This window comes from Solanum tuberosum, unplaced genomic scaffold (genome assembly GCF_000226075.1).
Source record: "Solanum tuberosum cultivar DM 1-3 516 R44 unplaced genomic scaffold, SolTub_3.0 scf00344, whole genome shotgun sequence".
NCBI classification, from domain to species: domain Eukaryota; kingdom Viridiplantae; phylum Streptophyta; class Magnoliopsida; order Solanales; family Solanaceae; genus Solanum; species Solanum tuberosum.
The window spans coordinates 296,144-415,637 of NW_006239273.1; the positions used below are offsets into that span (position 1 = coordinate 296,144).

The window sequence follows — 119,494 nt, forward strand, 5'->3', positions numbered from 1 at the left end:
AAGAGTGCGATTTATATATATATATATATATATATATATATATATATGAAATTTAATTAGCTAAAGTACTCCCTTTACCCTATTGTCCATATTATAACTAAAACTTTTTGTTATGCTTAACCTTTTATTTAATGAAACTTTTAACTATTTTATATTTTCTAAGAGATTAATTGAGAAATATTCAAGAGAATAATAATGAAAAGTATTTTTTATTTATTTATGCCCCAATTTACTTTTCTTAAGAAATATGGTGTATCTCAACAATTCACTCAATATAGACTAGAGAAAATATATTATTGAATTTTATGATTTAAAAAATATGTCAAGTAAGAAATTAAGATTTAAAATTTATAAAAAAGAAAAAGAAAAAAAGAAAGAGATACTATTTCTTTAAACAAAAGAAAAAAAGATAAATACATTAAAATAAAAAACTAAACAAAACATAGATTATTTTATTAACGGATGATATATAATTACCCCTCTAATTATAAGACTTAATTAACAATTTTTGAAAGTGGTATAAAGACCCCATTTTTCAACCAACTTCAGTTATATTTTTTTTTTTGGCAAATCACCATCTCAAACACCTGTCCATTACACAGACTATTGTAGTATAATAATTGATTATCAAAGTCACTTATTTTGTTTTGTGTTTTAAAAATTAGTTAATTATCAAAATCATTCAATTTTACTTAGAATTAGTGTTTAGATTTATTTAGGATCAATTTATTCTAAATATGACTTAATTTTTAACTCGATCCAGATAGTTTGACTATATTAGAGATACATCTTATAAAACATTCAACCAAAAAAATATGATGGTTAAATATTATTGCGGACAATTCTAATGTTTAAAATGTTAGAAATTGAAGAACCATCATATTCTTATAGTTAAATGTAATTAAGGGCTTTTCTTTTATAGTCAACTTATTATATGATGGTTAGAAACAACGATTATAAATTTTCTTAATAAATTAGAGTTGTCGTTTCATTAAATAGGTATTAAAAAATTTAGGCTAAAATGACCATATAAGCTAAGTTGGGTGACTATACAAATTAAATAGACAAAAACAAAATGAGTGACTTTGATGACCAATTACAAAAATATTTGTTTGGTCAAGTTTTTAAATCTGGTTATTTCGGAAAGTGTTTTCTTTTTCAAAAAAGTACTTTTCAGAAAAGTATTTTTGATGAAAAATAATTTGTGTTTGACCAATGTATTTTAAAAACACTTTTGACCAATAATTAGTGTTTGATCAAATTTTCAAAAAAAAAAATTCAGTATATTTTTCTCAAAAGTATCTTTAGGGAAAAACTATTTTTTTAGCTTTAAAAAAAACAATTTTTGCTACTTTCCAAAAATACGTATTTTCCCTCAAAAGTTTAGTCAAACACCACACTTTCAAAAAATAAAAATTGACCAAATATGTGACCATTCATATATTCAAGTCTCTAATAAACTAATATGGTGTGGTGTACGAACCAATGTGAGTACAACTTGTTTGGATGGTTGTTACCAATTGTATCGTATTGTTAAATCCATCATCATAATAACGAATCATTTATGCAATAATTAATTTGGTGTGATTGCATTTTTTTCTTCTCATTTTGTATTTAATTATATATTACTTCTTTCGTTCATTTTTACTCATTCAATATTGACTTGGCATAACTCTTACACCTTGTTTGAGTGGTTGTTACCTTTTGCATTGTACTGTATTGTTGGTTTGAGTACAATGTTCGTTTTGATTGTTACTTAAATTTTACTAAATCGTATCGTTTAAATTCATCGTTAGGTAACAATGAAAAGACACATTTTGTATAACGACCGATTTGGTGTGATCGCGTCATTGTTTTAATATTTTCTTCCTATTTTATCTTTATTTATTATTTAATAATTATATTTTATCCTTTACCCTACTCTTTTATAGTAGCTCTACCTCATACCATAGTTTTCTTGTATGCTTATCATTCAAATTTTGGATGGGTGACACTATGTAACAACAAAGAACAATACAATCTATCCAAACATTGTATTCATTAAAACAATATCATACGATACGATACAATACAACACAACACAACACGATACAATACAATACGATACATTATGAAACAATATGTAACAACCATCCAAACAAAGTGTTAAGAACCAACAAATAAAATGACAATTTTATCATCACCTTTTGAATATATATAAATTGAACACTTTAGGAGACGATATTATAAATAATAAAAATAAATTAGAAACTAAATAATAAATTATTATATTCATCAAAACAATACAATACAATACATAAACCATCCAAACAGAAAGTTAAATTTTTATCGTCCATTTTTTTCTTGCATGTCTTTGAACATTTTTAAGAAAAAAATTATGTGATTGTCCTGTATGAAAATAACCTTCATGGAGTATTTATTACAAAGACAAATATAGTCCCATGTTACCAAATTTGCTTTAGATGCCTTTCTCAACTAAGGAAAAAATCAACCCTAATTAGAAAAAAAATATCATTATAAAAACTCAGAAATCGAGACATTAAAGGAAGAGGAACCAAGAATTGATGTGAGACCAATTTTAGAAATATTAATAGAGACCTGACTTATTTGTCTTAATTAATTAATACCATAAGAAAGATAATCTTGAAAGGTTTGCCAATCCCTACAAACATCAAATACATTAATTCAAATAAACTATAAAAAGCATTTGATTTCGTACATGCTACAATTGAGTGGCCAATTACATACAAACAACCGAATTCACTGATTCTAAATTTTGAATTTAATATTAACAAGTAACAACCACGCCTTATGATTCGATAAAAAAAAATTGTTGAAAGGTTTTTCAATTCTCATCGTGGTTTGTAGTCTATTACATAGTGGGGCTTTACCCAATGTGCATAAAGTATTAACCACAGAGTGCTTACTCGAAGGGCAGAAGCGGTGACAGAGATTGTAGCGGCTGCAGGTTATTTCGTGGTGAAGTAGCAAGTATTCATCCATCATTAACCAGAGGTCTCGGGTTCGAGTCCTATTGAGTACGGAACCACCTTTGTTAGGAAACACTTTACCTATCAATGTGGAACTTTCTGGTGCAAATTTAAATTTAATTAATCTCTAATATGAATATCAAACACCAGATGAGAAAACATAAAAAACAATACCTCATGAGTCAATAAGAAAGATAATCTTGAGAGGTTTTCCAATCCCCACAAACATCAAATATATTAATTCAAATCAACTACAAAAGGATTTAATTTCGTACATGATACAATTGAGTGACCAATTTAGTTACAGACACAACAGAAACTACTTATTAACAACATAATTCATTGATTCTAAATTCTGAATTTGATACTAACAACAACATATCATGATCCGATAAGAAAGATAATATTAAAAGATTTTCCAATCTCCACAAACATCAAATACATTAATTCAAATCAACTAAAAATATTAAGTACATATGATACATCAAATACATTAATTCAAATCAACTAAAAATATTAAGTACATATGATACATCAAATACATTAATTCAAATCAACTAAAAATATTAAGTACATATGATACATCAAATACATTAATTCAAATCAACTAAAAATATTAAGTACATATGATACATCAAATACATTAATTCAAATCAACTAAAAATATTAAGTACATATGATACATCAAATACATTAATTCAAATCAACTAAAAATATTAAGTACATATGATACATCAAATACATTAATTCAAATCAACTAAAAATATTAAGTACATATGATACATCAAATACATTAATTCAAATCAACTAAAAATATTAAGTACATATGATACATCAAATACATTAATTCAAATCAACTAAAAATATTAAGTACATATGATACATCAAATACATTAATTCAAATCAACTAAAAATATTAAGTACATATGATACATCAAATACATTAATTCAAATCAACTAAAAATATTAAGTACATATGATACATCAAATACATTAATTCAAATCAACTAAAAATATTAAGTACATATGATACATCAAATACATTAATTCAAATCAACTAAAAGCATTTAGTACATATGATACATCAAATACATTAATTCAAATCAACTAAAAGCATTTTGTACATATGATACAACTAAGGGGAGAGATGAATTTAGATATAGTAGATGCAACGCAAAGCATCACTTGTGAAAAGAAATAAAAAATAATTACGTATAAACAACATAATTCACTGATTCAAAACTCTGAATCTGACACTACTAACAACTTCATGAGTGCATATTTATGAGTCGTGTCATCAACAACGTACACATTTCAAATAATTAACAAGATGAGAACCCGTTAATCCAAAGTTCCAAATCGTTATGTTGCGTCTCTTCTGAGAAAATTGCAATTTGACTAGAACTTGAAGGAAAATAGCTTCTTTGCCTTTCATTTTTGTTGGAATTATTAATGTCACCAAGTTCTTGATCACCATTAACAATAGTACTACTAGTAGTACTATTTTCCAAAATTTGGTCACGTAAATCAGGTGCATTAAGAAGCTCAGCTAGAAAAGGATCGTCAACATCGAAACCAAACATGAAATTGAAGTTATAATTCTCCGTTTCAACGGACAAATTTGTTGGCGAATATGATTCTGATACTGGTTGTTGCTGTTGTGGTACTTGCTCGGACAATGATGAAATTGAGAACGATGATGATGAAGATGTTACAATATTAGTTGTCACATTTTCCTCTGTCATTACCTTGTGATTGTTATCATTTTCAGTAGTCTCATGTGGGTCTACTACTGAATTACTAGTAGTAGGACTCATAAAAACTTTAGTGCACCTGATTGCCTTTGTGTGGACAACCAAACACGGGGAGGAGGAGGACGATGATCCCCCGTGTCTAACGTCCTTTAGCGAATATTGTGAATCCCGAGGACTTGCATGTTCTTGATTATTTGGTTGTAGTTGGGCAATTGGGTTTTGTATGGTTGATTTTGCATGACTAGCAGAACGATGGCGTTGACGATTTGAAGATGTTACGCGATTTGGTTGACCAGAACGTGTTCCTTCTTGAAGTCTTCTCCCAATGTTGGTGTTCCAATAGTTCTTGATTTCATTGTCTGTTCGTCCTGGTAGCCTTCCGGCTATCAGAGACCATCTGCACTAATTATAAACATTTGTATATATTACATCACATCAAATGAAAAATTACAACGTATCTATATTTTCCTCATGCTTTTTTCTTCGTAGAAGCAACATGATCTATGATTTTGAGTCAGTGAGTGCATAATGTCACACCCAATGAAAAATTTAACAAATTTACTCTATGCTTGTTTTTTTTCTTCGTAGAAACAAAACGGTCTAAGATTTTGAGTCAATGAGTTCAAAATATGTCACATATATTTTTCCTATATACTAAACAAATGACTAAAAAATTGAATCTTGAAAGAATAATGACCTGTTTCCAAGAAGCTTATGTAGTCTGATAATAAGATCTTCTTCATCTGGACTTATATTTCCCCTCTTGATGTCTGGCCTTAGATAATTTAGCCACCTTAGTCTACAACTCTTTCCACATCTTTTAAGACCTGTCAATTTATTATAAAAATCATTTAAGTAAATATTGAACGGACGAAATGAGAAGAAATCCTCAAAGAGAGAATCAGGAATGAAATAGCAAGATCAAACAAGTAAAAAGTCACGAAGGCTGACGATAATAATATAAGACTTTTTGCGAGAAGGTAGTTCAAGAATGTAATTATTATAATTATCCTAAATGTTCAGGAGAAAATTTAGAATCTATATAGTGGATTAAAAGAAATAACAAACTCTCCCATCAGACAAATGTTGATTTGACCGCGTAGACCAAATGAGAGATTAATAATTTTCATATATATGAATTATACATAAATATACAAGAAGCAAATGGTACTAACTTGAAGCTTACCAGCTCCTTTGGGAAGATTTCTCCATTTCCCTTCACCATGAACTTTGATATAATCTATTAAAATTTTATCCTCCAAAGGAGTCCATGCCCCTTTGTTTAATCCTTCTTTAGAACAACAAGGCTTTCTACCCATGATTTCTATACAAATTATAATATAATATATTATATTATATGGTTATCTTTTATGATTTTGTAATCTTTAGGACTTGGCAATTGTCAAGTTTTCAATATGCATATACTTATAGTATGACAATTTAATATCCACACCCCCACCTCCTTGCTAGGGAGAGGGGTAGGTAAAAATTGGAAGAAGTTGTCCCCCAAAATATCATTATCTTATATTAAATGATAAAACACATATACACAAGTTTGCTAATATTTCTGCAGTATACTTGTACGATTGGGACCATGTCTTTCTCTCATATAATTCCCTTTTTTTTATGAAAGTTACTTGCATCTTTTGCCTTCTTCCTTTGTAAGAAAGGTAAAACTTAATTTTACCGCTAGTCCCACGGGTCTGGAGAGACCGGAAGAGTGAGGTGAGGTTGTTTTCCATAAATTCTTGACTCGAGAAAATCATTTTAATTTTCAAAATATAAGTTTGAAAGAAGTGCAAGAGTAAAAAGCTATATGATGAAAATATTGACGAAATAAAATTACTTAACAGTAAAATAGCAAAGATAATCAAAATAAAAGAAATGCCAGTAATAATAAAATCAATGAATAAGATAAAGTTAATAGATTATAAGGTGCTCTAGACTAGAACCTTACTCACCTCTACCCCTGGACAGGGAGAAAAGGCTCGACTATTCACTAACTGTCTATTCTAATCCTCGACCTTGATGCTCTCTTATTTAGGATCATGTCTTTGATAAGTTGAAAATGTGTGATGATATTCTATCAACTAAATCTCAATCTTAAACTAGTTGGAATCAGTTATACGAATGCAGGCATGATAACAAAATGCATATTAGGTCTAATAGCGGTACTGAATATTGTTCAAGATTATATAAAAAAACAAATTACCCGAATTCCAACCGATATGTGATTTAACAAAAATGTCCAAGTGGGGCTTACACTTCACCATATATACAATCACTCCAAGTCACCCTAGATGATTTTGCTATGCCCCGAAACTCGTAATGATACTATTACGTTTTTATTTATTACATAAAATCCGTAACAAGAACTATACGTACGTCTCATTGATTATTTATGATCCAGAAAATGCAATATTATCTGTCCTATATTGTTTGACAATCTGGCAAGTTTGTTGGAGATAGTTACTGAAAACCTACAATTAATTTAATGATCACATAAACTTTAATACACACTAATCTAATATTACGTAATTAGCTAGATCCCACCAGTGCTCTTAACTGTCTCATTAATGATAAAAATAGTAGCATTATATTGTATTACATAACTGTATAGTATTTCTTTTTTAAAAGTCATATTACACCTGGAAGAAATTAAACTTAAAAGAGAAATAGGGGTATTATATTACTTTTGGGAGAATTTTTTAAATTTGACTTTTATACCGTCTTGGTGTGAGAAAAGAAATTTCAGTTATCATTATTTTTCCTTGATGTTAGTATACTCTCTCCGTCCAAAAATATTTATCATGTTTCAGTACTTCTCGAGTTTAACTAATTTTTAAAGTTAGATTGAAATAGATAAATTTAGTATTTTAAATTTAAATATTTGAAAACTACATGAAAAGCACGGTAAAATATAATGTTTTTATATCCAATGCATGAAAGAACACATTTTAAAACATTAATTAAAATTTATATATAATTTGACTCTCGAAATAAGAGTGAGTAATTTTCAGGCAACAGAAAATATGGTGGGAGAAGTCAATGTTACTAGAAAATTTTGACAAATCAAAGAAATCGTAAAAGGAAAAATAATTGAACAACAACTAAAAAAAATAGGGATACATAGGGGCGGAGCTAGAAGCTTAGATATGCGAACATAATAATTTTTGTTCAAATAATATTTTTATGTTACAAAATTTATTAAATATATACAAATATTAAGTTTAGAATTCAATTATTGTCATATGAAAATTTCAAAACCCATAATATTGAAATTTTGGCTCCGTCTTTGAGTACATAACATTTTTTTTTGTTTAACCATCTAATAGCTGAAGTCAACTTCGTCGACTAATCCTATACTAAAAGGATAAACTGTTTTATCAAGAATTCATTATTTTTAGGATTCAAATTCGATATTTCAAATTTCAATCATCTTATTACCTTCCTTAAGAAAAATGATACATAATAAGTTGTTATTTGTAATTGTTGTAGATATTCGAAATCCACTATATATCTCAGATGACCATCAACTTAAACTTAATTATGGTGGTTCACTTAAAAAGTCACTCAATTTAATTACGATAGTTCATTTGAAAAGGCACTCAACTTTGTTCTATAAAACAAAAGTCGCTCAACTTAGGATAGTTCATTTAGAAAGTCACTCAATTTAAAAATTAAAATCACTCAATTTTATTTTGTATCTCACAAATTACTCACCTATTGATGTCTTATTTAGAAAGTCACCGAACTATTTATTTTTTTAAGCGTAATTCTGCCATTTGACTACTCACTATTCAAATAAGATATACATAAAAAACTTTTGTTCACATAGCACTTCAAAATATTTCAATAAAAGTCAAAACAAATAAATAGAATATTACAAAAAATAAAAATAGAAAAAAAAGAAAAAGAAACGGGTATCATATTATTTCTTAAGATTTTAGCTTGAGACAAAGTTTTCATTTAACAAAATTTAATGAAATATGGTTAGGTGACTTATAAGTGAGACATCAATAGTTGAATGGTTTTTGAATTATAAATTAAAATTGATTGACAGTGAATTATCCTAAATTGAATGACTTTTAAATCATAAAATAAAATTAAATGACTTTCTTAATGAACTATAACATAAGTTGGGTGACCATCTGAAATATTATCTCACTTAATTAAGCCTTTGAAATCTTCGGAATATACAACAACGGAAGGAATTTTAAGATATATTTCTATACTATTGATCTGAACTAAATTTAAAATAAGACAATAACGTTTTTTTTATAACCATGATGATGTTCAGGCATACTTATGGGTATCCTAACTATTTTATTGGGTACCCGTTAATTGATCAAGTTATTTGAAATATTTTTTAAAAAAAAGTACTTTCCATTAAAATGATTAAAAAAATAATTCTTTAGTCTCATTGTCAGAACTTATTTCTAAATGTAACTAGAATGACATTCTACAAATGTGCATAAAAAGCATTTAGATGCGATTTATAAAGAAAATTTCAAAGAAATACAGATCAATCTAAGATATTACGCCACATAACATAATATTGCAATATATTATATAAAATTATAATCGGGGAAAACACTCTACATAATGGATCAATCTTGTATAATAATATATAATTAAAAGTGCACGCGTATACACAAAATATGGGCTAAATCGGTAAAATTAACGGTTAATGTTTGGTATTCGATTAGAATTTTTTTAATTTTGGATTCGCTAATTCGATAAGTAGTTAAATAGATTGTAAATATTGAATGTTTAAATTTTGAGTTTGATAATTTGATAATAGGTAAATCAAGTTTCGATTTTTACTAATAATGGATATTCATAGATTTACTAATGATTATTTAATTAGTTGTTAGTAAAAAGGTTTCAACTCATATGCAACAACCCCAAATCAAAATAGTTGTCTTATTTGGAGCTTTTCTCTCAAAACTTGCTTGTTAAGCACTCTTGAAAAACTAATGAAAATTTGTAAACTTGCTTGTTAAGTACTCTAGAAAAACTAAAGAAAATTTGTAGAGATTCATGAACTTTCTTCACCTCTTTAAAATGTCTTTTTTCTAATATTAGTGTTCTAAATATGATTTTCTCCATATTTAAGGTTCGAAATTAAGACTTCCAGTTAAGGATAGATCAGTTTCAATACTACATCACAATCTATATTTGTAATAAAATATAATTCTAAAACCTCTTGTCTTGTAATAAAAACACAACAAATATATTTATTAGAAAAAAGACATTTTAAATCAAAAGTAATAACCAAACAATTAACGTAAGTCATTTTATTTCAATTTTACATAATTTAAAAATACTTTTGACCATTTTTTTTTAAATGTTACACTAAAGTGGGTACTGATTATGGCATACAAAGAGAAAAGTGGTTAAGTATTTGATTAAACTTAGAAGTTAGTCAAACTAATTTATAAACATTTTTTAGTTTATTTATATGTTTGGCAGATTGAAAAGTGTTAATAAGTCAAAAACAATAATGTAGTCATTCTTACTTATAATTTTTCAACTTATAAAAACTTTTAGTTTGACCAAATGTTTTATTCTTTAATTCTCTTTTTTTTTTAAAAATAAATAAATAAAAATTCAAGCTTTCCTTGCAACAACTAAACTCCTAAATTCCTGTTCACACCGTATTAGTCGTTCCTCCTTTTCTTACCCAAAAACCTTTAAATTATAATATTTTTTCACAATTTGTTTTTAATAATATTATAGTTATGAAATACTGTCTCCGTTCACTTTTACACACCCATTAAGAAAACAATTATTGTTATAGATATTTTACCATATTATCTTAATTAATGTTTAGTATTGAGTCTTGAAAAATGATGTGGAAAATAATACTCTCTCCGTTTCAAAATAATTGAATTGTTCAGACATTTTTTATATTTCAAATTAACTTAATTGTTCTATTTTCAAGACTATTTTTAGAACATTCTTCCATTTTTTACCCCTCATTTGAATTTTCTATGTGATGAGTTTAAGAAACTTTAATTGCTTTGAATAATTTTAAAGATTAATTTGCTAATAATTAATAAAGGTAAAAATGGAAAGTAGTGTCTAAGTTATGTCATAATCTTCTTTTCATAAAAGGTGTGAAACACCTCCAATAATTCAATTATTTTGAAATGGAGTGAGTATTTAATATAAAAGTAAAACATGAAAAAATTATTGTCTTTTCTTAATCTGTCAAAAATGACAAGTAAAAATGAAAATCTCTTTGAAGAATAAGTGATAAGTAAAAATGAATTGCGAAAGTACATTAAAATAAATTATTTACTATTATCAATTTTTAACCAAACACATCAATTCGTAAGTACTCCCTCTGTCCCTATTCACTTATCTATTTTTGACTTGACACATCTATTAAGAAAATAATAATTGATATAGTAATTTTACTGTTTTACCCCTATTAATTGATAGAATTTCAAAATGAATTTACTCATTAAAGAGACTCTACCATTTTCAAAAACATTAATTCTCTAGATAAATTAAGGATATAACAGGTAAAAAAAATATTATCTTTAATTGATTTGTCAAAGATGACAAGTAAAAATGAACTAATAAAAAAATCAAAATTGAACAAGTGAAAAAGGACAAAAAAGTATTTATTTGCCTCTAATATGGGATTTTTTTTTTTGTACGAATCCTTATTTTGTCGGACTCTAGTGTGGATAGCTGATATCAAATTAAAAAAGAAAAGAAAAAAGTAGCAAGTAATTATTTATCCATTTTTTCCTCATATGAAATACCTGTATTTAAGTAAACGATTGAGACAATCGAAGTCTTTCATCGTCCGGTCATGATTTGGGATTTCTCATATGTTCCACAATTTTAAGGTAATCCTCTCCTCCTTAAACTATTCTTAGCAAAAATGTTTCTGAGAGTTTTACAAGAGTTTATTTATTCTATAAATCTCTAATTCTTTGATTTCTGCTTTTATTACATGGGTAAAATCAAAATTTTGAAGTCTATGGTTATCTTGTTGTTTACATAAGTATTGAATTAGGCTTTTCTTGTAGGAATTTTGGATAAGGTTTTGTTCCATTCCATTGCCTTAATGTTTTCAATTGTTTGATGTTCAAATTCTTTCTATACATAAAAAATGGATTCTTAGCCCTAGATTGAGTTTTTTTTTTTTGTTTGGATAACTGTGGTGTTTGGATCAACTTGCGTGCACTTTGTTTGTAGTTTCACAGAATACATGTCACCTTGTACTAGTATTGTTACTCTGTATACCAAGGTTAGAACAGATGAGAAGAAATCATTTAGTGTTATAGAGTCTCTTTAGAGAAGGATTGCGATAAATTGATAGTCTAGATGAGTTTTGTTGTAGTTTCTTGCCCTTCAATTTATGTTAATACTATATGTTGTTTTTTATATTTCGATTATTGTCTTATATTTTGTTGTAGTTAGTGTTTATAGAATGTTTCGTTGTGTTTGCTATAGGATTTTGCAATGACTTCTTCACTATCATTATTTCTTTATTTGAGCTGCTTTGAATTGTTTTTCCTTGAGCTGAGAGTCAATCAGAAGACAGAAATAGCCTTTCTACCTCCAAGGTAGGGGGTAAGGTCGGGGTGCACTCTATCCTCCCCATACACCACTTTGTGGGATTACATTGAGCATGTTGTTGTTGTATGGATCTTTAAATATTGAATTTCTTGGAACTTATCCACATAATCGCGCACACTATATAATAGTGTTGTACATGAAATGGACCTAATTACCCAAACTAATTTGGTATTGAAGCTTGCTAGATTGGCAACTACAATATCCTTATGACACAAAAATGAGATAATGGTTGTAAACACTGAACTATCACTTTTTCCGGGAGTTCCACACCCCGATTATCATCTGTTTCGTTGTTCTGCCTGAAGTATTATCATCTATGTATTAGAACATACCTAAGTGAATAGATGGTGATAGTTCAGGTAGGAAAAGGGAACGACTAATAGTTGAGTTGTGAAACTCTCGAAATAGTGATAGTTCATGTGTGTTTTTTACCATTAACTACACAAAAATTCAAAGGTTTTTTAGTTGTTTAATTTTATGAAAAACTTGTGCCTTCTTGCTTATGATTTTAACGACTTGTTGATCTAAGGCAACTTTATGTTTCTATATGCAGTATTTGATAGCCGTTTCTGATTTTATTCTGTGGTAACTGAGATGGAAGATGTTGTATTCTCTTGTACTGGTAATGGAATTCAAGTTGACCGCAAAGTAGTTCAGACATTGCAAAAGAATTTTGTGCAAGTACAGAACATTTTGGATCAAAACAGGTTGTTAATCAACGAGATCAACCAGAACCACGAGTCAACAATCCCAGATAACTTGACTCGAAATGTTGGTCTAATTAGAGAGCTAAATAACAATATTAGAAGAGTAGTTGATCTCTATGCTGATCTCTCCAGTTCTGTCACCACATCTATGGAGGCTTTCTCCGAGGGTGAATCAAACAATGCTAATCAATCAGATCAAAGAGACGGTCAGAAGAGAATTAGGTCCAGCTGAATTGACCGTATTGAAGTTCAACTTTCTCCGTTGATTGTTTATAAGTTAACCTGCTCTCTTTAAGATAGGTTTGAGTAGAACGGGATGGATATATACCGAGGCTATAAGCTATAACATTTTGAAAATAAATCCTATCTGGTCATGTGTTCCTTTGTTATCTTTCTATCTGCTTCTGCAATTGGATTCAAATTCATGATTAGCAAGTTGTAATCTTCTCCTTGTGTGTTTGTTACAGCAGAGTTACTTGTTCTGTCTTTAGATGCTTGAGTGGGCGCGAAGAAACTAGACATAGAGCCCCACTCATAGTTTCTCGTTTGAGTTATCCTTCCCAGTTTTACTTCGTTTGAGTTATCCTTCCCAGTTTTACTTGAAATAGAAGAGCGTATATACTTTTGTCCTTTGTTCTCGTCTTTGTAACTCCTCGTTGTATCATGAATTTGTTTCTCTGTTATTTCCAAAATTCTGGTGTCTGGACTCGTTGAAACCTCAGGGGGTGGTGCTTAGTATACAATTGTTGCCATGCCTTTTCTGGAATCACATTAAAAACTGCATTACTGTATTCTGCATGTTACCATCAGATACAATCTTTTCTTCTTTTAAAGTAGTTTACAAACTTGTCAAGATGCTTTTCTTTTAGCACAATTACATACTGAAAATAAGCAATTTGCATTGTGATTAAAGCTTTTAGCTTAATTATATCATGGTGAAATTCTCTCACACTGTTGATGTATACACCAATTATGGATCCAAAGAAATTACACTTGTGATTTATCTATCAAAGTTGCAAACCACTCTTTCCAATCCATGACCTTGTCCTCACCATTGACCACCTGTTATTCGACAGATTTAAACTTGTTAGCTTTTTAACAACAACCAAAAGAACAGCACAATTGCATTCACAACAAGAAAGCTGATACAACTGCTGGAAAATGTTTCATTATGCTCAAGTTCACCTCTATGAGATTTGAAGCAGAAACTAAAGATATTGGTTACTTCTTATCGGAATAGATACGTGATACAAAAAATGTTTGATTTTGACCTTGAAAAGTTCCAAACAGGCACCACTGCAGATTGACTAGTTCTTTGTCCAACAGAAGTAATCAACTATTGATGCTTTCTGTTAGCCACATTGGCATCAGCTTATATCAGTCCAGAAGACCTTTAACAGAACATTCATATGTAGGAAGACTTCTTTGTAGCTTTCAAGTTCATATATTCTTGTATCGTCATTTCTGGGCAACTATAAATCTTAGAAAATTAAAGGCCAATCGAGGAACAAACCTCGAATATCAGTCCTTTCTGTGGCAAAGTCTCAAGAGCCTCTACACAGATGAAAGCGGCATCCTCCTTGCTCAGCTTTCCTTGTGATGCACAGCCCTGGCATGAAGATCATAGAACCAGCTAATTTTACAAAACTAACTTTCTTGCAAATGATTTTAAGTGAATGACAAGTAGCAAGCCAAATTGCTTAAAAACATAGGAAACCAATCACCGAAAAACATATTTTGTCATAAATTTCATGTGAGGAATTTCTGATCCAATCTTGATAAAGATTCCACTATTCTATTCTAATTTGCTCTAATGCCAGAACGGAAGACATTTTCAAATCTTAACGCAATGATCGGAATGGTGGTAACTGGAAAGTTCGGATATTTAGGAATCATCAACAAAACAATAGCTAGCTATTAGACCATCATCTGTATATCAAGTCAATGGGTCCGTCTTGGGCACATTACTTTGTGTTTGAACGAAATGTAAAAACTAAAACTTTAGTGGACAACTACCGTGTTGAGTAGCAACGGTAAGGAATTTGCTCAATATGAACAATGACAATCTGGTACAGTCGTTTTCTATTTGATTTGTGAATAATTTTGATTTATTTTGCACAAAAGGAACACCTTATAGTTCATTTTCTGGTGGTTTCAACCTAGGGAAACATAGTTGTATGACGTTATGCTCGTTTGGATACAGCCAATGACATTTCCAAATTGCCAAGTGACAAAAGAGCAGTAAACAGATTGTGATTTCCACACCATCTACCTAATAAAGAAGCTATACATATAAGGATTACCTCTTTAAAGTTGAAACCTTGATTTCCACCTGGTGCATTTATCAACAAGCCAGTTCTGATAATGGTGTAAGGGATTCCCGAAGCCATAACCAGTGATTCATCTTGTTCTGCTTGTTTTCTTGCATTGGCAGTAACAATTGCTTGAACCCCGCTAGAACCTCTATAAACAGACAGCTGCAATGTCATCATATCATAAAATCAAAACATAAACCGTTCAAAAACTGCCATTGCCTATACATGTACGAGAGAGGACTACCTGAGATAATAGGATTACATGTTGTAAACCTTTCCAACTCTCTAAATTTGATATAAAACCTTCCTACAAATTGCAGCTCAAGTGTAAGAGAACTTCTTAACAAATAATTGTGCACATAGAAAAGAAAGTGCCTAAATAAGCTACGGAAAAAATAATTAGATGCAGCAAGATTACACGATAAATCCAAAACAGATGTAGTATAGATTCATACACAGATGTAATGCTACTCGTTAATGTTTCTTTGTAAGTGTTTTGTTGGGGATCATAGTAAAAAAATGATACCGGAGAATGATGATAAGAACGAGCATACATTTGGGCATATCACTGCACGAACACCACTTAGAGCCTTCTTTAGCAATGATCTGTCCCTTGCATCACCTGCTATTGGCTTCATAGCAGCTTAGGAACATTAAGTATTAAAATACTACCAAGTGTATGATACTAAAAAAACCTTATAAAAATGCCACCAACCTCAACATAAGTACCAAATGCTTCCATTGCAACCCGCTTATCCTTTACCAGAGCTTTGATCCGAGTTCTTTTGATTATCAAAGACAATATAATCATCTGTCCAAGATCATGTATAGGTGAAGTTGACAAAGGATGAGACGGATTAAAGATTGAGCTATATACTGAATCATTGAGGTAGGGCATAGTTAAGGAAAACTGGGCTATGACTAAATCATTTCAGTTGAACTTAGATGACGTAAGAAAAATTCCTCCCCCTGCTCGCACATGCACATATTGTAAACAAGAAGGCATAAAGATTCTAGTGCAAGATATCCGATGCTACCATATACGAACCTGACCAATCTCATTATCTCCATCGGTAACTAAAACTGCATCCCTGACTTCATCTTCTTCTGTTTGTGAGAAAAAAGGAACACATTGTTGATATGATATTTTAGAGAAGAAATCACATGCAAAATAATTACTAAATTCAGCTACCCGAAGACATATCTTCTTCTGAAAGGGATCCATCTTTTGGGAGGAGCTCGGGTGCCCCATACCATTTCCTTAACTTTGGACCGCCTGAAATCAATGGCGTACATGGATGAAAATGTCAATGATTAAGGAGATGTTGTTTGATCAGCATTCTTTGAGAATTGAGATGCGTTAGAATACATCATATCACATAATTTTAGTAGGAAAGATTGACGTAATAAGCATTTACGTTTTAGGTGTTAGCCCTTTTCTGTTTCTCTTTTCATTTAATGACGTCTTTTCATCATTTTAGGGCCTAACAAGTTTAAAGATTTTCTCATTGAAATCATGACTGTTTATGATACCAATGATATTTACAACCTCAGAGGCTAGAGCAAAAACCGTTAAATGAAACTACGAGTTGCCATCATCAGCCTGTAGAGATACTAAGTAGGCGTTTGGACATGCAATGTCATATATAATGCAGAAGTCAGAGAACACAGCATTATCAATTGATATATAATGCAAAGGAGCCTTGCCCCAGACGTTTTGCAGTGCACCAAATGTACTGGTGCACTGAATCCTTAAGGAAATTAAAGAAAGATTAAATTTATACTCCCTCTGTCCCTTATTACTTGTCCACTTTTGAATTGACATATCTATTAAGAAAACAATTATTGACATAGAGAGTTTATCATTTTACCCCTATTAATTATATTCTATTAATTAATTGAGGGTATAATAGGTAAAATTATTTGGTCCTTTCTTGATTTGTCAAAATAGACAAGTAATTAGAGACAACTATAAAAGGAAAAGTGGACAACTAATTAGGGACAGAGGGAGTACTTAATATGGAAAATGAGAGTTATATAAATCCTAAATTGGAAGAATTTTACACTAAAACATGTCAATCAAAGTTCAAACCAGAGAATTTCCTGTTTGTCATTCATATTTCTCACGGAAAACATAGAGCTATCGCAGCTAGAGGCAGATCCAGGATTTAAAAGGACTAGGTTCACCTCGTCATATATCTCTTTAGATTTATTATATGCTGGACCATAGAGGCATATGCAATCATCTTGAATTTCTACCTGGCTATCTCCAGTTTAACGTAAACTGTTCCTATGTTATCTATCAGCATTACTATAGCATTTGGCAGAAGAATCAATTAAATTCAGCCTTAGCCCTCCTTGGCTCTTAATAAAACAAGGGAAAAGGGTCTGATATACGTTTCAACTTACTTTGTCATTTAGAGCTCATATATTCTCGTTACAAAAATAGCACACCTATACCCTTACCATTATAAAAATGACTTACATATACCCCTACTGTTACAAAAGTTGCTCATAAATACCTTCTTATCTAACGTTAGCGGTATATATGAGCTACTTTTATTCAATCCCAAACAAGTTGGGGTCGGCTATATGAATATTGACGACTATCCATGTATCCCCATTTAAATTGCAACATTCAGATACCCAATTAACTACTGAACAACAACTACTTCTGATTGAAAATTGAGAGGTAGCTCAAGCTCTACTTCCCGCAATGTTAATTGTCAAAGCATACAAAATTAAAAGTTTCAGTATCGAATTTCCCCAATTTTGTCAAAGCACAAATTAAACTGCTATCTGAAATGAATCATTCAAAATGAATATCTAAAGGATAACACTCAATTAACAATAAATTGAAGTAAAGAAGTGAAATCAAACCTTCAATGTAATCTAGAATTTGGTCCATAAAACCTATTTTCTTCTGAGAAGAAAAGCAAGTGAGAGAACGCTTATTACTCTTCCAATTCCAATTTCTGCCCCACAATTGTGGACATGGAGAGAAACACAAGAATTTTGAAGGTTGATTCACACAAACAGATAAACTCCCCATGGACTCCACAAACGGTTGGTTTCTGTTATGTCAAGCATAAATTACTACAAGTGATTTTATGACAAGAAGATAGTAGCGTAATTTTATAAGTGAGGTATGAAAAGTGTGTTCGCTGTAAATTTGATATAAAATTTATTTTAGTTAACTTAAATTTTATAATTGTGTTAAATCTATTCAGAACTCAATAAACAAAAAATTATGAACATATACACTAAATTTTTTGGCTCCGTCTTTGTTAATAGATAGTTACATCAACAATATATTATTAATAGCCGCTCATTAACACATATATATATTTTTTTTATCTATTTACATTATTGCATGAAATATATATTGTGAAAAAATTAACTACTACTGAAATAATATTATAGTCAAATATTGGAAAAAACCAAATAGTAACAAAATTGAAGAATAAGAAATCAAAGTGTAATTATCTAAATATTAGTGTATAAAATTAAAATTTAAACTCAGGTCCTCTAAGTTTGAAGAACTTTTCATTTTGATCCCACCTTATTTGCACCACCCTTGTTTCTCCCTTCTTCTAGTCGAGACTTGAGTGCATACACTATCTTCTACTTACACACGAGCCGCCGCATATAGTCGCCGGTACGGTCGCCGGTGTTTACAATATCTTCTCGTCGTTCAGGTATACGCCGATAGCTACGATTAAAATTAGCTCTTGTAGTGTTTTAACCTTGCAAATGATTCGAATCCTAAATTAGCTCGTAATTCTCTGATTGACGCTTTGATTTTTCACATTAACAACAGTGTCAAATGCATGATATGCTGCATTCTGAATATTGCCCCTTAATTGAAAAATCATTAGTTCTATTTGATTATCAGAATTTTACTCTGAATGGATTTATGTGTGATTAGTTTCAACTATGATTTCTCGTAGTTGTTTTGATGTTTACAAGTTAATTTCCAGAGTTTGTTTCGTATGTGATAACAGAGGATCATATGATTCATATGGATCACAATTGGTTTGTGATTGAGCAAATAGACTATCTATTGGTTGATTGGTAGTGAAAAGATTCAACTTGGATTCATCATATTACTTGTGATTTTTGCAAGGAATAGAGGATTGATATAGTTGATCCCGACTATTTTGGGATTGAGGTGTAGACTCTTGATTGATTGATTTGTTTGTCATGTGATAATGGCTTACAAAGTTGTTATAGTATAGTATCTACCTTTAGTATTACAGACCAATTTGCTGAATATTTCTCTGGGAAAAGAAATTATAATAGAAGGGCCACAAGTCCAAGCATGTGAAGTTGATTGCATCAGCTATTAAATTTTCATCATCCAATACTTGTTAAATAGAAGGTCCATGTGAATTATTTAAACTTACAGTATAGCATGGTATCTTTTTTTTTTTTTTTTTTTGATGAAGACAATATAGCTCGGTATCTTTGACTCTAGCTGGAAGCTGCTCCCTCCTTTTTGCTTATGTGTCTTTTGAGGGCAAACATGATTTTCATTTTTTTTTTCTGGTTGATACTTTTGTGAGTATCTCATTGTTAATGATACAGTTTCTTGACTATATCTTATCTTTCTTTGTTTCTCAATGCAGGAAAACTAAGGAACCATGGGGATCGTAGAAAGGATTAAAGAAATAGAAGCTGAGATGGCTCGTACACAAAAGAATAAAGCAACTGGTAACTGTTTACTAAAGCCTTTTTGACAGTTGTGTTTCCACCATCATTATTTGAAGTGCCATTCACGTTACTATTAAGCATAACCTTGTCAACAGATACATTACCTTTTCTTTTTCTCCTGAGTCCTCCTGGAACCTTGTTAAAGCGATCTGCTGCCTGGAGGAGCAACTCTTGTTACTGTCTTTAAATTAATAGAAAGAGAGAAATATGTGTGGAATATTGATGTTTGTACTTGGTCAGTAATGGCTTCTACAACTTTTTATTATTATTTGATGACTGTGCTTTCTTTCATGCCTCATATCATATGCCAAGTAAATGTTATCTTTGTGGTCTATGGACTTCTCCCCCCCCCCCTCCCAAATGCATGTCAGCGCATCATAATTAACTCAATCATTACATACATACTTCTACAGTAAACCTAACTCAAATTTAATAATTTATAGTGACACCCCAAAAAGCATTAAAATGACCTTATTTTGACTATTAGGACAGGCACGAGAACTCAAAATATTATCGGAAGCTCTTATCAAAGGATTTGAGCTCTGCTGGAAATGCTTATGGTTGAACCACAACCACCATAATGTGTGACCATGATGAACTATTTTAGTTAATTTAATCTATCTTCTCTAAACAGTAATCATGCAGATGAATCGACATAAACCCTCAGGAGTCTCTAAAGGATCTGGTTGGCAAAGCTAGAGCTAAAACTTAGAGTTTCTTAGTCAACCAAAGGAGACTAACCTCTTGTGGGAGCACTATTGGATAGTTGAAATTCAAAAGCACTTGTGCTAGAAGTATGAACTTTACATGGATCTTGCAAGAATAAGAACATCCCTTATGGGGAATGGGATGATATTAATTTGACAGCAATTATTTTAGAGCTTCGTAGTCGCTCGTGATGATTCATTCCTCTGTACATGTATTTTGTGTTATGAGGTGCAGGCTTACTCCATGTATCCTCTCACATACAAATGAACGTGGTAAATTTTATTTATATCTTGTATCTGTGATGAATAAACCTGTCTGTATGTCAACCTTTTCCCCAAATTTCCTCAGAAGCTTAGTGATGTACTGTACCTTGGATGTGCAGAGTATCATCTTGGTCAGCTGAAGGCTAAGATAGCAAAGCTGAGGACACAACTGCTGGAGCCCCCTAAAGTATGCAATTTTTGTGTTTTGGACTGTTAATTGGTGCAGTGAATTCTCCATGAACTTAAGTTTCCTCTAGATTTCATGATATATAAGTTCACGTTCACTTGAAACCGGCTTTCTCCTATCTGTCTTTTTTTCTTCTTTTGATAGAGAGATAATAATAACCTTCTGATTATGCTGATGCAACAGGGTTCCAGTGGAGCTGGAGAGGGGTTTGAAGTCACAAAGTATGGCCATGGACGTGTTGCACTAATAGGATTTCCAAGGTTTGACATCTCCTCTCTTGGTTTTAGATGTCATTAATTTCATCAGAAGTGAAAAAAAGATATAAGTCTGTACGGGTTAATTTTACAAAGTAGAATATTTTTGAAGCATTGTGTGCTAGATATGGAATTTAATCACTTTTTGGCTTTTGCTGATCTTCTACATCATCTGATTTCTACCCTAAAAACAACAACAACATACCCAGTGAAATCCCACAATTGGGGTCTGGGGAGGGTGGTGTGTACGCAGCCTTACCCATACTTGTGAAATAATTTGAGTTAATAGCCTAAAATTCTGAAGATCTGTTATGTGAGATTTCTTTTGGCGAGGCCAAAGATGGGAATCTAACTCAGGACATTTAACTACAGCTGATCTGATAATTATGGAAAAAAGTTGTTCTCAGTGTTGACTTGCTACTGTGTATTTGCCTTTTCCCTTTGGGTGTCTACAAGAATTTCATTTTTCAGTTATGTTAGCTGCAACTCTTGGTCCCCTAAAAACTTTGGTTTGTCTTTACAGTGTTGGAAAGTCAACACTACTAACGATGCTGACTGGAACACATTCTGAAGCTGCATCATATGAGTTCACTACACTTACTTGCATTCCTGGTATTATACACTACAATGATACCAAAATTCAATTGCTTGATCTTCCGGGTATCATTGAGGGTGCATCAGAAGGCAAGGGGCGTGGTAGGCAGGTAATTGTTGATACTAATTTAGCAATTTGGCAAAGAATGGATAAAATATAGTTCCTGAAGTTCATGATCTTGATGATGAAAGCCTCTGAAGAATTTCTCTTTGATGACAGGTCATTGCTGTTTCCAAGTCATCAGACATTGTTTTGATGGTTCTGGATGCTTCAAAAGTGAGTGTTGGTCATTGTAGGTGATACTCTGACAGTATAGGTTTTATTGAAGCTCTTTAAAACGAGCTCCAGGTCTATGTGCTTTAAGCGCAAAGCACAATTATAAAGGATGGGCTTTAGTTAAAAAAGGTGCAATGAAGGAAAAAATTAGATCTGTAATGCAAGAAATAAGGAACAAAGTCATTCATAATGTTTTCCCTAACAATTAATACATCTCTTTGCTGATTAAAATTATCATTTAGTACTGCCCGGTTCAAGATAGAATTCATGGGCAATGTGGTGCTTGCCTTAGTGCCTTGCCTATAGAGAAGCACCCTTAAGTGAGACGAAGCGCCCTCCTGGAGCTTTTCTGAGCTTCAGGGATTAAGTGCGCCTAAAATGAGCCTTTGACAACATTGGTTTTCATTAGATGTAAATCGTTCAGTAGATGTCTGTTTTGATAGAACTTAATAGATATTGTTGTAATTGTTCTATGAATGGGTGATTTCGGTTATGATATTCTTTAATATTTTATTATTTAATATGATAACATGGTTATGATATTGTTTATGTATATTACTTCTATAGACAAAATTCTATTGCTTTCTCTTAATCCCTCTAACATTTTAGTGTGTCAGGATCTAACATGTGGCCCCCTTCTTTCAACCCTCTCATACTTAAAATACTAGAAACTTTCAAGGTCTCATCTTATTACTTAGTGATTGTGATATTGTTCGGATTGTAGTAGATATAGCATATATATCTTGTGATTAGTGGATGAACTTTACAAGTCTGAGATTTTTTCTGGAACTAAGGCTCCTAATTGTAACAGTCTTGTGATATGGATAGATTCTATTTTTGTGAGAGTCAGCCATATTTTTTTTTTTTGAGAAAGTTAACTGGTATTATAAACAGAAGGAAGTACACCAATAGTGTGCTCCTAAGTAGTTACATCAAAATATGAAGGAACATCCAAAACAAATCTATCACCTATATCCATTATAGACTATCTAAAAACAGAGTGATGTCCCCTATATCCTTAGGTACAGATTGAATACACCAAAAGTAGAATGTTGCTAGACAGTTCATCTTCATACTTTGGAAGGAAATGCTCTTGTTCTCAAAACATCTCTGATTTCTCTCCTTCCAAATTGTCCACCAGATGCATGCAGGGACAATCTTCCATCTCTCCTTGTGTCCTGATTGATTTCCATCCCTATTCCAACATGCTAGAGCTTCTACAGTATGTCTTGGCATGGCCCATCTAATACCCCTGAGATTAATGAACCATTGCCATAATTTTTCAGTCACTTTACAGTGTAAAAAAAGATGGTTTACTGTCTCTGTTTCAGCTTCACAAAAAAAACATCTGGAGCATAACTGCCTTCCCCTTTTCATAAGGTTGTCCTGAGTCAGAACTGCTTGATGTGCAACTAGCCAGGTGAAACAAGCCACCTTATGAGGTATCTTCCCTTTCCAGATCATCTTCCATGGCCAACCTTCCTTGGTTTCAGTTGAGATATCCAGTAGCTTGTATGCTGATTTCACCTTGAACTTGCCATCTTTATCCATCTTCCACAACAATCTATCTTCCTCAAAATTAAGGCTCTTAGCTTGTTCCAAAGTATTGTAGAATTGGATCATTCTCTCCACTTCCCAGTCATTGAGGAATCTTCTGAAGGACAGATTCCAACCTTGTGCATTTTTGATCTGTGAGATTGTAGCTAGCTTCTGTTGATTAAGATTATAAATGTCCGGAAACTGTTGCCTTAAAGGTGTTTGCCCCACCCATACATCATTCCAGAACAAGGTCTTTCTGCCATTGCCCACTTTGATCACAGTATTACCCCACATTTTTGGCCATTGATTTCTGATAGTTCTCCATAGTCCCATTTCATAAGGAATTTTAACTTCCTGAGTAGTCCATGGTCCTTCCCTACCATATCTTGCAATGATGATGTCCTTCCACAGGCCCTGCTCATCTGCTGCCAGTCTCCATAGCCATTTTAACAGAAGACTCTTGTTTTGTGCTTTCAAGTTCTTAATTCCTAGACCTCCTTCTTTTTTGTTGGTTATAGCAATCTCCCACTTGATCAAGTGATGCTTCTTCCCCCCTTCACCATTACCTTGCCAAAGAAAGTTTCTTCTGATAGCATCCAACTTTTTGATGATCTTTCCATGAATTGGAAAAAGGATAGGTTGTGTAATTCTGGAAATAGGTATTTCAGTGTATCCCCAACTTAGTTATCATTCCAAAAGGATATTTTCCTTCCATTACCAACTTTGAATCCCACTTTAAGAATACCTTTGTATTGTTCTAACCCAACATAATGTCCATTCACTCCCTTTGGGTCCTTTTGATACCTAACTCAATAATTCGTCTTTTAAGACAATTTAAGGTTCTCTAATTATCAACTTGCTGTACCTATTAAATAAATATGCTAAGCTTGTCTCTGATATGCTTTTATGCTTACCGATTCAAATGTCTAGAACAGTGACCTTGATAATGTCATGCCCTCTTAGACTTGATTAATTGTCTAGTGGAAGAAACAATAACATACGTTGTACTTGGACCACAACAATTATTCATGAAGTTAATAATGATGAAACAAAGCTGTAATGGCTTGTCTTGCTGTATATGTTGGGAGTCTGGAAATTTGGTGGTTAGTTGTACCTTTTGTTTGTATCCTGAGGACTTCCTATAACTATTAAATTCATCTTGTTCCCCTGGTAGCTGTTCAACAAACTATTGAATCGTCTGTTAAGCTATTGTTGATTAGAATTTTCATATTCTTGCACTTCCTATTGAGAGGTGACACACTCCTTTTCAATTTAGAGTGAAGGCCATCGACAAATTTTAACAAGGGAGCTGGAAGCTGTGGGACTGCGATTAAATAAACGACCTCCTCAGGTGATCTATTCTGTGCATTATTTATGTTGTCATTTTAGCTCCTTCATTCTTATTAACATTATTTTTCTTTATCTCTCTGTTTTTTATTTGTGAAGATATCATTTTTTCTGAGGATTTTCTCAATTATTGGCAACACAACTACTGTATAGCATTAAAGTTTCAAAAAAAAAAAAACTACTGTATAGCATTATATGGGTTGATCTTATAGCAGAGTACACCTTGACATTCGTCCCCAAGTTTTTAGGTGGCAGGGTTCTTGCTTCATTTACTTTCTCTGGCATTGATATTATGCGACACTTGCTGGAGTTTATGCCCTAGGTAACCCTGTTTTAAAAAGGAGTTCGAGTAAGAATGGTGATTAGAGAATGCTTTTATCATCTATATCAGTGGTTGGCAAGTCTAGATTGAAAATATTTCTTCCTCACAATATTTTGTCTGGAATCCCGGAGATTGTCTTTAAAGTGCAGTTTTAGTTTTTTGCACACATGCATTCATTGGCAATATGCTCCCCTCAGATTTGACAACTTCAAAATGTGGATTTAATTTACATTAGCAAATGGTTGCAGATATACTTCAAGAAGAAAAAGACGGGAGGGATTTCTTTCAACAGCACGTTGCATCTGACACATATTGATGAGAAGCTCTGCTATCAAATTCTTCATGAATACAAGATTCACAATGCTGAGGTACTCTTACCCTGTTAGCGTAATATGCTGCAGAACATCATGTGGGAACTTATATTTTCTCACAAACAAAAGTGTTGATTCTACTAACATTTTATGGATTGTTTGCAAGTTCACATTTGCCTCTTCCCCTTTTATATGTGCAAAATCTCTGTAACTTTATATTCTTTGTTCACCTTGTTAGGTTTTATTTCGTGAAGATGCTACAGTGGATGACCTTATTGATGTTATTGAGGGAAATCGTAAATACATGAAGTGTATATATGTCTACAACAAGATAGATGTTGTCGGTATTGATGATGTGGACAGATTATCCCGACAGCCAAACTCCATTGTCATTAGCTGCAACTTGAAGGTATTTTGTGCAATAGTTATAAGAATACTGAAAGAAGTAAATTAACAGCTATGGCAAGTTTTTTGATGAATCAGAAAGCCTACTAATCAGGTCTAATGTTCAAGCAAGGTGCTACCTTTATTACAATTTACTGTTTCTTTGCATTTGCATATTGATATTTAGTATGACTGCAATGAAGAGCATATTTAAGTGTCTTGAAAGTGCATTTCTGGGACTGTCCACTAAATACAGTTGGCGGTGACAATGTCACATGAAGTTGCAATCTTTTCTTTTTGTGTGGTTCTGTATGTAGTGGCGTACGCAAAATTTTCAATAAGCGGTGTCAATATTCATAGAAGAAAGGTTAAAATTTAATTATCACATTTATAAGTAAGATATATCCTTGACCCATTGGTTTAGTCTAGTTTTAAGCTAGAAGAGGTCTTGGGTTCAATACTACTTGACCAGAATTTTAAGCAATATAATATGTTATATGTTGCAAAAATATGCTTAGGTTTGACGTTCGAACCTCCAGCCTAAAAGAGCAAAACCGTACACTGAACCAACATGCCAAGAGACATCTTTTGTCAAGCAGTGTCATTTCGTTCAATATATCTCTTTATGCATAGTATTAATATGTATATCTAGTAAAAAAATTCCAATGAAGCGGTATCACTTGACACCCCTCCACTAAATGTGGGTGTACATCCTGTCTGTATGACTTCCAAGGCCTTGTTTTGTTTAGAAGTCTTTTTTCTTGTAGTTTGTCCTTCGGGAAATAGCAAGTGTTACTTTTTCTAGGATCGCTAGGATCTTCCCAGGTTGAATTGCTTCATTGTGAATATGGGTTCTGGGACCAGTAATTACATTTACTTCTTTTTCCTTTGTGAAATTTGGCTTGAAAATCCAAAGGGAAATTGAAGACCGCAGGACGTGAATCCCTGGGCACATGTGAATGCCCTGTTTCTTGTGTTGGAATGGGGTCAAACTATCCTTACATGCTAATATGCTTTTCAGAAATCTTCTAACCCATTGCCTTGTCTGCATATTAATATTGCTATCGAATTTGGAACAGCTGAATCTGGACAGACTACTTGCAAAAATGTGGGAAGCAATGGGTCTTGTCAGAGTTTATACAAAGCCTCAAGGCCAGCAACCAGATTTCGCCGAGCCTGTGGTTCTCTCTTCTGTATGTTGTATCACTTTATGCTTTTATTTTCCACTTGTGCGCTGTCGCTGTAGCTTTGTTGATAAATCTTTTTCATGTATTTATGATTTCAGGATAGAGGTGGCTGTACTGTAGAAGATTTCTGTAATCACATACATAGGAGCCTTGTTAAGGATGTGAAGTATGTTTTGGTATGGGGCACGAGTGCAAGGCACTACCCTCAGCATTGTGGTCTCAGTCATCCGCTTCAGGATGAAGACGTGGTTCAGATTGTCAAGAAAAAGGTAGCTAATTTTGCTTTGGGATTTCAACATATTCTCATTATTATATTAATATCAGCCGTAGCATGGCAACATGTTTGTTGGGAGTAGTTTTCTTACTTGTAAACACAATCTAGGCCTTGAATATTGTCTCAATATATCTTCAAACAATCAACCTTATCTTCCTGTTAAAAGTATAAGCAAACTTATACTATGATTTCTTCACCATATCGGCTTTGGAAGTTGTCTCACTATCACTGTGCTTCATGAAGACACACTTGATGCCTATGACATTCAAAGCATTCTCTTTTTTATTGTGCAGGAGAGGGAAGATGGTGGAGGCAGAGGCCGATTTAAGTCACATTCTAATGCTCCTGTTCGGATATCTGACAGAGAGAAAAAGGCTCCACTGAAGACATAGTTTAATCAGAAGGTGAAGCTTTTATTTATGTGCTAATCGTTGAGACATCAATTTTTGATCGGAGAGTATATTGCAGGAAAGTAATGAGCTATTCTAGAGGTTTCTTCAGCTCTAAGGTGTGAAGCTAATCATAATTATGATATCAACACTATGCAGTGTAAAAAAATATGGACATATGCCTTCCCTCCGAAGGGTAAGGTCTGTGTAGATCCTATCCTACCCAGACCCCACTTGTGGGATTGCACTGGGTATGCTGTTGTTGCCTTCCCTCCGAAGGCAAGATGTGCTGTTTAGAGTTTCCATCTGTAACCCGTTATTGGTAACTTTAGATGTCAGCTTCCAACTGGCAGTACGTCTTTGTGAGAACTAATGTGTGGCTGAAATGGTAGAGGCCTGAGGGAACTTTTGATACCCAAAATGTTTCTTGCGTATTGAACATAAGTAAGAAATTCACTTATTTTCCTTAAAAAAAAATTCCAAGCTTTCATACTGAACACACCCTTAGTTTTAACAGTGAAATTTTAGTCATGATTCATTACTATCGTTACAATTTTTTTTCTTTTCCTTTTTGTCTCTTCTTTTCATGTTACCTTGGCTCGTAATAATCTCAATAATGAATATGGTTTGTGGGTAAGGATCAATTTTGATTAGTGTGGAAGTGGCCTAATATCCAATCCATCTTGTCATAGCTCAGTCGTTTCTAATTTACTTTAGTTCTTAGAGTGAATTAAAGAGGAAAGAAGACACAAGAGTGACATATTGTTGTTTTGTTTTAGAAAGAGATATTCTAATCTAATGATAAAGTAAACCCACATTGTATGTACCAAGTTTTAGATGTATGCCTAACACTGAACTCCCTCCATTCGCTTATAATCGGTAGTATTAAATAAAATGATAATTTTATTATATTTTTCTTTAAATATATTAAATTTAATATTTGAGGAATTATTATAGTTAATAATAAGAATACATTAGGAATTATGTGATAAATTACATATTGTTTTTTCAAATTGGACAAGTAGAAGTGGACGGAGAGAGAAATGTTCATAATAATGACAAGATATAATAGTAGTATTGTCTTTCTACCATTTCAATGGACTCCACGATCTTCACACTCTCTTATTTAAGGTCATGTCCTCAAGAAGCGCTATGTTCTGTCTAATCATTTCCTCCAAATACTTTCCGGCTTACCTCTACATCTCTGAACACCGACCATTGACAACCTCTCACACCTCATCACTGGGGCATCTATACTTTTTCTTTTTACATGTCCAAACTATTTCAACCTCGCTCCTCTCATTTGCCCCCCCTTGCCTCCCCCACATATAGGCTACTTCCAACTTGTTCTAGATATCTTAACTCCTAATCTTATCTCTCTAATATGTCCACACATCTACCTCACCATCCTTATTTCTGCAACTTTCATCTTTTGAACATGGGAGTTATTGACTCACCAACATATATACCACAACATATAATTAATATAGTCTGTCTAACCATCGCCTTCTAGAACTTACCTTTAAGTTTAGGTGGTACCTTCTTATCACACAAGACTTTAGAGATGAACTTGTATTTTGCCCATCTATCATTAATATGATGTGTGACATCATCGTCGATCTCCCCATTATCTTGAGTTAAAGGCTCAAGATACTTCAAACATTCTTTCTTAGGGATGACTTGAGTATCAAGCCTCACTTCCACAGTAGCCTCCTATGTTGCATCACTGAACTTGCACTCAAAGTATTCAGTTTTGGTCCTTCTCAGCTTGAACCTTTTAGACTCCATATATAGTTTGCCTCCAGACCCCAACCTAGTGGGTTAACTCTATTGCGAGTCTTGTCAGTTAGTACTATGTCATGCGAATGCCATACATATTCATGACACTTCACCTTGTATATACTGCGTCAATTCATCCATCACCAAAGTAAATATAAACGGGCTAAGACTCGATTCTTAGTGTAACCCCATCATGACCGAAAAGTGTTCTAAGTAACTTCTAACTGTCCTCACTTGATCTTAGATCCATCATAACTGCTCTACTATAAGCCATAAATATACCTCCGACATCTAAGCATCTCCATAAAAAATTCTCTTGAAACTTTATCATAAGCCATCTCTAGGTCAATAAATATCATGTTTTATATTTATATTTGATATATTTAATGACATATTTGGTTGAGTGATTTTATTGATATAAAAATCTAAGTTGAGTGATTTTATTGATACAAAATATAGTTCAATGACTTTATTAGATAAATTATCAAAGTTGAATGACCTTTTGAGAAATTAACTCATCCGAACACACTATAATGCCAACATTTGGTTTTCCCTTTGCATTATGAGCATTGAGTGCTAAATGTTGAGTAAGTAGAGAAAATAGTGTAATTAGGTATGGAAGATGTTGCAACTTGCAACTAAGGAGATTCAACCAATACCATGCAACCAATAGAATTATAGTAGAAGTCATTCAAGCAACATGTCATTTTTTTTTTCAAATAATGAAGGAAAAAAGTGGTGATAATATGATGTATGGTCTAATTTTTCAAGAAAGAAATCAAACAAAAACAAACATGTCAGTCCAATAAAATCAAATAATAGTATAGTCTGTTGGTGGGATGGTTTGTGACTTTGTGTACTAAATGAATTGAACTTATTGTTAGTGTGGTGATTATGGCTTCATCTCTTTTTTTGTTGCTTCCTTTTGTTCTTTCACAAGTATTGTTCCTTAAAACTAGCTTAGATTTAAGACACGTTTAAGCCACATGTTATGTACTTTGTTGATTTGTCTGATTAATTTTTTCTATGCAACCCATGGGGTCCAATACTAGAACAAAAATCTAAAGCCATGTTCTCCATGCATGACAATCACATCTTTACATTCACGTAGACAATTTATTAAAAGGCAAACACCAATTTATAATACTTCTTAAATATCATAGCAAATGATGAAGATTATTTCAGTGTTCACTGTTGGGATTATGAGTATATTTACTTAATCTACTAACAATATAAATTAAATTAGGTTGAGTATAGTGCTGGAATTAAAATCATAGGGCCATGATGTCATGCAGAAACTAATACGGGAAAAGGTACAAATATACTACTGAACTTGTTCCAAAAAGTCAGTCATATGTTTAAACTATCATGATGATCTATTTCATACATTTATTATTTAAAATTAAATTTATTTATCCCCTAAAGTTGATGTGGCAAAAAAATAAATAAACGTGTTTGGTAAAAAATTATAAAGTAAAAAAATCAATCAAAATCCTTTTTCCACCACCATCCTCACCCCTACCCCAACCTCCACCCCACACATCTTCTTCTTCACACGCCACTCATGTCTTTTTCTTGATCATTTTTAATTATTTTTTTTTTATCATCACCTTTCATATCCGATTTTTCTCTTCGACTTTGTTGGTCATTGATAAAATTGATGATTGAGTTTACAAAATAAAATATAATGATGGATTTGTTGGTGGTGGGTGACAAAAAAAGAGAATTGAAGGTGGTGAAGAAAAAAAATCAATATTGATAATGGTGGTGGTGATATTTGGTGGGTGGTTTGTACCTTTTGATGTGATTTTGGTGTTGAGTTTGGTAATGAGTGTTGAATTTTGTGGTGGTTCTTTACAATTTTGTGGAGACGATGGTGATTGTGTGATTCTATAGTGGATTTGATCGTAGGTAGTGAAATTTGTGGCAACTATTTTAATTTTTGATGGTGAAATATATGAATTTGGTACTGATATTGTGGCAGTAATAGTAGTTCCATAGTAGTGTTCATTGAAGATGAAGCAATTGAATGACATGGATGTTTTTTTTCAAAATCTGACATGACATCTGATGTGGCATTGAGATGACATTGTTGTGGTACGAGTGTAATACACCTCTCATTTGAGAGTGGTTTTATACATCTCTAGGGGTAAATAAATTCACTTTTCAGTAGTACAAATGTGTAATAGGTCGTCACGATAGTTTAAGCGTGTAACTGACTTTTCAGAACAAGTTCAAGAGTGAATTTATGCATTTTCCCAACTAATAATTACAAATCTTAATGACGATAAATTAGGCGACAAATTAAGAAAAACTTTACCAAAAATAATAATATTTATTATGATTTGATCAAGTGACCTACATATATATATTGAAAAAAACGTAAAATCAAATAAGAGAACACGAATAATCTCTCTCTAAACAAAATTCTTTTATGTATGACTATATTGTGGATACTATTGTTTATAAGATCTTCCATTTACAAAAATTCAAATCTTCACGTAACATCCAAATATCTCTCACGCGCCTCAATTGCGTGGAGTCACATAGTGTGCTACGTAAGACAAAATGTGTATAAAATTACAAAAAAAAATAAGTTCAGAAAGATAATAGGACCTTAGTTTAGTTAAGGTGTATCTCAGAGATTTCGATCATAATTTAGGAAGATACTTATGCCTTATCCTTTTTTTTTTCTCTTTTCTTCATGTTACCTTGTTCACAATAATCTCAATTTTGATCAGTGTGGAAGTGACCTTATGTCCAATCCATGTTGTGTCAGTTGCTTCTTACTACCTCCGTCCCTATTTACTTGTCCATATTTCCTTTTTTGGTTGTCCCTATTTAGTTGTCCATTTTGACAAATCAAGAAAGGACAACAAAATTTTTTCTATTATACCCTTATTTACACTTCTTGAAAATTGTAAAAGTGTATGTTGTTTCCCTCCAATTTATTTCACTTGAATTCAAATAAGTGGTTGTAATTTTGAAGTGAAAAGTTGTCATAAGGGTAAAATTGTAACTTCACTGTGCTAATCATTGTTGTCTTAATCTGTGTGCCATTTCTAAAGTGGACAACTAAAAAGGGACGGAGGGAGTATTTACTTAAGTTTTGGGGGTGAATTAAAAGGGAAAGAAGACAAAAGAGTGACATATTGTTGTTTTATTTAAGAAAGAGATATTCTAATCAACAATAAATTGAAGGCTAATTAAGTCATACACAATCTCTTAAAGTCATCTTCCTATTTTATTTTGACATTTTATTTAAAATTTATTTCTATCAAATATTATCATTTATCACTTTTCAAAATAAGTATTTATTAGACACTTTTTATTAACATGACAAGAGAAGATGCAATATAATACGCATATATATTTCAGCGTGTGAGAAGTACTTTTAGCTAATTATTTTATTATTGCTTTCTTTCTTAGTCACAACTTCTTCAAACACCATCACCATTTCTGTTGTCTCTATTATCACCATCCACCCTTCTGATCATTACTCCATTTTCCCCTCCCTCTCTCTTTTCTACCTGAAAAAGTTATATCTAAACTCATATAATTGAATCTAATTTTTTTAAAAAAAATGAATCACCTCATTCTCCCTCCCTCCCTCTTTTGATCTCCATGTTTTGCTTGAATGATTATGTAGTTAATAGTTCATTGGTACATGAATTAAAGGGGAAGGAAGACACAAGAGTGACATAATGTTGTTTTATTTAAGAAAGAGAGGTTTTAATTTAACAATAAATTGAAGGTTTAAGTCATATACAATTTCTTAAAACTATCTCTATATTCCATTTTGACATCTTATAATTAATAGTTATTTTTAATGAATATTTATTAGATATCTTTTGCTAATATCACAAAGCAAATACAATATCGTATATTTAACATATGAACGATACTTTTAATTAAATATTTTTTATTATCTCTTTCTTTTGTTGCCACAACTTCTTCCAACATCATCATCATTCGTGTTGTCGGTATCACCATTCACCCCCACTCACCCTTCTCATTTCTCTCTTTTCTTTAGTCACCTCACCCTCTCCCTCACCATAATATATCGTTTTCATCTAAAAACACTATTACAATTTTCTCCTCCATTTCTTTAAATTGATTTGACAATCATTATCATCTTATTCACCGATAAATTATGAAAGCCCATATTATCATTATTCTATTTCTCCCTCCCACTATCTTTCTACTTGCAAAAGATTATATCTAAATTAAAATAATTCAAATCTAAAATAAAAAAATAAATCAACCCCCCCGCCCCCTCCCCCCGGGCTTTTCGTCATGTCTCATTGGTACCTGAAATTAGAAGTGGTTCTTATAGAGTTCATGTATTGATTAAACTTTTTGTATATATAGTTTGCTATTTTCAACTTTTTTTAAAAATAACAAAATATCAGAGTTACCACGAGTATATTACACATATTTTTATATTTTTAGTGGATTATTGAAAAAAAGTTTAAATGATCCAAATTTGAATTGACAAAGTTGTTTAATAAATACAAGGTCGGATTGAGATGTCCAAATATGTATTAAGTGCTAAATAATATAGAGAAAAAAATATATGGTGGAATATATTAGGTATGGAAAATGTTGCAAGTTGCAACTAATTAATTAGGAAATTCAACGTGGCAATGCAAAAAAGAATTTCAGTCTGGTAAAAAATATAACAAGTGAATTATAGTGGAAATCATTTGAGCAACTTGTCAATTTTTGAAATAATGAAACAAAAAAGTGGTAATAATATTACACTTACGTATCAATCAATCAAACAAAACGATGTATGGTCTAATTTTTGCAAGAAAGAAATCAAATAAAAACAAACTATCAGTCAAATAAATCAAATAATAGTATCGTCGGTTGGTAGGATGATTTGTGCACCAAATCATGAAGTTGAACTTATCATTAGTGTGGTCATGTGATGGCTTCATCTCTTTGTTTTTGTTTCTTTTTGTACTTTAAAACTAGATTAATTAGATTATGACAAGAAGCTACATGTTATATGCTTTGTTGATTTGTCTGATTAGTTTTTTTTCTCTCCTACCACGTTTTCTTAGATGACCACACTTTTACATTCACGTAAGTGATTTATTAAGATACAACTATCAATCATATATAATACCTCTTAAATATCTTAGCAAGTGATGTAGAACATTTTAATGTTCATTATTGAGATTATGAGTATATCAACTCAATCTAGGTTATATCATATATGCATAATAACTTAAAACCTAAGGTCCCAGGCCTATGTGTTGGTGTTTGGCCTAGTTAGTACTAAAACCTTGAAGGTTTTGCCTTGTGTCCCCTTCATATTTGTATTTCTCTCTTGATTAACCGAATTCCTCACTACCTCAGGAAGTTACCTTGGGAGGTTGGACTATAATCTGAAAAAAAAAACTCAATTTACTAACAACATAAGTTATATTAGGTTATAATGTTAGGATAGAAATCATAAAACAATTACAAATCTTAATGATGATAATTAGACGATAAAAAAAACTATACTAAAATAACATAATATTTGTTATGGCTAGATAAAGTGACCAACATATATTGTTCACTTCCATGAAGTGCACAAGATTAATGGAACACTGCATGCAGTGGCGTAGCTACAACCATCCCAGGGTGTTCAACTGGACACCTTTCGTCAGAAAATTATGTTGTATATATATGTCAAATTCTATATTTAATGAATAAATATTTAAAATTGGACACCCTTGACAAAAGTTATACATTTGGCGTAATGGACATGGTAATGTGTGTCCATCTGAATAAATGAGCAACTTCTCTTGTATAGCAGGAGCTTCTAAGCTAATAATCTAAGGGCTCGTTTGGTGTGAGGGATTAGAAATAATAGTGAAGGGATAAGGAGATAGTGATGAGATAAATTTTTTTTATGTTGTTTGGTTGCCATGTTTGGGATAAATTATTCCACCATTTATATCATAGTAATGGGATAAGTTGTCCCATATAACTAACCCTAGGATAACTTATCCTGGGATAACTTGTTTCCAACCAAACGATCCCTAATAGAATAATTAACTGATTTTAACAGATTACAACCAAGGTACCAGTGGCAGAGCCAGGATTTTCAATAAAGGAGTTCAAAATCCGAAGGAGTAAACATACGAACTAGTCGAAGGGGGTTCAACATCTATTAAATACATCTAAAAAATAATTTTAACCATGTATATATAGTAATATTTTCCGCCGAAGGGGGTTCGAATGAACCCGCTAAAGACATGCTGGTTCCGCCCCTGCAAGGTACACCTCAACATATATATTGGAAATTCTAATGTTGAAAAAGCATAAAATCTATCGAGAGAACTCTCTCTTAGCAAATAAGGTAGGAAATTCAGGACAAATTCTAAAATAATTTTGATTTTTGTTCTTCACATAATATTCATATATCACCTGTTGCTTAGCATGATTAAAAGTTGATATGACTTAAAAATAGAAGTCATACGCGTTAAAAAATGAGCATGAGTTATTAATATTGAAGAACAAATATGATTACCAATTTAAATTGTTGAACCAATAACTATATATTTTTCTTAGTCCACTGCTCATCAATAGTCATATGGTTATTGTTGATGTCCTCTAACAATTTTTTTTAAAATCTTTTTTGAACTTCTCTTTAGCATCATCATCAATAACTATAACAGTGCTAGAACCAACAATAGTGTCAGCTAGGAACATAGGTTCATCAAGCAAACATAATCCACTTCTAATTGTTCAAAGAAAATAAGTATTTTTTAAGATTAATGTTTAATATTATTTTCATCCAAAGCCTCAAGTTTTGAAAAATTAGGCGGAAGTATTCTTTTTCAAAGAACTGATGATATTTTTTTTTACTGCAGATTCAATAGCATCGATTATGAACTCGAAAAGAGACGAGCACCGTCTACTCATACTATCACATCGACAATGACTTTCTCTTCCTAATTAAATAGAAAGGAAGAGGTCGGATCCATCTTTTCCAAGAGTAGAGGTTGGTACTCAATACTTATATTTTATTTCCCATTATTTATTTCTTTGGCTTTCTAGAAATATCATAATACACAAAAGAAATTCATGCTGGTCGGATACTAGCGAAAATAAATGCTATCTGACTTGAATGATTGAATTCCATAAATTGTCATTTGATCAATATTGTATGTAAGAAATCGCTTTCAAACTGTTAGGAAAAATAGTACTCCCTCTGTCCCATTTTATGTGACACACTTTCCTTTTTAGTTTTTCTAAAAAAGATTGTTACCTTACTATAATTAGGAACAATTTAACTTTAATTTTTTTTTTTATCTTTAATGAAATGATTCTAAACCATACAAATATCTAAGGATTGTTTTAGGCCACAAGTTTCAAAAGTCTCAATTTTTTCCTTAAAAACCATGTCAAGTCAAAAGGTGCTACATGAAATAGGAAGAAGGGAGTACAATTTAACATTGACCATGAATAATTAAAAATTGTAATAAATTATCATAAACATGTATCGTGGCAAGTCACTATCTTGAAAATAATTCGATCCGATTTCGATACAAATTCTTAAAATCAGTTACCCATAAGGTTCCACCAATCTTTCAAATACATGCACACTCATGGTTAGTAGCTTAGAGTTGTACAAATACAATTGCCCAAAAATTTACCAAGAAATTAAAGAAAGTTAATAAAGGATACAATGTTTATCTCTGTATATGTTATCTCTCATAAAAAGAAAGACATCAAAATATGTAAGTTTAGGAAATTCAACATTATGGTGAGTAAATAAACAACCCATAGGTTATGAACATAATAGTTGAATAATTCTCATTAAGACAATAACTTAGAATTCTACACAATCAATTTTATACAATATGAATATGATAATTTTTACTTTTGCATCCTCATTCATTAATAACTAAAAATACCAACAACTATAATAATAATAATACAATTTTACAAATTTGTTTAGAGTTACATAAGCAAATTAATTACCATTTGCATCAATGGCTAGATAATTAGTACCAAGATTTGTTGCTTCATAGACAGGTAATTCCATTAATCCCATGGAAGAAAAGATATCAAGCTCAAACAAATCAGAACTTGCATAACTTGCACCTTCATCATCATCTTCATCTTCATATTCTTCATGAACATAATTTCTATTAATTCCATTTATAGCCTCCACATTTTGTTGGTCCATGTCATAATTATTTTGTCCACATGGAGTACTAATAATATTTTTGCTTAAACTTAATCTAGAAAATGAAGAACAAGTTGATGCATTTGCTGATTTTATTTTTCTATCCTCATTATCATTTGAGGAATTTTTTGTTTTTTTTCCATTTGTAAAAAGTGAGTTCAAGAAACTTGATAGTCTACTTCCATGAGAAATAGGTTGCTTAGCTTTCTTTAATTCTCTATAAATCTTCAAACCTCTTGACTTTGCCTTCTTAAAACCATCTTCATCATGTTTAGGTTTTTCCTTTGCTAGAGAAGAATCTGTTGAAAATTTAAATAGAGTTAGACAATTTGTTTTACTAAATATAACTTGATATTGCTATAAAAAGGTGATAAATAGGATAGGGAAAGAAAAATTCATAGACGAGACCAACTGGGACCAAATCTTTCTATCATCTATTTTTTCTTTTTTGTCTCGCCTGTCGAGGACCTATGTTTTTAAAATGAGCATACATGACTATTTATAAGCTTATATATTAAAAATAAATAAAATCCTTAAAGCTAAGCTACTAGCATAATTTAATTAAGCACTACTTTATTCTTGTTTTTGATTAACAAATTCTGAAGATTAGAACTATAGTCTAGCAACAAAATGAATAGGACAAAATTTGAATTATGAATTTAACTTTATATGCATCAATAATGTACAAATTTAAAATCTAATACAATCGTATCATTCGAAATATATTTACATAATTTATCAGCAAAAAAATAAGTGAAATTTGTAATTTTGAAAATATTATTAACGAAGAAATATTCGATGAATTTTTGACACTTTTTATCAGAAATTCCTTATTGACGAGCCAATTGTTGATGGGACGCATTCTTTGGCAATTCACAATTTTTTAGTAATAAAATTATAAAGTGGATTACCTACTCCAATATGTAATAAAAAGTGACTTGATAAAATAGATGTGATTATATATGGACATATATACTCACCATAAAAGTTGAAGTCTTTGGAATATTGGTCATGCTTGTGAAACTTTTCTTGGTTAGTTGAAATACTAGTTCTAATTGGTTTTGGCCTATTATTAAAATAATAACTAGAAGAGCCACTACTTGAAATAAAGTTTCTTGATTTCTTTTCTTGGCCAGCATGGTCAATGGAGTGGAAAATAGGCCTATTATAAAAGGGTTTGACAAAGAGAGGGAAAGAGCATAACATAATGAAATATGGATTTGGATACACAAGTAACACCCTAAGAAGAGGAAGGGAGGAAAATAATTGTGAGTGAGTTTATTCTTCTTATTCCACTTTGGTCTTTATATTATCTCCCAAGTTCCTATTGGAAGGGTAAATGAGGAACAATGGAAAATGGATTCAAAAGTTGTTATTTTTTTCTTTCTCTGTTTTTACTTTTAAATAGGTAAAACTATCTAATTAGACATATTCTACTATCATATATACGGATAGTAGCTATACTTTTAAATAATTATATATCGTACCATTATTTAAGAAGTTTCTATCATATATTATTGTAGAAGAGACATTCAGATGCACATATCCTTAATTAATAGCCTAAATTAGTTATTTGCGCATTAAACCACCCCTAATTAAGGCTTTCATGTTAATCAACTCCGATCCCCTCCCCCTCTCTTGAACCTCCCACCCACGTCCTCTACCACCGTTCTCCCTCTTCCTTTCTTCTCTCCATCATGATTTTCACCATTAAATCTCTGAAAGTCATATATGAAAAAAAATGGGCATTACATGTTTAGATTTGTATCTATTTAATCATTACTCAATTCCACGTGCCGACAGGAAGGACATGACAAACGTGAGCCTAACCAAATATTGATGCATCTTACATAAAATTCATGGCCGCACTGATGCAACACTCGAATTTCATCTCTGACTACATATATATTTTGCCTGCAAATAGCTTCTGCGGCATGCTCGGCTGTGTAATTGAACTTCAGAAGCGACTTGAGGACCTCCTCCTCCTCCTCGTCTAACCAAATATTGATGCATCTTACATAAAATTCATGGCCACACTAATGCAACACTCGAATTTCATCTCTGACTACATATTTTGCCTGCAAATAGCCTCTGCGGCATGCTCGGCTGCGTCTTGAGGACCTCCTCCTCCTCCTCCTCTTCTTCTTCTTCTTCAAATCTTGAATAGTCGATGGTGATGAAAAAATGAAAATTTTGGTGACTCTGTGGAGATCTGTCGGATCCAGGCACAACGAACAACAACGTCAAACCAAAATGTGAAGTAAACACTGCCGTGGTGAGATGTCGGACCAGTTGGAGATTAACACGTGTATCTGACACATTATTGATGTAACTGACACATTATTGAGTTAAGATTATATGTATCTAGTTTTATTAGTGTATCTAATTAAGTTTATATGTATCTGATAAAATATATGCATATATTGGAAATTTACGCATGTAATTGACACATTATTGATGTATCTAACACATTATTGAGTTAAGATTATATGTATCTAGTTTTATTAGTGTATCTAATTAAGTTTATATGTATCTGATAAAATATATGCATATATTGGAAATTTACGCATGTAATTGACACATTATTGATGTATCTAACACATTATTGAGTTAAGATTATATGTAGCTAGTTTTTATCAGTGTATCTAATAACTGTATATGTATCTGGCAAAATATATGTGTGTATTTGAATAAGAGTTCATGATTCTGAATTAAAAAATCTAAAATTTACTGAATTGCCAATTAAAAAAAAAGAATTTTGATTGTTTTATTCTTTTTAGAAGTTGTGATATGTCATATCCTCTAAAGTTGTTGCAAGTGTGATTTTCTCCTTAATTAATGACTTCTAGTTGTATCCCTTAATATGAACACTTCTTAATTAACAGTAACTTTTAGTTATACTCTTTAATTAGACACACTTATTAATATGTATATGCCTTACATAACAGATACATGTATCTGAGACCCAAAATATGATAAAGAACTTAATATTGTAAATTAGCGTGAATCTAAGTAATTAACTCCTATAATAGTGAGATTTAGGTAAGTTATCCTTTTAAATACTCCCTTCATCCCAATTTAAATGGATTACTTTCTTTTTCATCCCCAAGAAGAGTATCTCTTTCTATACTAAGATTATTAATTAAAAGTGAAATTTACTTAGCTTATCAATGCTCTATATTGCCCTGCATATGCAATGAATCAATGACCAGCCCTACCCCGATGAATGGACCGGGTTGCCAATCAATGTGCCGTGTGCGTCTGATACGATGATACCACACCATGTATTCATCGTCATAGGAGTAGAAATGAGCGAGTTGAGTTGAATATGAGTCGATGAAAAACAAGTTAAATAAAATGAATAAATAATTGATTCGACTCATATTTTAAATGAACAAAAATGAATTACCCGATAAACTATATGAATAAATATAAATACTCATATCATAGTAAGAATCCTGTTATAAACTTCAAAAAACAAAAGTTTTCACCCCACTCCTCGCCTCCCACACCCACAATTTTTTTTAAAAAAAAAGATTAATTTTTATTTATCATCCCCACCCCCACCCCTAATCCAAAATGTAAAAAAAATTGTTTTTCTATAAAAAAAAGTTTATATTTATTTTTAAGTTTTCTTTATCACCCCACCCCCTTCCCAAAAAGAAGATCTTTTTTCTTACCCATTCTGCCACCTCTAGCGGTCATCAACCGTAATGGCTACATGTTCAGCAGTCTGTAGGATCTTGAGAGATTGTTTTTTTTATGTTGACATATATACATTTAATAATTAAAACATACTCTGTGTATTCCTATAAATGAGATTTGGAGGGGTAAGATTACACATACATTATGAAGTAAAAATGTAAATGTAAGAAATTACTAAGGTACAATGTAAGATTGGTACTGTAGCTTATTGTTGCAGCAGAGTAAAATTTGTAAGCTAGAAAATTTTGCTCCAAATCACTCTCTGACTCACTAGAAAACACAGATTTTGATTCACAAATTAAATGTCAATTTGTTTGTTGATGTTCATATGAAGAAAGAAATTTGTTCTCTTTTTCTGTTTCTCATATCTTTTTGCAAAAGGGTGAAACATAATTATAAAAAGGGAGTGAAAGTGGTGGTTCAGTAGTTATACCCTGTAACAATTTCCACCCTTTTTAAAATTGTATTTATCTTGATTTCAAAAACTTTATCAGGTTGGGTCAGGTCGGGTTGAGTCCACGTAGGTGATTCATAATCTAAAACTTACAGTAAACAATGTAAATTTTCAATAAAAAATATACTCCCTCCGTTTCACAAAAAATAACCTGGTTTGACTTGGCACGGAGTTTAAGTAAATAAAGAAGACTTTTGAATCTTGTGGTCCTAAATTAAAGTTATGTCAAATGTACAAAATTGCCCTTAATTTTGTGGTCTTAAACATGCCACGTGGAAAGTAAAAAGTAAAATGTTACCAAAAAAGGAAAGAGGTCATTCTTTTTGAAACTGACTAAAAAGGAAAGGAGGTCATTCTTTGTGAAACGGAGGGAGTATAATATAAAGTTAGAATATTAAAATTTAACTAAAAATGTGAAAATGCAATAGATTGAGTTACACTATTTTTTAAAGATATTTATTAAGGATAAGTTGATAAAATACATCTATTTTCTAGGATTAGTACTTCTACTTTTGTCATTGTCATGATAAGACACCTGTCACTATTTGACAAAAGTAAAGTCGATGTCTCTTTTTCTGCCTTTCTATTTATACTTCTCATCACAAGGGACACTTGTTATAACCAGACCAAGTGGAATGACACTTGTCAAAAATGGTTTTATCTTGGTCATTTGTTATCAAGTACCTGTTCAAGTAGTCAATAATACTGCACAAAATCATATGGCCAACAGTTTGTGTGTAAAGATCAAATTTTGATTAGTATGGCAGTGGCCCTACGTCCAATTCTACATTTGAAATGAAATGAATCAATAAGAAGAATATATGTGTTTGTCTAGATTCATTCGATCTCTTAATACCATTCATATGAGTTATATTATTCTAAGTTGACCATCCTTTTCATAAGCCTTGTATAACAGATAATTGATTCCTTATCCAATGAACTTATGACTCCTTGATTAATTATTAATTGACCATTAAATGTAATTAGAGGTGATGTCTTTTTCATGAACATTGGTAAGGAATTAACCAAAGTTTGAGGCGTGTCAGCATTATCCTTTAAGTATATTTCACCTGGTATATAGATGTAGTCCTCAAGATTCAACAAGCTCTTCTAGTACAAAACTAGAAGTCATAATCTAACAAAGATTATAGAAAAGAAACTCATCATAACAAAGTATAGACAATAATTAGAAGATAGAATTTGTGTGTCAAGAGTAGGTCTTTGGACTGAACTTGTTGCTATTCTTGATATATGAGAAACACCTACAACCAAACATCTTTAAGCTGTTGTAATCAGGTTGCTCACAATATAACTTAACAAATGGAGTCACCATCTTTAAGAATGAAGAGGAGAATCTATTAGTGAGGAATACGGCAGTGAGAAAAGCATCAACCCATAGGAACAATGGAAGATTAGCATGGAATAGAAGAGTTAAGCCAGTCTCAACAAGATGCCTGTGTTTTTTTTTTTTTTTTGAGACTCCATTTTGTTCAGATTTTTTAAGAAAATAAGAATGTTCCTTACAATACCACAAACTTTTAGATGTTTAATGAAATTTGTTTTAATGAATTCATCACCTCCATCACGTTAGAATATCTTAATCTGTTTAAAAAAATATTTTTTCACCATTTTCTGAAATTTGACAAATATTTTAAAATATTCAGACTTCGTTTTTAGTAGATGTAGCCAAGTATATCTTGTGTGATAATCTACAAACGCTACATAATATCTCATATGCTGAGAAGATTTAGCAGGAGTAAGTACCCACAAATCACAATGTATTTTTAATAAAGCTTCGTTTAAAATTTTATTCCTCAAGCCAAATGGAAGCTTGGAATTTTTTCCTAACCGGCAACTAGAACAAACAATAGACATTTTATTCCAACTACTAACATCAATGCAACTATTACTATTCAAAACTTTTAACAACTTCAAACTAGGATGTCCTAATCTAGTATGTCAAATGTTGTTTGATGTCTTCCAGTCTTGTGTAGCAGTTAGGGCATATAGATTGTTATCTTTCAAAGCATAGAGTCCACTACTCTTAGATCCCTTGGCCAGTAGCGCCCTTGTCTTCTTGTTCTTTACAACAAAGTTAGTTTCATCAAATTCAAGAGTGCAACAATTGTCTTTTGTAAGTTTACTAACTGAGAGTAGAGTCTTAGTAATCTTAGTCCAAGAACCTCTTGTAATTTTAGAGCTGATCTAGTTGTATTTTCAACACGTATTATGGATAACTGCGATCCATTCCCAACAATGATTTTATCATATTCATTATAGTGTTTAAGTTCAGATAGAATACCTGAATTATTTGTTGAAGTTGAAGTGTTTCCTCTTCCTCTGGGAGTTGAAGTTGTTGTTTCCTCTTCTCTGAGAGTAGTTTCCTCTTCCCCTTCCCCTTTAAGCAGAGAATGCCACGTTATGGTTGTGTTATGGCACCTCTTCCTCATCCTCTCTCTTATCAAAAGCCTTGAGAATATTAACAAATCAATTAAAGGTGGGATATGGTGTGCTTACCTAGCATGACAGTCCTAAAGGTCTTATACTTGAGACCTGAACCTCTAGCAAAATTGATTACTTTGCTATCTTCATCCAAATGTTTGTGAATGAATGCAAGACCATCACATATGCCTTTGAATTCCTTAATGTGTTCATCAATATTCTTAGTTCTTAGTCTAACACTTTGCAATTATTGTTTGAGCTGAAACTCCTTATCTTTTGTTGCTTGAAGATAGACTTCTTCCAAGAAGTCTCATATCTCTTTAGCAGTTGAGCAACTCACACAATCAGATACATACTTTCTTTTGTTAAGGTGTCTAAGATCCAACTCCTTAACTATACATCTTTCTCCTCCCGTCATTAATGCTTCCATTTTCTTTTGCATCTTTCTCAATAGTAATAGTTGTAGCTTTCTTAGCAGCCTTTCTGATGGAACAACTACCTTTAGTTGGTTTATTCTCCTTGACGAGATAAGTTAATCTTATCATCTGAATCAACTGCATTATTTGTGTCCTCTATATAAGATAGTTTGTTGGCTTAAGTTTAATAGTGTTGGGTTTAGCAAGGTATGAATGGGAAATGAAAAGAGAAAATGGAAAAGTGGAAGAACTAATGAAAATGGGGGAACCAATTTTGGAGGGAAAATGAAAAGTCATTGCAAAAGTGCAAATGAATAGTCATTTTTACCATATCGGTAGAAGAGAGGAAATTGTTGTCCTTATATTAGGAAACACTTCCTTTACTTCTTAAAGGGTTAAGAAGAAGGTGCCCCTCGCGCCGTCGTCGTCGCTCGCTCGACCTCGGCCTCGGCTTCGGCTTCGGATTTGGATTTGGATTTGGCAAAAATCGTTACTTTTCTCAAAGGACACAATGTTCTGGAAAAAAATTTCCTCTCTGCATACATTTTCTCTCATAAATAAAATTGTCGATTGACAAAGTCTGTGTGTGCTCTTGTTGCTGTTCTTGCGTTCGCTGAAGTTATTGAAGTTTGAGGTACCGCTACTTCTTTAACAGGTTAATCCGTTTTATCTTGGGAGAAATTAATCTGCAACCTCGGGTACAGTGAGGGGATTAAATTTCTTAAGGAAACACAGTGATTTCTGTGGACTCGGATTAAAACTAATTCTGTCTGTTTCATCTTTTTTCTGTTTCTGAATTTTTGACTAACCTGGATACAGGAGATAACAAATAGAACAAGAGGCAATGAGGTGGTGAAAAGAAATAGTTGACAGGGTATTGGTAGGGGGAGCCAATATTGCAGTTGGACGTATGGTTATTTTTTTATTCAATACTTAGAGAGTGGAAGAGCTTATGTTTCTGATACCATGTAGAATTCTCAAATAAAAAGAATGAGAGAAATCAAGGATTATATTGATGATGACTCTTCAAATGAAGGCTTTGTTATAGGAGTGATCTTCCTATTGTCAAGGTTGAAGGACAAATTTCTTGGTGTGTAGTTGTATGAATTTAGTCCTTATAGAGAGTTAACACACTCCACAAAACCATCTATCTCATTAGAATCCATATTAAGCAAGACGACTTCCAACACATCACTCACATTAATTGTATCACTTGTGCCATGAATGATGACATTGGTCACCAAATCAATACACTTTATTGCTCATTGATTGCCGTATTGACTTGCACACATGAAATACCACTTGTTCCTCCCCAACTCTAAAGGTAATCTCTCAAGTTTCTACATCACATAAGGCTTTTCCCGTGGTATGAATAGCCTCACAAGAATGATTGGGACTTTAAAGTTCACTTCGCAATCCAAAATCACAAAATACTTGGGCAAGATGAACTTATCAACCTGTACCAACACATTGATATTGGTCGAGTGTTTCCATTCCCAAAGTCTTGAAAGTTGAGTAGGCCATCAAGTTGATACTAACCCCAAGGTCATGCAAAGCATTTGCAAAATTAAAATTTTCAACAGTACAAGAAATAGTAAAAGCTTCAGAGTCATCGAATTTCAGGGACATGGAATGACTAATATTACTAACTTGATGTCTTCTTGGTCACAAGATCTTTCATTATTTGTTATAAAACATCCACTAATGGATGAGTTCATCATGATGCATGTTCATAAATTTATTGAATTGTTTTTCTCTATTTTTCTTATCAACCCTTTGAGTATATGGGGATTGTGGCTCAAGTAAGGGAACTCTGCTGGTTGCCCTTTTGGTTAATATTTTTTTGATGTGCCGTTTTTGTTTTTTGAAGAAAAAAAGTTGCCCTTTAATTTTGGCTCTGGACTCTTCATTACAGAGTAGTGGCTGCAAGGCCTGAAGTTGGGGGTGGAGACTAGAAGTAGAACTATTACAATATTTCGTAGTAGGCATTGAACTGATAAAACGAACAAAAAAAGTTCCTACTTTGTCTGCTTCCACTAGCTTTGAAACAAACAATGACTAGAGTACTTCCAAATATTTACAAAAGTTGTCTTCCTTCATTTTGGCACCTTCCTTGGCTAGTGCATCTGCCACTCGAAAGCTATGCAAGATTGGGGTGGGGGTCCCCCAGACACCGTAAAACCTCTCTGCAATCATGAATAATGTTAGTGTACGCAGGGTGGTTTGAGGCGATAAAGCTTATAGCTTTTGTACCATCCAGACTTATCTCTAAAGGAAAGAGTTCCTTTTCTAAGGTTAGTTTCATTCCATGTATGCTATTAGTTTCGAACAAGTTACCCATGTAGCCAACTATATATCCAATTCCCATTTGAATCCCTAATTGCCATCATTTTCTCATTAATCCTCCTAATCTCTATCACTTGCTCCCTAATCTCCCCATTTACTAAATATCTACTCTATTCCTATTCCAAGCCTTATTTCTTACCCATTTAATTTTGTGAAAACAAACTATATTTATCCTCTCCTTCTTGAGGCTCTATAGACTTGTCTATTAAAGTCCCTATTTTTCAAAAAAATAAAATAAGTTGTAATAAGATATCAAATTTTAACCTATAAATTTAAATACTGAATTCGCATATGAACAATACACAAATGCTAACTTTTTTTTTTCTTTTTTTTGCAGTATGAGCATCGAGTGTAGGATGTATGAGTAAGTAGAGAAAATGATGATATTATGTTGGGAATAGGGGTACAAAATCAAATTGAAAATTGAATTAAATCGCAAATCGAGTCAAAGCGGAAATTTTTTTTGACTAGTGGTTTGGTTTGACTTGGTTTGGTATTGATAAAAAAAACCCGACTATATTTGGGTTGGTTTGTTTTAACTAAAAAAAAACAACCCGAGACCAAACCAACCCGACATTATATATATATAATTTTAAAATTTTATTTTATACATAAAAATATTTATTTTTAATATAATTTTTAAATATTTCTTATACTTTTTCATAGTTTTATCTTTCAATATATTATTTCAACTTTGAAACTTAGAATTTTGAATGGTCCAATAAAGGTTATAATTCATAGATGTTGGTAATTATAAAACTCAAATCAAAATCAAATTAATAGTAATGCTAAAAGAAAATTAATTCAACACTAAGAATGACAATAATATTGAATATTTGTTCTTTAGTTTTACATTGGTTTAGACAATTAAAATACATAATCTAATTTTATTTTTTCCTTAATATTTAGTCATGTAGCTACTACTTATTAAACTTATTTTAGCATGATTTAGTACTTTTAAATTATGATCATTTTCATTATGACTTACTAATTTACAATATTTGTTTTATGCGATTTCATTATTTTTTTGTTGTTGGATATTTTAGTGTCATTAATCATCTCATATTTTGTGTTATTTTCTTAAGCAACACCTTAGATAATTGTATTTTGGTAGGACTAAAGAAATATTTGAAGTACAAGTTAATTTTATGTTTGTATGAATATTTTACCTAAAACCCCAAAAATCCGAAAACCTGAAAAAATTTGAGGTTGAAAAACCCAAATTTTATTTGTTTGATTTGTTTTATAAATTTAAAAATTCAACACAAATAATTTAATTTGAAAAATCCGAACCAATCCGATCATGTACACCCCTAATAGGGAAGATGTTGCAAGTTGCAACGTACCAAAGAAACTAAACCAATAGGTCATAATGCAAAAATAATTTCTGTCTGCTCAAAATATAACAAGAAAATTATAGTGGAAGTCATTCGAGCAACATGTTAGTTTTTTTCAAATAAAGAAGGAAAAAAAAGGAGTAATCATATTACTTAGACATGACATATAAATACTCATTAACTTGACTTCAACTAATATTTATTATGCCTTTCAATTTTAGACACAAATAGGTATTTAAATTTATAGAAAATTAAACAAATAAACATACATATCCTATGTGACATAATACACACATAACGCCATGTAGGACGACTATGTCTACTTCTTCAATCTTATACTTTTTCCATTTTAAAAAAGAATGACTTACTTTTTGTTTTATCTATTTCAAAAATAATGACTCCTTTCCTTTTTCTACAATACTTTAATTTTAGTTTTCAATAGATTAAAGGACATTTTGGTACGTCTGATATAACTTTGATTTAGGACCAATAGGTTGAAAAGTTTTCTTTAATTTCTTAAACTTTGTTTCAAGTTAAACTAGGTCAATCTTTTTTTAAATAGAGATACTATAAGTTTAAACGTTTACTTGTGCACATCCAAAATTAAAAAATATAAATGTTAGTTAAGACTAAGTTAAAATATACGGTTATGTATTATGCCTATTACTTACTTTATCAATCAATCAAACAATGTATGGCTGTAATTTTTGCAAGAAAGTAATCAAATAGAATCAAAATGTCAGTTCAATAAAATCAAATAATAATGTAGTCGGTTGGTGGATAGTTTGTGTTGTGTAATGGCTTCATCTCTTTGTTTTTGCTTCTTTTTGTTCTTTAAAACTAGATTAGATTTAAGACAAGAAGCTACATGCTATTTACTTTGTTGATTTGCTTGATTATGTTTTTATCTGCAATCCATGGGCTTCCATTAAAATACAATTATATTTTCATAATACCTCTCGACTACTTAACAAATGATGAAGAGTAAGGTTGTTCATGGTTATGGTTGAAAAATCAAATCGAATTACAATCCGAACCAAATCAATTAAAAAAAATTGATATTTGGTTTGGTTTTAAATTTTGAAAACCGATATTATTTGGTTTGATTTTACTTAAAAACAACCACAAAAATAACCAAACCAAACCGATAAATTAGCTATATAAATTTTATAAATATATTATTCATAAATAGAATATAAATAATTTGTTTAATTTTAATTAACTTAAGTCTTTAACTTTATCATTTTCTCAAGCCCAAAACTTTAGCCCAACTATAACAATCCTAAGTCAAAATCCATCAAAATTCATTTTAGTGTTTACCTACCCTACTTTATATAAAATAGTCACACTTTCTCTTAATTGAATCACATTGTTTGTGTAATGATAACTCTAGTATTGCTTAATTGAATCAACAATAGCTTTTCTGTGGATTATTCATATACTACGTGTTTGTGTCTATCGAGATACGTACGTCCTCAAAAAATTATTACTTTCAAACCGAATAAACAGAAAAACAGAACCAAACCGATGGTTATTTTTTTGTTTGGTTTGGTTTTAGAAATTTAAAAACCCGATTAGATTGGTTTGGTTTTGATTTTAATCAATAACCGATCCAAAACGGACCACGAACACCCTTAATGAAGAGCACTTCAATATAACTATTGGAATTATGAGTATATCTACTCAATTAACTAATAACATAAGCTATATAAATTAGGTTGAGTATAGTGTTAGAATTGAAATCACAAAGCGTTATGCGAAAGCTAATAATTACAAATATTGAGAACGATAAATTAGACGACAAAGAAATGTAACGATTGGGTTCCGTCGTTATAGAAAAGCCAACGGGGAAAATTTTTGGGTTGAAAAACTTTTTCATAGTAACTTGGAATTTCCTAACCTAGTCTATATTTGGACGAAATCGGAGTATGTGAGGTCTAGGAAAATATGGTAGCAATTGGGTGATCTAATAATGATTTTGATCACATGAGTAGATAGATAAGTCGTTAAGGAACCCGTACGACTTTACGGAATTGAATTCGGGAGAGTAGAACTCTTGGAATTGATCTTAGCGTGAACGGGTAGTTTCTGAGTGTCGTTGGTTGAAGGTGTGTTGTGAAATTGGGTCTTGGAATTATTAAAATAGCTCACTGTTTCGTGCAAGCCGCTTTGGCGGTGATTTATGTCGCCAGGGCGGGGTCGCTGTAGAGGGGTGGGGACCGCTGTGGTGGACCCGACGCGACTTAAGTCGGAAATAAACCTCAAAATGTCTTTATTTTGCACTTTTCGACTTTGAGAGTTAGGAGACGAACCCTAGGCGATTCTTGACAGTTTCCACCATCTTTAAGGCTAAAGGTAAGGTTTTAACTCTTCGAATCTATTTTTCGATCCGTAGAACGTAATCTAATGGGTAATTATGATTGGGGGGAGGGGGGGCTGACCTGGAATTTATGGTGGAAGCAGCCCTAATTTGGGTAGTGGGATCATGGGTATGATCTATAGGGTTGTTGGAATTGTTAGTAATCCGGGTAATTAGTGATTGTTTATTGATTCCCGTATTGTACGTGTATTGATTGTTTGTAGACCAAGAACAAGCGGAACAAATCCGGAAAGGGAAGAATCAAGTTTTTTAGGGTTTCAAGCTTGTTTCGAGGTAGGTTGGTTGTGATTCTATGATTGTGTAATGTATGTTTGTTCTTGCTTCATTATGATACATGTATGTATGCGAACGTTGCATTATTGATCACACTAATTGTAAATGAGAATATATGAATGATGAATGCCATAAATCGACCGACACCCCTCCGTCGGAAAATTATACTGCATAGTTAGATAAAAATATATTTTTTATGTATATATATTACATATTGACACTCCTCGACTCCTACACAATTTAACTTCTTTATATTTTGACACTCTTTAGTTGAAATTCTAGCTCCGCCATTGGCTCCCCACAGAATAAAGTATATTATTGTCATATTTCTTTTATTGCATATCTTATTGTAAGGCTTTAATAGTTATCACTTCATATTCATGTATTGATTCAGTTGAGTTGTTTTCAGTCCTTCAATTCAGTTATTTGTTTATTCGGCTATATTACATACTCGTATATTCAATGAACTGATGTCATTCGACCTGCATCTTTTTTTATGATGCAGATACAGGTGTCTGGGATCATCGACAGACGCTCCGTTGAGATCACTTCACACTTCTTGATAACTTTTCGTGAGACCTCCTTGCTTCCGGAGGACTCCATTTTATTATTCTATTTAGTAGTATTGAGGTGTCGTGGATCTTTTTCCGACACCTATCTTGAACAATAGAGGCTTCCTAGATAGACATAGTTATATGTTTTTTTCATGTTTTTCTCCCTATGATTTTATTGGAACTTATTCATGTTAAGTACTTCAAGACAATGTTTCAAAACTTTTATTTAAATGATTTAAATGCTCATCTATTTAAGGCTTCCGCATATCTTATTGAGTTTCATGTCTATAGTTAGTCAGACCAAGGGTTCACTTGGGGACCAACAATGGTTCTCAAGTCCCCGCCACGTCTAGGATGTAGGCTTGAAGCGTGACAATATGGTCCTGGAGAAATGTTATTCTCCCAATTATTTTAGCATATTCAATTTGAGAAACACTTAATTTCTTATTCCTTTTCAAGTATATGTTAGGATCATAAGTAGTTTTCACGGGAACTACATAAAAAATATTCCCTTTTAAAATAAATAAATATAATGAGACTGATATAAAGAGAAATCATTAACATTTCTTTTGATTTTCATGTTCATAGGGACTTCAGTGTAGCGATAAGAAAAAATCACTCAATAAATTATTGGATCACACACTTGGAGATAAGGATAGGGGCATGCTATACTCTTTAGAAAGTCCATTTCTTCTGCGTTTATTAATGATACTGATGTGGATTTCACTTCAACGGATATTGACTACCGTACCTCAAATGAAATCGGCTCACCTTATTTGTGTTTGTCTTAAGTTTAACTATCTACTTGTGCACATTCAAAATTAGACGAATGACAAAGTATTCATGTATTATGTCTTTTTACTTTGCATTCTCATTCATTAATAAAAATGCCAATAATAATAATACAATTTTCTCAATATATTTATTTAGTGTTACAAAAGTAAATTAACTACCATTTGCATTAAAGGCTAGATTAATACCAATATTTATTGTTTCATAAAGGCAATCCCATTAATCCAATGGAAGAAAAAATATCAATCTCAAACAGATCAGAACTTGCACAACTTGCACCTTCATCATAATCATCATCTTCATCTTCAATATTCTTGTGGGATTTTAGATGATCTTCATGAACATAATTTCTATTAATTCCTTTTATTGCCTCCACATTTTGTTGGTCCATATCCAACTTCTTGTGTCCACATGAAGAACAAGTTGATTTTGATTTTTTGTCCTCATCATTTGAGGAAATCTTTACTTTTTTCCCATTTGTAAAAAGTGAGCTCAAGAAATTTGATAGTCTACTTCCAGGAGAAATGGGCTGCTTAATTTTCTTCAAAGCTCTTGACTTTGTCTTCTTAAAATCATCTTCTTCATGTTTAAATTTTTCCTTTGATAGAGAAGAATCTGTTGAAAATTTAAATAGGGCATGAACAAAGTTTAAGTAAGTGTTAGAGAAAAGCTAATACTTGATATTGTCATAAAGAAATGATAAATAGGACAGGAAAAGAAAATTCATAGACGAGACCAACTGGGACCTATGTTTCTAAAGTCAACATATTATGTCCTTATTTTTTACTAGCAAATTGTGATTAAAAAAAATAGTAGTCTAGCAACAATTAATAAATAAGTCAAACTTTTGAATTATTGGCTCGACGTAATATCTTTATCAAAAATCCCTTAAGGACGAGCCAATATCTGATGGGACGCCTCTCTTGGAAATTCACATTTTCTACTAGTGAAATTATAAAGTGAATCACTTGCTACAATATGTAATAAAAGTGATCTTATAGTATAAAAAAATGAATGTTAAATATATGTGGACATATATACTCACCATAAAAGTTGAGGTCTTTGGGATATTGGTGCTTGTGATCAAACTTTTCTTGGCTAGTTGAAATGCAAGTTCTAATTGGTTTAGGCCTATTATTAAGACCATAGCGAAAAGAGTCACTATTTGAATTAAAGTTTCTTGATTTCTTCTCTTGGCCAGAATGGTCAATGGAATGGAAAATAGGCCTATTATAATAGGGTTTGACAAAAAGAGGCAATGAGCATAACATAATGAGAAATTGATTTGGATACACAATTATATATGACACCTTATAAGAAGAGGAAGAGAAGAAAACAATTGTGAGTGAGATTATTCTTATTCCACTTTGGGCTTTATATTACCTCTCAAGTTCCTATTCTAGGGGTAAATGAGGAACAATGGAAAATGAGTTCAAAAGTTTTTTATTTTAACCTTAAAAGTATCTGATATTCGAAACTCATTATTTGATTAATTTATATATATATCCTATTATATGTCTATAGTACTTTAAAAGTATGAAGGTCATTGAAATGTTAATTAATTTTTTTGTCCTCATTAAATACTAATGTTAAAATTTTTAAAATATTTTAAATAGATATATATATTATCAATGTCATCAAGAGTCTTTTCCACTACTCAATTAAATATCCATACAACATATACCCTTAAAATGATTACTCCTTAATATTTATGTTTAAAATTTTAAAATATTTCAAAATAAATGATGTTGAAGTCATTGTGAGTCTTTTCCACTACTCTAATAAGAGTTAGAGGTTAAAACTCATTTAAACTATCTTATTTTATGGAGTTTCATATCTGAACTATTGGGAGTGTGAAATTTCTACCTGAAGTGTCATCCAGATTTAGGGAAAACACTCCTAGACGTTGACTAGACCAAATATTTGTCTAAAAATACTTTTTAATTATCCATAAAATTTTCATCCACTTGACATATATAACAATTCTATTAGGTGACAGATTAATTTTTCTAATTTATTTTAAATTGAAATCCTTAAAACCCTACGCTATCCCCTTCCAAGCTAGAGATATATATTGACATCACGACAAAGATGAGACCACGACTCATGAAAAGGTGGAGAAAATAAGAAACCTTTGAACAACTGACAAAAAAGCATAAAGGTCAGTAACATGGAGGCATCTTTGTTGTTCATGTACAGAAGCAGTGAAGAGAGCTACGGCAAAGATCCCATATCAGGTTTAGGAAAGGGCCTGGTCTATTTGTTGTTTTTTCCATTTTTAGTAGTGGACTTGTCAAGGTTGGATACTAGCTGTTGGGGTGTAAGAAGGTGTAATTTCTTGTTTTGATTTTGGAAGCTATGAATAAAATATCCAAAACTTAAGCCAAAAAAAAAAAAAAAGGTGGAGAAGAAAATGGTGACGGTTGAAATAAATTAATTTATATGATGATAATTTTAACTTTTAATCTTAAATTTTTACCTAATATTAATTTATTTAGAATTGCTACGGTGAAATTATTTTTTTCATGTGGAGATCCATGTGGCAAAATTTTTAAACAAAGAGAGAGTGTAGTACACACATATTAAAAAATTAGTCGAGGTGTGTTTCACTAACTATTGGGTGATATAGCTAGTCAGGTAGGAAACTCATACTCTCAATAGTTTATGTATGAAACAAAAATAAATAAAAAGAATAGTTCAAGTGTGTTTTTGACCCTTTAACTCCTCTAATAAAGAATCTATTAAACTAGAAAACAAGACCACATTCCTTGATGATTATCAACAACTTGGGATATATGTAAATACAATTAATTTTATTTTTTCATTTGCTATAATTAGTTTTGTATTAGCTATCTTAACACTTACTTAAGCGATCTTTCCAATTACTTCTCCCCTCTCTTAATTCCTTTGCTAAGCTTCTATTAATTATATATAATCATAACCCCCAAATATTATGTATGTGTAATTTATGGCATCCTTTTATGAGTCCCATATATTCTTATATATACGTTTATTATTCTATAAGAAAATCAAAATAGGAATTTCTTGAAAAAATTATTATCTATTTCACGAACTTGATTAAATTGGCTTGCGCACACATTATTTGTGCATTTTGTAGTGATGTGATGAGAAATTGAGAATATAAGTACTTTACTGTTGTTTTTATATTTGTAGGGTTATATAGTTGAAATTGTAAAGCATTGACATATTTTCATATATTTTATTCCATTTTTGAGTTTGAAAGATTGAATATTTTAGACATCCAAATTCTTGATGATTATGAAGTATTCTTGAATGGTTGTATTTTATAATTAATATTGATTTTGTTTTTGTTTTCCTCAGCTCCGTTGAGGTCAAGGATAAGATTTCAACTAACCTTAACGGATCTTTCACGCTTCAAGTCAATAAAATCCCTTTAGGATTTGTCAATCCTAATATATAGTTGAAGGATTGTCACAAAATTTGAATTTGATTTTTCTTTTTTAAGTAATGATTTTATTTGAATTTCTTTAATTATATGTAAATTTGATTATTATTTTGTTTTATACATATATAATTTTGAAGTAGGTATCTAATATTATTTTCACTTGTAACCTTTTCATATAGTGGAAAACAATGTAGTATTCCTTCCTATCCCTACAACCACCCATCTAGATAATGTCTTAAAATGAAATATATCCAATGAGAAATGATACTTATATAGGGACAATCAAGCAAAACCAACATAGTTTAGATATTATATGTCCCTTTATATAAAATATTTGTGTGGTCTATAAACTTTTTAGTTCGTAACGTTATATATATGATAGAATTTCCGTTGTATCGACTATCGACGTGAATCGTAACATGTGATTCATATGATAAACGTATGGGGGACAATCTTTTCAATAATTAGTATGTACACTAGTACCTAAAATTTAAACATGTGATTCATATGATAAACTTTAATTTTGAGAGACCATGCATCTTCTCAATGATTATTGATTAGTATTGACACCTAAATTTTAATGGTGTATCGACTATACTTTCTTTAGTTTTGCCTCTTTGTCTTTTTTTTCTCTCTTCATAATAATCGCAATAATGAAATGTGTATGTACATATCAGGAAATAAAGTTTAAAATTTAATATTAAATATATAAATTAATTTGAATCGCACTAAGCTATGAAATATTATATGTCCCCTTATAGTTTATAACAAATCTTGCAAGTCGATCGGTAATCAAGTAGGTATATAAAAGTATTTATCAAATGATTGCTCTCTCTTATGAAAAATTGGTTACAAGAGCCATGCTAGCACGGATTCAACATATATTATTTTTTTGTCTCAATTTATGTGATATGAACAAAATATTAAGAGTCAATCAATTTCTTAATATGATTTTTAGATGTTTAAAGTTGTTAATTATTTAAATTAATAACTTTTTTTCATGTGGTATAGACATAATTTGAAGAGTCAATCAATCTTTTAATAAGACATTTAGATATTTAAGATTGTTAATTATTGTAATTTATAGTATTTTTTTAAAATATAATTATTATAATTTATAGTATCTTTTTTTTATGTAACTTTAATAATATATGTAATCTTGTTGTCTCAATTTATGTGGCATTGATAGATTTTTTTTTATCTGTTGTTAAAATTCAAATTAGAGGAGATTTGAGTTGGCCTGAAGTAATATATATATATATATATTGTTAATTATTATGATTTATAGTAAATATTTTTTGTAATTTTAAAATACATGACATACTAAAAAGAAAGTAAGATAAATAAATTAAAATAACGGAAAGAAATATGTGAAAAAAATTATTCAAATGAGCCCTTCTTTTTTACTACGAAAATAGTGAAGTGTAGAAACTTTATTTTAGTTGCGTGGAAGTACACAGAAGGACGACCAAAAGCTCCTCTCTTTATTGCCTTATTAATTAAAAAAAAATTGTAATACTTTGGACAATTTATGTAAGTATATATATACCTATAAAGTTGTGTGTGATGGTAAAATATTTGTCATTATTCCATTGGAAGTGGGAAGGTCTTATGAAATATTTTTTAATAACAATACATACATAATTCAAAACAATAATTGAAAGATACAATAGTACAATACATAACATAATATAAAATGATGTATTATAAGATGATGTAAAACAACAATTCATATAGATTATAAAAGTGGATGAGCAATGACAGAGTCGACTCCTCAAATGATCATCTAAGTTATTCTCATATGTTAAATACATTATTTATTTAAGAGAAAATACATAAAATCCCCCTAAATTTGGCAGCTCAACTTAATTTAACACTTAAATTATACGGACGTTTAAATATCATTCTTAACATTTTTGAAGTGATTTTATTTTCCACCTTGAGATCATAACACCACTCTCACCCGCCACATCATAGCCACATAAGCGTCACATCATAATCATGTAGGCACCACGTCATTGATTCTTTTTTTTTTTTTACTTATTCACCATTTTTTCAAACACTTTTTAAAATTAATTACACCAATTAATTAATTTATAAATACATACCCCCTTCTTCTTCCTTGGTGTTCACCATTTCACTTTCTTTTCTTCTCCATCACTATTAAACAATTGTTTTAAATAACTTTAAAGAAGAAAATTCATTATAATATTCACATTATCTTCTTCGAATCCTCCTCACGAATTTATCCTTTTGGGGAATAAATTTTTTTGAAAATCAATTTTTTCTTGACAACTCAAATAAGAAATGAAGATTGCATAAGAAAGTTTATCAAAAAAATTTAAATTCTATGAGAAATGTTTGAATGGATCTAGGAATCAAAATGGGTTACTCAAAATTAAACAAAATTTACATTTGCAAAGTCGACATCAATAATATAAAGTGAAATCGATGTCAATAAAATGACGTTGGTATCGATATTTACGAATTATACTAGTGGATGGAAGTGGAGAGAAGACAACAAATTGAAAAGAAATTTTCTTAAAGAAATTTAAAAAGGGACCCACAAATTTCATTTACCTCTAAATAAGAAAATGTACATATTTTCTTAAGAGTTAATATATCAAGAAAAATTATTTAAAATATTAGTTATATATTGACCAATAAAAAAAGGCCATGTGTAGGACTTTGTTTTTCGTTTTTTTTCACGCGCTTTACACTCACTCTCTCTGTCACGTCATTCCTTAGGAGGTTTTTAAATCACTTGAAAGATGTTAAGGGATATTTAAACGCTCGTGTAATTTAAGTGCTAAAGTAAATTGTACTGTCAAGATTAGGGTTTTTTTCCGGGTGTTTTCTCTTTATTTAATATACACATAGTTTGATAATCTTCATATCTAAAAAAAATTAGAGGAGATTTGAGTTGGCCTGAAGTAATATATATATATATATATTGTTAATTATTATGATTTATAGTAAATATTTTTTGTAATTTTAAAATACATGACATACTAAAAAGAAAGTAAGATAAATAAATTAAAATAACGGAAAGAAATATGTGAAAAAAATTATTCAAATGAGCCCTTCTTTTTTACTACGAAAATAGTGAAGTGTAGAAACTTTATTTTAGTTGCGTGGAAGTACACAGAAGGACGACCAAAAGCTCCTCTCTTTATTGCCTTATTAATTAAAAAAAAATTGTAATACTTTGGACAATTTATGTAAGTATATATATACCTATAAAGTTGTGTGTGATGGTAAAATATTTGTCATAATAGCATGTTATTGATAATCTTCATATCTAAAAAAAATAGCATGTTAATTTGTGAATTATTTCTACGACTTGAATGATCATAGGAGGAATTGACCCAAACAAAGACTTTGACTTCCAAAGTTGAATTAACGCATATCCATTTTGGTGAAGGTAGATAAAGTGTTGGATTTAGAGCGTAAGCTCCAGGTTGATTTGAATTCAATAATTTCAATGAAGATCTGTGTATATAATATTATATATAAAAATTAATTGAATCTAAAGAATAAAATATATTGTATAAAATATCAAACTAGAATCTATAAATTTATATACTGAATTCACATTGTCTGAGCAACTAGAGCAAGTGGTTGAATTAGGTACGGAAGATATTCTTCAATTTTTTATTTGAGGTTCGATATTCGTATTGTAATTTGATTAAAATTAAATTCATGTCATACAGGCCCTATTTCTGAGAGGAACACATCCAACATAATTTTTTTCATTTTCAGAAGCTCAAATATCAAATTTCTGATTAGATATAGAGAAATTTCAACCATTCATGTGGAATAAATTCAACCAATACTGCCAATGCAAAAAGATAATTTTTGTGTGGTAAAAAATATAACAAGAAAACTAGTGGAAGTCATTCAAACAACATGCCACTTTTTCAAATAATGAAAGATAAAAAAAGCTAATAATATTACTAATATACCAATCAATCAAAAAATATAATGTGTGAGTCTAATTTTTGCAAGAAAGCAATCACATAAAAAAACAAAGTGTTTAGTCCAATAAAATCAATTAATAGTTTAGTCGGTACGTTGGTGGATGGCTTTTCAATTTTTGTATGAGAAATATATGTAATTAACACATGTTATATACTTTCTTTGATTTGTCTGATATTATTTTTGTCGACAACACATGGAATATCATACTAGAACAAAAGCTAAGCATCCAGATCTCGTGAAGATGTGGGGGGTGGGTGTCCAAAACTTGTTGGCCTATATACTAAGTGCATCAAATTTTATGGGGTAAGGGTGAATTGGAGGATCCTATGTATATGTACCGACAACACATTTAGGGTAATTTCATAAATGAGATTTAGATAGAATATAATATATGCAAATTGCGTGGCCGATGCACTAGCAAAGGAGGGATCGAAAACTAATCAAAATAATTTCTTTTTGTTCTTGGAAGTTCCGTCGGTGTTTGTTTCGAAAAAGTTGGACGCAGACAAAGGATAAACCATTTTTGTTAGATCACAAAGGCCAACTCCACTTCTACTAATTATAATAGATATGATCCTATTGTATCCCCTAAACGCTACTAGCAGGCGTACAACTCTGCTTCTCCATGTACTGATGCATATTAATCATTAATATAAGTATTTTTTGTACCAAAAAAAAAAAGGGTAAAGACATGGAACAATATCATAGGGAGCATCTCAAAGTATTCTGAATAAAGAAATGTAACCACAACAAAATAATATGATCGATAATTGATGTGCAATAAAGCAACGTAAACATACATCAAAGGATAATAAACTCCTTGAGTATGGAAATATAAGTAAAAGGCATGCTCAAATATCAACTAACCTCCCATCTTAGTACATATCTTCCACAACCTTCTATGTAATATCACGTTTTTGATAAGCTGAAAATTGAGATAAGTCATGTCTAAACAACACGCTCCCTAATACTTTTCGGTCTAACTTTATCTCTCTTAAAATGATCTATGGCCAACCCTTCATACCTCCGAAGTGGAGCTTACTTGTATTTTATCTTCACATGTCCGAACCATCTTAGCTTTGCTTCCGCATCTTGTCTTCCACTGAGGTCACTCTCACCTTGTCACATATATCTTCATTTCTAATCATATCACTCCTAGTATGACCACACATCCGACACAACATCCTCATCTCCGCAACTTTTATCTTGTGAAAGTGAAATTTCTTGACCGGCCTACACTCCACTCCATACAACATAGTAGGTCTAACCAACTCTATAGAACTTGCCTTTATCTTTACGTGTCACCTTCTTTTCACACAAGACTCCGGATGGAAGCCTCTATCTCATCCACCCAACACCAATTCAATGTGTGATATCACCCTCTATCTCTCTATCTCCTTGAATAATTGACCCAAAATACTTGAAACCCACTTTCTTTAATTTGTGATTGCCTGTGTATCAGGTCTTACCTCCACACTAGTCTCATGTGCTATGTGTCACGCTCTTAGCCTACACCCTGGGAGTGGCCAACACTCAACGTCATTGTTATCATGAGTGTACCAATAGCATGGCATACATGATCATACATTTAAACATGAGCGGAAGAATACATTTGAAAGCATTTGAAGAGACAAGTTTCATAAGAAAATCAAATTCATAACGCAAGTCATAGAAATTCAAAACCATTGTCAAAAGATATGAAGGCTCAAATGTAATATAATTATTCGTCTATCTATGAAGCTTCTAAAATAATTGAAAAATACCTACCAGGACAAGGCCCCCGAATACCTTATGCACATAAACATAAAATACTGAAAAGATAGACTATGCCCCAAGAAAATAGAAAGGGGCTCACCAATAGAAGAAGATATGGAACCTAGCAAGTTGCTTGATATCATGTCTATGTACCTATGCCTGCATCAGTAAAAGATGCAGCGTCGCCGACAAAAGGGACGTAAGTACATATGAAATTGTACTATATGTAAAATGACGGAATAATGAAACATAAACATACATATCAAAGATCAGTAGAAGAAGTTAACATAGTTATAATCGTAACATATGAAGGTTAAGAGATGAAGTTGTTCAGAATGCCTTAAGGATGCTTCTTTCATCATATTTTAGTTCATAATGGGAGTCTAACAGTGTAACCGACATAAATCACCATGTGCGCGCATGAAGTTTGATCTCGGCCTGATCAACTACGTTATCTCATACCCGATTAAATTTAAATTCGTGTATTGCAAAAGCCATTTCAAAAATGACGCTTTCAACAAGATTTTTTTCATTTTCAAAATATCAGACATAAAACTTCTAATTAAGAGTTCCGGATGATATTGCAACTTGCAATTATATAAATTTAACCAATACCTGACCATGCAAAAATAATTTTTTTGTCTAGCCAAAAATATAACAAGATAATTAGTGGAGGTCATTCAAGCGCATGTCAATTTTTCAAATAATAAAGGAAAAAAGTGATAATAATATTACTTATGTTTCGATCAATCAAACCAAACAATAGGGAGTAGTCTGTTGGTGGGTTGGCTTTGCCCAACCACGTAGCATTGTGCGCTGAATGAATTGCTGAACTTATTTGTTGGTTGCTGGGTTGGCTTCATCTCTTTGTTGTTGTTTCCTTTTGGTTTCTTTCATAATTATTGTTCTTAAAAACTATAGATAAGATTGAGTAGGATCAGTGGTGGAATCAGAATTTTTATTAAGAGGTTCAAAATTTGAAGCATGAAAGAAGTCAAATGTGGTTCAACATTTACTATTTATACATAAGAAATAATTTTAATCATATATAAATAATGTAATTTGCTGCTGAAGGGGTTTCAGATGAATCCTCTTGGCACTTGGCTCCGCCCTTGGATATGGAATATTTGTTCACTCCCTCCGTTTTAATTTGTTTGTCTTACTTTCAGTAATTAGTCCATTTCAGAAAGAACATTTATTTTATTTTTTAAAAACCTTTCATTCTAATTTTTGCATATGAAATGTTTAAGACCGGCCACATGATTAAATAATATTTTTGTACATTCTATACATGGATATACCTTTAATTAAGATCACAAAATTGAAAAGTTCTTTTACTTTCTTAAACTTCGTATCAAATTAAAACCAGATAAACAAGTTGATACAAAAGGAGTACCAATTATATATAGGATTATTTGTAAATTTGTTTCATTCTTGAGCCAAGTTTGATCTGTAATAGGGTGAACAACATGCAAATAAAAGTTCTTTCTATGCTCATAAGTTTAGATATGTATATTAATGCAAAATTTAAAAAATAACGATAGAAAACAATTGGGGAACAACAAACAAATAATATCTAGATTTCTTTTATTTGATTTTCAAACTTAAACCTCAATAATGATAATGAGATGATAATGTTGTTGCTAAAATTGGTTGTCTTGTCAATCGTTTCTGCTTCAAGCTGCAACGTGACAACCTAAAATATCTTAACAACTCAATGAATTGGAATGACTTCCAATAATTAATTGTATTAAGTATTCAGGGGCTTTAAATTGTTGACATAAAATACATAATCTACATAATTTGAAATTTAAAACAACCTAAACTATCTTAACAACTCAAACAACCTAACTAAAATTCAAAATTCATATTCATCTTAAACTAAACAACTTATTATGCTAAAAACAATAATAGATTGTAGTGAGTAAAAGCAAATTTCAACACTCTTTTTGTTTTAGTTACTGCAATTTTAAAAACTACTCCTCCTCATTTTTTACTCTAGCAGTTGATGGTGAATTTTTTACTCTTTTTTCTTCTTTTAATCTTGTACTTTAAAACACCTTCTATGTCATTGTCTTGTGTAGAAGTTCTTTTTTAAAGAGCTTTTATTTAGAGAATTGTAGGATTGATGTGTTGCTGTAAGTATTTTTCTTCCGCTATGACATAGGTTATAAAATATAATTTCATTTTCATTGACCAAGTATGATAATTTTTGTCTGTGCTTTAAGAAAACAACGTAAATTGTTGAAGGTAAAAAAAATGAAGGTATTACTGATATTTGAGATTCTTTTTTACATCAATTCCTAGAAAATCAAGGACAAAAACAATCACAAAAAAAATTGTGAAGAACGGTCAAAAAGTTCAATCCATCAACTAATTGGGTTGGCTACAAAAGAAGAGCAGGGAAAACAATTCAAAGGATCCTGATCAGATATTGGGTGACATATATACTCTAGTTTTTTAGATGGCAGGGACATCAATGTCTCAAAAGTATGATGGAGGGTATCTGCATACCATTTAAGATAGTTCGGGAGTATATTTGTCCTTTTTCCCTTATAAGAAACAATGGATAATATGGGAAATATGGATATTCATATTAGGTTTACCCATTTTTATTCATATTAAAAACGAGTCAATATTTTTACCCTTTTTACCTGACTTATATTAAATCGATTCATATTCAACTTGACTCACTTGTTTACCACCAATCCACCATAATTGTATATATCATCACAAAATAAAGGCATTTGTTGAGGTAACGTAGCTTAATTGTATGAGATTAGCTAATATACTCTCGTGCCTTATTCCTTTGGACACCCAACCAATTTTATATTAATTTTTTTGGTTATTATCTTGGTATTCCATGTATTTTTTATGCATCTCGACTAATTTCATGACATATTTGTCATCTTCCACCAACAATATATATTAAATAACTTTGTTAATTCTGTCAACTAATACTAGGATAATTGAAAAGAAATTTTCTAGCATTTTTGGTCTCTGCTGAAATCTGAAAATGAGACCGCTTAACCAATATTTTTTTTTAAAATCATCTTTTTCAAGTCAAAACTTCATATCCAAGACAATGTACATATATTATCTCAAACTAAAGGCATTTGTTGAGGCATTTGCACACACAAAATTACATATTGTGACTTGATCAACAAATTTCCTAAATTAGTGATCAACATATTGTGAATGCAAGGTAAAGCCACAACATGAATTTGCAACTAATTAATCGATTAGTACAGTACATACATCCTTCACTGAATAATCAATTTTCATTAGACGTTTTTCGTCAAGAAATACAAACCATTGTAACAAAACTCCCCTTCTATTACAAAATGTAGTAAAAAGAAATAACTATAATCTCGAAATCTTAAACCTCAATAAATGATAACGGGATAATGTTCTTGTTGGGGTTTATTTGCCCTGATTTCTTACCATAAATAAGTTTTCCTTCTAGGAAATGGTTTTAATATTTTGAGTAGTCATTTTCTTGTAGGAAATGTTTTAGGACTCTATAAATATAGGTTTGTTCCTTCTAACTTAATCAGCATTCACAATGTTGTCCTAAGGTTTTGATAGTTGCGGTTATGAGGGAGAATTTTGTGTACCTCCTTGTATTCAGAGTGAATTGGTTGAGGTTGTTTCTCTCTGTAGTCTCATATTTATAGTGGATTGTTCATCTCCTTTGTGGACGTAGGTCGATTGACCGAACCACGTTAAATTTGTTTCTTTTGATGTGTTTCTCGTTTGTCTTCTTACTCGTGATCTTTAGAGGTTTGCTTTGCTAGCTTCTGCATTACACCTGCTTATGTTCGATCCTAACAGTTCTCAACAATTACTAACCTCTATTAACTCATGAACACTCTTATGAACTATCAAGTGTTGCATTACATAATTATCGCGATAGAGTGAAGGAATTATAAAATCTTCCGATCCAAACTTCTCCTCTGTGAAGTCGAAGTAACGAAATTTTCTCCTCCAATAAAGTATCCCATTGACGAAAATACAATTTATACATTCTTTGTTAATAGAACGAGAAAAAAAAAATCCACCACTTAATTCTATTTTTTCTACGGGAATTGGTTCCTAGAGTTAGAATCTCAGCCTCTAGCTTCCAACTATACATATTGTATTTTTAAAAATGTAGCAATTTGTATTTTTTTCATGACGATATCAAATCCAAGATAAAACATTATCGTGTGCCCGTAACAATTTATTAGAGGTTTGGTCTCACCCGTGCTGACATTGTGTAAGTAAATAATTCTAGTGTGTTTTTGATAAAAACATACAAGGCCATTGCAATGATTCGAGCAGATAATGATGTTGGGAGGAGGTAAAGATAGTTCATCTGTTATAGGGGATGAACACGGAAAAAGAGGCAGCTTAAACAAGATGCGGGGGGGAGACGGACGGATATGAGAACGAGCAATGTGAAAATTGATAAAGTTGAAATCATGTGAGTATCTCGAATACTATATCATCTCCACATTGAACTATGGAACTATTTTTATAGAGATTCGTTCCATGTTTGTTTGTTTATACTGCCATTAATTATATTTATAAAAGTCGTATGCTACAAGGTTTCTCCATCTTTATACTATTTTTTTCAGTTTTACTAAAAGTTTTTTTATAAATAAGTAAATAACCATATAACCAGCAATGTGGAAAAAATATTCAAAGTCTTAGAAAGTGAAATTTCTAGTCAAATAGGTTTATTACTATTATACATAGTAATAGGACAAACTAAATATATTTCACTATCATATATACATATTTTATCTTTAGTTTAATCTTTTTTACACATAATATCACTTTTTAATAATTATATCATTTTTTTAGAAGCTAAATCAGATACACAATTTTTTTAAATATGGTATTGAACAATTATCTTTAAATCTAATCTCCTTAATTAATTGATATTAACAATTCAAGTTTTACTTAATCTCTCATCTCAAGTTCATCTCCCCATTCTCTTTCTTTCTTCCTTCTCCCTCATAGATCTCTTCACTAAACCATAAAAACATTGAATTGAAAATGGAGCAATACAATCTGATTGTTGAGCAATACAATTTTTCTTGGGTATTTATTTGTACAAATTATGATTTCCTTTTTCTTTGTTTGAGAAGTAAAAATAGGAACAAAAATTCTGTGGTCATAAAATTGTTTGATTGACAGGTTCAGGGAACCTAAGCCGGCGGTGGTGTTTCATCGTCGGAAAAATGAGAATGGATATTACAACAACTATATGGTTAACGAAAACAGGTTATTAGAATGGAAAAAAAGGAAGTTGAAAGACAAGATCCAGAGCCATATCAGCGGTGGATTCCAGTTCCATACTTTGTGAATTAAGGATGATCTGTAGCAGTGGCGGATCCAGGATTTAGACTCCGTGGGTGCCAAATAGACTTATCGATTAAATTAATTTTATATTTGATTAAATTATTCGTCTTTTCGATATAAATTAATTTTAGTTCTCTAATTTTTCTTAAAAGAACGTGTGCAACAATTTCCTTTTTCTTAAAACAATGTCTTTCTCAAAAAAATAGGTACAAATGGAATTCGAACCCGCAACATCAGCCTTCTAAAGTTGCCCTCCTACCGTGGCACCACAAGCCAATTTTGTTCTGTGGGTGGCACGCTTTATATAAATATAAATATTATATAAATATACCTATGTATATATAGAGTTTCCGTCGAAGTTCGGGGGTGGCGTGGCACCCCCACATGCCTTAATAGATCCGCCTCTGATCTGTAGAGATACAGTTTGTTAGACGTATCTAAATATTCTATGTATTTGTCCTTCATTTATGTATCTCCCTTTCTTCTATGTATATATCCTTATTCTATATATTTGTTTATTTATTAAATTTATATGTAATTATCGGTAAAAAGAATTTTCAGGGTGAGACAGATTACTCAAATGAAATTGTCTTTCTTCAACACTATTTGTTATAACGGATTAGTAACAACTGTAATTGGGTTTAAGCAGAACTCTACACCAATTTTCCCTTAATACTTATGAATTTCGAACCGAACTATAATAAGGAAATCAGTTATCAACCACAACAAGAACAATATATGTTAAAACCGATTTCATACTCAATAATAAATAATAAAAAAAATATGGATTATATAACATGTACAGTTTCTATGCAATTTCATAATAAACAATATTTTTTCAATAAAAAAAAAATCGCTCATCAAAAGAACAACATGATATATATAGATTTAATCAAATATGTATCGAAATCATGGACTCTTATTACATGATCAATTATATGTAAGAAGACTCTGATATCAATTATTAGAATATGCACAGCGGAACATGATTCGACATCACGAACATACATAATAGCATAATAATGTAAATTGAATAAATTGTTAAACTTTAACCTTTTGAAGATTTCACACAACTCATTCAGGAACAGGAACTCCGGAATTGCAGCTTTCTACTAAATCCTGACTATCTCTCTCAATCAAGTCTTGTGTGGGCAAGAATATTTTCATAAAATGATGATCTTTCCTTTAGAACCACCACCCTATTTATACTTTTCATTAGAGGAGAAATGTTTGAAAGATAAAAACGTTTTCAGTCATGATCAATAGTCATTAACAACCATTAAACACCACCGATAGCTATTAACAACAATTTTTACTTCTTTTATCTTTTAAGGAAATAAAAAGATGCAGTATTTTCCTTTCTTCTTTTAAGGAAATAAAAGGTTTTTTTCCTCTTTTAAACTAATAGATAATTTAAAGGGCTTTATTTTTTGTTAATTTAGATTATGCCACATCAATTGAAATAGGTGAAATAGTAAACTCTCGTTTGGCTAGATTTTGAAATGGAACATTTGAAGTCGAAATAATCGATATGAATATTGTGTAATTCATATTCCCAATAAAAAGTACCCCATTAAGGAAAATACAATACATAGAAAAATAATTGGGAGAAAATATGTCAATCGTTAATTATATTTCTCTACATGAGTTGGTTCCTAGAGATAGAATCTCCCTCTTTAGTCGACCATTGTTAGTTAAAAATATGAAGCTATTTGTATTTTTCTATGAATTATCAAATTTGAGAAACAGGTTACGAGTGTGCCCATAACAATTTATTAGAGAAGACAAATAAGCGTTAATCTCCCTCGTGGTGATATTGTATAAGTAAATTTGAGACCTATATAAAAACCATCAAGGCTATTACAAAATATTGTATCTGAATTAGGGGTGTCAAATGGGAGGGTTGGATTGAAATTGAAGATGTTAAAATGGAAAGAAATAGAAATCGAATTGGGTCATGACCCCCCAAGTTTACTTTAGGCTCAAATGAACTAAAAATTGGGTTGGGTAATGACCTCCTTAATCTCAATAATTTTAACGTATTGTTATTTAACTTTTATGTCCACAATTTGAATTTCAACTCAAGAAATTTTTAAAAAAAAGTTACAAATGGATAGACGAATCCTAGAAGATATAAAATAGACATATCTTCAATATAGAAACATGCAATACATCAATGCAAATAAAGAGTATCTTAAAACGGGTTAACATTGGAGATTAAAATGGGATCAATTGAATATTCTTTTAAAATAGGTTTAGGTTTGAATGAGTTGAGATTGAACCCAATTCAAATTATTTTGAGCCCAACTCATAAAATTCTAGGTGAATTGGGCAGATTACTTCTATTTGGATTCATTTTGACACCCCTAATCTGAATAATGATGAGGTGCGAGTTGTAGAGAATATTTTTCTTATTCATGTGCTCTTGGGTACTAGGACAATAGTTAAAACAAGAGGCAGGTGGCTGAGGGAGAACAAGCAATGTGAGACTTGACAAAGCCGGAATCTTGTGATATCAAATCTTTAGAAACACAAGTGAATCACATCAGAGAACCAGGGGGTGTGGGGTTGATAAGTCTTAATGCTCCCAAATGTATTTATGATCTCCTCACAAGTGCAGGGACCCAGTCCTCTGCAGAGTATGCTCGTTCAGGGTCATATGCTATACAGCTGGCAAGCTATCACATCAGAGTTTGGTGAGGTCGTCAGTGTACCACACCAATCACAAAGGACGAGGTTGTTTGTACATCGGTCAATAACTTTTAATGGTTGATAAATTCAACACAACAAACAACAAATAATTCATTCACGCAAAGAGAGAGATTCAAGCTTCAAAACAGCAAGGGACCTAATAGATTGCTTTATTACTTCCTCAACTAGTTGTTACTTTGATTCCTTGTATTTATGGTTATATTATAGGAATTGTTTCGCTTGTGATGGAAATGTTTCAACCTTGGGTGAATCACTGTAAGAACTTAGTTGAGGGCAACTTAGTGTCTTACGTCAAAATCTATATTAATAAGTTGAGTTAGTATAGTGGGCAATGCATGCATTGTTTTGGCTCATTGAGTGATAGTGTATTACTCAGAATAGAGATTAGTAGGTTAATCTCGTGTGTGTTGTAAATTGGGTTTTACTTTGTCTTGTGAAGTTTAGTAAAAACTGTTTGAAAAATCCTGTGAGACAGGTCATGGTTTTAATCCCTTGAGCAAGGAGATTTCCACGTAAAGTTGTGTGTACCATATTTACTTTCAGTACTTATTTACTTTCCGTTATTGTAATTGTGCTAAGGACCTGGTCCTATCATAACTCGTGGACGCATACATTCTAACAAATGGTATCAGAGCTTGACTTTTCTAATTGGGTAACACCAAGAAAAAAAAAGATCATGAAGGAATGACTTCTCCACCCAACATGGAAGAAGGTCAGTCAACTACCAGACCACCTCGTTTCAACGGACAGTTTTATGGTTGGTGGAAGAATCGGATACATGACTACATCACTACTAAAGCCACTGAGCTGTGGGACGTGATTCTTGATGGACTGTACATTCCCACAAGATAGGTAACATATGGAGAGCTTACTAAGATGGTTTCCAAAACCAGAAAGAAATACAATGAAATGGACAGGAAGAAGATAGAGAAGAACTATAAAGCAAAAAAGATTATGGTATGTGGAATCGGCTCGAATGAGTACAACAGAATTTCTGCTTGCGAGACAGCCAAAGAGATATGGGACTGTCTCAAAACAGCCCATGAGGGAACGACACAAGTGAATGAGTCTAAGGTTGATATGCTTACGACTCAATATGAGGACTTCTGTATGAAGAAAGGTGAAACCATTCACGAGATGAATTCAAGATTCACTTCCATAACCAACGGACTGCGATGTCTTGGTGAGCCTATCCCACCAAGCAAACAAGTTTGAAAGATTCTCAAAGTACTTCCCAAGTCATGGGAGAGTAAAGTGAATGTTATAACTAAAGCAAAAGATCTGAAGGTGCTCACCATGGATGAACTGATTGGAAATCTCCAAACCTACGAGCTGAACAAACAACAGGGAGAAAGAGAAATCAGTGGCCTTGAAAACATCTTCAAACAATGGGACTGAGGAGGACGACGAAATGTCATACGTTACTAGAAGGTTCCAAAAGATTATCAAGAAGCACGGAGGCTTTCAAAAGAAGGGCTCAAACAACAGAGCAGCAAATGCAAATGTTCTTTGTCATAAATGTGGCAAATCTGGTCATTTTATGAAGGACTGTTCAAGTCAGAAGCAGGAAACTCAGGACTTCAGACCTCGAAGAAGGGACCAGGTCCTAGACCATGCCAAAAGAAAGGCTCATGTTGATCAACTAGTGAAGAAAGCTTTGGCTGTCTAGGGAAATGCATCCAGCGAATCTGAGGAAAAGGCAGACAACTATGAAGATGTTTTGATGATGGCTGTCGAAGAATGATGAAACTGTGTTCAATTCCATTTTCTCACTCATGGCAAAATCTGATGATGAAGAGGATCTAGATGAGGTAACCCTTTTCGATCTCAAAAATGACCTATACACTCTTTCCATTAAAAGATTGAGAAAACTTGTTGTTGTATTAATTGACTCAGTTGATGAATTAACTTCTGAAAATTTGATAATAAGTGAAAAACTGAGTTTCTGTGAGGATGAAAACTCAGCTCTTAACTCTCAAATATCTGAAATGAGTGTTAGGATAGGTATCCTAGAGACTTGTAGTTTACAACCCAACGAGGAACCTGGTACCTCTGAGGGTGGGAAGCGAAAACTCAGTAACTCTGAGGTTGAGCTAGAAGAGAAACTGAAGACCTTTGTGTCTAAGTTAGTTGTCTCCCTTGAAAGAAACTCTTAACTAGTGAAGGATCTATGTAAGATCAAAGAAGAGTTAAACCACTCCTTCAAATGCACTGATTCGTCTAAGATATTATCCAACTTAGCAAATCAGAAGTTCAACAACAAAAAAGAGTTAGGTTGTAGACAGATAGAGCCTCCCTACAATCCCCACGATAAATATGTATTTGTCTCTGATAATCTTTTGTGTACCCATTGTGGAAAAAATGGTCATATGAAAGAAAAATGTGAGATTCTGAGAGGAGTAAAAGAAAGGCAGGAGAATTATCTTAAATCGAGAAAAGTTTTTGTAAAAAAGAAAAGGGTACCTGGTCCCAGTTACCATTTTAGCAAGAACACTTTGCCCCCAAGGACAATAAGGTTTCTCATTAAGCCTTTTGACAGTTTTTGGGAACTCCCTCTAAAGTGGGTTCCTAAGACTAATAAGTGATTCTTGTGCAGAAGAGAGGAAACAGTTAGTGTTGGTACATGGACTGTGGGTGCTCAAGGCACATGACTAGAGACACTCTAAGCTTTCTCTCTTTGGAAGCACACCAGGGTGGTGGTGTGTCGTTTGGTGGTGGAAAAAAGGGTTTCATTCTTGAAATTGGCAAGATATGAAGAACAAATGATCACTCCATAGACAATGTACATTATGTGAATGGTTTTAAATACAATATTTTAAGTGTATCACAAATTTGTGACAAGGGAAATGAAGTTAAGTTCATGTCTGATAGGTGTTTGGTTACAATCTGTGTAACTAACGAGGTTGTTATGTCTGCCAAAAGAGTCAAAAATATGTATGTTGCAGATCTTGACTCGGTAGAAGGGGACAATCTTTCATGCCTAAGTGCTCAAGCTGACAATGCAAATCTATGGCATAAGTGATTGGGTCATGTGAGTACATCTTTGCTGAACAAGCTTGCTGCAGGGGACCTGGTCCGTAGATTGCCAAAGCTAAAGTTTTCTGATGATAAAGTTTGTGATGTCTGTGTAAAAGGGAAACATGATCATCCTTCAAAACCAAGAAAGGTGTGAACACAACCAGACCGTTAGAACTAATCCACATAGATCTACGTGGACCTGTCAGAGTTCAAAGAGAGGAGGTAAGAAGTATATTCTGGTAGTTGTTGATGATTTCTCCAGGTTTACCTGGAACATATTTCTGTGGACTAAGGACGAGACAGTCGAACTTCTGATCACATTTGCCAAAGCAATTCAACTAAAGATAAACTGCAAGATAGCTAGCATCAGATCTGACCATGGCACAGAGTTTGAAAACTCTCAAATTGAAGGCTTTTGTGCTGAAAATGGAATCCATCACAACTTCTCTATGCCAAGAACTCCCCAGCAAAATAGAGTTATTAAAAGAAAAAACAGAACATCGGTGGATATTTCTAGAACCATGTTGATTGACTCAAGGATGGCAATGAATTTTTGGGCAGAAGCAGTCAACACAACATGCTATGTTACAAATAAGTGTCTTATCAGGTCCATGATCAAGAAAACACCTTATGAGTTGCTGAATGACAGAAAACCTTCAATTGCTCATTTGAAGAATTTGGTTGCTAATGCTTTGTACTGATTAATGGAAAGGATGACCTTTGGCAAGTTTGATGCTAGGAGTGATGAAGGGGTGTTTGTCCGGTACTTTTTTACCAACAAGGCATGCAGAGTTTTTAACAAAAAAACTCTATGTGTTGAAGAGAGCATGCATGTGATATTTGATGAGTCTGATGATTAAGGTAATGATGAACACAAAGAAGACACTGAATTGGAGGAGTTGATTAAGGGAAAACTAAACAAGGCAATCCAAAATCTTAGAAGCAAATAGGTTGTAAGGGAAGACGGTGTAGAATTCGCGGAAGAACCTGGTCCCTCTGGTTTAGGTCAGGAAGTATTATCTCAAAATACAGAGTGTGAAGAAGGTGAATCCGATGTTGATGCTGAAGAAGAGATAACTAGAAAGTCTGGATGGAAACTTCAATCTTCACATCCGCTGGACAATCTCATCTCCCCACTTGACTCCCGAATACAAACTAGATCCAAAACAAGAATCTAGTTGCATATTCAGCCTTCATATCAACCATTGAGCCTAAGAACATCAAAGAGGCCTTATATGATGCAGATTGGATGACATCAATGTAGGAAGAACTTCATCAGTTTGAGAGAAGCAAAATATAGCACCTGGTCCCCAGACCTCTCAACAGAACCATAAATGAGACTAGGTGGGTCTTTAGAAACAAACTTGATGAGCATGGGATCATTACCAGAAACAAGTCAAGACTTGTGGTACAAGGATATAATCAAGAGGAAGGGATTGACTATGACGAGACCTTTTCTCCTGTAGCCAGAATGGAAGCCATTAGAAGCTTGATATCCTTTACTGCCCACATGGAGTTTAAACTGTTTCAAATGGATGTCAAGAGTGACTAATTGAATTGGCATTTAAAAGAATATGTGTATGTTAAACAACCTCCAGGTTTGGAAGATGCTGATCTCCCAAACCATGTACTTAAGTTGGATAAAGTTATGTACAGTCTAAAGCAAGCTCCAAGAGCTTGGTATGAGCGCCTGTCAAAATTCCTCCTTGCAAACGGGTTCAAAAGAGGTAAAATTGATAATACTCTGTTCCTAAAAATCCAGAGGTAAGGAGTTGTTGATTATGCAGGTATACGTAGATGACATCATCTTTGGAGCTACTTTAGATTCACTATGCAAAGAGCTTGCTGATTTGATGAGTAGTGAATTCGAAATGAGCATGATGGGGGAGCTCACTTTCTTCCTAGGACTGTAGATCAAACAGTCATCTCAGGGCACATCAATATGTCAAGAAAAGTACATAAAAGAATTGCTCAAGAAGTTCAACCTGCTTGAGGCAAAAGCCCTTGATACTCCTATGAGCACGAGTGTGAAACTTGACTTGGATAACGAAGGGATTGATGTTAATCAGACTATGTACAGGGGAATTATTGGGTCACTTCTGTATCTCACTGCAAGCAGGCCTGACATAGTCTTCAGTGTAGGGATGTATGCAAGGTTTCAAGCAGCACCAAAGGAATCACACTTGAAGGCAGCCAAGCGAAGTCTAAGATATTTGAAGGGAACTTAGGACCTGGTCCTCTTCTATCCTATTGGTGATTCTTTTGATCTAATTGGTTATGTTGACGCTGATTATGCAGGTTTTCTTGTTGATCGAAAAAGCACATCAGGCATGACACACTTCCTAGGATCATCACTGATTTCTTAGGGGACTAAGAAGCAAAATTCAGTGTCACTATCTACAGCAGAAGCAGAATATGTGGCTGATGCATCATGTTGTGCTCAACTCCTATGAATCAAGCTAAAACTAGAATACTTTGGTGTTCTCACAAACATTATTCCTCTAATATACGACAATACTAGTGCAATGAACATTGCTAAGAACCTAGTTCAGCATAAGAGGACAAAACATATAGATGTGAGGCATCACTTTCTAAGGGACAATATTGAGAAGAAAAATGTGGAGATGAGTTTTTGCAAGACAGAAGACCAGTTGGCTGACATCTTTACAAAGCCATTGAGTAAAGAATGCTTTGTAAAAATAGACTGAGGCTGGGGAGGCACACGATAACCTAATTCCATAATAAGTTTGCACAAAATCTTCTAGTTAATTATGTTAAGAAGGGTAGGTATCTATACTAGTTGTAATGCTTATCGTTTGAGAATTCACTTTTGGTACCTTACTGCAACTATACACTCATGGCATGTTGGCTGCAGGGAAAATCTGACCATACAGGCAGGGCAATATACCAAATTGGACATGGTCCCCGAAAGGTTAGTATCATTTATGCTACACTGTGTGTCTGTCAACGGTCACTGCCACGTGTCCCTTACCCATTCATTGCGTCAATTTCAGGCGTCTTTTCACTTAAAATCCAAGAGTCGCTACTTTTCAGGGACCCGATACCCCTTGTGCTTAAATACAACTGATTTTAATGAATCCAAACATCCTAATCTCTTCCTAATCTTCTTTTGTGATTCACTAGTCTTTTTGTAAAAACAGTTCATTCTTCTCATCAAAATGACTAACTCTTCTTCATCTTCAAAGCTTGCCGTTCCTTTGGAAATTTAAAACCCCCGTTCTTTCAATTTCTCCATTCCTCCCCAAAAGAATCTCCTTCGACACCAGTTTGTGGAGTTGGCGAGACAGGTGAATCCATCACACCTCCCACTGAAGTGGTGGCATCTCATGCTCATCCATCTGGAGAAAATCTTCCCTGCTCTCCTACATTGGTTTTATCCGATGAGAAATCCCAACACTCAGAGGCCCAATCAGTTGTGAAACCCAGTGTTGCCCTTCCTACAGAAGAAATGGAAGTGGTGTCCAAGGTTCTGTCCTCTACCATGTTCGAACGATTATTTGATGGAGATTTACCAGCAGGAAAGGGTTGTGAGTCGAATATCCTAGCAGTGGCGGCCGAATTGGTAGTTGTACAAAGTCTGGCTTCCCTTAGAGGTGACGTTCAACGATCTTTGCTAGAACAAGAGTTGAGGTTGCTGAAACAGGTCCTTCATAGTGTTCAACCTGTGTTTGACCAAACTCCTAAGTCTTTTAATGTTGAAAGTGAGAAAGATGAGGAAGAAGTTATCTTGGTATAGAGAAGAAAATGGGTTCAAGGTGCTAACGCCTTGACAATGGTTATCCCAGATCTAGAAACAGTTAAGAGTGTTCCTGACACTGATTTTAATAACAAGCCGTTGAGTCTGCAAAGGAGAGGAAAAGAAAAGGGAAAGGAAAGATGGTTGAGTCCCACACAAAGGGGGACAAGAAGAGGTATGGCACCAGGAGTGAGATGCAGAAGGTCATGGGAAGTGCCATAGCAGCAAATGTGATTCAAATAGAAAGGGCTAGGAAGAGAAAAAGGGAAGGTCATCTGCTTGAAGAACCCACCTCAACCCCTTTGCCTGTTGGGTTCAGTGATACATAATCTGATGATGTTGTTGTGTATGTGGCAAAAAAAAAGAAGGAAGCATAGGTTGAGAGAGTCAAATCAAAGGTGGTTCAGAAATTAACGAAGAAATCTCCTATAAAGAGAGTGAGTAAAAGAGCTACTAAGCAGTCAAAACCAATCAAGGTACCAGGTCCTCATATTCAAAAGCTAGTAGAAGAAAAAGAGTTGACCATGGAAGCACATATAGTAGAGATAGAGAACCAAAAGGTGCTAAACGGTAGAGTCTTCGACCCTGATATTCTTATAGAACTTGGAATGTCCACTTTTTTTTATTCAGTTTCCCTATAAAATTGGGATCATTTATTTGAACCCCCAACACCTTACTTACATGAACCTGAGGTGCACGAATTTTACTATAAGATGGAGCTTCTAGATGATGGAGGAATCAGGACTACTGTCAAAGATGTCAAAATCTTTCTAGATGAGGAAACGTAACCTTAGGGATTATTCTGGGTGTGCTTGTGAAGGGGATCCGGTCAATTGAAGGATGCAAACCCTCCAGTGAATTCACTAAACATGCTACAAAGAGGGGGGGACATAAAGCGAGCAGGTCTACCAAAGAAGTTTTTGAAGGGGGAATACCAACTATTCTTTGAGTTCGTCAATAAAGTACTGGTACCTAGGACAGAGAAGAGAACTGTAGCATCTGCTGCTGACCTAATTGTGATGGAAAAGCTGGATAAACTTTGAGGAAATCAATCTTCCTACTATAATGCTTGAACATATGCACATGGTAATGACTTGGAAAACAGCCGAGCATAACATCCCTTATGGATACTTGTTGAACTATGTGTTCAAACATTTCGAAGTGCCTTTGGGGCAAGGAGTACCTGGTACCACTAAGCAAATGTTTACTGCTGTTACCCTGTTAGAATGTGAATGTGTTGAAGGGAAGGCCAAGGGTAGGTCTCAGGTAGCAGATCTCCTAGACCAGCAGGCTTCTCTCAAACGAGAACTAACTGATCTAACAGTGGTCCTCAATGACAAGGAGGTTGAGATTGCGCAACTTAAGTCTCAGTTGCAAAAGGCTGTCTCTAAGGGATCGGGTGCCAGTGTTGTGGACGAGAAAGTGGTGCAGAAGTTAAGAGCTGAGAATGAGCAGCTGCCGAAGACAAATGCCTCACTCAATGAGGAAGTCAAAGCTCTCAACAAGCAATTCATTTAGGCTCACGTTGATGCGAATGAGCGGATGTCTCTGCTGATACGAACCCTTACCCCCCTCCCCCGTGTCCTAAGTCCTGTCTCCCTGTCCTCTTCATCTCTGTGTCAAAAATTCTAATGGCTATGTGTACTGGTTTGGCTGATTCATGTGGTCAACTTTTGTGATCTAATGATATTTTCTATTTTGCCCTGTTTAGTATGCTTTGATATTCTCTTTATGCTCACCCGTACATGTTCTGTGTGGCCCATGGCCCTGGATTCTTAAATGCTTTGCATGTAACTCACATATGTTTACTGTCATTCCTTTTCAATGATGTCAAGTGGGGAATTTTAAGGTGAACTGTTGTGAAATTAGAAGAGAACTGAACTAAGGGGGAAGCACAGTGATAGGGGGAACATTGACAGGGGAATTAATGTATTTTTGAATGAATGTTTAACACGTATGTGAGGTTGCTTGTAAGTTGTTTGTCATCATAAAAAAAGAGGACATTGATAAGTATTAATGCTCCCAGATGTTTTGATGATCTCCTCACAAGTGCAGGGACCCGATCCTCTGCAGAGTATGCTCGTCCAGGACCATATGTTATACAACTGGCAAGCTGTCGCGTCAGAGTTTGGTGAGGTCGTCAGTGTACCACACCAATCAGTTGAAAGGAAGAGGTTGTTTGTACATCGGTTAATCACTCTTAATGGTTGATAAATTCAACACAACAAACAACAAATCATTCATTCATGCAAAGAGAGAGATTCAAGCTTCAAAACAGCAAGGGACCTAATAGATTGCTTTATTGCTTCCTGAACTAGCTGTTACTTTGATTACTTGTATTTGTGCTTATATTGTAGGAATCGTTTCGCTTGTGATAGAAACGTTTCGACCTTGGGTGAATCATTGAACTTAGTTAAGGGCAACTTAGTGTCTACGTCAAAGTCTATGTTAATCAGTTGGGTTAGTATAGTGGGCAATGCATACATTGCTTTGGCTCATTGAGTGATAGTGTATTACTCAGAATAGAGATTAGTAGGTTAATCTCGTGTTTGTTGTAAACTGGGTTTTACTTTGGCTTGTGAAGTTTAGTAAAAGCAGTTTGAAAAATCTTGTGAGATAGGTCGTGGTTTTACTCCCTTGAACAAGGAGGTTTCCACGTAAAGTTGTGTGTGCCATCTTTACTTTCAGTACTTATTTACTTTCCGTTATTGTAATCGTGCTAAGGACCTGGTCCTATCGTAACTCGTGGATGCATACATTCCAACAGAGGTGGTGGGGGGAGGGGGCTAGGTTAGTATCTCGAATACTATGTCATCTTAAGTTACTTGAACTCTAAAACTCAATGTCTTAGGGACTCATATATTCCATGTTGTCTGCTGCTGTAAAGCGTACATCGAAAGTTAACAAGAAGCTAAGAAAGTAACGTAGCTTAAAAGCTTAATTGTACATCATTTTTTATTTATTAAAAGCTTAATTGTACATCATTTTTTTTAATTAAAAGCTTAATTGTACATAAATGGTCAAATGCCTCCCTAACCTATAGTCGAATTCTCAACTACACACTTATATTTTACGGGTATCCTATTACCCCCTTGAACTATTTTAAAGTGGAATAAATGCACCCTTAAGTGTTGACATGGCGCAGAGAGTGTGTTCACTCTCTTAAAGGCATGTGAGAGATAAATAACTGATCAGAAAAATATTTCAAAAATATTTTAACTTTTTGTTAAATACATTTTCCAACTTTTGCCTTTAATTTTATTTTCTTTAGTTTTTTCATTTTTTTTTCCTTTATCATTTTTCCTCCTCTCTCTCTCTCATCACTCAACACCCTCCCTACCTATACATCTCCATCACCATTGTTGAACCACTATGGCAGCCCCATCTCCTCACCCATCTTCTAATACATTTTCATAATTTATCTCACAATTACTCACAACCATTAACCATCAAAATCACCAAATAATCATTAAAACTATTATTTATGTAGTAAAAAAATAAATTAAAGTTATTAATTTTCTTGCTCAGACAAAGTTTATCAAGCTTCAAATCTTATTTTTTATCTTTATTAACGTCCGATGAAGAATCTAAACTACACACAATAAGAATTCCAGGAAGTTGAGCAGCAACAATCAATTGATTCTACTCAATCCCAATAATTTAGTGATTTCTTCTAGTGTAGAAAGCCTAAATCCTCCACTATTTAAAAATAAATAAAAGGGTGTATCCATCCTCAATCATAAGACGAGTAGTGAGAACTTCAAGCTTAAGATTGGTATTACAATTGTGGAATTTGAGTGGGAGAGGTGAAAATGGAGGTTTAAATAGTCAATAAAGTAGTTGTTGTGGTGTTGCTGATGAATATTGATAAGCATGACTTGGGAAAAGTGAAGAGAGGAGAAAATGAAGAAGAAAAAGAAGAAATATAATTACTTTTTTTTTATTATTATTATATGTGTGATATTTGACAACTGGCAACGCGTGGTGCACACTACATGGAAAGAATGTGATTGTGTAGTTTTAGGGTGATTTATATTCCGCTTTAAAATAGTTTAAGGGGATAATAGGACCTCCGTAAAATATAAGTGTGTAGTTGAGAATTCGACTATAGGTTAGGGAGGCATTTGACCATTTTCTCCTGTTTCGTGCAAGCCACTTTGGCGATGATTTCTATCGCCAGGACGGGGCCGTTATAGCGGGGTGAGGACCGTTGTGGCAGGCCCGACGTGACCTAAGTCGGAAATAAATCCCAAAACGTCATTATTCTGCACTTTTCGACTTTGAGAGTAAGGAGATGAACCCCAGGCAATTCTTGACAGTTTTCCACCCAAATTTTTTTATGATCATGATGTTGAGGTAGCTTATCCTTAATAGTAAATATACTTGATTATTACAAATACCTTAGTAGAATAAATATTAAATGAATGGAGACTATATCTTAAGGCATAAATAAGAATACATGTTAAATGGCTAGAAAATTTGGCCAGAAATTAAAAAAAAATTATAATATTTTTTTATTTTAAAATAAATTGGTCTTTTTTCCATTTTTTAATTAAAAGGTGTTAAAGTTAAAAGGGTAAAAATGTTCAAAAACGTAAAATACCATAAGTAAAATACAATTCTCGCCAAAAGGATTTTTCCATTAATAAAAATTCTTAACTAATATTTATTAAGGAACATATAAAAATAAAATACAACGGATAATTAATCATCAGCATATTTATACAATTCTCTACAATTACGGTTATTGAAGTGTTTCATAACATACATAAAAAATATATATTGCAACTTGAGAAAACAAGGCGCATCAAGTGAACAAACCTCACCTGAATAATTATTTTGATTCGATAAATATAATAAAAACAAAACAAATAAAATCTCAATTGATTATCAGATCTTATAATGGAATAATATTCTCAACAAAGTTACTAACCCGTGTCAACTCATAAAGATGCTTAGAGAACCCCAACGAATCGGGGGCACCAATAACCTTCTCCAAATTAAAGTTATGAGATATCAAGTGGTGCATTACATAATTATCGCGATAGGGTGAAGGAATTTCAAACATCTCCTCTCGTGAAAGTCCAAACTTCTCCTCTCTGAAGTCGAAGTAACTAAGAGTTCCCCTCCAATAAAGTATCCCATTGAAGAAAATACAATCTTGGTCAATAAAACGTGAAAAAGAAAATCCACGAATTAATTCTATTTCTCTAGGGAAGTTGGTTCCTAGAGTTAGAATCTCAGCCTTTAGGGGACGATCATTTATGTAGTTAAAAATACGAAGCAATTTGTATTTTTTCATGATCATATCAAATCCTAGAAACAATTTACTAGTGAGCCCGTAGCAATTTATTAGAGAGGATGGCAGAGGTTTGGTCTCACCCGTGCTGACATTATGTAAGTAAATAATTCGAGAGATTTTATCATAAAAACAAATAAGACCATTGCAATGATTCGAGCATATGTTGTGTATTGGATGTGAATGTTCTAACAAGATGCGGGTGGTTGACGGACGGATATGAGAACGAGAAACGTGAAAATTGATGAAGTTGGCATCACGTCGTATTAAAGTGTTCCAAGATGTTGAAATACACGTGAATCGCATGAGAGACTTTGCTGGCAACCATGAGAGTATTTCGAATACTATATCATCTTCACATTGAACTATGGAACTGATTTTTTTGGGGATTCGTTCCATGTTTGTTTGTTTGCTGAGAACCCTATAAGAAAACAAGAATAAATAAACCTAAAATAAATTGTATTGCCATTAATTATTTTTATAAATAATAAAAGTTTTTGTATGCTACAAGGTTTCTCCATATTTGGTTATAAATAGGTAACTAACCAGTAACGTTGAAAAATTTATTTTAAAAAGTTGTTGAAAGTCAAATTTCTAGTCACATAGATGGGGCAGCACAAAGGGGTTACAAATCTTGAATTAAAATGACTTTCAATAATTTTATTAAGTATTGAGAGGCTTTAAATAGCTAACATAAAATACGTAATTTGTATAATTTGTAATTTAAAACAACGTAAAATATATCAATAATCTAACTTAAAATTCAAAATTATCTTAGACTTTATAACTTATTTTGTTGGGATAAGGCACAAGTATCCCCTAGACTATGACCGAAATCTCAGAGACATACCTTAACTAAATTAAGGTCCTATTACCCCCTGAACTCATTTTTTTTTTTAATTTTGTACACCTTTTGGCTTACGTGGCATAATTCGTGACTCCACGCAGTTGAGGTGCGTTGGAGATATTTGGATGTAACGTAAGCTAAAAAGGTGTACAAAATTACAAAAAAAAAATGGGTTCAATGAGGTAATAGGACCTTAGTTTAGTTAAGGTGTGTCTCTGAGATTCCAATCATATTCTACGTGGTACTTGTATCATATCCCTATATTGTTAAAAACAAATTTCAACAAAAATAACTGGAAGAAAATATGTCAAGCATTAATTCTATTTCTCTGTAGGAGTTGGTTCCTAGAGCTAGAATCTCCATCTTTAGTCGACCATTGTAGTTAGAAACATGAAGTCATTTGTATTTTTCTATGAGTGTATCAAATTCGAGAAACAAGTTACAAGTGTGCCCATAACAATTTATTAAAGAGGACAGAAAAGCGTTGATCTCCCCCGTGGTGACATTGTATAAGTAAACTTTTATGACAATAATTCACATCTAATTTAAGGGAGAACGAGCAATGTAGGAATTGACAAAGTCAGAATCTTGTGATATCAAAGCTTTAAAAACACAAGTGAATTATATTCTTGAAAACCTACTAGCTAAAAACAAGTTCTACTATTCTACCTCATGGCGAACTATAAAAGAAAACTCAAAGAAAACAACGTAAGGTATTGAAGGTAAAATAAGATGAAGTTATATTGAACATTTAAGATTTTTTTTTTACATCAATTACTAGAAAATCAAGGCCAAAAATAATCATTAAAAAAATTGTGAAGAATAGTCAAAAGTTTAATTCATCAACTAGTTGGCTTGACTACAAAATGAAGAGCAGAAAAACAATTCAAAGGATCTTGATCAGATGGGTGACAATTGGTACTCTATAGTCTATACCACTTTCAGAATAGGACAATAGGACATTTTAGATTCCATTCCCAATGATCTAGATGAATTATTATGGGATAAATATATTTTCTTTGATTTACGAATATTTCAGACTTGTATAAATAAATATTAGAGTTTTGATTATTGTTAATAAAATTATTATTATTATGGGATAAATATATCGTCTTTGATTCTTTTTATTAATTATGTCTTAAACTTCTAAAATAATAAATTATTTGAAATACCTATATTTTTAAAAATTATGACAAATAATTTAGAAAATATTTTCCTTCATACCAAACTCACCTAAAAGAAGAAAAAATAATTAAAAAATCTTATAATGAAAATATGTATTTCTCTACGTAATAAAAATCAATGAATAAATATGGGTGGGTTTACTCATTTTTATCCATATTTTTTTGGTGAAAAGAGAATATTATTCATAATATACTAGGCATCAATACAAGACCGATGGACTGAAATACATCTAGCAGTTGGGTGCCTTACTACATTATCATTGCTATTCATACTATCCGAAACTACATGCGGCATTTTATGCCCAACAAAAAGAGGTCTATCCCTATTTGTAACACCTCACAACTTTAATTTTAGAATTCGAATCGATTGTCGTAAGTGTATCAACTTGGATCGGGTGATATACTACTTGTTCATATATGTTAAGGTCCATTTCTAAGTATTAGAAGTGTTATGCATGTGAGTTAAGGTCATAAAGAACATTTAGCACAAAGTCGAGTTGAGAGGTTCCCTAAAGATTAAGGTTTTCGCATTAGTTCATTCCAGGATCAACTTCAATCAATCATACCTCCTAATATATGAAGAGTTTTGTGGATTAATACCAACCAAACGAAAGGCGTTGAAGTCTTCTTTCAATCATTTTTTTATCGTTTGTCAATCCAGGTTATGTGCTAAAAGTTATGCCTATTTTTCTGGGCACTACGTAGTCTGCGCGAAGTGGACGTCCACCACGCGACCGCGCGACAAGGTCAATGTTATTGTTAAGGTTGCACAAAGTGTCACGTGAGCTAAGCTTCAGCTGTGCGATCACCGCACGTCGTTACTTCGGAATTCTTTTAGTTTTCTCTTCTTTTCACATTTTATGAGGGGTGTTTATGTCTTTTCCTCATTCCAAAACCCCAACGACTACTAATTTCTCCCAAAAGCCAAAGTCAATCAGTTATGATTGTTTAAACCATCTCATTCAAAAAGAAATCTATGCTCAAGAACTTCAAGTAACACCAAAGCTAGGATTTCAAGGTTTCAAAGCAAGTTCTTCTTCAAGCTTCTTTAAGAACCTTATTCTTCCAGGTATGTAAGGTTCAGTGAGAGTATTTATTTCACTCTCATGCCTAAAGTATTTTTATTCTCAATAATTTCAGAGATTATTAGAAGTAAAGTTAGGACTTTCATGAAATTATGATCTTTCTTCAATAAGCTATGTTTTTCATTGTTTCACTTTGATTTTGAAACATTATGGTACTGATTTAGCATGATTTTTATGGTCATTCAAATCATTATGGATTTTAAGCATGAAAACAAACATGATATGAATTACAACTTAAATACATGTTATTATTTTAAGATACGACTTTTTATCTTAGCCTCATATATGATTCAAGATGATAAGTGGTTTTCATATCTATGAGCATTTTATGAATATATGTTGTTTTGGGAGGACTATTTAGTACCAAAAGGATGCGAGTTTAAAAAACTCAAGTCCTATAACTACGCACCAACGTAGGATTATGATGACATTATCCATAGCCTGCCAATTTTTAAGGAAACTGTCTTGGCAAGGTCCTATGAGTTTACCTGTTAGCTATGATCTTTGTAATTATTTTGTAAGTAGTGTTGCAAAGACTTATGGGTCTAAAGTTCTTAAGGCTTGATGCATTTTGGGATTAAGCACACATTAGTGGTATTTATACTTGGGTCAATACGTTGCTTAATCCAAGGCTTTTAACAGAAATCTATTATTGTTTGTCCAACTATATTAAAAATAAGTTGAGTAGAATATTTTACCCATTTTTACTTGACTCATTTTTTACTCGAATTGTTCATTTTCCACCCATAATTGTATATATTATCACAAATTAAAGGCATTTGTTGAGGCACTAAAACTCCAGTGCTTTTATTATAAACAATTTATTAGAGATGATGGCAGAGATTTGGTCTCCCCTGTGCTGACATTGTGTAAGTAAATAACTCCAGTGATTTTATTATAAAAACAAATAAAGTCATTGCAATGATTCGAGCACACAATGATGTCTACTCTTGGATGTGAATGTTGTAACAAGATTCGGGTGGTTGACGGACGGGTATGAGAACGAGCAATGTGAAAATTAATAAAGTTGAAATCGTGTCGTATTAAAGTGTTCCAAGTTTTAGAAACACATCTGAATCGCATGAGGGACTTGGCGGGTAGCCATGAGAGTATATATCTCGAATACAATATCATCTACACATTGAACTATGGAACTAATTTTTTTGGGATTCGTTCCATGTTTGTTTGCTTCGCCGAAGCTTATAGAGAAAACAAGAAGAAATAAACCTAAAATTAATTGTATTGGAGTATAAATAATGAAAGTAGTATGCTACAAGGTTTCTCTCTCTATATATATATTTTATTTTATTTTTTATTTTTTTTTATTTTTTTCAGTTCTACTAACAATTGGTTATAAATAAGTAAAATGACCAGCAATGTTGAAAATTTTATTTAAAGTTGTAGAAATTAAAGTTAAATTTCTAGTTAAATAAATTTGTACTATAAAAATAGGGATAATGCTAGTTATTTCTTATAAGATGGAGAATTAGAGCAGAATTAGATGTTATTTATACACTTCTGATCCATAATTTATGGTACATAATAATCTTTTACGCTTTTTGGTCGGTGATTTAGATGTTTGCCTTATAGTATACTGTATACGTATGCGCTACCGCGCGTGTACCCTATATTAATAAATATTACTTCCTCCGTTTCACAAAGAATGACCTCCTTTCCTTTTTAGTTAGTTTAAAAAAGAATGATCTCTTCCTTTTTGGTAACAATTTACTTTTTGCTTTCCACGTGGCATGTTTAAGACCACAAAATTAAGGGCAATTTTATACATTTGACTTAACTTTAATTTAGGATCACAAAATTCAAAAGTCTTTTTTATTTACTTAAACTCCGTGCCAAGTCAAACCAGGTCATTCTTTATGAAACGGAGGGAGTATATAAATTAAGTAACGATGTGTAATTGACTTGTAATTATTAAGTATCGTTTCAAGGAACAAGATACCAAACAAATATGAGACTGCCTCACTTCCATATTCAAAGAAAGTAGAAAATAATCTGCCTTTGTCATCATCCATGATGTTTTCGACTGAAAACTTAAAGAGTTTAATCATGATCCATGACATTTGTAGTTAGTTGGGATCTTGTCATATCAAAGCTTTAGAAACACAAGTAAGTGGGAGCAGGTTAGTATCTCGAATACTATCTCATCTCAATTTACTTGAACTCTGAAACTCAATTTTTTTAGGGATTCGTTCCATGTTTCTGCTACATGCTGCTGCAAAGCCTATGGTTAAGACCAATTGCACTTCCCACATATGCAAATATTCAGGCGATACAATGCACAGTAACAATCGTCAAGTCATATGGTTAAGACCAACTAGGTTCATTACCTCCTATATGTGTCATGAATGAACACTAACTGATCGTCCATGCATTTACATGATCTTTAAGGCTAGATACTAATTGGAACCATCCTGATTCCAACTTTTGCTGCTTGTGTTCCTTCAGCCGCGACAACGACATTCAGTTTGCTTCATTGAGATACCAATTGAACTCAACCCATAACACAAGCAACAGACCACTCAGAAGGGGTGAAGGAGTGAGACAACTTCTTAGAATGCTTCATTTAGCTAGTTAAACAAAAACCAAACTTTTGTAGTGTTACATCATCTCCCCTTGAGAACATTCATCCTCAAATGTGGATCATAGACTAAGATTCGACTAACATCAAATTTTGACTCATAAACACATTAAACTAGATGTTTCCCACAATGACAAGGTCTCCACAAGGACTTACAACTAAAATGACCCAAGTCGTGAAACAGAGAAAAGGAATTCAAGACCCTAGAAAATGTTGCGAAACTACGATAGGCAAAAGGCTTATTATTAGCACATACCTGAAAATAGAAAACAAGTAAGAATATATCTTCTTCATGTCCTCCTCAGCTTCCCAAATCTCATCCTTGCAATTTTGATTATGCCATAAGACTTTAACTAAAGAAAAGATATCTTAAATGGTATAAATTTATTCCAGATTCTCATAAGTAAAGGGGACTTTTCTTTTCTCTGCCTTGCTAAGTTCCATGTACGTAGTAGACGTTGAGAAAGTTCCTTTGTTGTTAGGAGTCCAACTAGCAATGTCAGTTGTGTCCTGCTCCCCTATTTTCAATGAAAGAATGTGCTCAGCAAAGAATTATGGAAAATGCATACGTTCGATATTCCATACCCCATTGTTTATAATATCGACAACTTTAGAATTCATAGGTGGGTCTTGGAGGTGAATAATATGAGCCACCGCTCCCATGTTAGTCCAATTATCCCACCAGAGATTGGTATTTCCACCATTAATCTTCCACAAGATCCTTTCTTCCATTTTATCTCTACTTCTAAGCATTTTCTTCCAGATGAGAGATTGAGTAGGCATAATAGGCTTAGCAATAGGAGATATGAACCTACAATATTTGGCATTGAGAAATTTGGACCATAAAGAGTATGTGGTTTTGAACTTCCACCATCTTTTCATATTCAAGCTTTCACTAACATCCTGAAGTCTCCTAAGTCCCAAGCCTCCTTCATCAGTTGTATAGGTCATCTTGTCCCAAGCACTCCAGTAATATTTTTGTTTACCCTCTAAAGAATCTAGCCATATGTCTTTCCACTTCGTCAAATATTTCTTTTGGGGGTTCTACTGCAGACAATAAGTGAATATGAAGAGAATGTAACACGTGCTTAATAAGAACAAATCTTCCCTTCAAGCACAAATGCCCTCGCTAAGATTCAAGCACAAGAAGCTTACATTTTGGTAACTAAAATCATTGTAAATAACTAGCGGCAAGTTGTTCAGGTCTATTTTGCAGCTATGATTTTGGAGGCAAAGATAAGACTATCCACCTCCTTGTATATGTTTGGTGCTGAATTTTGGGATTAATGCAACACCCTGGGAAATTGAATTTAAAAAAATTAGGACAGATAGAAAGAAATCATCTAGAGTTTTTTTGTGACTATTGGAATTTGAACATGAGACCACTAAAACAATATTTTCTTAAAATTCATTTGAAGTCAAAACTTCATATCCAAGACAAGGTATATGTCAGTGATATATATCATCCCAAACTAAAGGTATTTGTTGAGCATTTTGCATCCACGAGTCATCTGAGTTTGCGTACAAATTAATCATCACTATATTTAGACAATTAAAGTTATTCAAGCGCTTTCATAACACACACAAAAAAACATTAAAATTATATAAATATTCCATGAATTAACGGAGTCCATATATCTCGTGATAGGGTGAATACTTAACCAGCTTGTCCTCCGAAGGTGAAAGAATTTCAAACTTTTCATCTCTGAAGTCGAAGTATCGGAGATATCCCTTCCAATAAAGTATCCCATCGAGGAAAATAGAATCCTTATAAACTAAAGGGTCAAAAGACAATTCCTGCATTAATTCTATTTCTCTAAGGGAGTTGTTGGTTCCCAGAGTTACAATCTCAACCTTATATTTTAAGTCACAATTAATCACAGCGAAAAATATGAAGCAATTTGTATTTTTCGTTGATGGTATCAAATCCCAAGAAAAATTTACGAGTGCTCTTTGTTAGAGAGGTTTGATCTGAGATTGTGTAAGTAAATAACTTCAGACATCCTTTTATTAAAACAAATAAGACCATTGCAATGATTCGAGTACATATTGGATCTTATGTCTGAATAATATGGAGGCAGGACTCGTAAAGAAAATTTTTGTTGTTCATGTATTGTTCGGGGATAAGCATGAGGATGAATAAGAATGTGGGTGGCTGAAGGACGGACATGAGAATGAGCAATATGGAAATTGATAAAGTTGGAATCATGTGTCATATTAAAGTGTTTCAAGCTTTAGAAACACAAGTGAATCGCATGAGTGACTTGGCGGGCAGCCAAGTGAGTATCTCGAATACTATATCATCTCCACGTTCAACTATCAAACTCATTCTTTTAGGGGTTTTCTTTGCTGCTAAGAAGCTTATGGAGAAAACAAGAAGCTAATTCTCACATCGGTGAAAACATAAGGAGCTAAGTCTCACATCGGTGAAAACATAAGAGAGATTGTGTATACAAATAGAAAAATTAATTATTTAATATAGCTATAATTTAAAGAAATTACTTTTCTCCACTAACATATAACCATATTTAAGTGTGCCCCGTCCAACCAGAGGGTTGAGTCATAGGTCTGTGACAATCGTGTGGAGTCCAACCAGAAAAGTTGATGTCATAACATAAACCTACACACCGATGAGAGACAAGTTCTCCACCAACATCGAGAGTGCAATTTTTTCATACTTTTTCAATATATTTTTTGCGTTGTTTTTTTCTTGTCATATTTTGCTTTTTCAAGAGTCAAATCATATGGAATATGACCTACATTTAAAGATATATTATTTTATCATATCATATTATTATGAGAAGGATAGCAACTTATAGTATTTTTTATATAGTTATTTAGAATATATTGAATAATTAACCTAATTCAATTTAGGTTCAAAGATTAGTTAGATTGAGTCTCATAGAATAAGGTGGCAAGTAAAAATGAAGGTAAGAAATAGAATAATCAATAGTCAGTTACTTAATATGTGTATTAAGTGGTACAAAAGAAAGATATATATACTAGGTCAAGGACAACATAAATTAAATCCCAAAAGGTAAATTTCGAAATTTATTGAGAGTTACAAAAGCAAATTATCATATGCATTAATGGCTAGATTACATATTAATTAATACCAATATTTGTTGTTTCATAAGCAGACAATTCAATTGATCCAATGGGAGAAAAAATATTAAGTTCAAACAAATCAGAACTTGCACAACTTTCACCCTCATCTTCATCTTCATCTTCATCTTCTTCAATCATTTCAATAATATTCTTGTGGAATTTTAGGTCATGAATATAATTTCTATTAATGTTTTTTATAGCCTCAACATTTTGTAATTGGTCCATGTCCAAATTCTTGTGCCCACATGGAGTACTAATAATATTCTTTCTTAAGCAAGTTGATTTTAATATTCTATCCTCATCATCATTTGAGGAAATCTTTGTTTTTTCCCCATTCGTAAAAAGTGAGTTCAAGTAACTTGATAGTCTAGGTTGCTTAACTTTCTTTAATTCTCTATAAATCTTCACACCTCTTGACTTTGTCTTCTTGAAACCATCTTCATCATGTTTAGCTTTTTCCTTTGCTAGAGAAGAATCTGTTGAAAATTTTAATAGGGTATATATGGACAAATTAGATTAGGAGAGAGTTATAAGGTTAACATTGAATTATGAATTTACCCTATATATATCAACAATAATATAAAAAATTTAAAATTAACACTATCAAGTCACTCAAAAAATATTTACACATTTACCAGAAAAAAGAAGAAGTGAAGTTTGTAATTTTAAAAATACTACTAAATGAATGAATATTCGATGAATTATTGGTTCGTTGGAAGACCTTTAATCAAATTAATTTCTGATGGGACACACGTTCCTTCAAAATTTGCATTTTTTAATAGTCATAAAATTATAAGGTGGATTATAATAAAGGTGACCTGATAATATAAAATGGATGTGATTATATATGAACATATATACTCACCATAAAAGTTGAGGTCTTTGGGATGTTGGTGCTTGTGAAACTTTTCTTGCTTAGTTGAAATGCTAATTTTAATTGGTTTAGGGCTATTATTAAGACCATAGCAAGAAAAACCAATACTTGAATTAAAGTTTCGTGATTTCTTCTTTTGGCCAGCTTGGTCAATGGAGTGGCAAATGGGCCTATTAAAATGGGGTTTGACAAAGAGAGCGAAAATGCATGACATATTGAGAAATGGATTTGGAAGAAGAGAATGAGTAGAAAACAAGTGATCAATGAGTTTATTCTGCTTAATAAAAATAATAATATATTCCTCATTGGACTTTATATTGTCTCCCAAATTCCTACTTGAAGGGCAAATGAGGCACAATGGAAAATGGATTCAAAAGTTGTTATTTCTTTTTCTCTCTCTTTTTACATTTAAGTATCTAATATTCGGAATCAAGATGCTGAGATAGATTTGCGAGTATACTAAAAAGATTAAATTAGAAAAGAAAATATATGAGGTAAGGTGAGAGTAATCACTAAGGTGGAGAAGATTCTAAAAGCGAAATTATGAGATAGTTCGAACATGTAAAAAGGAGTAGCATAAATATCTCTGTAAGATAATTCAAGATGTCGGCAATAATAGGTTTAATGAAAGATAGAAATAGATTGAGAAGAAATGAAAAAAAAAAAGTGATTTGATATGATATGATTTGAAATGAAATTGTTTGACGATTTTGGTCACTCCACTTGTCAAATGTCAAGTCCCTCACTCAACTTATCAATTCACACATGATATAATTTCTACCACATGTCAAAAGCACTTGTTACACTTTTTATGGATGTGATATGCTTAGCAAATAAGAACCATGTTGGTTTATAATTAGCACAGTCTAACTGTCTTAGTGCCCATTTGATCTTGGATATTTACTTCTTGGGGAATTTTATTTAAGAAAATTATTTGAAAATAGAATTTTTATAATGATTTTTTTTGAAATTTGAAAATTTTCCAAAAGCTATTTTCACAATCATGCACTAGGGCTTATTGTAAAAAACATGGTAGATGATTCAATTTTTTTTGTAAATTTAAAATTTATCATTTGTTATTCACTTTTTTTCAAGTCTTTTTTTATAATGTATGATACACGATCCAATTTTTTACAAGTTTAAATTTTATCATTTGTTCTTTGTTTTTTAAAGTATGTAATTTGTGCCCTATATTTACTCTTGTTTTTCAAATATGTATATATCTTGAAAAGCTATTATATAGCTAAACAATTCCTCAAACATATTTGTTAGATTGAATCATTTGGCCAGAGTGTCTCCAAGGCCCTTGAGTGTTGGTGTTTGACCTAAGTTAGAGTCGTAGTTATTACACCATTTTTATTTTTCGAACAACAGGCAACCTGATGTATGATAAGGGTTATCCAAATCATCATTTCACAGAGCAACTTCATCAAATTTTCTATTAAATCTATATTTATATGTTAAGACATTAGTTTTATGAGTGTTCGATAAAAAATTTAAATGAGGTGATGTTGCACGGCATCACTTCTACTAATATACATCTTTCTTTAATGATGTCTCTTTTTTTTTAATCTTAAGTTCGCCTTTAATCCAAGGTGATGATAAAATAACCAAAGTCGCCATGGATCACATTCTAAAAATTTCTATCCTCAGACAGAACAACATTGAGACTTAGAGTACTCATGGATCACATTCTAAAAATCTTCTATTAAACATGTCCTAAAATATTGGGAAACAATTTAGAGTAAAACAATAGTGAAATTTTGTTTGAACATATTGGATATAAGGTTAAAATATAATAGAAATATTATTTATTTATGAACATATATACAAATTAACTTGAGTTATGTTAGACACTATTTTAAAGTATATTTTTCTAATATAAAATGTTTTGTCAAGATTAAGCAAGCCTACTAGCAGCAACAACATATTTTCAAAAATAAAACTAGCAACTCGATTGGAAAAAAAGAGTAGGTGTATAAGAGTTACTCATCTATTTCAATCAATGGCACATTTTTCATATTTTGAAATTCAAACATCTTAATTTCGATAGTCTGTTTGAATATAGAATTTTTAAAAATAAAATTTACATAATTAATAACTATATTAAAAGCATTATAAGTAATAATAATTAATAATTTAAAATATTTAAAAGGTTTATATAAAAAAGCTATGATTAAAGACTACTTATTTGATTCTGAAAATCGTCACATACGTTGAAACAGAAGGAGCAACTATCTAATTATTGATCTTTTTATGAAAATCTTGAAAAAAAATTCAGAAATAGTTATAGTTTGAGGCCGAACTCCCATATAGCGATAGGTTGGATACTTGTTGAACATAGCGAGAATTTTTTTTAATTCGTTTTGCATCAATGATATCAAAATTTGTGTAATCACTCTATATCATAATCCAGAATGAATAAGTAAATTTTAGATAAATTCAGAAACTATTAGAATATTTGATAAATATAGTGTATAAATTTATATGATTAAGTAATAATTATTCCACAATACTTTGGACAATTTATGGGAGTGTGTCGTGGTAGAGTTACAAAGGGTGGCAAATCAGAGATTGTATTTAAATATGACACGTGTCATGATATTTGTCATGTCTCAGCCACTTCTAATTTGTAATATAATTGCTGAGTTATTTATTAATTAAGAAATGAAAGAGAGAAGTTTTTCTTAATGTTGCATTTGGGGCAACATGTCATGATGTATGTTTTTCAAATAATGAAGGAAAAATAAGTAATAATACTACTTATGTACCAATCAATCAAACAATATAATGTATGAGTCTAATTTTTGGCTTTTTGCAAGAAAGAAATTAAATAAAATCAAACTGTCGGTTCAATAAATACAAATTAGGAAATAATAATAAAGTCTAAAGCCTAGGAATAAGATGCTAAAGCCTTATTTAGGGCTAATGAGATAAATGAAGATATTGGTGTTGTTGGTTGGTGGCATTGTGTACAGAATGATGCTAAACTTATGTTGTTGTTTTCTTTTCTTTCACAAGTATTGTTCCGTAAAATTAAATCAGATTAAGACATCATTTGATTTTATTAAGATTAATATGTTTGAATCTGAATATATATATATAAATCATTAAGATGTTGTCTTTAGATTTGAATTACGATTGTTTGTTTTTCAATATTTGAATGTGCATAATTTATTTATTTGTAAACATAATAAAAATACAAATCAAAAAAAATAATTATTTAACTATTTAAAATATATTAATTTAATAAAATAAAATTATTATTTGATTAAAAAACGCTAGTGATAGTGTAGATGGTTTGTAATAGTGGTGGTGGTGATAATTGTTGGTTTCAATGGCTAGTAAAGGTGGTGGTGATAGTTCTGATGATTGAAGTAGTTGATGTTGTTATGACTAGCATGATAGTGGCTATTGATATAGTGGTGATAGTTGTGATCGTAAAGTTGGATGATGTTAATGGTTGACAATGTTGATTATGGTGGGTGACTGAAGAATGTATAGTGGTTGACGACAATGTTGATGGTAGTTGGGAGGTGCCAGTTGAGATGGTGAAAGTGGTTAGCAGTGGGGATTAACCATAGCAGTAGTAATTGTTGATAGTGGTCGTTGAGGTGGTGGGGGTACTAACAATAGTGATGGTGATGGATAAAAATGTGTGGTGGTTGATAATGTGTTGGTAGTAATTTGTATTAGAGGTAGTCGGCAGTTGGGATTGACCACAGTTGTGATAGTGGCAGATAGTGGTCATGGAGGTGGATGTTCCAATGAAGACGTTGGTGATGATGGTTGAAGAATGTGTGGTGGTTAACTATGTATTTATGGTATTTAGCAGTGGTGCTAGTTGTGATAGTAGAGTTGAATGCAATAGGGATTAATCATAGTGTTGATAGTGGTGGTGGTGACGTGATGGTGGTGACAATGAATATAATAATGATGTTCATGTCCCTTAATCATCAAGCAATTGTTTAAATTTGCCGGTGAGATACACATGAAATACATGCCGGTGATAGGGATAGCGGTTAACACTAGTGGCAATGTTGTTACTTGCTAGTGGTGATTGTTATGATAGAGGTTCACACCACAACAAATATGATATTTAGCTACGAAATTATTAGGTACGATAAATAATTTATCACTAAATATTCACTTTCTGTGACAAAAATTACATTTTATGTTTAAATGCATGAGCAACATCCGTTTAGTGACAAAATTACAATTTTGTAGCAAAGTTTTTTCCTCAAATGCTTTCCACCAAAAAATAATTTGGTGTCATTTATTATGTACCATTAGTGACAAAGTTTAAGTTATCAGTGACACATTATGTTGTCACTAATAATATATTTAATTTGTGACAGTATTATTCGACTTAAAATTTGTAACAATTTTGGACACAGAAAAATTTCATCACAAAAATAAGTTGTTGCAATAGCTACAAATTAGAGTTCGTCGATAAATTTTTAAATTTTAGCTACAAAATAGAGTTCATGATTAAAAATTTTAAGTTTTAGCTAAAACATAGAGTTCTTCGCTAAATATTGTAATATTTAACTGCGAATTCTAATTTGTCACTTTTGCAACAATTCATTTTTTGTGACGAAATCTTTTAGTGTCTAAAATTATAACTAATTCTAAGAGAAATAATAATTTATCACGAATTGAATACATTATTAGTGACAAAAAAATGTGTCATTGATAACTTAAAACATAATATCACATTTGTCATAGTTCATATTATAGCGTGTATTTTAACCCGCTATATAGTTCTTTTTGTGGCGGTCTTATTTTATTGGTTATGATAATCTCCGCAAATTACATTAAATTGTGGAGATTTAATTTTTAAATGACACAATTCGTGGTGGTTAATAATCCCCACAAATTTGTAACAAACTCAATGTAGTATTAGTTAGAGAATAAATTAGTGTTGGTTAGATAAGAAACAGTGAGGTGGTATATATATATATATATATGTAACGACTTGTTCCCGTCGTTATAGAAAAGTCAACGGGAAAAAAAATTGGCCCGAAAAACTTTTTCGTAGTAACTTGAGATTTCCCAACCTAGTCCAGATTTGGACGAAATCGAAGTCTGTGAGGTACAGGGAAATCTGGTAGCAATTGGGTGATCTAATTATGAATTCAATCACATGAGTAGATAGCTAAGACGTTAAGGAACCCGTACGACTTTACAGAATTGAAACTCCCGAAATTGATCTTAGCGTGAATGGATAGTTTCTGAGTGTCGTTGGTTGAAGGTGTGTTGTGAAATGGGATCTTGGAATTATTAATTTTGCTCAATGTTTCCGTGCAAGCCGCTGAGACGGGATTTCTGCCGCCAGGGTGGGGCTGTTGTAGCGGGTAGAGTGCCGCCACGGCGGGGCAGATGCGACTTGAAGTCAAAAATAAACCCCAAAGACGTTTTATTCTGCAATTTTCGAACTTGAGAGCTAAGAAACGAACCCAGGGGTTTTCTTGACAGTTTTTCACCATTCTTGAGACAAAAGGTAAGATTTTAACTCCCCAAATCCATTTTCGATCCATAGAACGTAATCTAATGGGTAATTATCGACGGGAAAGGGTTTTGATCTGGAAATTATGGTGAAGAAAGCCCTAATCTGGGTATGGGGATCATAGGTATGATCTAGGGTTGATAGAATTGTTAGTAATTCGGGTAATTAGTTATTCTTTATTGATTTTCGTGATAAATTAATTATTTGTAGACCAAGAACAAGCGGAACGAATTCGAAAAGAGAAGAATCAAGTTTCTTAGGGGATTCAAGCTTGTTCGAGGTAGGTGATGGTGTGATCATATTGTGTGATGTATGTTTGTTCTTGCTTCATTATAATACGTGTATGTATGTGAATGTTGCATTGTTGATCACACTTGTTGTAAATGAGGATAGATGAATGATGAATGTCATGAATCATGACTTGATTGTATGATTATGATAATGTACTTGTGATTGTGATTGTGGCTTGTTGAATGGATCGGGTGTTGCGTTTCGATACACTAACTTGGATCGGTTGCCACATTCTGACATAAATATGGGATCGGTTGCCACGTTCTGACATAAACATTGGATCGGGTACCACGTTCCGGTATGCTAACTGTTTGGGTTTGGGGTTTCTTGAGAGGACCAATGAGTTGACATAATTGTGTATCTTGAGAAATGTGAAATTGTACGTGGTTCGTAAATGATGATGAAATTGTATATGTTTGGTGGATGCATGTTATTATTATGTTGTATTGTCTTATGTATGTTGCACTTAGTGGGATAGTCGTGTGATCCTACCAGTACACTTTGGTTGTGTACTCATACTGCACTTACTCTTTATTTGTTGAGTACAGAGCATCTTCAAGCGGCTATTGACAAACCTCGTTTAGAAGATCAGTAATCATCCGAATTCAAGGGTGAGCCAGTTCTTCCGAGATGCCATGAGTTTTCTTTATGTTTATGTCTATGTTTCGGACTTAGACTTTCTAGTTAGTTATTAGTACGTTAGTTTGGGGTTGTAACCCTTCTTCTTTAGACTTTTGGTTCATTGTTAGAGTTTTGGTACATTGACGTTTAGGTTCTAGGCGTATTTTCCGCACTGTTTTAGTTGTTAGACTTTTGTTTGAAGTTTATGGGAACTCCCTAATTCTTTCCTTAGCATTTAACTTGCTTACGTCACTTAAATGCTTTAGTATTTTGATTAAGTTGGTTAGCTAATTAGTATAAATGGTTCTCTCATCGGAGGGTTAGTGTGGGTGCCAATCACGATGGTCTAGGTCGTGACAAAGTTGGTATCAAAGTCTAGGTTCGTTGATCTTGATGTACCAAAATGAGTCTAGTAGAGTCTTGCGAAACGGTACGGAGACGTCTGTACTTTTCTTCAAGAGGCTTACAGGACTTTAGGAAATCTCTATGTCTTCTCTTGTCTCCTTTCGTGCTATAACTTGATTCCAATTGGTATCTGGCGATTCAAATTGGTATCTAACCTCCTTCACTCTTCTGTCCACAGATGGTTAACACTAGGTTCAACGGCGTCAGGTCCATAGCTCCCGTCAATGTTCCAACTGAGAATTTTGCAGTGAGAGGCCGCGGTCGAGGCAGGAATAGAGGAAGAGTTAGGGGTAGAGGCCAAGGAAGGGCAGCGCCTATTAGGGATGGATCACCGGTTGGAGATGCTCCCAGAAATGAGGCCCCTTCCTTTGCACCATGAAGAGGTAGATGAGAATGTAGAAGTTGAGGAGGAGGAGAATGTTGGACAAGAGGAAGAGGTGATGGCTGAGACTACAGGTATTCCTCTCATAGACCTAGTGTTAACTTAACAGATCATGTCGTTCTTGAAAGGATTGGTTGGTCCTAAAGTGCTTTTGTCTGTTCAAGCAACTCAAGCTCCCGTCAATCCTCCTATTTCTATCACTGTCCCCAAGGTGGGAGGGAATGTAGGTAATGATGCTTTCTTCCGTCCCTTATTGGGTCCTATTATGACTGGTAATGAGCATGAAATGTTAAGGTGGGAGGGAATGTAGGTAATGATGCTTTCTTCCCTTCCTTTATTGGGTCTTCTTATGACTGGTAATGAGCATGAGATGTTGACCAAGATCTTGAAGTTGAAACCGCCTATGTTCTATGGTTCTGAGAGTGAGGATGCATATGAGTTCATCCTAGATTGCTATGAGAGGCTTCATAAGTTGGAAATTGTCCATCAGCATGGGGTTAAGTTTGTGACTTTTCAACTTCAAGGTGAGGCTAAGCAGTGATGGAGAGCTTATGTGGAATGCAGATCTTCAGTTTTACCTCCACTTACTTGGACCCAATTGCATGCTTTGTTTTTAGAGAAATATGTGTCTAGGACTTTGAGAGATCGCAAGAAGGATGAGTTCATGGCTTTGGGGCAAGGTGGTATGTTTGTGGCTGCTTATGAGGCAAAGTTTCATAGTTTTTCTTGATATGCTACTCAATCGATGACTACCGAGGAGGAGAGGATCCTTTTATTTATTAGGGGAGTAAATTCTGAGTTGCAGGTATTATCTATTCATATGACCTTTGCAGGGATGAGCTTTAATGAGGTAATAGACTTTGTGAAGAAAGTAGAGGAGGTAAGGCGAGACGGTCAAGCAAATACATTGGCTAAAAGGGCCAAAAACTCGGGTAACTTTCAAGGTTCTTACTCCAAGGGGTCAGGAAGACCAACACTTGCATCCAGGCCAATTTAGTCCACTATGCCCACCTCTACAGGTAATTACTCGGGAACTCCACCTTATAATTTGATTCAGGATAGCCAGGGAGTCGCACCTTCGGCGGGTAGCAGGCCATCGTTTGATCGTACGTGAACCTGGGAATATGAGGAGAGATTATCCCCACCCGCACATGTTGGATTCTGCGCAGCAGCAGACTAGAGCAGTGGTACCCGCGGGAAATGGTAATAATGGTCGAGGGCGTCCACAAGGTGAGCGAGGAGAAAATCAGCAAGGCCGCGAAGGTAGGGGAAATGGTAATGCAGGTAGAGGTGCAGTGCATCCAAGCAGGAAAGTCGCCCGTCAAGATGACAGGGCTCAGTGTTATGCCTTTTCGGGCAAGAACGAGGCAGAGACGTCTGACGCAGTGATCACAGGTACTATTCTTGTATGTGACCGGATGGCTAATGTGTTATTTGATCCGCGTTCTACTTATTCTTATGTATCTGTGCAATTTGCCTCAAAATTTGCTATGATTTGTGATATACTTGATGCCCCCATCCATGTTTCTACCCTAGTTGGAAAGTCTGTCATAGTCACACATGTCTATCGTGCTTGTCCTATTTTGCTTATGGGTTTTCAGACTTGGGCTGATTTGGTGAGTTTGGATATGACTGACTTTGATATAATATTAGGCATGACTTGGTTGTCCCCCTATTATATTTTGCTTAATTGTAATACTAAGTCTGTAACTCTAGAAATTTTGGGAAGGGAAAAATTAGAGTGGAAGCGGTGTACAAGCCTAAGCAAGCTAAGATCAAATCCTTCATTCGAGTTAGGAAACTAGTAGGGCAGGGTTGTTTGGCTTACTTAGCTCATATTTGGGATGTGGAGGTCGAGTCTCCATGTATTGAGTCTATTCATGTGGTGTCAGAATTTAGAGAAGTGTTTCCTAATGATTTGTTTGGTATGCCTCCGGATAGAGATATAGATTTCTGCATTAGTTTGGAACTTGGCACCCGCCCCATTTCTATCCCTCCATAACACATGGCCCCGGTGGAATTAAGAGAGCTTAAGGCTCAAATCCAAGAACTTCTTGATAAAGGATATATTCGTCCTAGTGCTTTCCCATGGGGTGCTCCGATTTTGTTTGTCAAGAAAAATAATGGTAGTATGAGGATGTGTATAGATTACCGGCAATTGAATAGGGTCACCATTCGAAACAAGTACCCATTGCGTAGAATAGATGATCGTTTTGATCAATTTCAAGGTGCATCGGTTTCTCTAAGATTGATCTAAGGTCTGGCTACTATTAGTTGAAAATTAGGCCTGAGGATGTGCCCAAGACGGCGTTTAGAACCCGCTATGGGTACTACGCATTCCTAGTTATGTCTTTTGGGTTAACTAATGTGCCTGCAGCTTTCATGAGTTTGATGAATGGGGTGTTCAAACCCTTTCTTGATTCGTTCGTGATAGTCTTCATTAATGACATTTTGGTCTATTCGAAAAGTAAGGAAGAGCATGCCGACCATCTTCGTATTGTTCTAGGTGTTCTTGGGAAACAAAAGTTATATGCGAAATTCTCTAAGTGTGAATTTTGGTTGACTTCGGTTGCATTTTTGGGGAATGTAGTTTCAAAAGAAGGGGTAATGGTAGATCCCCAAAACAATTGAGGCGGTTAAGAATTGGGTTCAGCCTAGCTCTGTGACGGAAGTTAGGAATTTTGTAGGGCTCGCTAGCTACTATCGTCGATTTGTGAAAAACTTTACTTCTATTGCCACTCATTTGACAAATTTGACAAAAAATGAGATACCATTTGAATGGACTGAAAAATGTGAGTAGAGTTTTCAAAAAGCTCAAGATTCTTTTGACCACCGCACATATTCTAGCAATATCGGTTGAAGGTAAAGATTTTATTGTTTATTGTGATGCTTCACATTCAGGTTTGGGTGTTGTGTTAATGCAGGATAAGAATTTCATATCTTTGCATTGCGACAGTTGAAGGTGCATGAGAGAAATTATCCAACACATGATTTGGAGTTGGCAACGGTTAGTGTTTGCTCTTAAGATCTGGTGGCATTACCTTTATGGTGTTAAGTGTGAAGTGTTTACTGATCATCGTAGTTTGTAGCATGTGTTCACTCAAAAGTAACTGAATTTGAGACAGAGAAGGTGGATGGAGCTACTTAAGGATTATGATGTCACCATCCAATACCATCCGGGTAAGGCTAATGTAGTGGTAGATGCTTTGAGTCGAAAATTGGTGAGTATGGGTAGTCTAGCTTGCTTGAGTGTAACCAAGCGACCTTTGGCTAAGGAAATTCAGACCTTAGAGTCTAAGTTCATGCAGTTGGGAATCTCAGAAAGAGGTGGGGTGTTAGCTAGCATTGAAGTAAGGGCCACATTCATTGAGGAGATCAAGGCCAAACAGTTCGAGGATGAAAATTTGAATGAACTTAAGAAAAAGACTATGATTGGTAAGGCACAAGAGACCACTTTTGATACGGAAGGTGTGCTCAGTTTTAAAGGAAGGATTTGTGTTCCTCGAGTTGATGACTTGATGCAGAAATTGTTGACAGAATCTCATGGTTCGTGATATTCCACTCATCCGGGTGTGACCAAGATGTACCGAGATTTGAAGCGAATTTATTGGTGGTCGGGTAATGAGTCCACAATTTGGACACATTTAGGGCTTTATTTTAATAGAATTAGTGTATTCAAATCCATATTTTGTCTCAATAACTGATGTAAACCCTTAAGTTTCAGGTATTTGGAGTTTGAGGCAAAGCATGGACACTACTTGGCAAAAAGGAACAAAACAGCTGAAAAGACGAAGAAAAAAAGGTCTGAGGATTGCCTAATGCATTAGGCGAGTCGCCGAATGGCCTTAACCTTACCCAAAATTCTAGTGTGTTGAGCCCTGAAGGAAAAGATCAAGTTGGCGATGAAAGGGAGCAGTCGGCGTGTCGCCGAACAGTTTCTCGAAGCTGTACTATATCACCGAATGATCGAGAACACGAAGATGCTGAAGGCAAAAGCTGAAAGGCGTTGAAGCAGACCAAAGGGCGGATCGCCGAGTGTATCGGCGATCCCGAGTAACTGCGCCGAATGATCCTTCGCAGAACAAATATTTGAAAACTATAAATACCTATTTAATTTTGTAGCTTAGTATCAAGTTGTAAATAATTATTACTAAGACTTAGAATATTTTCAGTTTTTAATTCTTAGAGTTTTTGGGAGACATTGTTTTTGAGCTTGAAGATTTTCAACTCCAAGAAATTGGAAGTGGGTATCCAAGAATCTTTATCCTAGACGTGTTTAAAGATATTTTCTATCGTACCCACTTGATGGAAACATTTGTTGGTATTGATTTCTATCTCTTTTTCATGTCTAGCTAAAACCCCAATTCTTTGGGTGTGATTTTGTGAATATGGGTTAAATTTCATGTTGGGTATTGCTTATTGTTAGTCTATTTGTTGTTTAAATGTGATTTCGTTTAGTAGTTGTGTTTGAACTTAATGGGATTGTAGTTGCAAATGCGATTTCATCTTAGTGTTTTTGGCTTGCTCGAGAAAGATGTTTTAAAACTAAGACTACTAAATCGATAGCCGGTGGTTTTTAGATTGTCATTGGTTCAGCTCGAGAGAGTGAATCCAAGGCCTTTTCCGACACATTTAGCTCAAGAGAGTGAATGGCAAAGGCGGAGGTTGTGCTTAATTGCGGCAACTCAGTGTTTGAGAGAAATCGAGTTGATTCGGGGTAAGTTGCTCGAGAGTGAATTTACCCCCACTAAAGTCTAGCCTAGTTACAAATGTTCAGCAATTGACTATCAATAGCATTTACCTGATTGTGTATTTTATCCCATATTTCTATCACATCCCAAGAATCCTGTCTCATTATATTCGCATTTTTATATTTTCGTTGTTTTAGTTGTTAATCACTACAAACCTCCATTGATAATTGACATTCGTGTCAATCCCTTGATTTATAATGTTTTTATTCGATAATGTTTTTAGCTATGGTTAACTCTAGCATATTCGTGTTTAACTCTTAATTCTCAAAAATCGCTCCCTTGGGACTCGACTCCAATCCATTCGGTTGGGTTATATTACTATTGTACGATCATAGATACTTGAATCGGAAGTTGTGTCTTGATTACTCAAACATCAAAATGGTGCCGCTGCCGGGGAGTGGTGTTACTTGGGATTTATTATTTTTGGTAACTAACATTTTATTAATTACCAGAGGCAAAACATTACAAATCAAGCAGCTATCACAGCATGCTTTGTTCTCAAAAAGTAAAACATCAAACTACCCTCTAACTCTACATCCTATTACTCAGAATTTAAATTCATTTACATCATTTTTAATACTAGTTGGAGCTCGAGCAATAGTCACATAGACTATCTCCTTGGCTACATTTTCCTCCATTTTGCTCTTTTTCTCAAAAATTTTGTTGTTCCTCTCAATCCAGATCCCATAGATTCCTTCAGCCAATATAATCTTGAAAATTTGAGTTGTTCAAGTCTTCCCCTTCCCATGTTGAATACTCCATTGTATAAATTGTCCCCATGTCATTGGTACTATACTAAGCTGATGACTCCATGTAAACAACCTTTCCCATAGCTTCCTAGCAAATTGGCATTGGATGATCAAATGCTCTATAGTCTCTTATGCTTTCTTGCATAAGATGCAAGTCTTATTTACTTCCACACCCCATTTAGCTAGCATGTCAACCATTGCTAACTTCTTGTTAAGCATAAGCCACATTGTGAAGTAAGCTTTTGGCCTTGTTGCATTGTTGAACATGAGGCATTTCCAGTCAGGCCTTTGTAGCTCCCCTATCACATACAGATAAATTTGTCTGATCATACTCCCTTTCTTGCCCTGCATCAGATGGATTTGATCAATTGTATGTTTAGCACTCATTACTTTCCTTATCATCCAGCTGGCTTGTTTGTCTTGCCAAATGCTTTGCCCCTTTATATAGTATGTTTGTATCCATTCGATCCAAAGCTTGTCCTCTTTATTTGCTAAATCCCAGCATAATTTAGCCATAGCAGCTTTGTTCCAGACTTGCATATTAATCAGTCTCATACCTCATGCAGATTTAGGATAGCACACTCTCTCCCAAGCTACTAAGGCCTTTTTAGTAACATATCCCACACCTGACCACAAATAGCTTCAACATAGCCCCTCAATCAGTTTGATTATTTTTGCAAGATGATGAACAGTTGTGCTCAATAAGATTGCACCCCAAATAACACAGTCTGTACCAATTGTGTTCTACCTGCATATGATAACTTCCTAGTTGTCCATGAGTTAATCATTGTCATGATTTTGTCAATGAGAGGATACCACTAGACGACTGTGAGTTTATTGGTTGAAAGAGGCACCCTAAGATACTTAAAAGGTAGTTCTTCCATTTTGTAGCCAAGTTGATGGTTGATTTGTTGCCTCATTTCTAGCTGGACTCCCCCACAATAAATCGAGCTCTTATTGAGATTTACTTGCAATTCTGAGGCTTGTGAGAACTGTTAGAAACATCTTTGGAGGGCCTGGATAGAATTGAGATCTCCTCTAGAGAATATTAACAAGTCATATGCAAAGCATAAGTGAGTGATGTCCAGTTTAGAGAATTTTGGATGATACTTGAATGTTTTCTCTTCTTTGAGTCCCTTGAGTAGTCTGCTAATATATTTCATAGCTATAGCAAAAAGAAAGGGGGACATTGGGTCTCCTTGTCTGAGTTTTTTAGCTGCTGGAAAACTATGAGTAGCCTGCTTATTCACTACTATAGAATAATTCACTGATCTCACACAATTCATTACCCACTGAATAAACATAGCAGGAAATCCCAGTCCATTCATCACTTGCTCCAAATAGTCCCACTCCACTGAGTCATAGGCTTTTTGAAGGTCAATTTTTAGCATGCTTCTGGGAGATATATTCTTCTTAGTATAAGCATTAACCAACTCATGAGCTAGCAATATATTGTCTGATATCTTCCTCCCTAGTATGAACCCAGCTTGGTTATCACAAATGACAGTATGAATCACATCATGCAATCTTTTTGCCATTACTTTAGAAATGATTTTATATAACAAAGTACAACAAGCAATTGGCCTATAGTCTTTCACAGTTGTGGGGCTTTGCACCTTTGGGATAAGAGTTACTAAAGTGCAATTGATAGATTTGTGCATTTTACCAGTTTTGAAGAAACTCTAGACATCCTCAATAATATCATTTTTTATGGTCTTCCAAGTATACTTAAAGAAAAATGCATTATAGCCATCTATACCTTGAGCTTTATCATTCCCAATGGAATGCAATCCTGCATAAATCTCTTTTTCTGTTATATCAGCACATAACTGAATCCTTTGCTGCTTTGGCAATATGGGCCCTCTTTTCATTACCTGAACTTCTATAGCTGGAAGTTTAAGAGCTGAAGTTCCCATCAGACTTTTATAAAATAGTACAAACTCATTTTGGATCTCTTGTGGCTCATACAACATATGTCCATCTAGTGAATTTATACCTATGATCCGATTCCTATGAGTTCTCTCCTTTATAATTGCACTAAAATACTTATTATTTGCATCCCCCAACTGGATCCAATTTATCCCTGATTTATGTCTCAATGCACTTTCCTCTATCATTAACCACTTCTCCAGCTTCAACAAAATCTCTTTTTCCTGATCAATTAATTCATCATTTGCCTGGCTGTATAATTGTTCTTGAATTCTGTTAAGTTCCATTCTAGCTTTCTCAATCTGCTGGCTAATGTATTTGAATTTTTTACTATTTAGTTGCCTTAAAATTGGTTGGAGGGCCATTAGTTTGCTCCATACCTTCTTCATGCTATCTTTGTCATACCCCTACTTCCATATACTCCCCACTAAGCCCATGAAAGACTCATGTTCAGTCCACACAATGAAGAACTTGAAGTTCACTTTCATACATTGCTGAGTTGTTTGCAGTAAGAGTTGCATGGGGCAATGATCTGATATGCCTAGGACCCCATACTCAGTACAAACATGTCCCCATTTTTCCATCCATTCATCATTCCCAAAAACTCTATCAATCCTGCTTGAGATTCTGTCAGTGCCATGTTGCTTGTTAGTCCAAGTATAGTAGTTCCCCTTCTATTGCAATTCAGTGACACCAATGTCTTTCACACATTCTGCAAAATCCCTTATTTCATTGAGGTTCATAGGAGCACCATCTAGTATATCTTGTGGTGAGAGTAAAGCATTAAAATCCCCTGCAATGAGCCATGATTGAGTGATGCCTTGTGCCAATGTATTCAGTTCTAGCCATAGATTTTTCCTCTGCTCTATCGTATTGAAACCATAAACCACAGTGAGCATAACTTGTTGTCCCTTGCTTCTCTCCTTGATCTGGCAATGTAATAGTTGAGCAATACTATTGATTAGAGTTGTTTCATACCAGTTGTCATCCTATATAACCCATATCCTTCCATTAGATGTTGCATTATAATTGTGCAGTATCCCTCATCCTGGTGTTATTCCCTTGATTGTTGCTTTCATCTTAGGCTCCTTAATTCTTGTTTCAATTAGACCTGCTATACTTATTTTGTTATTCTGTAGATAACCTTTAATCTCCTTCTGCTTATATCTTTTATTCATACCCCTCAAATTCCAGAATAACCACTTCATCAACAAGATTTGGGGGCTTCGCCTCTATCAATAGGTAGTGAAGCAAGCTTACTATGCATGAGGCTTTCAAAACCATTCTTAGTTGGTATAGTTTCAAATATAGGAAAATTTGAAAAATTGAAATCCAGTTGCTTACCTCCAGCATTTGGTCGCAAATTGATCTAACAAATCTCCCCTGGTGTTTGATTGGCTTGTGCCTGCTCTATCTCCTGATTACCCTTCTGAGCAATGGACTGTGAACTGTTCTCTTTTACCATTTGCTTTGGTTCCTGTTCCTGCTCTCTCGCTTGCCCCTGTTGTTGGATTGGCCCTTTGTATTGCCAAGTTTGAGTTACTTTTTTCCAAAGTCTTCTCTTCCTTGGTGGTTCCTCCTATGTTTGTGCAGCTGCTTGGCATTGGTGTCCAATCTTTTGGCATTTATCACAGTATTGTGGTCTCCATTCCAACACTACTTCTTGCATAAATGTTCCTCAATTTAGGTCCATAACTGTTATCTGTTGTGGTATAGGCTTAGTGACATTAACTTCAATGAGCATTCTAGCATATGAAATTCTTGTTTGCTTTGTGGTGCACTCATCAGCAAATAAAGGGACTCCAATAGCACTAGCAATTCTACTGAGAGATCTCACACCCCAGCAGTTAAGTGGTAATTTGGGAAAATTTACCCATAGAGGTATTTCGGTTAAGAACTCACTCCCAAAATCAAAATCAGGACACCATTGTTTTAGTATGATCGGTCTATTATTGATAGTATAAGGTCCAGCATATAGTGTTTCATTCATGTCATTGAGATTCCGGAACTTTACTATATAATACCCTTCTTCATGGAGGTACACATCAGGTTTAGCTACTGCTGTCCTGTTCAATGATATATACATATTCATGGTATTATACCCAGGGTATTCCCCAATAACATATGCAATGGGTGCACATTTACATTTGTCTTCTTCAACTTGAGCCTCCTTTTCTTCCAACTGCACCATTGTTTATCCATTCACTATTTGTGGGGGGGCTATATGACAGGTTCATTCCATTGTTTGTTACACGATTATTCCTGAACATATTAACCCATGGTTTCTGTTGTTCTTTAATACGCTCATTCCCTATGTTTTGGTCTCTATTAATTCCTTCAGCTTTAGTACTATGAAGTGTTTCGTCCTCTGCAACTGCTGGTATTGTTCCATTGGTATCAATCTTTTTCCCATCATCACAATTTTCCAGATCTGAGCTCTCGTGTATCTTTGTAGTAGTTGGTGGAGAATTTAAGCTCAGTCTCCGATCTACTTCAGACCTTGATGATGCTCCCATTTCTGTTACACCCCTTTCATTCATAGTAAGGGTTTTGGATTGTTCTTGCCCTTTTATCTCTTCCCCTTCCACTCGAGTCCCTACTGAGCTTCCTATAGTCATTGATGGTATTTTCCGACCTCATCCCCATCAACTTCTTCTTCCCCTCGCCATTTCACCTTCCCTGCATACGTTAACTATCGTACGCTGAGAGCATTTGGAGAGAAGAAGATCATTAATTAATCAATCATGTATTTTTACATTTCTTAAACATCAAACATGAGAGGTTTCTTTATTATTTTCTTTCCCCACACCAATAACCAAAAACAAATTGTAATTCTATGAGTGGAGTCTATGGTGGAAAGCGTGTTTGCTTGAGAATTATTAATAGAGTTGAATTTTGCTTTTATTAGTCGTAGTTCTACTTACTTAATTTATAGTTTTGTGTTGTTGGTTTGAGCTTTGAAACACAGGAGATGGGTAAGTCGAGCAGTACTTACGAGCAAATGGAGTTTCCTCCATTGGAAGTAATGTTGTTCAAGGATCACATCTTAACCTTCAAACAATTGAAAGGTGAACTGATCCATGAGACATGGGCAAGGTTTAAAGAACTGATAACTCAATGCCCAACTCATGAAATTCCCGATATAGTCCTCCTTGACTGTTTCTACAGAAGTCTTGGTCCCGTAAACAAAGTGTTGGCAAATCAACTCATTTCGGGTGGCATTGCAAAACAGCCATATGCGATAGCAATCCAACTGCTTGAGAACATGGCCGAGAAAAACAATGACTTGATGATGGCCGCACTGATGACTCAGATGGATGAGTTGGCCAAAAAGGTTAGAGTGCTTGACGTCCTGTACATCAAGAAAGACTGTTATGTCCCTCCTCATGAGCAAAGAAAATCAATGAATAAGGGGGATGTACAAACTGAAGCAATGCTCACGCTCCTTCCTCGGAAAGCCAATACGCAGGACAGGGTACTGGAGGAACTCAGGGAAAATGTATTGTTGTTGAACAAGAATTAACTTCACATGTCATGCTCATCTAGCTACTAGGATCCCAAATGAACCACGTACTAAATGTGCGCTATAAAGATCCAAAAAAGGGGTTGCCTGATGAAATTGAGACAAACCACACTAGTGGAACTTGAGCGAGGACTTACGTCGTGCCACGACGTTAACTAAGGTGTTGTTTGGGAGGAAACCCAAAACCCTCTATTGCTTTAATTTTTGCTTTAGAAATAATGGTGTGTTAATTGTGCAGGTTTGAGTGTGGAAAGTGTTTGAAAAGTGCAGGTTGGCGAGCGAATGTTCCAGTTGGCGCATCGTCAAAGAGGTCGGCGCGCCTGATTTAATTCGTCGTTTGGCTCAACACAATTTTAATTTGGAGCCTGTAAAACTCGGCGAGCCCAGTAGCAACTTGGCGATTCGCCGACTATGTCTGTGATCCCGATGTTGTATGTCATTTGAATCCCCAAGCAACTAAAGGTCCTGTAAAAGTCAGCAGGGTGAATGACCACTCGACGTGTCGCCGAGTGGATCGGCAAATGCGACTAATGTCGCTGAATGGACGTGAACTAGACGGTTATTAAGGGACAAAAGTTTTAAAGTTTCAAACTCTTCACTTTCCCTCGCTTTCAAACTTTGCAAACTCACACCAAGTTAGTATTTTCAATATTTTTATATTCCATAAGTATTTTGGTTGTTGATTAGTGCTCAGAATTGGGATTTCATTGCGCCTAGCATTTCAAAGTACTTTTATCGGCACAAAGGTTGGTTTTCCGAACCCTGAGTTTACTTTCAAAAATTTGGTACTCATTTGTCGTATTGTCATGTGTTGGGCCATTCTGATAGGATTAGAATGCATAAATGTCAGTTTTAATTTGATGATCTTGTCTGTATTGTTTTGATCGTCGAGTTCCCGTATTTTTGTGCCTTAAATTGAGTTAAATTTTGTGGGGGTATGCTTGCATGGTGGTTATATTTGTAACAAATCATTTGTTGGGTAAAGTTTGAGTAGCCCGTATTTATGCTAAATAGCGTAAACTGCACAATAATGGAGGGTGACACCATTCTTAAGGACAAAAGTCGTCAAATAGAAAAATTTGGCAAAATCGAGAAAAGTCTGAATATCCCTGTTGACACTCAATTTTGGCTCTCCACATTTAACTATAGTAATAATTATAATTATAATAATAAAATATATATGTTATGAATTTTTATAGGAATACAAAAGGATTTTTAATTATTTATTTGACTTGATAAATTTATTTCATAAATGTTATTTCTTGCGAAATTAAATATATTATATTACTACTTACTTTCTCATTATTTTTAAAAATAAGTGTCGTTCTTAAGAATCGAATCTACTTTTTTGTTCAAATATAATTCCTTTTGTCGCAATAGATATTTTTCGNNNNGCTATTTAATAAAGAAAGTAGTTATAATTTAAATGAATTTAATTTGAGCAAATTTGGCAATCCAAGTCTTATTGAACCGGCCAATCCGTGTATGCCACGTAGGCGGGCACATGGATTGTGTTTCTTTAGATTCGATCTCAGCCTTACAATCTAATCTAACGGCCTTAATTAATTCGTCCTTTTACTATTATATATATATATATATTATTTATTTTTAAACTCTCTATTTTTACCAACCGTCCGATCAAATGATCGGACGGCCCAAATTAAATACCAAGCTTTTCATCATTCCAAAACAAATAGTACGCCGCTTCAGACTCTTTCCTTCCCCAAGTTCCTTCTTCCCCAGACGTTTCACCCCTTTCCCAGATCCTGCCAAAGAAAACGGCTATGGACCGCCGGAAAACAAGAACATCCGGCGGTCTCCGACACCGTCCCCATCCGCTTCCTCCCTCTCTCCTGTCAACTTTATGTCTCTTTATATCAACTTTTCTGGAAAAAAATGGATCCCTACAACACCTACACCTCTACTTCGGCTATGTTTTGTTCAAATAATTTGAATTTATGGTCGAAATGGATCCAAGGATTCACAATCACAACCTGAAAAGGCGATGTTGTGACATCTAATTGCAGCTCCGTCCCCAATGATTTTCGGATTATAAATCCGATTTTGAAATCCGATCTCACCTATAAAAGGGCAGGCCTCTTTACATTGGAGGGTGGGAGAAGGAGAGATCTAAGAACAACAGAGAAGAGGGGGGAGAAGACATACTTCAAGCATTAGGTTTCATAAAATTCCTATATCTTTCACCTTTCGTTTCTGATTTTGAATTCGAGTTCGAGGAATTTAGAAGTTAGAATCTTTGACGTCTAAGCTCTAGTTTACTGCTCAACATAAGGTAAAATCCTCTCCCTATTGTACGCTTATTTAGATTTTTAAGTGTTATGTTGTAAATCTGATTCTATTGAGCTCTTTTGGCCTCACTCTTGTTCTTCTTATTTCGACCTCCATATTTTTGGTGGAAAGTCTGTGTTTTTGGTTGAATACGAATCTTCAGAAAAATTATTTTTGTTTGAACCTGCTTACTGATTGTGATGGCATAATTTGGTCAAGTCTATGCTATTGATTTACCTAACATCTTGAGAGAATTTTTTCCTCTACTATTTGCCAGTCGATATGAAAATATAGTCCCATTACAGTCAAGTGTTTCTCATTTTTGGGTCAGCTGTGTGGCTCACTGTTAGCTCAAAATATCTATGAAAACTGGAAGATATCAAAATTGGACTCTTCCCTGTATTGCATACATGGCGAGAATCTTTTTCGTTAATTATTTTAAATGATAACTTTGTTCAAAAATCACAATTTACTCTTTTGTGAAGTCTCATTTTTCTAATCTAGTTGTTAATTGGTTGGTTTGCTTGAACATGGTGTCATTAATATTTCAATATCTCCAATCAATTTGCTTTGTCTTCTTATTACCATATTAGTAGTAGTATATCACAAGCATTTGCATCATTCAGTTAGTGGTAGTATCAGCTTAAGGAAATGGTAGTTGTTCACCGCTATCTCTTGTCATGTTATATTTCGGTCTCTGAATTCCTATGAGAAAGCATCGGATTCTTTATAACTATCTCATTTTACATAATCTAGGTGTAGGAATCTTCACATAGTTAGTAGTAAATCACAAAAAATAAAAAAACAGTAGGTTCGTTGGATAGCTAACCATTAATATTTCAATATCTCCAATCAATTTGCTTTGTCTTCTTATTACCATATTAGCAGTAGTATATCACAAGCATTTGCATGATTCAGTTGGTGGTAGTATCAGCTTAAGGAAATGGTAGTTGTTCACCGCTATCTCTTGTCATGTTATATTTCGGTCTCTGAATTCCTATGAGAAAGCATCGGATTCTTTATAACTATCTCATTTTACATAATCTAGGTGTAGGAATCTTCACATAGTTAGTAGTAAATCACAAAAAATAAAAAACAGTAGGTTCGTTGGATAGCTAAATGTCTACAACTTTATTGTTTATGGTGTAAGGAAGTTGTTTTCTATATATATATACATATATATATATATATATATATATTTATATATATACTAACTCCAAACCTCTGCATCCCCCTTTATTTATATATTTTCGCTTCAATACGAAATTTAAATATATGAGAAACTCAAGTTGTGTGTTAATTTGTTATTTCCATTCGGTGGTAAGTTAAGTGGATCATTGGTGATCATTTAAGCCTTAAACTTGTTTATTTAGTTAAAGTTACTTCCTTTAGGTTCTTTTTGAAGTAGAGTTTTTTTTGAATAGGTTCCATCGCTTTGTAACTTAAATGTTAAGAAACAAAAGTTTAGATGCTTTCTGCTCAATAATGGCATGTTGTATACATGTGTTTTTCTTCTTTTTTTTTTTCTTTCTTTTTAAAAAAAAGGGTCAATTTATTTAGGTCGTTATGTCTTAGTTGTAGATTGTTTATATAACCACTAACACTTAGTATTAACCCTTATGTCCCGTTTCACTTTGGTCACAAGCTTTCCCATTCATTAGAGTATGATCACATTAGTAGTCCGGGGCTCATAAATATTTTTAAAATAGCAAACTATTTCTCTTTAATAGTTCGTGTTATTGTTTACTTATTAAAGGTGAATGGTTAGTTAAATTTTGTGGAATTTAGTCGTCCTTATTTGCTAAATCTATATTGATTTCTTTACCTCTTACAACAACAAATCTAATCCTTTTGTTTTTCTTTTTCTCATGTACAACCGGAGAGCTGGAGTTTCTACTTTGGAACTCGTTATTGGCCTAAAATATTAGGCCAATAGCAAATTAGGACCATCGCAATTCTTGGAGTCTCGCAAATTAGGAATCCAATATCTCTTAGCCTTCCTCTCTTCGAGTCTTAATTATGTTGTTTGGATATATTAGCTAACCTTTACTTACAAGTTTTGATATATTGTTTGTCTTTTATTTTGAAGCTTATTTTATGTGAACTGATATTATTTGTTTATGAATTTAGTTGAGACACATTTAGAACAAATGATACAAAAGATATTTTCTTAAAAAATGGGTTAGCGATTTTTACTTATAATATTCTTTTAGGCCTTTTAAGTTGAAAATAGGGGCTTATAGTGTTTTTTTTTAAAAATTCCAATTAAAGTTTTAAAGGGGTGAAATAATATTCATTTAGGTGTTTAAGTAGGAAAAATAAAACTCATAAATTGGGATTTCTAACTAAATTTGAGATTAGTTATAAAAGCTAAAATAATTACCTTTAGAAATACATAAGGATAAAATAATCACCTTTAGCGATATATAAGGCTAAAATTATCACCCTTTCAGAATATATTTTTTTAGGAAAAATAGGCTTATATATTTTGTCAACAAAAAAAATATATAATTGTAGAATAAATCTCAATAGTTAGGCTATTTTTATACTCTTTACATCACCCCTTACAAAATGTATTGACTAGTCTTATTTTTTGGATCAAATATTGCTAAAACATTTTAATCTTTTAACATGCCATTTCAAAATTTTAGATATGCCAACAGGTTCAAATACAAGGTACATACATACATATGTCTTACATATAAAGGTATATATTCTATATTTTCTCCATATAACCTAGTATTATCTACTATCTCTTTTACTAATGTTATTTATTTATTATAAATGCCTACACTTAAATATACATATTACTTTACTACATATAATTTATCGTCAATTTGTCTTTACATGAAAAATAAATAATAAGTGTTCATATGTTCTAAACAACTTACATATATATACTATACTTTATAATAAACATACTTAAGATCAGAAACCTTTATATAATATTTTAATATTTTAACATCTAGTATCATTTATTTTATTTTATATTTTAGAAAACTCCATTCTATATATTCTCATTCAAATTACACGCCACATGTTACTACATATTATCTTATTTTTACTTCTTAATAAGACGATAGATTTTTCGCAAATTCAACATCTATATATTTTTAAGAAAATTTTATTATGATACACCTATCTATATATATTTTACATATGAACATATCATATATTTAAGTACATTTATTTATTTATTTTACAATATTACTATTAAATTTATTTTATAAGACATATATATGTCGTACCTTGTCTTGTACCCTTTTCTTAAATTAACTAATAACTTATCATTTAATCATTAAAAGACAATAAATAAACAAATTTTCCTAATCATATTTTCCTAAATTGAGTTTAAGGACTATCTTCGGATAGGCTCTGAGGGGTGCTTAACACCTTCTCCTCGAGTAACCAAAACCCTTACTCAGAATCTCACTGGTTTCGCAAATCAAAACAGGGTTTACATTTACATAAATAAAAAATGGTTTTCTTAATATTTTCCTTAAAATTTAGGTGGCGACTCTAAAACAAAAACAATTTTTCCAAAATCAGAGTGTCAGCCATATTATGTTGTGAACTGTTTCGGCTTGTTCGAAATAGGGTGCGACAATCCCGGGGTAATGGGTGTTATGGTTCTGAGCTTAATTGTACTAGTGCATGCTTTGATTTTGTTTTCGGGGGTTGCGGGGTTGAATTTGAGAAGTTGGATTGAAAATAGGCATGTTGAACCGTTTGGCGAGCTAGGTCGAGCTTGCTGAACCACTCGGCGGTTCACTTAATGTCCCCATCTTACCTTTAATTTCATGCTTTATTTGATAGTTGAATTCTGTAACTTTCGGCGAGAAGCATGAGGTCGCCAAAAGCACTCGGCGACTCGCCGAAAGTATTTTTAATCGCCCTTTGTATGCACCCCGGGTCCCCTGTTGCACTGTAACCTTTGGCGGGCTAGCCCTTGATCTTCGAAAGCTATCGGCGATTCACCGAAAGGGACCTTTCATCGCCGACTTGCTATAATTTTTGAGCCAATCCCTTCGGAGAGCCCAATCTAGCCCGCCAAAGAGATTCGATGACTCACAGTCAGCGAGTCTGTCTGTAACTGCATTTTTGTACTCTTAATCAAATTGTTTCTAAATTATGTTTGATGTTTTGGAGATATGGTACGGACTAATCTAATCATGCCACCCAAGAAAAGAACATGGAGTGTTAACATAAATGAAGGGGGAGCAAATCCTCCAAAGAAGAAAAGGCAAGAACTTCCACCGGGAGACAAAGGCAAAAGAAAGAAGCACTCAGTTGAGAGAGTGGTTGACACCCGGGCTAATTTGTCTGAGCTTGAAGATGAGCAGCCTTTAATTTCCCGAAGATATAAGATTCGGGCTAGATCTCAACCCACTTCAACCAGAGTTCCCTCAGCTGTCACCCCTCAGGCACCTCCTGTGACCCCTACACTTCATGTTGTTCCTCCTCCCAGGCTTTGGAATAGGTTGAAAGGTGATGGTTTATGAACCATCCTCGAGAAAAAGCTGTTTTCTACAGAAGACTTAGAAAGGAATTATTCAAATGTGAGGGAGACCGTCCAATTTCACAGGTTCGAGCAGTTCACTGGGCCCCGAGACCCCTATATTCCCTCTTGGGTCCGTGAGTTCTACAAAACTTATGGTGATCTGGTTCCCAAGAGTAAGAAGAAGGCCAGTGAGTTCAGACCGGTAAAGGCGGTCATGGTCCGGGGCAAGGAGGTGGGGTGCAGCAGTGAGTACATTAATGTTGTACTAGGTAGAGATCTCCACTATACACACATGTATAATGGATTGCATGTTGCTCAATCCTTGGATGATCTGAAGAGGTGGATGGCACCTTTGATTTCGAATACTACCCCGAGGTGGATTGAGACAGGCGCCCCTATTGAGAAGAGGGATTTGAGTATTGTTGCCTGTTTCTGGTTTGGCTTCATCAGTAGCACTATTATGCCATTCCAGAACAAGTCTGTCCTCCGTCATCCTAAGGAGGCATGCCTAGGGTCCATCATATCCAGGAGGCGCATCAACCTGGGACTTCTTATTTCACAGGAGATGGCCATGAGTGCCAAGTAGAGTAAGACCTCACTATCGTTCCCAGTACTGATCACAGAACTATGCCGGCAAGTAGGAGTGCCATGGGATGATACTAGGGATATTGAGATTACCCCTTCCTTATCCACTGATATTCGGCATATTGAGGCCGAGTACACACGAGAGGAGGTTGACAGGAGGAGAGCAGCTCCAACAAATACTTCTCCGGAGGTTGATGTTGATTCATTACCTATAAAGGCATCTTCGCCTACTCTGGCCTCCGGATCTTCAAGTATTTTTTCCCCTTCTACTTCATCTCAAGTTTCGAGCACCTCCACCTCCTCCAAACCTATTAAGATCATTCAGGCCATGATCTTGAAGATGGGACGCTTGGCCGAATTAGCTGATGTGAGGGCGACCCGACTTGACAGATCTATCACAGGAATGATCGAGAGTGCCATTATTGCTGCATTTACTCCCTTTCCGACTTCTGTCGATGAGTTGGCTGTGAGAGTCACAGCTTGTGAGAGCAGACATGGGGGAGCATTAGAGGTGATGGCTTTGAGAGCCGAGGTACCAATTTTGAGGAAGGACGTAGAATATTTGAAGTCTACAGACTTCACTTCATTGATTCAGGCTGCAGATGACGTGGATGCTCATGAGACTTCAGGTATTCCTCTGGATACTACTGGTGATGCGCACCGGGACGAGCCTGCAGTTGAGGAGTCGAATGTTGAATCCGACGAGGAGAAGATTGGGGTACAGGAGGAGAACATGTTCAGAGATTTGCCAGATCTTGCAAGGAAGATTGTGCAGACATCACTGGCAGAGACCTCCATGGCTGTCTCTAGTGGAATTGTTGCTTATGAGGTGATTTCGGGCACTGATGCCCAAGTCCAGACTGTTGCACCGGGCACTGAGGCCCAGACATATGGAGAGACTGCGTAGACAGGATCCCCTATTACCTCCCTCTCTGTCTTTTCTTTATTTTTACTTGTGGATATGTTTATTTGCATTTAAGGAAAAATGTTTTTCATTTGTGGTGGGGTGAGGCCCATCTTTGTGCATATCTGTTTTGTTTATCTATCTGGGTTTTGTGCTAAATTTATGTTGTACTGCTTTATGTGGAAGGTTTGAGCTTGTGGCTCTTTGTTTTTAATTGAAAATGATTTTTTACCCTTTCGAAAAAAAATTGCCACCCTTTCTGTGTTGAATGTGGTTGTTCTCTTGGAAATTTGAGTATCGGTTTTGATCAATATCGATTACTCGAATAGTGCTCATAATCGAACAAACATGAATGTGCGGCTACGATGAGGCCAAATGAAGTTGCATAGACAATATGTGAAATCTTTGCATCTCATTGTGACTAGCCCAATTATCGAATTAAGTCTCTTGTGATGATCGTTGCACACTAGCGAAAGTGTGGAGTCTTGTTTGACTTTGGTGTCGATGCCTTGTGTGATGAGCTTACTATGAATCATGCATGATAACACCTACAATTTACCCCGTTGGTCCGGTCGACTAAGTAAGGCTATCTCTTGATATGATCGTAGGCAATTTTGAAGAGTGTGAAACAATTTGACATATACCTCTTTTGTGACCTACCTTGTAAGCGTGTGTGAATCTCTCTTGAACACCCCTTGAGCCTTATCCTTCTTTGAAAGAAACTTGATGAAAACATAACCTTTCTTAAATCCACTAACCATAATCCTCTTGATTTGTGGTTGATTGAATAGCCAACTTAGGTCAAAAGCCTAAGTTGGGGGTGTGGTGAAAAGATAAGGCAAGTCAAGAAGTGCAAGAAAAGTCTCCTTTAACCCATGGTTTTGAGAAAAATGAAACCCCTCCATATATAAAAAAAAAAAAAGAGGAAACAAAGAAAAAGAAAAAGAATGAAAAAGTTGTGGAATAAAGTACAAAAGAAATGGGGTTTCCAAACAATTCATGGAAAGTGAATAATGGCATGACTTATGAGCACTAAAGAAAATGATGAAAGAATAGGAAAGGAAGTGTTGTGAGCACCACATTTCATGAGGATGAAAGCCATTGAGCCTAGATGACCATACATTTGTACTCAGCCCCATTACAAGCCTTGAAAAGACCTTTTTGATCTTGAGTGAGCTGAAATAATTGTCTATTGAAAAATACGGGTAAACCTATGGGTGAAAGCATGCATCGTGTTCTTCTTTGTGAGTGTGAGCGTTGCATTTGATTCCGGA

The 119,494-nt window shown here is 33.4% G+C and overlaps 5 protein-coding genes across 6 annotated transcripts; 2 read left to right on the forward strand and 3 right to left on the reverse strand.

Annotated features, from left to right (window-relative positions):
* Positions 1-11,514: 11,514 nt before the first annotated feature.
* LOC102587775 (protein ELF4-LIKE 3) lies at positions 11,515-13,442 on the forward strand. The gene is made up of 2 exons (XM_006361279.2): positions 11,515-11,610; positions 12,900-13,442. The coding sequence occupies exon 2, from the start codon at positions 12,941-12,943 to the stop codon at positions 13,283-13,285; it is 345 nt and encodes a 114-aa protein (XP_006361341.1). The 5' UTR covers positions 11,515-11,610; positions 12,900-12,940; the 3' UTR covers positions 13,286-13,442.
* A 58-nt stretch (positions 13,443-13,500) lies between these two features.
* LOC102588097 (uncharacterized) lies at positions 13,501-18,465 on the reverse strand. The gene is made up of 9 exons (XM_006361280.2): positions 18,249-18,465; positions 16,561-16,644; positions 16,417-16,475; positions 16,084-16,179; positions 15,923-16,000; positions 15,613-15,675; positions 15,357-15,530; positions 14,567-14,662; positions 13,501-14,115 (listed from the first exon to the last, which is right to left on the reverse strand). Exons 1-9 carry the CDS (start codon positions 18,418-18,420, stop codon positions 14,041-14,043), a joined length of 897 nt encoding a protein of 298 aa, XP_006361342.1. The 5' UTR covers positions 18,421-18,465; the 3' UTR covers positions 13,501-14,040.
* A 458-nt stretch (positions 18,466-18,923) lies between these two features.
* On the forward strand, positions 18,924-28,639 carry LOC102588421 (developmentally-regulated G-protein 2). 2 transcript variants are annotated; one of them, XM_006361282.2, is made up of 13 exons: positions 18,924-19,066; positions 19,997-20,081; positions 21,172-21,239; positions 21,423-21,499; positions 22,017-22,197; positions 22,308-22,364; positions 25,180-25,254; positions 25,821-25,940; positions 26,122-26,292; positions 27,347-27,460; positions 27,553-27,723; positions 28,022-28,132; positions 28,197-28,639. In XM_006361282.2, exons 2-12 carry the CDS (start codon positions 20,012-20,014, stop codon positions 28,118-28,120), a joined length of 1,203 nt encoding a protein of 400 aa, XP_006361344.1. In that variant the 5' UTR covers positions 18,924-19,066; positions 19,997-20,011; the 3' UTR covers positions 28,121-28,132; positions 28,197-28,639. The 2 variants fall into 2 exon arrangements, with proteins under 2 accessions (XP_006361344.1, XP_006361343.1); XM_006361281.2 differs by having other exon boundaries at positions 28,022-28,639.
* Positions 28,640-37,821: 9,182 nt separating this feature from the next.
* LOC102593309 (protein BIG GRAIN 1-like B) lies at positions 37,822-39,353 on the reverse strand. The gene is made up of 2 exons (XM_015315239.1): positions 39,071-39,353; positions 37,822-38,389 (listed from the first exon to the last, which is right to left on the reverse strand). Exons 1-2 carry the CDS (start codon positions 39,294-39,296, stop codon positions 37,875-37,877), a joined length of 741 nt encoding a protein of 246 aa, XP_015170725.1. The 5' UTR covers positions 39,297-39,353; the 3' UTR covers positions 37,822-37,874.
* Positions 39,354-52,991: 13,638 nt separating this feature from the next.
* LOC107063394 (protein BIG GRAIN 1-like A) lies at positions 52,992-58,352 on the reverse strand. The gene is made up of 2 exons (XM_015315233.1): positions 58,325-58,352; positions 52,992-53,404 (listed from the first exon to the last, which is right to left on the reverse strand). The coding sequence occupies exons 1-2, from the start codon at positions 58,350-58,352 to the stop codon at positions 52,992-52,994; spliced, it is 441 nt and encodes a 146-aa protein (XP_015170719.1).
* Between the last annotated feature and the right edge of the window lie 61,142 nt (positions 58,353-119,494).

Coding starts and splice junctions, on each gene's coding strand:
- LOC102587775 (XM_006361279.2), top strand. CDS start 12,941: ATGGAAGATGTTGTATTCTCTTGTACTGGTAATGGAATTCAAGTTGAC.
- LOC102588097 (XM_006361280.2), bottom strand. CDS start 18,420: ATGGGGAGTTTATCTGTTTGTGTGAATCAACCTTCAAAATTCTTGTGT. Junction 16,645..18,248: donor AATTCTAGATTACATTGAAG/GTTTGATTTCAC, acceptor CATTGATTTCAG/GCGGTCCAAAGTTAAGGAAA. Junction 16,001..16,083: donor CATTTGGTACTTATGTTGAG/GTTGGTGGCATT, acceptor GCTGCTATGAAG/CCAATAGCAGGTGATGCAAG.
- LOC102588421 (XM_006361281.2), top strand. CDS start 20,012: ATGGGGATCGTAGAAAGGATTAAAGAAATAGAAGCTGAGATGGCTCGT. Junction 20,082..21,171: donor ACAAAAGAATAAAGCAACTG/GTAACTGTTTAC, acceptor TTGGATGTGCAG/AGTATCATCTTGGTCAGCTG. Junction 25,255..25,820: donor TAAATAAACGACCTCCTCAG/GTGATCTATTCT, acceptor AAATGGTTGCAG/ATATACTTCAAGAAGAAAAA.
- LOC102593309 (XM_015315239.1), bottom strand. CDS start 39,296: ATGTTATGCTCTTTCCCTCTCTTTGTCAAACCCTTTTATAATAGGCCT. Junction 38,390..39,070: donor CAAAGACTTCAACTTTTATG/GTGAGTATATAT, acceptor AATTTTCAACAG/ATTCTTCTCTAGCAAAGGAA.
- LOC107063394 (XM_015315233.1), bottom strand. CDS start 58,352: ATGGTGAACACCAAGGAAGAAGAAGGGG. Junction 53,405..58,324: donor CACCAAGGAAGAAGAAGGGG/GTATGTATTTAT, acceptor AATTTTCAACAG/ATTCTTCTCTATCAAAGGAA.